The sequence below is a fragment of the Syzygium oleosum genome, unplaced genomic scaffold, assembly GCF_021117445.2.
Source record: "Syzygium oleosum isolate NSW1041296 unplaced genomic scaffold, Sole_v2.1 Sole_v2.26, whole genome shotgun sequence".
In the NCBI taxonomy this organism is placed as follows: Eukaryota; Viridiplantae; Streptophyta; class Magnoliopsida; order Myrtales; family Myrtaceae; genus Syzygium; species Syzygium oleosum.
Window position 1 is genome coordinate 4,014,114 of NW_026607510.1, and position 115,693 is coordinate 4,129,806.

The window sequence follows — 115,693 nt, forward strand, 5'->3', positions numbered from 1 at the left end:
CTTTTCAAATGGAGGAGGTTGTGATTATTGGAGCAGGCATCGCGGGGCTAGCGACGGCGGTGGCCCTGAAGAAGGTTGGTGTGCGAGCACTGGTGCTGGAGAGAGCGGAGGGGCTGAGAGCCACCGGCGCGGCCTTGGGCCTCTTCCCCAACGCCTGGCATGCACTCGACGCACTCGGGGTTTCAGATAAGCTCACCTCCCTTTACGCACCTTTTTCCAAGTAAGGTTTATCGTTCTTATATAATCGAAAATAGGTTTTACATAGATATTCGAACCTATCTTCAAGTTCCTTTTACTTAATTAACTCTTATTAGATTACACTTCCCATAATTAATGTTTAACTCATGTATTAGGGGTTACGTAACCGATGTGAAGACCAAAGCCATTCAGGAGGTGCGTTATGGTGCAAGCAAAGGGTACTGCCACTCTGAAAATTCTTCAGTTCGATCAATGCATCCTCTATTTTTGATTTGTCGTATGTGTTTCCTTCATTTCCTTTATAATTGACTTGAGGCAGGTACGTACGCAGAGTCTGATTTCTTTTTCATTTGCCAAAAGAAACATTGGATTCATTACTACATTAGATGAAGTACATTCGATGAAAAATAATTTTGGGGTTTTGCAAAAATCCTATGGTAAGTCACATGAACATCCGCAAAGATCATTGCATTTTCACAGAACCCTAAAATTGTTTTTCATCCAATGGATTTCTTATTTGTTTGTATAAAAAGTTGCAAGACCATTTATAATGATTTAAGCAATTAATTGTGTTTTTTGTAAGTAGATAAGGCATGTAATAACATCATTGTAACTAAATGAAAGATTACAGTCTATTTGTGTAATGCTTAAAGTTTAAGAATTTACACTTTTTTTTTATATTTCTTAGGAGTGGACATGAACAAAGAGTGGTACACCGGAAAGTCCTGTTACAGGTCTTAGCAGAGGAATTGCCTCCAAATACCATCCGTTTCTCTTCAAAGCTCACTTCCATCGAAACCCAAGTGGAACAAGGCTCATCTATTTGTATTCTCGCGCTTGAAGATGGAACTATCATCAAGTCTAAGGTATCATAACTTCCCAATTTAGGAGTGTCAACGATTCAGTTCGGTTCGGGTTTTCTGAAAATCTGAACCGAACCAAATTGTTAGGATGTATGCTTGAACCGAACCGAATCTCGAGCATAACCGAACTGGATTAGTTCGGATGAGAAAACCGGATGTTAGGGTTTCTCGTGGCGATTTTGAGAGGGGTGAGAAAGAGCATTTAGTTTTTATTAAATATTTAAGTTCGGTTTGGTTAACCGAACAGAACCGAAATAACCCGAACAGAAAAAAAAGAATAGTTATTTTTCCATTATCCGAACCGAAACCCAAACTAAAAAAAAAATACACGAAATTTCGGTTCGATTACGGTTTCAATTCGGTTTTCGGTTTGGTTTTTGACAACCCTAGTTCTCGTGCTTAAGTTCTCCTGTTAATTTCAGTGGTGATAACACTACTCCAAGTCTTCTTAGAGGGCTCGTGTTAATTGAAGATTTTATATATTATTTGAAAATATGCTATATATGTAGGTGGTTATCGGATGTGATGGGGTGCATTCTAAGATAGCACGTTGGTTAGGGCTCGGCTTGCCCATTGATTCAGGCCGCGCCGCAATTCGCGGGCTGGCCATGTACCCACAAGGCCATGGGCTGAACCATGAGTCTCAGCGATTCGTGGATGTCTCAAAGAGGGCTGGTTTTATGCCTCTGAACAATAAGGAGATATACTGGTACTTTGTTTGCAAAGCTCCTCCAAAAGGTTTTGGTACATTCCCTTTTGTATTTGCTCATACGGCCTATAAAAGGGTATTTTTTTTCTTAACACTGACACTTCTTGTGTAAGAGTATCATTAGTGATTCTTAGATTGGTTTGTGAAGTCAAGAAAAAAAACCTTTGAACTAACAAAAGTATTCTGTGTCGGTTTTCTTAGTCAATTTGTATATGGGTCTTATCCTCCCTACCATTATTACTGTGCATAGATTTCCTCATCACCGGTTAAATTGAAATGTTTCCATAGATGTATCTTACGACAATTATGCCTGGGGAAAAGCTGCTTTTTATAGGCTTAACTACTAACTACTTAACCTTTGCCTAACAATTTTTACTCATCGACACACCTACATTTCAGGTGCCGACATGGGAGGAGACCCAAATTTACTACTAAGAGAAGTGACTGACAATCTAGCCAAAGACTTTCCTCCATTGTACCTTGACATCGTTGGCCACTCCGACCATGCCACCTTGACGTGGGCCCCATTGATGTTTCGCTATCCGTGGGATGTCATCCTCGGGAACCTGACCCGGGTGAACGTCACGGTGGCCGGAGACGCGATGCACCCCATGACCCCGGACTTGGGGCAAGGCGGGTGTTTGGCCCTCGAGGACGCGGTCGTGTTGGGTCGGCACATTGGAAGCTCGATGTCCAAACGGGGCGAACTCGAGACGCGTAATATTGGGTTCGTCCTCAAGAGGTACACGAGGGAGAGGAGGTGGAGGGCGGCGACGTTGATCACGGCATCGTTCTTGTCGGGTTGGGTTCAGCAGGATGGGTCTAGTTGGTGGATGAGGTTCCTAAGAGACGTATTCTATAAGTTTCTATTGGTTAGAGCCCTTAGTGCTAACCGCTATGATTGCGGCAAACTTTGCTAGTATCTCCTCTTTGCCTTATGTTGAGTTCTAAATTTGTCAATTGAACCACTGCATTCATAAATAAACTTTTGAAAGAAATTGCAATCAAGTCCTCCCAACTAAGTCCAAATTTAAAAAAAAATCAAATTAAACTTTTTTTATTTCAAATATAAAAAATAAGTAAACTATTATTTGAGAAAAATTAATGAAGAACACTCATTCAATTAAACCTGAATGAAGTACGACATCTTCAAATTAGAGAAAAAACTTCCATGTATAATTGCGCTAAATTACCAACTACACACAATTACGGCTAAGAGAATGTTTAATAAATTATGTATTTTCGGCTCTCGTGTCTCTCACCATGATTTGGATGATATAGTCTCGTCATTGTCTTCTTATTTACATTATGCACGTTCGACTGGATTCCATTCTTGCAACAACCAATTATGACTACAGACAGTCATTTCTATATATTTCATAGTCAAACTGCACCTATTATCCAATATGATATGTTTGCTAGTATTGAATGTGAACTTCGATGGTACCATAGACACCGATGAGTTCGGTAAGTTGCGAACCATAGCGGAAAAAATTGCAAATTGTAAAATTCTGTTCTTTTACTATTTTAGAAACGGCGACGTTGTCTTCGCCAACCCTTTCAAAGTACTTGGAATAGTTGATGTCAAGTATGTCGCCACCTCATTTATAGATGAAGATGAAGAGTGAACGAAAGGCTTGGGGTGTTTTTGTTCTGACAGAGCAAAGACTATACAAATTTATGGGCACTACTCCATGAGGCACCATCTTCGTCCTAGGGTGGAGTTCGTTGTGTCGAATCGATTGGTTTATCCAACATGAATATTTTGGATCCAATTTCTCAACGTGGCCAATAGATGGTCCACTTGGACCTCCTCACTCAGTTGCACATTTTTTTAACATTGGATAAGGAGAATTTCGAACCCTCCATCTTGAATCTTGAATCTAAGCTAGCATAAACCATAAAAAAAAAAAAAGGCAGAATGTCCTTGTACTATCTGAGTAATTTCACTTTCATTGCCAAAAATCCTTAATTGAAGAAATCACCCTCGATGTGTTTTGATTCAACCAACGTTTGGCATGGAAACGAAACGGTGCGGTTGCTTGACGGATAAACGCTATCAAGAAAGTATTTATCGCACTGCCAAAAACCTACGAGAAGTCTCTAAAGACTTCGGCAACCGTCCAAGTTGTGGTGTCCAATGGCGAGAGAACGTCACTTCCCTTATGAGTGGTGGAGTAGATTGTTAACATACCCATCTTCAGCTCTAAATTGGGGCGAGGCAATCGATTCACGGCCAAAAAACGCAGGGAATGAAGGAGTTTCGAGCAGTTTTTTTTTTTTTTTTGTATCAACGGGTTCAACTAATCTTCCTGGTGAATGTCCCTTATTTTGATTTCTTTTAGCTATGTTTTGATCCGGTCTCGGTCTAGTTACACGTCATTTGAGCATACATGTGATCCTAGACTATGGATTTGTTTTAGTTCAAGTTATAATTTCTACCGTTTATTATTCCCAATTCGTTTGTGGTGATGATTTAGTCGTTGTTTTGGTTTGATAATCTTCATATCACGTTTCCATTGTGTGAAATAAGGGTAATCAGTTCCAGGGTAGGTAAGTTATAGATGTAGAATCTGGAACTTACCATGTTTCTCTTGGAACCAACCCTATTTGTCTGGTGGTCTGTTCGGGAGCTGATTTCTTTTTATTTTCTTTTTTTGCTTAATTTTTTTAGAAAATAAGACAAATAACAATTATAGTATAATAGTGTAAGCAACAAAATAGCTCAAAGTAAAATATCAATACAAAACAAACAAGGTAGAACTGGATCGGTTGCCAAGTGGATCAGTGGGTAGGTTCAACACCCATAACCTGGAACCTACCCGCAAAGTACCGGTTTCAAAAATTTGGAACTAGAAACCAGACCTGTTTCCACTGGAACCGGGAACATAACCTATTTTTATGGGTATTCCGGTCCGGTTTTAGGGTAGGACCGAATCGGTTGCACAACCCTCGGGTGAACTTGTCTAGAATTAGTTAATACGTTGTTATGTGATTTGTTATAGGATTGTCAAGTGGGCTGGACGGCTCAGACAGCGAGCCATGTTTGGCTCCTATGGCGCGTTCGGGCCGGCCTTTATTGGTTCCAATGGCTAGTGAATGCAAAAAAATGGCTCGTGAATGTGTGGGGATGGCTTTGGGATCAAATTTGAGCCCAAGAAATGGCCGAAAGCCCACTGCCCAGATTGTTTATGTGGGTTTGAATAATCTAACCCGTATCTATTATGTTTTGATTCACTTTTGCATTAAATTCTAGCATGCATTGCGTCTAGGATTTTTGCGTTTTTGTTTGAAAGGCATAATGGGTGGGCCGCCCAAGATGGGCCAAACCCGGCACATGAACTACAAGGCCTGTCACGCCCCGTACCCCACGAAGCATGAACATCCGCGTATAGGTCGAAATAAGGTACGACGCTCCCAGGTTACGTCACCGACCCAAAAACCCAAATCAGAGAAAACACGCCACATGCGAAAACGACGTATATATATTATATATATACACCCAGACAATTTAAAAGCAACCATGAGTAGCACAAGCCAACAAAATTCAAACGATTAAAAACAACATATACATTCATTATAACACTTATATATACAATATCCATTATAAACAAGAAATACAACAAAAGGGCCACGAGTACAAAACGGGATCGGTAGCCTAGGGGAATTGGCTAACCACTAGAGGCTACAGTCAAAAAGGGGGTCGGCCCTCACACCTAAGGCTGAGACCTAAACTACGGTTCCCAGTCTGGATCGGAGCTCGACGACTCCGAGGAACTCTCGGACTGCTCCGGCTTCTCCTCGGAAGTCATAGCCTCAAACTCTGTCTCGGGCTCGGCCTCAAAATTCATGGCTGGGGATCTGAAATGTCGGTTTTACCACAACCGTGAGAAATCTCAGCAAGTACAAACCACTAATCCTAAACTAGGCTAATGTGCACCTCCAGAAGGGTAAATAAAACGCATCAACCAATGAACCGGTAAAACAACGTTAATACATTCCCGGCTCACCGCCTTATACATTATCTTAGCCCTGCAGGTTAGGCATTTGATATCAATATAAGTCAAGTGCAATTATACTGACCCGAAGGCCCACAGTTGGATATAACGACCCGTAGGCCCGACCCGAAGGCCACAGTTGATAAAACGACCCGTAGGCCCGACCCGAAGGCCACAATTGATTATAACGACCCGTAGGCCCGACCCGAAGGCCACAGTTGATAAAACGACCCGTAGGCCCGACCCGAAGGCCAACAGTTGATAAATCGACCCGTAGGCCCGACCCGAAGGCCACAATTGATTATAACGACCCGTAGGCCCGACCCGAAGGCCAACATTGGATAAAATTCATACATGTACATTAAGCACCCAATTTCAGTCATACCACAACGTACTTTTGTAAACCACGTGCCCGGGAATTTAAAGTTAATTATCGATGCCAAAACACCAAGCATAACCATGCTCAAATTAGACATATTCCTCTCATTCTTGGCATACCCAAGCATTTCTATTCTAATCCAATCAATTCCAAGTTCATTCCGCGCATTCATTACACAAATCAATCTAATGCGCCTAAGGCCCATCTTGGACTAATCGATCTTACAATCATGAGGTCATTCAATAGGGTTTATTCAAGTCCCAATCAACCCCCAAGAATATCCAAACTCAAACCATAGTCAAAGAACCATTTAAATCTCAATTTGAACCAAAAAGTGCAATTCGGTCCTGGTGAACAGTACCAGAACCGAATTTCACATATGCACTAAACCACCTTTAGACCATCTCATTAGGGCCTAATCACTTACCCTAATCATCCAACCATCAAATATACATAATTAAGCCTCAAATAAGCTTAATTAACACTTGAATTTGTCTAATTCCAAGCCTTGAATCATTGAATTCAATTAGTGAAAAATTTAGACAAATATGCACATTTTCGGTACTTTGTGAACAGTACCAGAACAAGGGCCATTTTGGGCCTTAATCCACCATTAAATCATCTCATTAGGTCCTAATGACTCATACAAAACATCCCACACACAATTAAGCCTAATTAACCCTCAATTAGGCCTAATTAACCCCTAAAAATGCACAATTAAACTAATTAGGGGTTTAGGGGTTTATACTCGCCTATTAATGACTCGGGACGACGGGAACGGGCGGTCGATCACCGACGCGCGGTAAGGATCGACGGCGGCGTTCTGGGTGCAAGCCGGCGGTCCGCGGCGACACCGACGGAGGCGATTTGCTGCTGTTTTTCTTCTGTTTAGGCTGAAACCGGGGCTGATGGTGGCTGCTCTTGGGCGAAACTAGCTGCTGGTGGTGCTGGCTCGGCGGGGACAGCTCCGGCTGGTACTGTTCCGGCGTGAACAGTACCAGAATGGACAGAACCGTGCACGCTAGAAACAGAAACGGGAAAAGAAATTCACGGGGAAGGGGAGGAGGAGAATGGCTCGGCAGATCAGAACAGAATGGGAGAGAGAGAGAGAAATGTCTGGTCAAATAGGTCAACAAAGTGTGGGTGGAATCCAAGTGTCATTAATCCATAGCATTGGACACTTTTGCCCCTAATCCAATGGCCCAAATTTGATCCAATCCAATAATGTAGGGGTAAAATGGTCATTTGTCCTTAACCCAAGCTGACCAGACCTGGTTTAGCCTTAACCAACCTTGGTTAAATCCCAAAAATTAACCAATTTTCGGAATTACTCAAAAATGGCCTAGGGGCATTTTCGTAATTTTCCGATCCCGAACCAAAATTCCAATTTTCGCACATACGTGTTCCATATGTGCGTGGCCAACATAATATGGCGTCGGATCCGCGAAATTCATTCTTTAAGCTCTCGAAAACTGACTGCAAAGTTTCGAGAATAAAATAATATTATTTTTCCAATTTTTGTCGAAATTCCTATTTTTGTCCATAACAACTCCCGGTATGCGTGGCCACCCAAAAATGGCATCGGCCTCGAAAAATAACCTCGCTTGGCCTCAGAAATGGACATCGAAGTCCCTAGGGGCAAAATTGTAATTTCCCCCAATTTCTGTCGAAACTTCCGTTTTCATCCATATTACTCCCAAACATGTGTGGCCACTATAAAATGACGTCCGTCTTGCAAAATAGTCGTAATTACCCTTGAAATTTTGATATCGAAGTTCGGGCTCAATATTGTGATCAAAATAACTCGTTTCGAAGTCTTAGGGCCTCTCACTAACGGGCGACTGTTTAGGTGTTACGCGTATCGACCTAGGATTGTCCGAGTCATGATGGCCTTGAATTTCGAGAGAACGAGAGGAATTATCACTAGTACCGGGGGTCGCGATCGTTTGGATTAAAATCGGGGTTCGTTAGTCAGGCGTACTTTCGGTCGTGCGGAATCACCCGCGATCCGATCGTACGTATCTGACTATATCAATCCGTCATTTTTCTAAGATCGGCCCATATTGGTCCAAAATATTCCTTCGATGTTTCTCGAACTCGGCACTCAATCGCGATCGGGTCCTTGGTCCACGTACCTGATCCTATTTAGCCTTTCCCATTTGGTTAGTATCCCGTGATTGATCAAGTCCGGGCGAGACTTACTAAAATCAAACGAGAATTAATACACACTTTATTGATCCCGATAACAGATCAAAATTCAGGATGTTACAAGGCCCACAAGGTGGTTATTTGCCTTTTACTATAAATAGTTAACCCCCTTTGGAAAACTAACGTGATTTTTCATATGCGCGATAAGACATCTCTTCCAAAAAACTTTTTCTCTAGTCTTCCTTCGGAACGCAAGTGGGTACAAAAGACAATCGAAAATCGCTCTCAAGTGTACAAAGTGGCATTTAATCTATAACAATATCGGGTATGTTCATTCTGTGATATGCATGTACGATCGGTGATACAAGTTAATGATTATTGGGCAAGTTTTCCGCGTAGTTCGAATGCGTTTCGAATATGTTGACTGACGAATGAATTTTCCTTTACATGATTAAATGGGTTCGAATCTCTATTTTCAGGTATCTAAAGAATGGAAATGTCAGAATAAAGTATCGGCATTTACTGACGTCTTCTTCCTCCAAAATATTGGATGGTTTTAAACTAATTTTGTTTTAGACATACAGTTTTTGTCTCGTTGATAGGTACTTAATTAGTTTTTATTGATATTTAGTTAGCTGATGCATTAAAAATAAAGGATAAAAAGAACATCTAGATTGAAGTTATGTGATTATTCCATCATAGGACTTGTTGATTCAAACTTAGTTTTGTGTTATCTTGTTCAATATTTCATCTTCATCACTTAGATGAGGAAATTCATTCATATTTTAGTGCATATTTACTTTTCATACATAGCTCACAGGGTTCTCTCTTAGGGCTTTACAACGGGGATTTTATAATGTTGCCCAATACGACTCAGCGTTATTTCTTTCGTCATATTACACTTACTTTGTTTGATTTTGATTTGTTTTAGTATCCATCCATGATAGCTTAGATTTCCATGTTTGTTAAGAAATATCAGAAAATCAATGGGGAAAGATAGGCATGCAAAGCATTTTAAAAAAGAGAAAAAGGTGCGATAACGGGCGAAAGACAATTCAATTGAAATTAGATACAAACAACTTTCCAAAGCACGTGCTCCTACGTTATTGGTCGACCTGTCTCTATATTACAAAGCACGAATACTTGGCTTCTAGCTTGATTGGCTACAAGTCCCCCTAATGACACTTTTCTTGTGCTAATTAGCTTTGAGTACATGAGATGAGATTATCTCTCCAACTCGCACACGAAAAATGTCCAGATCGAATGTCATCAGTACTTGACGTAATCATAATTAGCGATTAATGTTGCACAACATCCTCGTCATCAAAGCCGGAAGCACCTCGTAATAATGATTAACTCATGATCTTCGTCTAAGGGATGCTGCGTTCTATAGGCTTCTGTTTACTGGACTTCCTCATGACCTCTCGTAAGGACAGTCCAATGTGTGTCGTACCTCTCTGCAAGACATTGTTCGAAATGGTAATTAAAAGAGTGGTACAAAACGATAGTCCATTTGGTAATGGCACATGCAGAATATCTATTCACCAAGATTCCGACTTGGAAATTATTTTATCATCGAGTTGGTTGGAAACCAAATAATTCAAGATTTCAATTTGGAAAATATTTGAGTACCGAACCATCTATTTGGTATGCCTAATTTAATCTGTATGGATATTCATCTATCTTTAAAAATAGAAAACATAAGTTATATTAGTGTGTTGCTCTAGATCACTTCATTGCGAGCGACCGTGTGGCTCTAGATGTCTTCACTAATGATTTCTGGAAGCAAAAGAAACCAACTTACGGGATGGTTCATCCATAAGGGAAAATTAATCGGTTCTAAATCCATTGTATATCATAAACTTTTCAATTTTGTCAAATTAGTCCTAAAAATGGTAAGGTAAAGCACATCCTCACACCGAATCATACCACACCAAGATTAGCTCGAGTAACCAGTCTCTCAAGCGAGATTTCGGCCTTGCATGGCCTTATCAAAAGACAACATTAGCTCCCGACCAATTTGTACACGAGAGACCAATCCCGCCTTCAAAGATCCTCTAAGATGGTATTTGTTCCACTTCATGGTTCTTAGCACAAACACCCTAACGCCACTCCCATAAACTAGTTTTATCATATCTTCTGCATCAGTTGCTCTTCACCTTGATGCCACAAGCTCCACATTTCAGCTAACAAGGATATGAGAAAATTTGGCTCGTGACACATGCTTTGTAATTTACAATCGAGAATGATAGAGCTCCGACAAGTCTTGCTGATGATCTTTGTGATCGTCATGATTTTAGTGATGTGTGGTCCTCATTTCGTAAGGGTCGAACACAGTCCATGACGACGATTTGGCTATGAAGAAGCTCAGTTGCAACAACATTGAAATTCGTTTTCCTAAAATGAACAAGCGAAAAATCGAAGAGGAAAAGAAGAGATCAAGAGCAAAATGATTGTTTTTCACTTCTTCATGTACCTATTGCACTAAAAATTCCCAAGGGGCACGATCGTTCGAAATAGGTTTAAGGTCATTCGTCAATTCATCTCGCGGTCAAGCGGAATCACCCGCGATCCACTCGTATGACATTGGCGAATCGATCCGTGACCATCCTTGGATCGGCCTACATTGGTCCAAAATATCACCTCGATAATCTTTATGGTCGAAAGTCAGCCTACGATCGAGTTTCTTTGGTCGCGCGAACTTAAATCCCTAATTAGCCATTCCCTAATGGTTAGTATCCCATGAGTGATCAGTTCCGGGCGAGATCTAACTACAAGCGCGTCAATCAAATCATCATTTCATAAATCCCAAGTGGGTCGAATTTCAGAATGTCACACTTGTAGTGTCCTTTCTCAAAAAACCAAAATCCAAAAACAAAACATAAATACTAACATTGACTCTTGACTCAAATGAAACTCTAGATCCAAATCACAATGCATGGGACTTAGCAAACAAACAGAAATACTAAAATACTCTTCTCGAATTTCTTGACCGGAATTGCGTATTTGGGGCATAAGGCGTTTATAGGAAGACTCCTTGCATGAAAAAATGATTAATTTGAAATTACACACAAACTCTGATAAAAAAAAAAAGGGTTAATATCACGAAAAATCCCAAACTGGTATACCTGTGACAAATTTACCCCAAACTAATTTTTTGACCATCAAAAATTTCAAACTGGTATACCTGTAATAAATTTATTTCAAACTAATTTTTTGACTACAAAAAATCCCAAACTGATACACTTGTGACAAATTTACCCTCCGTTAAATTGGATTAATACCCCGAAAAATCACAAACTAGTAAATCAATGACAAACAAAGAGGTAAAACCCTAAATTTGCACACCCGTTAACATTTAACGGAAACTAACGGAGGATAAATTTATCACAAGTGTATCATTTTTGGGGTTTTTGGTGATTAAAAAATTAGTTTAGGGTAAATTTGTCACAAATATATCAGTTTAGAGTTTTTTGTGCTATTAACGGAAAAAAAATATATAAACAAACAACTTTCAAAAATATATTATTTTACTATAGGGAAACACTAAAAGCCTCACAAATACCAATAGATAGAGACCTTTAAAGTTCTGCCGATAGAGTTGTATATATGTTCCTCCATGCAATTTATCATTAATTGTGGATAAACATAAACTGGTAGTGGCGTCGAATAGCAAACAAATTGTAAAACGTCAAGCAAGAAACATAGAAAAGTATTGACTTCAAAAAAACGCCTCCCCCGCTAAGGACGAAAATGAGAATAGCGCAGACGAATCCTTTTAGGCAATTCTTTGTAAACTCTTTTTTTTTTTTAACGGAAAAAAGGTTGCTTATATGATTATCCTTATCACTGGAATCACAGCGGTTGTTTTGTTCGACTTGTATACTTGGTCTATCCACTTTCCTGATTGTCGGTAAGCAATTTCATCATCCAATTTAGTTTAATGCCAAACACGTGATCAGCAAAACATGACTCATCCCACTTGTTGACGTATGTGGATGGTTGTGCTAACTTTGCATTTTGCGGGAGAAATGCTGGAGATAGCAACTAGGGCTGTCAAAATAACCCGGTCAAACACGACCCGACCCGAAAATTTTCATATTGGGTCGGGTTGGGCCTCGGCTTGTTTGGGTAATAATCAAAACAATACCCAATTGTTTTGGGTTTATTGGGCTCGAGTACCCAGCCCAACCCAAACAATGAAACATCTCTCTTTCACATCTCTCTCACACACTCTCTCGCCTCTCCTAGGTGGTTGGGTTTGTTGCTATCTGCGGTTCTAGAGGCGACGAAGTCGATTCCGAATGGGGCCATGGCCGAAAGAATCACAGGGAAGGTCATGTTGTTTAGCGACCAGAAGGGCTTCGGCTTCATAACCCCCGACGACGGCTCTAAGGATCTCTTCGTCCACCAGTCCTCCATCCAGTCCGGGGGCTTCCGCAGCCTCGCTGAGGGCGAGACCGTCGAGTTCCAGATCAAGTGTGACTCGTTATCCTCATCGATTTCAGGACCGTTGAGGATTCTTTCCTTTGGTTATTTTCGATCGTCCAACGTCGGTGAACGAAGCATTCTGGAAGCTGAAAATCGAAGGTTACATGTTCTATTCATCTGCATTTGCTTATGTTCGAAAAGGATTCAATCTTTCAGATCTAAACGTAGGTAAGTGGAGCGATTTTTTGCAATCTTTGAAATCATTGTCAATAATTTTCGAAATTCTGCATTTAATGGATTCATTTCAGCTTCTTGGTCTGGTGTCTTCTTCATCTTGGTTTATGTCTTCTTCAACCCAAAGGATCCTTGGCTACAGTGGGGGCGGTTACGACGGGGTGGCAATGGTGGCGGCGGGGGAGGAAGAGGAGGAGGCGGCTGCGGCCGAGGCGGAAGCTGCTGTAACTTAACATTAATTTAAAATTAAAATATGAAACACGAAACACGGCCGGACCTGACCCGACCCGATCGTATGGCTATATCTTGTTCGGGTCTTGTCTCGGGTTGCAAGCACGGATTCTTACATTGTTGTTCGACCTGTCTCTATGTCACAAAGCACGAGTACTTTGGTTTCTGGATTGATTGGCTACAAGTCCCAATATTTATACTTTTCTTGCGCTAATTAGCATGGGTTACATCATCTCCCAGCTCGCACACGAAATGTGGTCCAAATCCAACGTCGTCATTACTTGACGCAATCATGATTAGCGATTAATCTTGCACAACATCCTCGTCATTAAAGGCCGGAAAGAACCTCGCAAAAACGATTGTTTTTTAGGCTCCAGTTTCGTTTTCAGTCATGGAAATCGATTGGGTTGCCTCCCACGTGTGATTTGCAAATGAATGTGGTTTCCCGTCGAGTGCTTTTTGTTTTTATTGCATTGCAATCCGGGCATGTCTTTTTTGGACTACTTTTCCGAGGGAACGTTGCGAGGTACTTTAAGAGAATCATTACCTCTTAATCTAGAGACTGAATAATGACCGAGACCATATTCTTGGACGTTACTTACATTTATAATTGGACGGTGTTTCCTCCATCCAATTTCCTCCAATAATCTTCTGATTGGTAGATTACAAACACGGACATCACTCGAATTTATGTTTAGTCAAGTTTGCATATAACCGATATCTATAACTTGTAATTTACCAATTAAAAAAATTTGCTCCTATGAGGGACAAAGGAAAGTATAATCATCTAGTTAAGTTTGCATGTAGGTAATATCAATTACTTATAATCTATCGATAAAACATCTAGTTGGAGGAAATTTTTTCCAAATAGAGATGGAAGAATATTTAGCCTTATAATAAGACCAAGGTTGATGGTTTCAAACATGAATATCACGTTCTTTTATTTTTAGTGCATTTGATATCAAAGCATGCATTCGAGAAGCAAAGTTCCCTCAAACGCAGTTGAATGGGCCATGGCCGAGATGATAAACCAACCTGAAATCCTCAAGACAGCAACGGAGGAATTGAACAAGGTCGTTGGTAAAGAGAGACTAGTCCAAGAATGTGACATCCCACATCTTAATTATATCAAAGCATGCATTCGAGAAGCCTTCAGGCTCCATCCAATCGCACCTTTCATCCCTACGCACATGGCCATGTCCGATGCCATTGTCGCTGGCTACTTTATCCCAAAGGGAAGTCACGTGCTATTGAGTCGTCTCGGCCTCGGGTGAAACCCTCAGGTCTGGAACAAGCTGTTGCGAAATTCAAATTGGCATTAGTATAAATATCACAAACAATACAGAATTATAAAGAAACGAAATTGCAATAACAAAGTTGGAATCGATACAAATGAATACCGAGGCCTGTGTTTGACACAGTTTCCTTAAAACAGATTCGTTTCCTTCGGCACGCGTCTAAGGTTTCGCGAACGTCTGTCTCCCAGGATACAACGGTTGACGGCTAAGAAGTAATCAGCACTTCAAAGCTTCCGGCGGACTTGAACAAATTATGGAACTGAACACTATTGAAAACAGTGCAAATGCAGAGAATATAAAACAGAGGAAGAATGATTTCGATAAAAATAGAATGGGAGAGCAATAACGGTTGATTAAATCTGTCGTTACAAAATCAATACGAATAACGGACGATTAAATCTGCCGTTATAAAATCAATACGAATAACGAACGATTAAATCTGCCGTTACAAAATCAATACGCATAGGAATAACGACTGATTAAATCTGCCGCACGTTACGAAATTCGTAACAGCTTGAGTTGAAAAAAAAAATTAAATCAGAAGGCAAAATTGGGCTCGTCGCGAGGCCCACTTTTCGGTCTTGCAATCGTGTACACGGGATGTGCGCTCGCGCCCAAGTTTCAGCTTGTCGGGCGTCGGATTTGCACCCCACCGTGCCTGCGCGCGAGGCATAGTGTTTGTGCTATGATAGTTGCCACTTCAAATGAGTGTAACTGTATATAAAGCACTCCATAGCCTTTTTTCTTTTCCAATGTGGGACTAGTATTTTTCCACTTCCCACTTCCAACTCAAGGGTGTTCTTTGAGCATCAATTTCTCATTCATTCACCCATCAATTTATCCCATATTTCCAACAATCCCCCACATGAATGAAAATTATTTTAGTTTTGACTCTTTGATAGTGTTCAACAATTGAAACCTGCATAGGATAGGTAGATGTTACCCTTTGAACCTTCCCTTGTGAAAGTATATTTACTTTACTAGTTGTCCAGTAGACATGATGTCCTTGAACTGTTCAGCTTTCTTATGTAAATTAATCATACACTTCACACAGAAATCATCTAAACGTTTGTTCAATTCTCATAGTTATGTTCGTTTTGGCCAAGAACATCAACCTGGTTCCACAAGAGTTTCTAAAGAATTTAACCCTTAAATAATTCTCCTTTGAAGCGGCCCCACTTCTCTCTCACATAGGTGATTACTTAATTTTGAGTAATTTGTTTACTCCACTTAAGAATCATTAAAGCAAAATGCTATCATTTCCTTTACAATATCACTGATAATTTATATATGAATGGTTTTAGGGATAACCCCCACAGTGACATCACTAAGTTTATATAATTAGGTTGTCTCTTTGAACCTAGATCTTGGGATCTCCAGTCAACTAGGTTGGATTTCCTTTATACCAACTTATTCTTTCATGGGCTTCAGTCCCATTCCTCTTGTCGATTTCTCAACTAACTCTCTATTTAACCCTTTGGTTAGCGGATCCGCAATATTATCCCTTTACTTTACGTAGTCAATAGAGATAATTCCTGTTGAGAGTAGTTGTCTAATGGTATTATGTCTACGACGTATATGTCTAGACTTACCATTATACATATTACTTTGTGCTCTTCCAATCGCAGATTGACTATCACAATGTATACTTATTGGTGGCACAGGTTTTTGCCATTTTGGAATATCCTCTAAGAAATGGTGTAGCCATTCAGCCTCTTCACCACATTTATCTAAAGCTATAAATTCAGATTCCATTGTGGATCTGGCTATAACAGTTTGTTTATAGAATTTCCAAGATACGGCTGCTCCTGCTAGTGTGAATACATATCCACTAGTAGATTTTGAGTCTTTTATATTAGACATCCAATTCGCATCACTATATCCTTCTAGAACAACTGGGTATCTGGTATAATGCAGGCCATAATTCTGAGTATATCGTAAGTACCTAAATACTCTCATTATTGCTTTCCAATGGCCAGCACTCGGATTGCTCGTATATTTACTCAATTTACTAACCGTATAGGCAATGTCTGGTCTAGTACAACTCATTAAGTACATTAGACTTCCAACAACTCTAGAGTACTCTACTTGAGAAATACCCTCTCCTCTATTCTTGGACAGATGAAGACTATTATCTAATGGTGTTCTAGCAATACCAGAATCATTCATGTTGAATTTTTCAAGAATCTTGTCCACGTAGTGTGACTGGTTTAAAATAAGACCTTCTGACGTTCTTGTGATTTTAATTCCTAAAATCATATCAGTAGGTCCCAGATCTTTCATGTCAAATCTTGAATTCAACATATACTTGGTAGATTTGATTATTTTATCATCACTACCAACAATTAGTATGTCATCTACGTAAAGACACAAAATGACATAGCCATTTGTTGTCTCTTTAATGTAGACACATTTATCACATTCATTGATCTTAAAACCATTGGTAATCATTGCATTATCAAACTTTTCATGCCACTGCTTTGGTGCTTGTTTTAGGCCATACAATGATTTCACCAATTTACAGACTTTCCTTTCTTGTCTTGGAACTATAAAACCCTCAGGTTGTTCCATGTAGATTTCTTCATCCAAATCACCATTTAGGAAAGCTGTTTTTACATCCATTTGATGTACCTCTAGATTTCGCAATGCTGCAATTGCAAGTATCATCCTAATAGAGGTTATTCTCGTCACAGGAGAATAAGTATCAAAGTAAGCTAAGCCTTCTCGTTGATTGTATCCTTTGATCACAAGTCTGGCTTTATACTTATCAATGGAGCCATCTGCTTTCATTTTCTTTTTAAAAATCCATTTGGACTTTAAAGGCTTACAGCTAGGAGGAAGATTCACTAGCTCCCAAGTATGATTCTGCAAAATAGAATCAACTTCACTTTTTATTACTTCTTTCCATAGAGGTCCCTCCGAAGAATTCACAGCTTCTGCATAATTTAATGGTTCCTTTTCTAACAAATAAGTTAGAAAATCATTTCCAAAAGATTTTTTCACTCTTGCTCTTTTGCTACGTCTCGGTTCTAGTTCATGATCTGAGTCATGAATTTCATGAGCTGAATCATGACTTTCTTCATTCATAGTTTCATTCTTTCATTTAGATGAACTTGATCCATCATTGGATTTATAAGGAAATACATTTTCAAAGAATGATGCATTCCTAGATTCCATGCTCGTATTCTTGTGTATATCTGGAATTTTAGATTCATGTACAAGAAATCGATATGCATTACTGTTATGTGCATAGCCTATAAAGATACAGTCCACTGTTTTAGGACCTATCTTTGTCTTCTTTGGTGTTGGAACCGCCACTTTTGCAAGACACCCCTACACTCGTAAGTGTTTGTAGGATGGTCTCCTACCTTTCCATAACTCATAAGGGATTTTATCCTCTTTCTTTCGAGGTACCTTGTTTAAAAGGTAATTGCTTGACAAAATAGCTTCTCCTCACATATTTTGAGGCAAACCTAAATTTAGTAATATCGCGTTCATCATTTCTTTCAATGTGCGATTTTTTCGTTCAGCAACACCATTTGATTGAGGAGAGTAAGGCGCAGTTATTTCACGTATAATTCCGTGTTGTGCACAGAATTCATCAATTGGTACTTCATACTCGCCACCTCTATCACTTCTCAATCTTTTAATTTTCTTATTGCGTTGATTTTCAACTTCATTCTTATAGAGAACAAATTTCTCTAAGGCTTCATCTTTGCTTTTAAGCAAATACACATAGCAGTATTTGGTGTTATCATCGATAAAAGTAATAAAATATTTATTACCACCTCTCGTTTGAATGAATTTCAAATCGCAGACATCACTATGAATTAATTCAAGGGGTTCGGTGTTTCTTTCAATTGTTTGAAATGATGATCTCGTTAATTTTGCCTCAACACAAATTTCACATTTATGTTTTGAATCAATTTGGAATGAAGGTATATGTTCCAAATTAATTAATCTACGCAATGTATTATAATTAACATGTCCCAGTCTACCATGCCATAAATTGGAAGACTCAAGCAAATAAACAGAAGACTTATTATCTTTATTGGCAATTGTCATTACATTGAGCTTAAAAAGCCCATCAGATACATATCCCTTCCCCACATACATTCCAGATTTAGACAAAATAACTTTGTCTGACTCGAACACCATACGAAATCCATGCTTGTTCAACAGAGACCCAGAGACCAGGTTCTTTCGAATTTCTGGCACATATAGGACATTGTTCAGAGTCAGCTCTTTTCCAGATGTCATCTTCAGCAACACTTTCCCTTGGCCTTCGACAGCAGAAGAGGCAGAGTTTCCCATAAAAACCTTTTCCCCATTAATTGGTTCGAGATTTGTGAACAGGTCCTTGTTAGAGCATAAAAACCTTTTCCCCATTAATTGATTGGCACCAGTGTCAATCCATCATTCCTTCGGATTGGACCCAACTAAGTTTACTTCAGAAATCATTGCAGAAAGGTTTATGTTTGACACGTCTTGAGCGATGCCACTCACCATATTTGTCTCATAATTCTTCTTATTCGGAAGTCTGCAATCCACATATCTATGCCCCATTTTGCCACAGTTGAAGCATTTTCCTTGAAACTTGTTCTTGGAAACTCCTCCTTTTGGTCCCAACTTTGGCTTGGCAATCTTCTTGCTCTTGTGGCCTTGTCTAAGCTCCACAACATTTGCCTTAGCTGTATTAGGATTGAACCCTTTGCGTTCAAATCCTCTATTGTCTTCTTCGATTCGAAGTCTAACAATCAGCTCTTCCAGGTTCATTTCCTTTCGCTTGTGCTTGAGATAGTTTTTGAAATCCTTCCATCCAGGAGGTAGCTTTTCAATAATAGCAGCCACTTGGAAGGTTTCACTCAAGTTCATTCCTTCAGCCTGAATTTCATGCAAGATCACTTGAATTTCTTGCACTTGACTGATCACAGTCTTAAAATCCACCATTTTATAGTCAAGGAATCGACCGACAACAAATTTCTTTGCTCCGGCATCCTCTGTTTTATATTTCCGGTCCAAGGCTTCCCATAACTCCTTTGCCGTCTTTTTTGCACAATAGACATTGTACAATGAGTCATGTAAGCCATTCATGACATAGTTCCTACATAGGAAGTCAGAGTGCTTCCATGCTTCAACAGCGTTGAAGGCTTGCTTATCTGTTTCTCCATCGGATATCTTAGGAGCTTCCTCAGTCAAGAATCTCGCAAGATTCAAAGTTATTAAATAAAATAACATCTTTTGCTGCCACCTTTTAAAGTTCGATCCGTCGAACTTTTCAGGTTTCTCACCGTGGTGGACAGAAACCGCAGGATGGACAGAGGATGAGCTAGGCAGTTGGACAGATGAGGCATAGGCAGAGTTTTTGGTGATGTTGTCAGCAGCCACATCGACACCATCGTTTCCAGCAGCCACATCCACGACTTCTTTACCAGTAGCCATTTGAATTTCTAAAAGCACGAATATGTTTTAAGAATGTTGCGAAATTCAAATTGGCATTAGTATAAATATCACAAACAATACAGAATTATAAAGAAACGAAATTGCAATAACAAAGTTAGAATCGATACAAATGAATACCGAGGCCTGTGTTTGACACAGTTTCCTTAAAACAGATTCGTTCCCTTCAGCACGCGTCTGGGGTTTAGGTTTCGCGAACGTCTGTCTCTCAGGATACAACGGTTGACGGCTAAGAAGTAATCAGCACTTCAAAGCTTCCGGAGAACTTGAACAAATTGCGAAACTGAACACTATTGAAAATAGTGCAAATGCAGAGAATATAAAACAGAGGAAGAATGATTTCAATAAAAATAGAATGGGAGAGCAATAACGGTTGATTAAATCTGTCGTTACAAAATCAATACGAATAACAGACGATTAAATCTGCCGCACGTTACGAAATTCGTAACAGTTTGAGTTGAAAAAAAAAATAAATCAAAAGGCAAAACTGGGCTCGTCGCGAGGCCCACTTTTTGGTCCTACAATTGTGTACACGGGATGTGCGCTCGCGCCCAAGTCGCAGCTTGTCGGGCATCGGATTTGCACCCCCCCTGCGCCTGCGCGCAAGGCACAGTGTTTGTGCTACGATAGTTGCCACTTCAAATGAGTGTAAACGTATATAAAGCACTCCATAGCCTTCTTTCTTTTCCAATGTGGGACTAGTGTTTTTCCACTTCCCACTTCCAACTCAAGGGTGTTCTTTGAGCATCAATTTCTCATTCATTCACCCATCAATTTATCCTATATTTCCAACACAAGCCACTCGAGTTTAGGCCGGAGCGGCACTTTACTAGTGACTGCACTGATGTTCAGCTCACATACCCGGACTTACGGTTCATTTACTTCAGTATCGAGCGGCATGGCTGCATGGCTCCGATACTTGGGACTGTGATGACCATCATGCTTCTCGCTAGGATGGTTCAAGGGTTTAATTGGAAGGCACCGCCTAATGTCACAAGCATCAATCTTGATGAGTCCTTTGAGGATCTGTCTCTCGCTAATCCGCTCGTTGTTCATGCTGAACTGCGTTTGCCATTTCATCTCTATCCTTGAGAGTTACTTGCAAGAAGAGAAAGTTGACGTTGCTTAGCCTGTTATTTGCTCTAGTGATTTGAGTGGAATAATGAATAATTCAATATATTATCTGCTCCTTTCCCCCATAGATTATTCAATATGAGGATTTTTAGTTCACTAACATTCTCAAAGTGCAGCATGTCGAATGACGAAGATAATACAGCGTACAGCCTTACTAGCTAGTAAAGAGCTAGTGTGATGATGCCCAGTTCACACCACACAAACAAAGATGCCTTCACCTTTCGACCTTACAAGTGATGAGACTAGCAAATATCACCTAGAGGGGGGTGAGTAGGTGATTTGAATGCTAATTGATCAATTTTAATGCGGAAGAAATTGATCTCAGGTAAAGTCTGAACAATGTTCAAATTTTGACCAATGTTTGAATGGCAAACAAATAAATGTGCAATAAAAGGAGTTTTAGGGAAGACAAAATACGCACACAGATGTATAGTGATTCGGCTTAGATCAAACCTACGTCCATTCTCCCACGTTGACAGTCTACTGACTGGATTTCAATAGATGATCAATCAAGAAATTACAAGTTCTGAGTGATATTCTTCTATGAAAGATGAATCACTCTATCTCATTCAATCACTCATACAACAAGTTTCTCAATATCACAGATATTAGCTCAAGATGGACAAGTTATACTGGTCGAAGTTTGCTCAGACTTTGGAATGGATGATTCTGGATATCATCTCTCTACTTCTGCTCCTTGACAATTTATCTCCTTTTATATGCCGCTACTTCCAAACTAGCCGTTGACAGTCTTCAAAGGATTATCTTTCAATATTTACTTTGGACAGATTTGTATAAAAAGGATTGAGAAGCTGTTGAGTGATAAAGTCTGAATCCCGCTGAATCTGATCACCCATACAACCAAAACTTCGGTTTCCATAAGCAGAGCTTCTTCATTTGGAAATAAACTTGTCGTGAGGATGATTGTCAATCAATCAAGGATATTTCAAGATGTAAATATTCTTTGCAAAATAGCCTTTTAAAATCGAATCAATCTATATTTTCCAATGGTAAAATCCAAGCTAGATTACTAGCCGTTGTTCTGAGTTTGCGATAGCGTCTAGATAAAGTCTGATCTTTATCTCGTTCTTCAGAATTTGAGTCAGAATGGTTTGTTCTTTAATTTCTGAATCTTTTGTTTCTAATATAAATTGAAATTCTTCAACTGCTGTATACAAAGTCTGAACTTTGTCTTTTGCTGTGTAGAACTTAGACTTTTCCTTCTGATCCTTGTGAAGTCTGGACTTCTAGAAAATGACTTCCTGGATTTAGAAAATCTTCAAAAGTATTTGTCAGACTTTTAATAACTCTTGGACAATTTTATCAACTTCAAAATATATTATGAGGTTTTCTCAACAACAAGGCCCCCTAACGCTAAATTACAAAAGAAATCATAGGCGGTTTTGTATATTCAGTAATCTATGCAATATAGGACAAAGAGCACTCCACCTTTCGAGGCATGTCTCGTTGCCCTGCCGTCAAGTAGGATTTGAAGGATTTTGGGCCATATCCTTCTCTTGGGCCCAAGATACTTAGTGGGCAAAAACGCTTGTAACATAATGTAATGAATGGGCTCGTTAGGAGTCCATTACATGATGAATCGTTGAATCTAAGGCTAACACCACGAAAAATCCTAAACTAAAACATACATAACAAATTTATTTTAAATTATTTTGTTGACCATCAAAAACCTTACACTAATATATTTATGACAAATTTACCCTCTGTTAGTTTTCGATAAATTGAATCAAATTCACCTAATTATCGGAAAAATTACCAAAACAGTCATAAACCTATTGCAATTGTGCCAATACAATCCTAAACCTTTTGCTTTTGTGTTAATTCAGTCCATCCGGAAAATTTTGGCTGGTCAGTGCTGACGTGGACTACGACCGGTCGGCCAACGCTGACTAGCAATTTTTTAATATTTTTTTCAAAATTTTTTTATTAATTTTTTTTATTTTTTCTTTTGTTTTTCCCTTTCTTTTTTTTTCCTTTCCCTTCATCTTCAACCTCTAGCCAGTCGTCGGTCCAGCGACCAGCCAGAGGCAAGGGCTGGCAAGGTCAACTTCGCCAGGCCCTGGTGAGGACGAGCCTCACCCAACCACTAGCACCAACAAGTTTGAGCCTCGCTATCACTCACGAGGTCGAGCCTCGCCCAAGCATGGCGAGGCTTGTCCTAGCCATTGCTCACGGCTAGCGAGGCTCACCCTCTCCCAGCCACTAGCGTTTGCCTCGCCAGATCTAGTGGGGTTGAGACTCCCCCTTGCCGTCGCTCAAGAGGTCGAGCCTCACCCTCGCCAACGGCCAGCGGGGCTGATCTTGCCGGTCCCCGCCTCTGGAGAGGTTCCAGATGAAGGGAAAGAAAATAAAAAGGAAAAGGGAAAGAAAAGAAAAGAAAATTTAATTAAAAATTAATAAAAAAATTTGAAAAAAATAAAAATATATATTAAAATTTGCCATGTCAACATCGGCCTATCGGGTGGCGTCCACGTCAGCACTGGCTAGCCAAAATTGGCCGGATAGACTGAATTGGCACAAATGCAAAAGGTTTAGGACTGAATTTGCATAATTACATTAAGTTTAGGACTGTTTTGCTAATTTTCCCCCTAATTATCACAAAATGATGCAAGGTCCGGTTATCTCCTTAGGTAGGACTTTTGAAAGCCCACAGATTCAGGAACAGTGCGACTATCTTTTTGTGTTTTATTTTGCGACCATAATGTCCCTGTGTCAAAAAAGAGAGACAAATAGCAAACAACAAGAGGAGGAAGGTATTTGCAACAAGTAAAAAGATGGAAGCAAAGTCTTCCTGATTTAACGTGGTTTGGTTGATTATAATTGTAAGAGTTGAAAGTGTTCGAGCAATACACATGTATTTCCGGCATATTAGTTGAATTTATGTGACATTACACTTTTTCCTTTCGTTGCTTCGCCGTATTCTCTCTAAAAGAAATTCTAGAGCTGTCCATTTATTCGATTATATGTTGTGACCAGATACTTCGCAACATCCTAATAGCAATTGTTTAACATTATACTAATTGGATAATGACATAAATGGTCTATGAACTTTCTCCCAATGTATAATATGATCCATGAATATATATAGTTCAGGGACTACATTGAACATGTACCAAAAGTCCAGAGACCATATTAAACAAATTAAAAGTTCATGAACCATATTACACATTGAGTCAAAATTCAAAAACCATTTATATAAATTTCCCTACACTAATCAAGGTCTAATTCTCGTGCTAAGAGATATTTGGTCATGTGCTCGTTTTTAAAACACCTGAACGATTTTGATTCTTGCAGCTCACGTGTCTGGTCAAACGGGGAATCAAATCAAGCACGTCAATAGACGTACAAGATCTGCCACAATAGCTATAAAAAGAAACGCAATTGCAATTGTCACTCTGAAATAGCTGAATTTTAACATTATACTAATTGGATAATGACACAAATGGTCTATAAACTTTCTCCCAATGTATAATATGATCCATGAATATATATAGTTCAGAGAATACATTGAACATGTACCAAAAGTCCAGGGACCACGTTAAACAGATTAAAAGTTCAAGAACCACATTTAACAAATTAAAAGTTCATGAATCATATTGCACATTGAGTCAAAATTCAGAGACCATTTATGTAAATTTCCTTACACTAATCAAGGTCTAATTCTCGTGCTAAGAGATATTTGGTCATGTGCTCGTTTTTAAAACACCTGAACGATTTTGATTCTTGCAGCTCACGTGTCTGGTCAAACGGGGAATCAAATCAAGCACGTCAATAGACGTACAAGATCTGCCACAATAGCTATAAAAAGAAACGCAATTGCAATTGTCACTCTGAAATAGCTAAAATAGATCAAGAGCATAGTTTCACCTAAATAAGAAGAAAAGGATTGTAAAAAAACACAAAAGAAGTCAAGGTTACAATTGAAATGGAGGAGGTTGTGATCGTCGGAGCAGGCATCGCGGGGCTAGCAACTGCAATGGCCTTAAAGAAGGTCGGCGTGCGAGGACTGGTGCTGGAGAGATCAGAGGGGCTGAGAGCCACCGGCGCGGCCCTGACCCTCTTCCCCAACGCCTGGTATGCGCTCGATGCGCTCGGGATTTCGGATAAGCTCACCACCATTTACACTCCCTTCGTCAAGTAATTAAGGTTTCACCTTTCTCATGCTTTAAGGCCAACTGCACGCATTCGGACGTAATATTAGTAATAAATGCACCATGCATTCACGCTTGTTAGATTAAATTTCTTACAACTAATTTTTTGCTCATGCATTAGGGATTACGTGACCAATGTGAAGACAAAAGCCATCCGGGAAGTGCGTTATGGTGAAAGCTGATGTAGCTAGCAAGGATCACCTAGAGGGGGTGAATAGGTGATCTAAACAATTTTAAATAATTTATGCGGAAATAAAATAAATCACAGAAGAGTCTGAATAAAATTCAGATACAAGACAGATTATATAGACGGTGCTCTTGATGTGCAGAATGTAAAGTAAGAGATAAGGGATAGAGAATCTGCACACAAGTTTATAGTGGTTCGGCTTATAGCAAGCCTACGTCCACTCTCCCACGCTTACAGCCTACCAGCTGGATTTCACTATGTAATCAAGAGGAATTACAACTTCTGAGTGTTAACACTCTTGTGTATGATAAGACTTTCTATCTCACACAATCACTCTTACAAAGTGTCAATCAAGATCTTAATGTTTTGCTCAAAACGACAAGAGAAATGATTGGAGTATGCTCAGACTTTGGACTTGTTGATTCTTGATTCTGTTCTTCCTTCTGCTACTCGTTGATCTCCTTAAATACTCATCTACTTCCAAACTAGCCGTTGGACAGCTTTCAGAGGATCATCTTCCAATCTTCACCTTGGACAGATTTGTATAGAAAGGATTGAGTAGCCGTTGGATGACAGATTCTGAATCCCGCTGATTCTGGTCGCCCATACAATCAGAATCTTGGTTTCCATAAGTAGAGCTTTGTCCGTTGTAATGCATTCCTGTCGTGATGTTTGATTGTCAATCAATTTGATTGAGATTGAGACAATCAGAACATTCCTTCTATGAAATCCATGCTAGATCACTAGCTGTTGTGTTACGTTCTGAATTCTGCGTCTGAAGAAATTCTGCGTCTGCATCTAAAGAGCTTCTGCGTCTGCGTCTGAATAATTTCTTCGTCTGCATCTGCATCTGAATAACTTCTGCTTCTGCATCTCAGAACTTCGATTATGTGGGTCTTCAAGAACATACTTGACAGTTTGTAAAGTCTGAATAACTTTCTTCTGAGTTTTCAGAATATACAGATCTGGAATAGATTAGTTCAGAATAAGTATCAGATTTACAATAACATAGAAGGTTTTGTCAACTTTAAAATCAATAGGAGTTTTCCTCAACAAAAGCAAAGGGTACTGCAGCTCTCAAATTTCTTCATTTGGATCAATGCATCGCCTATTTTTTATTTGTCTAGTTTCATCATTATAAAAAAAATGATACTATAAGGAAAATAATATGAAAATTTTGAAAATTTACACTCTTTAAAATTTCTTAGGAGTGGGGATGAACAGAGAGCGGTCAACCGGAAAGTCTTATTACAGGTCTTGGCGGAGGAATTGCCTCCTAATACCATCCGTTTCTCTTCAAAGGTCACTTCCATTGAAACCCAAGTGGAACAAGGCTCGTCTATTTGCATCCTCGCGCTTGAAGATGGAACTATCATCAAGTCTAAGGTTATCACGACTTCTCGTACTTAAGATCTCTTTTTTTTATTTTCAGTGGTAATGATACTGTTCCGGTTCTTGTCGGAGGATTCACAGTAAATTGAGGATTTGTGTAGGTTGTTATCGGATGTGATGGAGCGCATTCTAGGATCGCCCGCTGGTTAGGGCTCGGCTCGCCGGTTGACTCCGGCCGGTCTGCCATTCGCGGGTTGGCCGTGTACTCGCAAGGCCACGGGTTGAACCATGAGTTTCAGCAATTCGTGGACGTCTCAAAGAGGGCTGGTTTCGTTCCTCTCAACGATAAGGAGATCTACTGGTTCTTTCTTTGCAAAGCTCCTCCAAAAGGTGTTGTTTCCCCTTTGACATAGATGTATCTTACAACAATTATGCTTGGGGAGAAGCTATCTTTCATCTTTTTATCTTCGATTTATATAGGCTTAACTAATAACAACTTGACCTTTACCTAACAATTTTTGGTCATCGACACATCTACATTTCAGGTGCGGACATCGGAGGTGACCCAAATTTACTGCTAAGAGAAGTGGTTGACAACTTAGCCAAAGACTTTCCTCCCTTGTACCTCGACGTCGTTGGCCACTCCGACCTCTCCACCTTGACGTGGGCACCGTTGATTTTTCGTTATCCGTGGGACGTCATCCTTGGGAACCTGACCAGCGCGAACATCACGGTGGCCGGAGACGCCATGCACCCCATGACGCCAGACTTGGGCCAGGGTGCGTGTTCGGCCCTCGAGGATGCAGTCGTGTTGGCTCGGAACATCAGAAGCTCCATTTCCGGACTAGGCGAACTCGAGACGCGAAACGACGGGTTCGCGCTCGAGAGGTACACGAGGGAGAGGAGGTGGAGGGCGGCAACATTGATCGCAGCATCGTTTGTGTCGGGTTGGGTTTCGCAGGATGGGTCTAGTTGGTGGATGAGATTCCTAAGGGACGTATTCTATAAATTTATACTGGGAAGAGCCCTTAGTGCTAGTACGTACGATTGCGGCAAACTTTGCCAATGTCAACAGCGATCGCCGACCAGGAAAGTATTAGGGTGCCAACACCTTTACGCCGATGAAATTCTTAGAAGGGGAACTTATTTTGAATTTTTTTTGGTTCCATATAGGCAATTTCGTTCTCATGCTTAGTACTGTTGTTATGAAATTTGTTGACATTATGTCATTATAAATGAGTGGGTGGATTTATTTACGTACCCTTTCTTTACCATGGAACTCATCATGGAATTGACGAAAAATGAGAAATATTAACGCTCCCTATGTAACGACCTGGCCGGTTCCACGTGTGCTAAACCCTCAAAGAAGTGCTTAAAGGAACCACAAAAGGTGGTGACCATTTGGTGTGGGTATTGACTTATTACTCACTCAACAAAGCTAATCCCGACAAACAGACGAGAGACTTGCGATACTGCAAACTTTCCCATTTAAACCACTTATGTACATTAAATTCCACCTTATTCTTACGTTCATAGGGAAATTCTCACCTTGTCTTTCTTGTGTCATGCTCTGTACCTCCTACTCTTGATGCTTGAGTAGGGCGATTTAATATTGCATCCACCTAGTATGGTGGCCACATAATACACAAGTTAATGCAACGGCACACGTACTGCATATGGAAAAAAATATCCCATTAAACAGGATTTAGCTATTGGATTAAACTCCGGACCAAGGGGATTTTTACCTTGGCATTGTTCGAGGTAATACTGAAGAATTTATCAGAGATGCAACTCATTGACAGCTCTCATTAATTTGGCGACTACATTTAACAATTCTACGCATATATTAGCTTATTTAATGGAAGAATTCGATGATGTAATTCGCCTTCCTCATCAATTCAATGGTCAGTCACAACACAATACGCGTGATTCGTGACATTTGGAAATTCCTACATTAATTAATACTATCTAGGAAATGTATTCAATAAATGTCACAAGCGGAAATTCTAGTTGGATTTTAATGTGGTAGTAGTGGAATGCCCGAATTGTATATTCTGTGTCCGTAGTTTTTGGAAAGTGATTCCATTAAGGTTAAATTAATGAATATTTACTCTTGGGTCGAATATTTAGAGTGGCGATGAAACATGTATCGCCACATTGGTTGTTAACGGAGACTGATACGCTTCAAGATTACGTATCAAATGAATGGTAGGTTGAAAATTTACTGAGTTGAGTCCCTCCCAGTGTCCGGTAATTTTTGCTGAGCATTTTAATGTGGTTAAAGTATTTTTATGTGTTATCAATACGTAAACACTGATTTCCTTATTTATGTACTGATTTTACTGGATATCTTGGTTATTTATCAAAATATCTACTTTGGAACCATATAGTTTAGCCAAATGTCATCCATTAATTTGTACACCTATCACTGATCCACCACCAAGTATTTTTAATCCAAGCCATCATCACTTTTAACCTTTAGTTATTTGATCTTATCCTTTTGAAACTTACGTAAGTCTTTCAAGAACACCCCTCTCTCTCTCTCTCGTATGAACCACTACAAGCACTCAAGTTTTGAAAAGGAAGCTTCAATTTATTCTTGCAAAGAAAGAGAGAGTTCCATGTCACTTTCCCTTCTCTTTCTTTTCTCACTATTTTGAAGCAGAGATGAAGGTCCCACGTTTGTATTTCGACAGCTTCCAAATCAATATTTTTAGTGTTCATGGGGTGTATTGTTGTGTTTCCTCTTCATCTTATCAAATCATTTTCAAGGTAAGTGAAACTCTAGAGCTTAGTTAGGTTGATCTACTTAACATTTTTTACTTGGTTATTTGATGGTTGTTGATTTTAGTTCGAACTTTGATGTTAAGTGTGAGAAAGTTATAATGATTGCGAGTTGAATCATGGCGTTCATTTGACTTAAATCGAAGAATTTCTACATGCTAAGGTTGTGATTAATTGACTTCCGAGAGATTCGGTTGTAGAAAAAGTGGAAATGGTGAAATTAAACTAGAAAGTGATATTTTTGTAATTCGACTAACATATCAATTTACTAGCTAAGTGTTGCCAATTAATCACTTTGTCGTTTATTTGGGTTGTTGATGTTCATGTGGTCGATTTTTGGAGTGTCAATTTTCACGTGGTCGATTCTTTGAGTTATCGATATCCACATTGCTGATTCATTAAATTGTTGATTTTCGAGTTAACTTGTCGATTGAGACCAAGCTAGTGTTGTACAAAATGTTGATTAATAAGGTGGTGTATTCTTTGTGTTATCGAATTATAACTTGTTGACTTTTGACGAATCTATCAATCTTTGACTATGTTATCATGGCTCACATGGGAAATGAAAAGAGGAAAGTGCATTTTTACTATTTATGTATTTGATGCATGAAAAAGGCATGACGATTGTATTTCGGTAATGTTTTGAATAAGATGGTGTCGTGTACATAATATTGATTTTGAGAATGGATATGCAAGAGATAATAAATGGCTATTGAATTCATTGTCAATGTAAGGAACATCACACGAATTGAGTATTGTTACGTGCACCAATGTTATATGCAGTAAGTATTATGCTATGTTTCCATCGCCCAAGTATTAGTGGTGATGATGCCTCGGAGTTGAGATGCCCCATGATTCGGGATGCCTCAGGAGTGTTTGAGATACCTCGGGAGTCGAGATGCCCCGTGTGTCAGGATGCCTCAGAGTTGATATGCCCCGTGTGTCAGGATTCCCCATGAGTCAAGATCCCCGAGAGTGTTTGGGATGTCTTAGAGTGAAGATGCCCCGTGTGTCGGGATGCCCCGGAAGGGTTCGGGATGAGACGATTTGCTAAAAATGAATATGATATATGTGTGAGTGCACATGGAAATGCATATGTTCATATGTGCGTATTAATGAGCTAATCGATGGTAGTCATACATCAAATATATAATGTCATTCACTTGCAATTAAGTGAATAATCTTATATAGCATGGTTCATCAATTTTCCTGGCATCTGTGATAGGTAGAATAGTGAATTTATTCTTTCAATTGCTTTGTAAAGTTATTTTGTAATCATCTTGATTTAACATTAATTTATGGATACCAGGTTGAGTGGTGAGATGATCTCCTACCTTAGATTTAGAGATTTCATTTACTCGGCTTTGATTCATTCATTATTTTTTAGATTTGTAGGATAGATCACTCTCCACCACTGCAGTTTGGAGTTCCTGTATATTTTGACTGTGAATATCAAGACGTGTAAGTACTTAAATTAGCGGTAGTTTATACTAAGTGTAGTTTGGTGATATGGATCAATGTAGGTGTACCGGGGTGGATCCCTTAATCGATTTGTTGCCTAGTACTTCAACATCGATGGAGAGTTGGTTGGACCACTTAAGGGCTTTGATGGTTCTCCTGGTTTCGACGACAATGGCATGTCGATGGGCGAAGTTGTCGATTTGTAGTAGCACGCCTTTGTGCAGGCAAGTTTTGGGCATAGGAGTATAGGGTAGTATTGACGAGACCCGGCCTTCTTACAAGAGTTAATGCGTTGTTTTCTGTTTTCTTTCATACTTGTATTAATACTTGGAAGAGGGAAGATAATGGAAAGATGCATATGTAAATTATTCAGACCAGTGAAATTGTGTTTCTCGTGAAATGTGAATTTTGGTGCTTCCATATGCTTATAATAATTATGAGTAATAATCGGAAAATACACGTATCACACGTGACGTTCTGGGGCGTCACAACATGTCCCACTTGATGATTCGCTAGAATTTGGAAACATATACCAAGCAAATGGCCTGCTTAGCACCATTGGCATGGATCTCAAGCCGGAAAAATGTCCTTCAGACATCGGATATTCTTCCCTCCCTAGTTGACGCCGTAGTTGCTTGGGGGTTTCCTTTGAGGATAGGGGTTTTATTCGAGGAAGTGTCTTGGTGAGGACTAGGTTGCGGAGTCCACCCCTGCAATTCCTCCCAATCATCAAGTCATCTTGTCTCGTCATTTGAATTCGACTCGTTGTTGGGGCGAAGCCAGCACCTAGACATTGCTGTTGCAGAACTCACTGAACGAGTCTCACGTTTATTGCACGATGAAATCCGAATTGACTTGGGATGATCCTAAACGGTTATTATTGTTGTCGTTCTCCATTGTGATATTTAGAACGCGATTGAATCGTCGTAAGTAGAAGGGGAATAAATGAAATCAACAAAAGGCTTCAAAGAGTAAGAGCGTAAGGAAGTGATATATGACGTAGGGCTGAGGATTGGTGAAAAATGGAAGAAGGTCATAGAGGCCATTTTTTTCTCTTCACTGATTGAACTTTTGGGCCCGTTTCATGTTGGACCGTGTGGCTATCTGATGGTTCCAAAGAGAGGAGAGGTGACACGGAATAGATGGCAACCCGATCACTGTCCTGTTGCGCTTGATTTAGAACCATATAATTATTAATGGTCCATGTCCTTTTCAATAAATGTAAAAATCTCACCTAATTCTCATTAAAAATGCAAGGTCCGGTTAGACCCTTGGGCAGCACATTTGAAGCCTCCTTTTCTGGACCATTTTGACTCTTTTTTGTCCTTTTTTATTTTGCAGCCAGGCATGTTCCGTGGTCAAGTTAGCTACTTTTTGCTTTCGTTGCTTTGTGTCTAGATGAAAACTCAAAGGTGGTCCACTTACTTGATTATATTTGAAGACCAGATTCATTGCAACTTCCTAATAGCAATTGTTTAACATTTTGGTTCTTGCAGCTCACGTATATTGTAAAACGAGGAATCCAAATGAAGCACGTGTTTAGACGTACACAACTGCCACAATAGCTATAAAAAGAAGAGCAGTTGTCACTCTGAAATAGCTAATATAGATCAAGAGCATAGTTTCCTCCAATTAAAAGAAAAGATCGTAAAAGAGAAAAGAGAGAGAGGCAAGGTTACATTTCAAATGGAGGAGGTTGTGATCGTCGGAGGCGGCATTGCGGGGCTAGCGACAGCGGTGGCCCTGAAGAAGGTCGGTGTGCGAGCACTGGTTCTTGAGAGATCAGAGGGGCTGAGAGCCACCGGCTCGGCCTTGAGCCTCTTCCCCAACGCCTGGCACGCGCTCGACGCGCTCGGGGTTTCGGATAAGCTCACCTCTCTTTACACTCCTTTTTCCAAGTAAGGTTCTATCGTTCTTGTAGTTAATATATATATTTTTCCAAAATAGGTTTTTACGTACATATTCTAATTAGATTATACTTCTCATAATCAAATTTTCTTGCTCGTGCATTAGGGGTTACGTAACCGATGTGAAGACCAAAGCCATTCAGGAAGTGCGTTATAGTGCAAGCCAAGGGTACTGCAACTCTCAGATTTCTGCATTTGGATCAATGCATCGTCTATTTGTTTTATTTGTGTAATGCTAAAAGTTTCGATCTTTACCCTTTTTTTATATATATTTTAGGAGTGGAGGTGAACAAAGAACGGTACACCGGAAGATGTTATTGGAGGTCTTGGCAGAGGAATTGCCTCCAAATACCATCCGTTTCTCTTCAAAGCTCACTTCCATCGAAACCCAAGTGGAACAAGGCTCGTCAATTTGTATCCTCGCGCTTGAGGATGGAACTGTCATCAAATCTAAGGTATCATAACTTCTCATAATCAAATCTCTTTCTAGTTTGCGTGGTAATAATACTACTCCAAAGCTTGTCGCGGGATCTGCAGTTGATCGGTGAATTTATTGTTGTTTGAAAAATATGTGCTATATACGTAGGTTGTTATCGGATGTGACGGGGTGCATTCTAGGATAGCGCATTGGTTAGGGCTCGGCGCACCGGTCAATTCGGGCCGGTCTGCAATTCGCGGGGTGGCCGTGTACCCGCGAGGCCATGGGTTCAACCATGAGGTTCAGCAATTCGTTGATGTCTCCAAGAGGGCTGGTTTTATTCCTCTCAACGACAAGGAGGTCTACTGGTTCTTCGCTTGCAAAGCTCCTCCAAAAGGTATTGGTACTTCCCCTTTTTCTTAGAACCTCCAATTACAAGAATGTATTATTGGCACGCATATCAAACGGTCCGAGAATCTTTGTGTAAGAGTAACATTAGTGATACTTAGATTGGTTTGGGAAGTGAAGAAATAATTATTTTGCACAAGAGCGTTTTCTAAAGTTTATAAAGAAAGATTTCTCTTCTTTTCATTTTCAATCTGCCTAAGTAATAATCCTCTAGGGCTTACATAATTCCGGTTAATTCGAGGATAGTTTTACATTCTAGGCTTGGGGACAAAGCTTCTCTTCATCTTTTCATCTTCGATTTCTATAAGCTTAACTAATAGCACCTCAACCTCTGTCTAACAATATTTTGTAATCAACTCATCTACATTTCAGGTGCGGACGTGGGAGGAGACCCAAATTTACTACTAAGAGAGGTGGCTGACAACTTAGCCAAAGACTTTCCTTCGGTGTACCTCGACATCGTCGGCCACTCTGACCTTTCCACCTTGACGTGGGCCCCGTTGATGTTTCGTTATCCGTGGGACGTCATGCTTGGGAACCTGACCCGCGCCAACGTCACGGTGGCCGGAGATGCCATGCACCCCATGACGCCGGACTTGGGCCAAGGTGGGTGTTTGGCCCTCGAGGATGCAGTCGTGTTGGGCCGGCACATCGGAAACTCGATTTCCAAAAGGGGTGAACTTGAGACACGTCACGTCGGGTTCGCCCTCGAGAGCTACGTTAGGGAGAGGAGGTGGAGGGCGGCGACATTGATCACAGCGTCGTTTTTGTCAGGTTGGGTTCAGCAGGATGGGTCTAGTTGGTGGATGAAGTTCCTAAGAGACGTTGTATTCTACAAGTTTCTATTGGGAAGAGCCGTTAGTGCTAGTAGGTATGACTGCGGCAAACTTTGCTAACGTCTCTACTTTGCCTTCTATTCGCCAACAGCGATCGTCGACCAGGCAATATTATATAAAGGAGCAAATTGATGATTTCCGAAGTCTCACCACAATCATTGTACTTGATTGAGAGACGATTACAACCAAGCAAGGAACAAGAACTTAGCTTATGGATTCATTACAAATCGGGAGTGAGATATCACTAATGCATCATATATTCTACAAATTATTCAGAAATTTAGTATATCTATGCGTATCTTGTACATGACCAGATTTGTGTCTAGATTCGTGGCATGATACATCATAGCGGATGTTTTTTTTTTATATTTGGTTTGAGGCCAATAAATTGGCCATGGTTGTAATATCGAAATTAAGCAATTCAATTGTTTCATTTTTCTCATTTTCTAAGTTGGTATTGGAGTTACGCGATCTTGAGGAAATTTTGAGAGCACTAGCTGCACATCGCACCCGTTGAACACTCGAATACACCTCTGCCAACTCAATACACAACCATGCATCTGTTTTCATAAATTATCTCTACCATCCTTTTATCTCCAAGCGCCGCCAGAGGGTCCTTCACAAATGGCCTCACCACGTACTATATCAACCTTGTTGCATTGGGCCCCAATCTTGGTTCCTTATCGTGTATGGAATTGTTTTTCCATCTCTGCCCAGGTACACAACGAATTAGATAGTAAATTAGTGTACCAAGTAGACAAAAGAAATAAACTAAGTCTTAAAAGTTCATTCGTTCCTGCTTCTGTTGGCCACGAAAATGGCATGCCCAGGATCACCATAATCAGAAACCGAAACACGTTAATGGAGAAATTATCGATTCGTGTACTTGGTTTGGAATCAATCAAACTTGACACGGAATTTGCGACGGTTTCCGAACACGAACTCAAGTGCTTCTGTCACATCCCGATTTTTTGGCCTGGGAAGCCGCAGGTAAATTGCAATATCCTCAATTTCAGTTCCTGGGAAATGATTATGGGTTAAGTTTGGTGGTTTTCCAATCAGAACTAAATTGTTTTCTCTTGTTTTGGAAAATCCAGTTTCGGATCCTTTGTACCCCTTCGTTTTTTTATTTTTGGGGAGACTTTTGTGGTCCGAATTTCCAAATACTTTCTTCTTGAAAGTTGTTCCAAACATCTTGAAGTTTTACATACTTTAATGTCAGAATTTTTAGAATTGATATGAGTGGTACGATGGCCTGATTTTCGGACCGTGTAAAACTGCCCAGAATGGGTATTTCGGTGATGTTCACACCGTCTTTATTTTCTACAAGATTTTCTGGGCAGATTTTGGAAAAGTTTCCTTCATGAAAGTTGTTGAGAACGTCCTTTTCTATAACATATATAAATTTGGGAATTTCACGAGATGATTTATATTCTGGACAGAGCTTACTTTGAGAAACAAGAATACTGTTCCAGCGAACTGTTTTTAGTCTGTCTTTGAGCTACTAAAAATGGTGTTTACAGAGAGATTCAGATTTCGTGCTCTTCATGAAAAATGTTTTTTAAGGCCTTGTTTACGACATATTCAAATTTGAGAATTTTCGGAGTCCATTTACTATATTTTCAAGTCTGATTTCGTGAACAGTGCAAAACTGTCCGGTTTTATCAGATTGCAAAGATTCCGCATTTTCTGAATTTGGACTTGGTGTCTTCTGGTGATTTAAAGTACACGTTCCGAGCTTTCAAATGAGATATTTTATGCTTTGATTGGAGGTCATCCCAGGGGAAAACGAAATTAACCAAGTCAAGGGTTAAATCTTCTTGTGGAAGTCACATTTATTGGTCCAAGCTTATCACCTTCATCATGGCTTCTGGCTTATGTTCTTAATGGCCATGTGAGGTAAGCAATGACCTCATGCCCCAAATGACCTAAGCCATGACCTCATGCTTCACATGACATATGCCATGACTTCACCCCAAACTTTGGCCCCAAGTTTGTCTCTCTATAAATAGAAAGAAAGGCCATTCGGCCAAAAAGAGAGAGAGAGAGAGAGAGAGGACCAATGAGACTGAGATAAGCATTGGCCCTTCATCATTTTAGTTCATTAAGAGCATTTAATGACATTTAATGAAGGCCATCATGAGTCTTGACTTTAGAGGCCCCTCCATTATTGCTTATTCTAGGGTTTTCTAGGGCAAGACATTTCCCCCCTTCTCCCTCACCTCACGCCAACTTCATCCTCATCTTCCTCTCCCTTTGTTTCTTGTTTTCTCACCCTTTTGACCGAGAAAGAAAGAAAAAAAAAGAAAGAAAGAGAGAAAAAGCTTACCGGTTAGCCCGTGTCTCTCTTGTGATTTGATCAAGTGAGGAAGCCACATCCAAGGCCGTGTGTTCGTGTTCAAGCTCGAGAACCACCAAAAATCGCTTGAGAATTGCCGAGACTCACGTGTCCTTCACACGCCTCGTTTTCTCTAATTCTTGTTTGAAATCATTGGGTAAGTGAATTCCTTAATATCGGTAAAGGATGTTGAGATGCGTTGTGACGTGGTTTGCTTGGACCGTTTCTCGGTTGTTTGGTTGGTCATAGTTGGTTCATTTCTCGATTTGATCATGTTTCATGTTTGATGTTGTTTTGAGATAGAACCGAGCCTTGGTTTGTAAAGTGTGCACAATGTGGCCATGCGTGATGTTCTCTTGTTTGAACTTTGCTATTGACCTGCCATCGATGCGGGTGCGGTAAGGGCCGACTTATGTTAACGGTGATTGATATATCCTCGCTTGATATTAGTGTTTTCACTTGCTGAGTCTCCCCGACTCATCCCTCGTTTTTTCCCTCTCAGGTTCATAGGATGGTCGAACGGACAGCGGCGACAGGGGGAGTTTGAGCCATGTTGGAGTTCGGGGAAAGCTCGGAGCTGTGAACCCGAAGTAGTGGGCTTAGGACACCCAAGCCATAACGTTTGTTGTATAAATGGCTAAAATCGGCTAAGTTGGCTTGTAAAATATGTTTGCGTGTCCTATAAATATAAGGTTTGCTTATGATGCTGTTTGTCTTAATCCCGCTATTATTTTTAAATGTGATTGTCCCGAGATATGCTTCCGCTTGTATTTAAAGAAAGATAATAATGAACGGGACGTCACGTTTATAACCCCGAGGTCGGGGCGTCACAGTTTCTCCCCTATACCCTTCGTTAGAACACTAGCCTAATGAGATTGCCACTCACAAGAAGAAAGTTCTCTCTAGATCCGTATGTGAGTCAGATTGTGCATCATCAGGTTAGGGGAGGGACTTAAGCGCTATTTATAGAGTCTTCGACCACGGGCCCTCTCACTACGGGCCGGGCTGTACTCGGCCCACACCAGCTAGCCCCATATTAGACTTATTAAGAACCCATATAACTTACCTTTATTAGACCAAACTAATTCAGTTAATTTCAATTAATGAAGCCCACATTAAGAAATTCTTACATTCTCCCACTTGGGCGATATTAATTGAAACAGAACTGTGTGCGCACCTTTATATTGATCTAGAGATTATTCTTAATAGTCAATTCGATCCCATAAAGTCTCGAACACCGAATCATGGCGGTAACTGCATGTACTCACGTAGAGCCTCCCATGGTCACGAGTGCTTTCAACTTTACTGATATGGATTCAATATGGTAGTATGTCAAATGAACAATACCTCATAATGAGTGATACTTCATGTGTTGTCCATTTTGTTAATCTAAATTCTCTCTCCTTAAGTATCACAAAACCTAGTGTGTCACTAGAGAATATCCTTCATGGCTCCAACGAACCTGCATATGTCTTACCTTGATAGTTAACTGTACTTTATGTGTAACAAGATATATCGTTAAGGCTAATACCAAGAATGCCCCATAGCCTGTACTTAAGGTTTACACAATGCCTCAAGATTTTCATCAAATATATATATGTACTCAACATGATAAAATTACATTCACAAAAACCTCATTGAATGCAAAAAGTTGATACATATCCAAATGCTACAAAATGTAACAAAATCATATACAAACTTCATAAGAGCAACATAAAACTAAACAGCTCTCACTAATTAACAGTATCCCATGATACTCCTAAGCCCATGTTAATGGCATGTCGATCAAATACACAAGGGCGAAGGCCTTTAGTTAGTGGATTTGCGATCATATCATCTGTCGAAATGTGCTATACTGCAATGTCACCATTCTGAACTTTTTCCTTTATAATCGGGTACTTGACCTCTATATGCTTAGACCCCTTGAGACCTCTGTTGTTGTTAACAAACAACACTGCAGAGTTATTGTCACAATACAACTGTATGAGTCTATCCACAAAATCAAATACGGTCAACTCTTTAATGAGGTTCCGGAGCCAAATTGCCTGAGTAGCAGCCGAAAAGCATGCTACAAACTCCGCTTGCATGGTAGAGGATGTCATTGATTTCTGTTTCTCACTTTTCCATGATACTGCACCTCCTGCTAACTTAAAGATGTAACCCGTTGTCGACTTCTTTTTATCCTGACAGCCAGCAAAGTCTGAATCCGAATACCCAACCAGCTATAGGTCCTGAACATGTTTGTAAATCAGTATATAGTCTTTTGTCCTCTTTAAGTACCTCGAAACCTTCTTGGCAGCAACGCAATAATCGTGTCCTGGATTTGACTGATACCTGCCTAGAAGTCTTGTTGCAAAAGCAATATCTGGTCTAGTACATACTTGAGCATACATAATACTCTCAAGTGCACTAACATAAGGTACATTCTTCATTTGGGCTTTCTCAAAATCTGAATGAGGACATTGTGACAGACTCAACTTATCACCCTTAATGACAGGAGCAATTCCTGGCTTGCATTTCTGTATGCTGAATCTTTCTAAGATACGATCAACATATGCTCTCTGAGATAAACCCAATAGTCGGTGAGAACGATTCTTATGAATCTCAATGCCAAGGACAAAAGAGGCCTCACCAAGGTCCTTCATATCAAAGTTCTTTGACAACATCCGCTTTGTCTCATGCAGTAAACCAAGGTCACTGCTCGCAAGCAGAATATCATCCGCATAGAGTATAAGGAAAATGAATTTCCTCCCACTGACCTTGCAGTATATACACTGATCTACTTTATTCTCAACAAAACCAAATGAAGCGACAACACTATGAAACTTCAAGTACCATTATCTAGAAGCTTGCTTAAGACCATAAATAGACTTTTTCAGTCTACATACAAGCGTACCTGAATCATCTGCCACAAAGCCTTCGGGTTGCATCATATAGACTTATTCATTAAGGTCTCCATTAAGAAAGGCAGTTTTAACATCCATCTGGTGAAACTCCATATCGAAATGAGCTACTAATGCCATGATCACTCTGAAAGAATCTTTAGAAGAGACTGGAGAAAAAGTTATTTCATAGTCTACTCCTTCTCTCTGAGTGAAACCCTTGGCTACCAGTCTAGCTTTAAACTTCTCAATCTTTCCTTTGGAGTCCCTTTTAGTCTTATACACCCATTTGCAGCTAATGGGTCTATGACCTTCAGGTAATTCAACAAGTTCCCAAACACCATTATGCTTCATAGACTGCATTTCATCTCTCATTGCATCCAACCACAGTTCCGACTGAGGACAAGAAACAGCTTCCGCATAAGTCACTGGATCAGCCACAGAATCGATATCGTAGTCTTGCTCTCCTATATAGACTAAATAGTCCGGTGGTATAGCTGATCGTCTCTCCCTAATGGATCTCCTTACTGGAGCAGCAATAGCCTCATCCTGCACTTGAGAGCCTTAAGGAACTTCATTAGGAGCTGTCTCGACAACAGGATCCTGAGCCTCAACAGGTTCAGTCTGTGGTGTGGGAGTCACCACAATTATCTGTATGGGAGGAGATAAAGATACAACATTACCTACCATACTATTATCCTCAATAGTCTGTGAGCAGCTACTTTATTCGGCCACATTAAACTCCAGAAACTTGGCTGTCTGTGATTCCACAATTCTTGTGCCTCCATTGGGATTATAGAACTGATATCCCTTCGAATAATCTGGGTAAGATACAAAGTAACACCGAGTGGTTCTAGAGTCCAACTTACTTAATGTTGGATTATATAACTTCACTTCTGCAGGACATCCCCAAACCTTAAGATGGTTTAAGCTAGGCTTACGTCCAGTCCATAACTCAAAAGGAGTCAATGGAACAGCTTTAGTAGGTACACGATTCAGAATGTACAAAGCTGTTTTCAAAGCTTCACCCCACAGAAAATCAGGTAAATTTGTCCTACTAATCATACTCCTCACCATTTCCATAAGGGTGCGATTGCGCCTTTCGGCTACACCATTTTGCTCAGGACTCCCAGGCATAGTAAACTGAGCCACTATCCCAGAATCCTCTAAGTATTTGGCAAATGGCCCCTTAAGCTGTCCGGCATCGCCATGCTTGCCATAATACTCTCCACCTCGGTCAGATCTAACAACCTTTATGACCTTTCCCAACTGTTTCTCGACTTCGGTACGAAAAATCTTGAACTTGTCAAGAGACTCAGACTTTTCTTTAATCAAGTACAGATAGCCATATCGAGAATAGTCATCAATAAATGTGATGAAATAAAAATTTCTACACAAGGTTGCCGTATAGGGTCCACTTATATTAGTGTGAATGACCTCCAACATGTCAGAACTTCGGACTGCAGTTTTCTTCCTTATCTTGGTCATTTTACCTCTACAACAATCTACGCATGTCTCTAGGTCATCTTTAAGAGCAGGCAAGATGTTTGTCGTTATCAGCCTTTCTACTCTATCCTTAGAGATATGACTAAGCCGTTTATGCCACAATGCATAAGACTATTCCTTGGGTAGTGGTCTCTTGGAAACAACATTTTCAGTCGTATAAGCGACGTATATGTCATTGGGAGACAAACACAATCTGTAGAATCCGTTGGACATATTACAGCACCCAACCTTATTTGAATTAAGAAACAAAGAAATAACATTATTCTTGACTTCAAAGAGTAGCCATACATGTCCAAACACGATACAGAAACTAAGTTCCGTCTAAAAGAAGGTACATAAAAAGTGTCTTTCCACATTAATCTAAAACCAGAGTCTAGAATCAAGATAACATCTCCCACAAATACAACATCGGCTTTCTCATTGTTTCCCACAGTGAGTCTTGACTCATCCTCATTTGGCTTCCTCCGGTTTATGAATCCATGTATGGTAAACGCAACATGATTAGTTGCACCGCTATCAAGCCACCAAGAACTGGATGGTGCTTCTGATATGTTGGATTCACAAACAAGTGCCAAAGAATCATTACCTGTAGGCTCACGTTTGGACAATCAAGCTTTGAACTTTCCACAGTCTTTCTTTATGTGACCTTTCTTCTTACAAAAGAAGCAGCGGTCACCATCCCTTTTGAAGAATGTTTTCTTTGGACCCATATTGTCAGATTGACCGGTAGTATCATGAGTACCTTTATGAGTACGATTTCTGGACTTTTTATCCTTCCTTTTGTGGGAACCAGAAACATATAAGGCTAGATGCCCTTTTTCCTTCTTAAGTTTCTCTACCTCTGCCACCACCCTTGCTATCAAGTCATTAACTGACAAAGTCTCATCTTGCGAATTGTAATTTGTCTTTATAATCCCAAAATCAGGTGAAGGGTGTTCAGGGCTTGATATACAATGCAAGCATCAGGAATGGAAACATTAAGAGCTTGAAGCTTCGTCTTTAGGTCTACCATCCTAAGGACATAATCTTTAACCCCAGCAATACCATCATACTTCATATTGAAGAGCTTTTGAAGAAGTGTACCAACCTCAGCATTAGATGAAATGCGGTTTCTAGCCTCTAAGGTTGCCATCATTTCCTTAGCAGTACAGTTAGCTGGCAAACCACTTTTCAAGTGTTCTTGAATGGATTTCTTCATTGTCAATAAGCAAATCCGATTGCTCTTTTCCCAAGCAGCATAGTCCGTTTTCTCAGCTTCAGTACTAGTGGCCGTGGTAACTACGGGCTTATCCTTTGTAAGAGCAATGTGAACATCAGCCAGCTCCATTCCAAATAGAAAATCCTCTTTCTATTTCTTAAAGTTCAACCCAGTAAGGACCTCAATGGAAATGGAATTGCCGTTTATAGAAAAGGTGACTGGAAAATAAACAAACAATACAATCAGCATCATGTGAGTACTTTATCCAGAGAGTTACATACATCATCACATAATCACCTTTGGGCAGAAAATATGACATGCAGTTGTACACTCTCCACATGACAGCAGCCTTGAGAACATATTCTAATCTTTCGTGAAATCACCACCTTTGGGTGTATGAACCACTAAGATCAGTCATTTCTCAAGCACATGCTATACACGTACCCCTCCATGCACCAATACAAGATCACCTCCTTTGGAAGTATGATCATGCAATAAAACAGGAGACATCCCACCACAATATGTGACCGATATTTCTCAAACCCAGTCAAGTGTGCCACTTTGGCGGTCACTACCCAACTGAATCCTTGAAAATCTCTCATACCAGGGATATGAGCTTTATGTATCACATTCACTATATACATGTAATGCTAGACGTAAAGACAGGGGCGTATATCTCTGAAATTACATGTCATGCTAATTATATTGTTCCATTCATTGATAGACAATGAATTACACTCTACACAGTCCTTATGTGATGATATACATGTGAGCTACCATATGCATTTCCGAAACCATAGAGAAATACAAGAAAATATGCAAAAATACCCTAAAAATAAGCGTATATAGGGTTCTATACGTATTTTCACATCTGTAAAAGCTCCAAACATGTAAAATAAATACACCACAATGTAGAGAATCTCGATACGAGCGTGTCGGTACCAAGAACGTCCCAAACGGACACCGGACGCACTCTCACATGCCGCCGGAAGGCGCAGCGCGTGCGCTCGTGTTCAGCCGGTCTGAACAGCCGGTCCGACCGATTGACCGGTCCAACCGGTCAATGGTCAATGGACCGGTCGGGTCAACGGTCGGGTCGGGTCTAAATTCGAGTCAGGTCAAATATCGGGTCGAGTCAGGATCAGGTCAAGTTAGTATCCGGTCAACCCGGATCCGCACCCCCGCTGACGTCATCCTGCGGTTACCGGCGAAAACGCACCGGTTCGGCACTGCCGCGCGTGGCCGTCACGCACCACCGCGCTCACGGCGCGTGTCGGCGCGTGAGGGCACGTGCAGCCTCTTCCGGTGACGTACTGCCCGTCATTCTTCTCGTCTCGATGAGTAGATTCCGAATATGTAATAAAATTTTACATTCATCCGACAAAAAATTCCGAAAATGGGTAAAAACCTCTCGGACATAATGAAAACGGTCCTAATCCGCATGTTTCAGTTCTAATCTATGGCAGGCTCTGATACCACATGTTGGCCACGAAAATGGCACACCCAGGATCACCATAATCAGAAATCGAAACACGTTAATGGAGAAATTATCGATTCGCATACCTGGTTTGGAATCCATCAAACTTGACGCGGAATTTGCGACGGTTTCCGAACACGAACTCAAGTGCTTCTCCCCTATACCCTTCGTTAGAACACTGGCCTAATGAGATTACCACTCACGAGAAGAAAGTTCTCTCTAGATCCGTATGTGAGTTAGATTATGCATCATCAGGTTAGGGGAGGGACTTAAGCGCTATTTATAGAGTCTTCGACCACGGGCCCTCTCATTACGGGCCAGGCCGTACTCGGCCCACACCAGCCAACCCCATATTAGACTTATTAAGAACTCATATATCTTACCTTTATTAGACCAAACTAATTCAGTTAATTTCAATTAATGAAGTTCACATTAGGAAATTCTTACAGCTTCTCCACACTAAGCTCAAAACTGGCTGATATGTTCAATGGGTCGACTGCTCAAAGTGAGGAATTTTATAATCTCTAAGCATAATCAGGATAAGGATTCCAGCAAACAGGCCTAACAATTCCTCTATTCAAATCCAATTCTTGTTGAATTTCTTTGGTAAATTGTGCTAGGTTTAATTTAAGATTTAGTTGGCCAACTTGCCCCCTAGGCGGTGATGCCGAACTTGTTGGATTATCTATATTAACACGGATCGATAAGTTAGGCCGAACAGGGATGTTGGCATTTGATAGTGCCATAACGATCGTTGGCCTTACATTTTCAACTTCTGGCATTTGACTAGTCTGTCAACCAATTTGGTTTGCCGATTTGTTATTACCGACTAAATTATTTTGACCAACAATGTCTCTATTATTAAAAGCAAAGGAACATACCTTGTACCACTGGATTGGCTTGGACTGTTGGTAGTTCATTGGGCGATTTCGACCTCGACAAAGCGTTATTCACAGCATTGAGGACTATTGTTGATTTCTCATTCTTGCCATTGTAGTCTCCTCAAATCAACAAAATGTATTCCATCGGGCATGCCAAAAAGATGTTTTACCGAAAAGTCGACGATGAATTACCTTTTAGAATATGGATCGGAGTGAATAAACAAAAGTTGTGAAGGGTCATTTGTTGATTGTGGATATGAAAGTAAATAACAAGAAAAATTAAATATACGGAAACTGGAAACAATCGTGTCTAGCCATGCAAATTACGGGAAAGTAAAGATAATTCAGAATAACATTGAGTTTTGTAATTGATTTAAGGGGCTTTACAAAGAGTTAACTTGAGGTATTTACAGCCCACAAGCGACGGTTACACCGACTACATTACACTGACAGATACTTGACGATTACATTGACTCACTACCAACGGTTACTTAATAGTTACATCGACTACACTACACTGATGGTTACTTGACAATTATATCGACTCCACCATCTTGACGGTTATCTCTTTGACAATCGCATCCAAAATTGTCGACTCCACTACTTGATGGTTCTGTCGCCTCCACTTCTTTGTGGGTTACATGTTTGTTGCTTACATCCAAGATTGTCGACCGAACACTTGGATATTTGTTTGTGCTTGCATCCGAGATTAACGACCGAACACTTGGACATTTTTTTATGTCAACAGAAATACAAGAATTGAAAGTACGTGACAGGAATTGAAACGTACATGGAAGGGAAAAGACCATGGAAACGAAGTGCGAAGGGAGTGAAAAGACAAAAACTTGGGATGAGGGTGTTGATACGTGCTTGTCTCCTCCTTGACCGAGGACTACTTGTCCCGTGACCTAACAACTTCCTCGACTTTGCTCATGACCCCATGCACTTGTCCTCATTCATTGACTTCCCTTGCTTGTTGACCACTCCTAATGGTTGGTCACAATGGGCACTCACAGGTCTTCCTTTTTGAGTCAAATTGAGTACACCCTGGTTCGCGATTGATTCAAATTTAGGCTTCGTGATGTTCCATTATAAGACTTTGGACTACCTTGGGTAATCTCGAAACAAATAATAAGTTGGGGTTAATGCCACAAAAAACCCCAAACCGGTACATATGCGACAAATTTACCTTAAACTAATTTTTTTATCACAAAAAACCCCAAATTGGTACACCTATGACAAATTTACCCCAAACTAATTTTTTGACCACCAAAAACCTTAAACCGGTACACTTGTGACAAATTTACCCTCCGTTAAATTATATTAATACCACGAAAAAATATAAATTGATAAACTTGTGACAAACAGATGGGTAAAATCCTTAACTGGTACATCCGTTACCTGCCACATGTCTCTAAACTCAGCAATTTGACGGTAAAATTTAACGGAAACTGACAGAGGGTAAATTTGTCATAAGTGTACCAGTTTGGGACTTTTCGTGGTTAAAAAATCAGTTTGGGGTAAATTTATCATAAGTGTACCAGTTTAGGGTTTTTTGTGGTATTAACCCTTATAAGTAGTATATACTTTACAAAATTGGACTCCTTTTAGTCAAATCCAAAAAATATCCGTTGGTCTCATCTTCACTGGATGCTATCCCCGTGGTCCAAAGGCCAAGGCTAGCTTACTTCCCTAAAAGACCCCCAACTTTAATTTTAATCTCAACTTTATCTTGAATTTTTTTTACCGAAAAAAATCACAAACTTTCGCTATAGTGCCAAATCTGTTCTCACGTCCAAAAATCGCCACTTATTTTTTCAAAATTATCAACATCAATGCCATTTAGAAGCTCATTATCGGAACCCGCGTCTTCACCAACATCCTCACATTAGTATAGAACAACAATAGCCTTCTAATGTTGATAATTTTGAAGAAACCGATGGTGCGATTTTTTTAACGCGGGGCAAATTTGGGACTAAAGTGAAAGTTGGTAATTTTTATTTAGACGAAAAAATAAGTTTTGAGCAGAATTGGGATTCGACTTAAAGTTCGGGGTTTTTTTAGGGAATAAGGTCAAAGAAGATTGGACAAAGCAGCAAGAATATTCGATGTCCAACTTGGTACAATCCAACCATCTAATAGCTCGAATCTTTACCCCAAAATAAAATTAGTAGCTTGAGTCGTGAACAAATTAATTCAAAATAGAAGGAAAATGGTCCACCTAATAATTGTATTCAACATAATTTACTAACTTATATAGTGGGGAATCCTTAGCTCCCAATTGAGACAAACCGAGACTCCAAAACATGTTCCACATCCACTCCTTAATACAATATTTAAACGTTCTTAAGATCATGGTCTTTGGCCAACTCCATAGTCCACGAACTACCATAGCTAGTGCTTCTTACTAATGGAAAATGTCCCCCTTTAGTTTCAACTCAAAAAAGACCATGCTCTCGGGAATTATCATTCAGCTCACAATATGGCACAATAGCTTGGCTTGGGGACCAATTGACCCAACCCTAGGCTTTATATCTCTGCCTTTCAATCGTTCGTACTACCACATCCAGAAGCCATACGATGTGCCGGAGGACCAACGTTACACCTTCTGCGACGGCGTCCACACTTGCTGGGTTTACTCCATCGACAAGCCTCACACGCTCACGAGCCTAACCAAGCCTCGTACCGAGATCGCCATACATGTACGTATCCGGTAACAAAGGCTCGAACTGACCTGTGTTGGTTTTGTGTAAGTGCATAGTAGAGCCAGAGCATGATTACTCACATCACAAGTGAACCATTTGAGATTTTGAATGCTGTCACTGAGCTAAGCTCATTTGATATCACACCGAGTGGCGACCTATTATCGCGTTAAAATAGTTGTCTAGATCGAATTCATCGTCAATCATGTTAGAGTCTTACGAGAGTCTCACTTGATACGATGGCTACATCTTTATTTTTCATTTTTCATTTTTTTGTTTGGCATACTCGGTCCGTTATGATTGTCGTGTGAACTCTTGTGGCGATAAGGCACACTTGCTTTTGTGGACTGCCACTGGTTTGTTCTTCTAATATGAGAAGTTGAGCTATTAGAACGAAACGACGAAAGCATGTTTTGGACTTTGTCTTGATGTCATGGGTCAAATTACACCCGTGAACCCCCTCCATCCAGCCAGCTATATGCAGATTATTGAGGGTTTGGCATTTTAAATTGCTTTTCAACATGGTCCAAGTGAAAATTAATAATATCATCCAGACTCAAATTCTTTTAATGGCCCGATGGACAAAGTCAATCACAACACAGGAATTGCGTGTTTCTTTCTTGAATTAGTGCAGATTCCATTGTTTTCAGATACGTGATTAACGCTACTTACTGGATCTGAGTTTGATTTACCCCACATAAGTTCCTGTGTTCTTTAATTAGAAAAGCTAAGAGTACTAAGAAGTCTTACCACAACTCCTTAATTCATGTGGTGACTTTTCATTGGGTGTGAAGAAGAGGGAAAATCATGGATTTTAAGTAGATGAGTTTAGGCAACATAAAATTCCTACTTATATTGCTTCCACATCCAACGGCTTTGTTAACATAATATATGTAACACCCGACCTGTTTCACTTGAATCTGCCCCAAAAGTAAATTTGAGTAAGTACACAAGATGGTGATCATTTGGGGATGAATCTTATTTAAGTTATAAAATAACATCAAAAGACCTCACCCATACGGTGTCACAATTTACATCATTTCATTCGTCCAACATGGGACTTGATAAATCATTTCATTCCTTAATAGCATATTTAAACCTTTTCTTAAATGTTGTACCTTTTTTAGGGATACAACTATTCTTCAGGAGTTTGGCAATTCGAAGGATATGGATACGTCCCGGCCGGGACATCCGGCGTATGTATAATGCAAGTGTTTGGAGCCACAAGCCCTCACGCGTCAACGCTTATGCTAAGAGTGTACAATGGCACGCTCATGTACTACCGGAGCGTGGTCCTCGTTGACGAGATCTACGACAAGTGGTTCCGAGTGAACGTCGTGCACGATGCAGATGCCTCGAAAGTGAAGGTGTACATCGATGGGTATCTGAAATTAGAGGCTGATGGCCGTGGGGGGACATCTCATGCCTTCAAGTGTGGTGCGTATGCCCAAGAGGGTGATTCTCTCTGCATGGAGTCGCGTTGGAGAGACATCAAAGTTTTGAAAAAGCGCGATTGATAATGGAGCGATAAGTGAAGATTTCGTTTTGGTCTAATCCTTGCCCATGGTGATGAATTCACAGCTACTTAAAAGAATTATCATTTCAGAATGTCGGGAGTATCAATTACATATGTTTTCATTGAGTTTAGCGCGCGTTCTTGTTCATGGTTTAACATCTTGTATCACCTTTTCAAAAAATGGTGCTCTTGTCCTATTTAAGGACACCTAGATTTTACTTCGCCATGAACCTATTCGAGAAAAATTCGACGGTTCAATGTTTTATGCGTCGACACTAACAAGGACGCCAGTGCTTTAGTGGAAGACAGTGATTTGATATGAACGACAACAGGCATAAAGGCATGATTAGTTCGGTAAATCTCACTGCACTGACTATAGTAAACTCCTTCTCGTCGTACAACCTAAGGAGATTTAGATGTCAACGGTGGCTCGAGGATCGAGAGTATTGGACATATCAAGTTACTTGTCATATGATTTGTTATTTGAATTTCTATAAAATTTTCAAGGAATATCGGTACCCTTTCGAGGACGAAATTTATTTCAAGTGGGTAGATCGTAACATTCTAGCAGTTTTTTATTCGAGGTAAATAGTTACTGAATTATATGGATAATATTTAATTTTTCAGTCTCTTGTGAACTCTAGATTTAACGTGGAATATGAGAAGAATAACAAGGATTGCTTCAATATCTTGTGAGTTCTGAATGTCTTCAATTTAGGAGATTTGATTTTTATATTGATTAAGTTTTTGGTGGTGAAGTTTGTTATTCAGTCTCTAGCCTGCGTGCCCTTAGTCTTATTGATTATGAGCACGGTTCATGTGCAGTGTGCACCACGGAGGACAAGAAGATATACACACCAAAATTTCTCTAGAAATATAAGACAGTAGGCTGTGTCACAAAAAATTACCTAATTGGTTATAAACCTATTATTTCACCGAAAATCACTATCGTGGCGGTCTAGTCATCACCAGCCGCCACTTTAATAATTTTCTGAGAAAATTGGCCGGAATGACTATATTAAAATTTCGGAAAAATTGCCAAAAAAGTCATGAACCTATTGCAATTGTGTCAATTCAGTCCTAAACCTTTTACATTTGTACCAATTCAGCCCATCCGGCCAATTTTGGCCAGCCGATGCTAATGTGGCACGACCAGTGCTAATATAAAATGGTCTGCACTGACATGAACAATTTTTAATTGAGCTTGCCGGCCCTCACCTCTAGCTGGTCGCCTCGATTTGGCAACCAGCCAGAGGAAGAAGGAAGGAAAAAAAGAAGAAAAAAAAGGAAAAAGAAAAAAAATCATTAAAAAATCAAAAATTATTAAAATATTATTATTGTTCACGTCAGCGCCAGTCGTGCCACGTCAGCGCCGGCCAGCCAAAATTGGCTGGATGGACTGAATGGGCACAAATGCAAAAGGTTTAGGACTCAATTGGCACAAAAAAAAAGATTTAGAACTAAATTGGCACAATTTCAATAGATTTATGACTTTTTTGGTAATTTTCCCTCGAAATTTCTCGCAACGGTTTATGACTAAATTGGCAAAATTAAAAAATTTAGGACTAAATCGATCCATAAAATAAGTTTGGAACTAATTGGACAATTTCTTCGGCTGTATTGTAAACCTAATTAGGCCTCTCCAATGTTTGACGCGAGGAGAACCCGAGATTAATGTCCAACACAGAGTTTAACAATCTCGGGCAACAATCACAAGAAACCATCAAATTAATTGATTATCACCTCGCCAAACAGAAAGTCCTGCAATTTGTCAATTGGAAACTTGATGCAGCGCCAATCCTGGATTGACCAACTGCGCTGCCGATCGAGGGTAATGCGTTTGACTTGTCAGGTAGCAACGTAAACCTTACAAATGGTTCGCCTGCAATTTGTTTTACTTCAGTTTGGTCTTTGATTCGGTGGTGCCAGTCAAGCTCAAGCATACCTCAGGAGAGTCAAAGGCAGATAAAGATACACAAAGTAAACTAAGTACGAGGTTTAATTAAGATTATCCGAATGAACAAATTAGCTTATTCTCCTGAGAGTACATTTTCTTTCTTTCTTTCTTTCTTTCTTCGTATATCCCTTTTACCCTTCTTCGTCATCTTCCATATTCACCTCCGTCATGCACAGCGGCACGCCGGCTACCCACTACCGTGGCCACATCATCGGGAAAAGAAAATGGACTTCGTCAATTTTAGAATATTGATTGCATGACTAATCAAGATCTCCAAAATTTGATCCAGACTGCACCTGACAGTTGAATCGAAAAAATATATATATTGAGTCCACTTCTAATGGGCATTAGGTATTCTGCCGTGTGAATCGGAATCTAAATGTTATTTCACAGAACTCACGAAAGTTGACGTAGCAAAATTAAGTAAGGATTAATATTGGATGCACGGGCCGTATTTGAGACGTTCGACATCTCTCATTGTCAAGATGGACAATTAGTTAATTGCCAAAAATAAAACTACCAGTATCAATGGCGTTAGACGCGGGATGCGTAAAAAGAATAGTTATATGATTTGTCCACTTATTTTTGCGTAATTTATTGGATTGCTAGCTTCCGATTGCGACATCCCGGGTCCAAAAACGTTCCATCCACTGGTCAATCTAATTTAAACCTAGTCATTTCCATCTCCATCGGGCTCTATATATACTCTCGATTCTTGATGATTGCTATACCATCCATAAAACCACTCCCAACTCCTTTCCTTCACCTAACAATGTCTACCTTCCTCTTCTCAAAAGCTAAGTACTTAAGTACTATCATTCATCTCATTATCGTATCGCACGGGAGCTCGGCTTCGGGACCTGTCGATCCGACCCAAGGCTTCGTGTTTCTGCCTCTCAACCATTCGTATTACCACATCCAAAAGCCATATGACGTGCCCGAGGACCGGCGCTATTCCTACTGCGACGGCGTCCACAAATGCTGGGTTTACTCTACGGACAAGCCTCACACTCGGACTAGTCGGACCAAGCCTCGTACCGAGATCGCGATATAGGTAACGCAACAAAAGGGCCAAACAAGTTTGTTGTAAAAAAAAAAAAAGTTTACTTGCTCCATAGTTTCAGTAAAGTATAGAGCACACTGATCTCACTAGTTTTACAGTGGATTGTCGTCACTTCGTAATTAGCATGATTTGATGGCGACGAAGTTCATAAACTAGAGAAGGAGAATTGAAGTATATTAGGCTCTGTTTATTTCGTGAAATAAATAAACTCTTAATCTATACGTGGGTAAGTGAGCCATAAATAAAGATGATTAGAATTTTGGATGCCTCTCAATACTTCATAAATATGTACCTTTTATCTCGTCTTCTCTCTTGAGATCCTCGAATGTTTGAACGTCCCAGGCGACCGAATAGTCATCTTATAGGAGGCATTCATATAGACCCGCCATATGCAGGTATACCTCTTATTAGGAAAAATTGTCTAAAAAGTCAAAAATCATAAATCTTTTAATTTTACAAATTAAATACTAAACATTTTCATATTTTGCCAATTAAGTCTATACGGCCAATTTTGGTTAAAAATCGCTGACATGGACGCCGACCATCTTACGTGACACGACCGAGGCTGACGTGGATAATTTTTAATAATATTTTCTTTTTCTTTTTTTCTTTTCTTTTCTTTGTTTTCTTTTTACCACTATGGCTGGCAAGGGTCCACAATCCCTCGCTGACCCTTGCCGATCATGGGCGAGTGTCGCGGCCCTCACCTAAATCTAGCGAGGGCCGGGAAGCCCTCGCCAGCAGCAAGGGAGGGTCGCGGCCCTCGCCAGGGCAGGACAAGGGCCACCTAGCGGCCAAAGCTTAAACCCTCGAACCCTTCCCTCCGATCATGGCAATGACTTCCACTTCCCTCGCCTCTCAATTCGCATCTCGAACCAATAATCAAGTGATGTGACACATGGAACTTGACATATGGGACTTGATGAAGGGGCCGATACACATGCAAAATAAACTAATCAGAACTTGACTATGATACCATAATGATAAATAAAAAATTGAATGAATGAAGCATATACGATGCTCGAAGATGATAAACAAAGAATTGAATGAATGAAGAACTTGGTATAGTATAAATTGAGAGATATCATATGATGGAATGTAAGCATAAAGATAACAATTTTATTGATATAAAAATTGAAATGAAAAAATCAGGGAAAAAGTTCTAAATGATCAACTCGTAGATGCTCTGCTTGATGTGTTATTTTCATGCTATTATGTCAAAGATTTTGCCTTATAACCGTCATGATATTTTGCTATTTGATTTGTTACCTCTGAGGTCCGGTTATCTTCCTGGGCAGGACTTTTGAAGCCACAGATTGTGAACCATTGCGACTTTTTTTTCGTGTTATATTTTGCAACCATCATGTCCCTACGTCGAATGAGCTTCTTTTTCCTTTCGTTGCTTTATCTTATTCCCTCTAAAAGAAAAGTCAAGGGCCGCCCACTTATTCAATTATAATTTTTGACCAGATACTTTGCATTTAACATTTTGTTAAGGGAAAATGACACATATCTGGTCAAAGAATAGGCAAGGTCTAATTCTCGTGCTAAGAGACATTTTGTCATGCGCTCCTTTCTACTGAAAAATGTTGATTCTTGCAGCTCACATATCTGGTCAAACGAGGAATCAAATAGAGCACGTCATTAGACGTACACGACTACCTACAACAGCTATGAAAAGAAACACAATCGTCCCTCTGAAATAGCTGAAATAGATCAACACGATAGTCTCCCCCAAATAAGAAGAAAAGATCGTAAAAAGGAAAAAAAGCCAACTTGCTTTTCAAATGGAGGAGGTTGTGATTGTTGGAGCAGGCATCGCGGGGCTAGCGACGGCGGCGGCCCTGGAGAAGGTTGGTGTGCGAGCACTGGTGCTGGAGAGAGCGGAGGGGCTGAGAGCCACCGGCGCGGCCTTGGGCCTCTTCCCCAACGCCTGGCACGCACTCGACGCACTCGGGGTTTCGGATAAGCTCACCTCCCTTTACGCACCTTTTTCCAAGTAAGGTTTATCGTTCTTATATAATCGAAAATAGGTTTTACATAGATATTCGAACCTATCTTCAAGTTCCTTTACTTAATTAACTCTTATTAGATTACACTTCCCATAATTAATGTTTAACTCATGCATTAGGGGTTACGTAACCGATGTGAAGACCAAAGCCATTCAGGAGGTGCGTTATGGTGCAAGCAAAGGGTACCGCAACTCTGAAAATTCTTCAGTTCGATCAATGCATCCTCTATTTTTTATTTGTCGTATGTGTTTCCTTCGTTTCCTTTATAATTGACTTGAGGCAGGTACGTATGCAGAATCTGATTTCTTTTTCATTTGTCAAAAGAAACATTGGATTCATTACTACATTAGATGAAGTACATTCGATGAAAAATAATTTTGGGGTTTTGCAAAAATCCTATGGTAAGTCACATGAACATCTGCAAAGATCATTGAATTTTCACAGAACCCTAAAATTGTTTTTCATCCAATGGATTTCTTATTTGTGTGTATAAAAAGTTGCAAGACCATTTATAATGATTTAAGCAATTAATTGTGTTTTTTGTAAGTAGATAAGGCATGTAATAACATCATTGTAAATAAATGAAAGATTACAGTCTATTTGTGTAATGCTAAAAGTTTAAGAATTTACACTTTTTTTTTTATATTTCTTAGGAGTAGACATGAACAAAGAGTGGTACACCGGAAAGTCTTTGTTACAGGTCTTAGCAGAGGAATTGCCTCCAAATACCATCCGTTTCTCTTCAAAGCTCACTTCCATCGAAACCCAAGTGGAACAAGGCTCATCTATTTGTATCCTCGCGCTTGAAGATGGAACTATCATCAAGTCTAAGGTATCATAACTTCCCAATTTAGGAGTGTCAACGATTCAGTTCGGTTCGGGTTTTCTGAAAATCTGAACCGAACCAAATCGTTAGGATGTATGCTTGAACCGAACCGAATCTCGAGCATAACCGAACTGGATTAGTTCGGATGAGAAAACAGGATGTTAGGGTTTCTCGTGGCGACTTTGAGAGGGGTGAGAAAGAGCATTTAGTTTTTATTAAGAATTTAAGTTCGGTTTGGTTAACTGAACAGAACCAAAATAACCCGAACCGGAAAAAAAGAACGGTTATTTTTCCATTATCCGAACCGAAACCCAAACTAAAAAAAAAATACACGAAATTTCGGTTCGATTCCGGTTTCAATTCGGTTTTCGGTTTGGTTTTTGACACCCCTAGTTCTCATACTTAAGTTCTCCTGTTAATTTCAGTGGTGATAACACTACTCCAATTCTTCTTGGAGGGCTCGTGTTAATTGAAGATTTTATATATTATTTGAAAATATGCTATATATGTAGGTGGTTATCGGATGTGATGGGGTGCATTCTAAGATAGCACGTTGGTTAGGGCTCGGCTTGCCCATTGATTCAGGCCGTGCCGCGATTCGCAGGCTGGCCGTGTACCCACAAGGCCATGGGTTGAACCATGAGTCTCAGCGATTCGTGGATGTCTCAAAGAGGGCTGGTTTTATGCCTCTGAACAATAAGGAGATATACTGGTACTTTGTTTGCAAAGCTCCTCCAAAAGGTTTTGGTACATTCCCTTTTATATTTGCTCATACGGCCTATAAAAGGGTATTTTTTTTTCTTAACGCTGACACTTCTTGTGTAAGAGTAACATTAGTGATTCTTAGATTGGTTTGTGAAGTCAAGAAAAAAAACCTTTGAACTAACAAAAGTATTCTGTGTCGGTTTTCTTAGTCAATTTGTATATGGGTCTTATCCTCCCTACCGTTATTACTGTGCATAGATTTCCTCATCACCGGTTAAATTGAAATGTTTCCATAGATGTATCTTACGACAATTATGCCTGGGGAAAAGCTGCTTTTTATAGGCTTAACTACTAACTACTTAACCTTTGCCTAACAATTTTTACTCATCGACACATCTACATTTCAGGTGCCGACATGGGAGGAGACCCAAATTTACTACTAAGAGAAGTGACTGACAATCTAGCCAAAGACTTTCCTCCATTGTACCTTGACATCGTTGGCCACTCCGACCATGCCACCTTGACGTGGGCCCCATTGATGTTTCGCTATCCGTGGGATGTCATCCTCGGGAACCTGACCCAGGCGAACGTCACGGTGGCCGGAGACGCGATGCACCCCATGACCCCGGACTTGGGCCAAGGCGGGTGTTTGGCCCTCGAGGACGCGGTCATGTTGGGTCGGCACATTGGAAGCTCGATGTCCAAACGGGGCGAACTCGAGACGCGTAATATTGGGTTCGTCCTCAAGAGGTACACGAGGGAGAGGAGGTGGAGGGCGGCGATGTTGATCACAGCATCGTTCTTGTCAGGTTGGGTTCAGCAGGATGGGTCTAGTTGGCGGATGAGGTTCCTAAGAGACGTATTCTGTAAGTTTCTATTGGTTAGAGCCCTTAGTGCTAACCGCTATGATTGCGGCAAACTTTGCTAGTATCTCCTCTTTGCCTTATGTTGAGTTCTAAATTTGTCAATTGAACCACCGCATTCATAAATAAACTTTTGAAAGAAATTGCAATCATGTCCTCCCAACTAAGTCCAAATTTTAAAAAAAAATCAAATTAAAATTTTTTTATTTCAAATATAAAAAATAAGTAAACTATTATTTGAGAAAAATTAATGAAGAACACTCATTCAATTAAACCTGAATGAAGTACGACATCTTCAAATTAGAGAAAAAACTTCCATGTATAATTGCGCTAAATTACCAACTACACGCAATTACGGCTCAGAGAATGTTTAATAAATTATGTATTTTCGGCTCTCGTGTCTCTCACCATGATTTGGATGGTATAGTCTCGTCATTGTCTTCTTATTTACATTATGCACGTTCGACTGGATTCCATTCTTGCAACAACCAATTATGACTACAGACAGTCATTTCTATATATTTCATAGTCAAACAGCACCTATTATCTAATATGATATGTTTGCTAGTATTGAATGTGAACTTCGATGGTACCATAGACACCGATGAGTTCGGTAAGTTGCGAACCATAGCGGAAAAAATTGCAAATTGTAAAATTCTGTTCTTTTACTATTTCAGAAACGGCGACGTTGTCTTCGCCAACCCTTTCAAAGTACTTGGAATAGTTGATGTCAAGTACGTCGCCACCTCATTGATAGATGAAGATGAAGAGTGAACGAAAGGCTTGGGGTGTTCTTGTTCCGACAGAGCAAAGACTATACAAATTTATGGGCACTACTCCATGAGGCACCATCTTCATCCTAGGGTGGAGTTCATTGTATTGAATCAACTGGTTTATCCAACATGAATATTTTGGATCCAATTTCTCAACGTGGCCAATAGATGGTCCACTTGGACCTCCTCACTCAGTTGCACATTTTTGTAATATTGGATAAGGAGAATTTCGAATCCCTCCATCTTGAATCTTGAATCTAAGCTAGCATAAACCATAAAAAAAAGGCAGAATGTCCTTGTATTATCAGAGTAATTTCAGTTTCATTGCCAAAAATCCTTACTTGAAGAGAAATCACCCTCGATGTGCTTCTATTCAAGCAACGTTTGGCATAGAAACGAAACGGTGCGGTTGCTTGATGGATAAACGCTATCGAGAAAGTATTTATCGCACTGCCAAAAACCTACAAGAAGTCTCTAAAGACTTCGGCAACCCTCCAAGTTGTGGTGTCCAATGGCGAGAGAACATCACTTCCCTTATGAGTGGTGGAGTAGATCGTTCACATACCCATCTTCAGCTCGAAATTGGGGCGAGGCAATCGATTCACGGCCAAAAAACGCAGGGAATGAAGGAGTTTCAAGCGTTTTTTTTTTGTATCAACAACTTCAACTAATCTTCCCGGTGAATGTCCCCTATTTCGATTTCTTTGAGCTATGTTTTGATCCGGTCTCGGTCTAGTTACACGTCATTTGAGCATACATGTGATCCTAGACTGTGGATTTGTTTTAGTTCAAGTTATAATTTCTACCGTTTCTTATTCCCAATTCGTTTTTGGTATTGATTTAGTCGTTGTTTTGGTTTGATAATCTTCATATCACGTTTCCATTGTGCGAAATAAGGGTAATCGGTTCCAGAGTGAGTAAGTTATAGATGTGGAACCTAGAAGTTACCATGTTTCTATTGGAATCAACCTTGTTTGTCTGGTGGTCTATTCGGGAGCCGATTTCTTTTTCTTTTCTTTTTTTGCTTGATTTTTTTTAGAAAATAAGACAAATAACAATTATAGTATAATAGTTTAAGCAACAAAATAGTTCAAAGTAAAATATCAATACAAAACAAACAAGGTAGAACTGGATCGGCTGCCAAGTGGATGAGTGGGTAGGTTCAACACCCATAACCTGGAACCTACTCGTAAAGTACCGATTTCAAAATTTTGGAACTAGAAACCGGACCTGTTTCCACCGGAACCGGGAACATAACCTATTTTTATGGGTGTTCCGGTCCGGTTTCAGGGTAGGACCGAATTGGTTGCACAACCCTCGGGTGAACTTGTCTAGAATAAGTTAACACGTTGTTATGTGATTTGTTATAGCATTGTCAAGTGGGCTTGACGGCTCAGACACCATGTTTGGCTCCTATGGCGCGTTCGGGCCAGCCTTTATTGGTTCCAATGGCTCGTGAATGTGTGGGGATGGCTTTGGGATCAAATTTGAGTCCAAGAAATGGCCGAAAGCCCACTGCCCAGATTGTTTATGTGTGTTTGAATAATCTAACCCGTAACTATTATGTTTTGATTCACTTTTGCATTAAATTCTAGCATGCATTGCGTCTAGGATTTTTGCGTTTTTGTTTGAAAGACATAATGGGTGGACCGCCAAAGATGGTCCAAACCCGGCACATGAACTACAAGGCCCACAAGGTGGTTATTTGCCTTTTACTATAAATAGTTAACCCCCTTTGGAAAACTAACGTGATTTTTCATATGCGCGATAAGACACCTCTTCGAAAGAACGTTTTCTCTAGTCTTCTTTCGGAAAGCAAGTGGATACAAAAGACAATCGAAGATCGCTCTCAAGTGTGCAAAGTGGTATTTAATCTATAACAATATCGGGTATGTTCATTCTGTGATATGCATGTACGATCGGTGATACAAGTTGATGATTATTGGGCAAGTTTTCCGCGTAGTTCGAATGTGTTTCGAATATGTTGACTGACGAATGAATTTTCCTCTACATGATTAAATGGGTTCGAATCTCTATTTTGCAGGTATCTAAAGAATGGAAATGTCAGAATAAAGTATCGGCATTTACTGATGTCTTCTTCCTCCAAAATATTGGATGGTTTTAAACTAATTTTGTTTTAGACATACAGTTTTTGTCTCGTTGATAGGTACTTAATTAGTTTTTATTGATATTTAGTTAGCTGATGCATTAAAAATAAAGGATAAAAAGAACATCTAGATTGAAGTTATGTGATTATTCCATCATAGGACTTGTTGATTCAAACTTAGTTTTGTGTTATCTTGTTCAATATTTCATCTCCATCACTTAGATGAGGAAATTCATTCATATTTTAGTGCATATTTACTTTTCATACATAGCTCACAGGGTTCTCTCTTAGGGCTTTATAACGAGAATTATAATGTTGCCCAATATGACTCAGCGTTATTTCTTTCCTCATATTACACTTACTTTGTTTGATTTTGATTTGTTTTAGTATCCATCCATGAAAGCTTAGATTTCCATGTTTGTTAAGAAATAGGGTTAATACCACGAAAAACCCTAAACTGATACACTTGGGACACATTTACCCCAAACTATTTTTTTGACCATAAAAAACCCCAAACTGGTACACCTGTGACAATTTTACCCCAAACATACCACAAAAAACCCTAAACCGGTACACTTGTGACAATTTTACCACGAACTAATTTTTAATATTATTTCTTTTATTTTTTTGAATTTTTTCTTTTTTCTTTTCTTTTTTTTTCCTTCACCTTCAACCTCTGGCCGGTCGCGGGCGAGGGCCGCCCTCGCCGGATCTGGCGAGGGCCGCCCTCGTCCGACGCCGGATCTGGCGAGGGCGACCCTCACCTGCATCGGGCGAGGGCCGTCCTCGCCTGCCCAAGGCAAGGGCGACCCTCGCCCGACTCAGGCGAGGGCGGCCCTCGCCCGACGCAGGCGAGGGTCGCCCTCGCCAGATCCGGCGAGAGCAAGGGCCGCCCGACGCCGGCGAGGGCCGCCCTCGCCAGATCCAGCAAGGGCAGCCCTCGCCCGATACCGGCGAGGGTCGCCCTCTCCGGATCTGGCGAGGGTGACCCTCGCCTACGTGGGGCGAGGGCCGCCCTCACCTGAGTCGGGCGAGGGTCGCCCTTGCCCTGGGCGGGCGAGGACGGCCCTCGCCGGCTTCCGCCTCTGGCCGGTCGCCGGACCGACGACCGGCCAGGGTTTGAAGATGCAAAAAAAAAAAGAAAAGAAAAGAATAAAAAATAAATAAAAATTCGAAAAAAGTAAAAAATAATATTAAAATTTTAATTCAAGGTAAAATTGTCACATATGGACCAGTTTGGGATTTTTTGTGGTAAGTTCAGGGTAAAATTGTCACAGGTGTACCAGTTTGGGGTTTTTGGTGGTCAAAAAAATAGTTCAGGGTAAAATTGTCATAGGTGTACCAGTTTAGGGTTTTTTGTGGTCAAAAAAATAGTTCAGGGTAAAATTGTCACAGGTGTACCAGTTTGGGATTTTTTATGGTCAAAAAAATAGTTTGGGATAAATGTGTCACAAGTGTACCAGTTTAGGGTTTTTCGTGATATTAACCCTAAGAAATATCAGAAAATCAATGGGGAAAGATAGGCATTCAAAGCATTTTAAAAAAGAGAAAAAGGTGCTATAATGGGCGAAAGACAATTCATTTAAATTAGATACAAACAACTTTCCAAAGCACGTGCTCCTACATTATTGGTCGACCTGTCTCTATATTACAAAGCACGAATACTTGGCTTCTAGCTTGATTGGCTACAAGTCCCCCTAATGACACTTTTCTTGCTCTAATTAGCTTTGATTACATGAGATGAGATTATCTCTCCAACTCGCACACGAAAAATGTCCAGATCGAATGTCATCAGTACTTGACGTAATCATAATTAGCGATTAATGTTGCACAACATCCTCGTCATCAAAGCCGGAAGCACCTCCTAATAATGATTAACTCATGATCTTCGTCTAAGGGATGCTGCGTTCTATAGGCTTCTGTTTACTGGACTTCCTCATGACCTCTCGTAAGGACAGTCCAATGTGTGTCGTACCTCTCTGCAAGACATTGTTCGAAATGGTAATTAAAAGAGTGGTACAAAACGATAGTCCATTTGGTAATGGCACCTGCAGAATATCTATTCACCAAGATTCCGACTTGGAAATTATTTTATCATCGAGTTGGTTGGAAACCAAATAATTCAAGATTTCAATTTGGAAAATATTTGAGTACCGAACCATCTATTTGGTATGCCTAATTTAATCTGTATGGATATTCATCTATCTTTAAAAATAGAAAACATAAGTTATATTAGTGTGTTGCTCTAGATCACTTCATTGCGAGCGACCGTGTGGCTCTAGATGTCTTCACTAATGATTTCTGGAAGCAAAAGAAACCAACTTACGGGATGGTTCATCCATAAGGGAAAATTAATCAGTTCTAAATCCATTGTATGTCATAAATTTTTTAATTTTGTCAAATTAATCCTAAAAATGGTAAGGTAAATCACATCCTCACACCGGATCATACCACACCAAGATTAGCTCGAGTAACTAGTCTCTCAAGCGAGATTTCGGCCTTGCATGGCCTTATCAAAAGATGACATTAGCTCCCGACCAATTTGTACACGAGAGACCAATCCCGCCTTCAAAGACCCTCTAAGATGGTATTTGTTCCACTTCATGGTTCTTAGCACAAACACCCTAACACCACTCCCATAAACTAGTTTTATCATATCTTCTGCATCAGTTGCTCTTCACCTTGATGCCACAAGCTCCACATTTCAGCTAACAAGGATATGAGAAAATTTGGCCCGTGACACATGCTTTGTAATTTACAATCGAGAATGATAGAGCTCCGACTAGTCTTGCTGATGATCTTTGTGATCGTCATGATTTTAGTGATGTGTGGTCCTTATTTCGTAAGGGTCGAACACAGTCCATGACGACGATTTGGCTATGAAGAAGCTCAGTTGCAACAACATTGAAATTCGTTTTCCTAAAATGAACAAGCGAAAAATCGAAGAGGAAAAGAAGAGATCAAGAGCAAAATGATTGTTTTTCACTTCTTCATGTACCTATTGCACTAAAAATTCAGAAGATAATTTGCCCCAATTTGACGAATTCGGATTAGGGATTTGAGGCAAATAGATGGCTAAACGATATCATTAAGTATTAATTTTGCTGACTTGGCTTTGCTGGCAAGCCATGTCGAACGGTTTGAACTATAATATTGCCATGTCGGATTTTTCAGCCACTAAAATCGCTGGTGATATTGAAGTTATTATCTTTTTTACCAAAATGACACTCAAGTAATCGCTCGAAAAATTTTGGCACTGAAATGAGCGCTATACGAAAACTATGACACTTGTAGTGTCCTTTCTCAAAAAATCGAAAATCCAAAAACAAAACATAAATACTAACATTGACTCTTGACTCAAATGAAACTCTAGATCCAAATCACAATGCATGGGACTTAGCAAACAAATAGAAATACTAAAATACTCTTCTCGAATTTCTTGACCGGAATTGCGTATTTGGGGCATAAGGCGTTTATAGGAAGACTCCTTGCATGAAAAAATGATTAATTTGAAATTACACACAAACTCTGATAAAAAAAAAGGGTTAATATCAATAAAAATCTCAAACTGGTATACCTGTGATAAATTTACCCCAAACTAATTTTTTTACCACAAAAAATTTCAAACTGGTAGACCTGTAATAAATTTATTTCAAACTAATTTTTTGACTACAAAAAATCCCAAACTGATACACTTGTGACAAATTTACCTTCCGTTAAATTGGATTAATATCCCGAAAAATCACAAACTAGTAAATCAATGACAAACATAGGGGTAAAACCCTAAATTTGCGCACCCGTTAACATTTAACGGAAACTAACGGAAGATAAATTTATCACAAGTGTATCATTTTTTGGGTTTTTGGTGATTAAAAAATTAGTTTAGGGTAAATTTGTCACAAATATATCAGTTTGGAGTTTTTTGTGCTATTAACGGAAAAAAATATATAAACAAACAACTTTCAAAAATATATTATTTTACTATAGGGAAACACTAAAAGCCTCACAAATACCAATAGATAGAGACCTTTAAAGTTCTGCCGATTGAGTTGTATATATGTTCCTCCATGCAATTTATCATTAATTGTGGATAAACATAAACTGGTTGTGGCGTCGAATAGCAAACAAATTGTAAAACGTCAAGCAAGAAACATAGAAAAGTGTTGACTTCAAAAAACGCCTCCTCCACTAAGGACGAAAATGAGAATAGCGCAGACGAATCCTTTTAGGCAATTCTTTGTAAACTCTTTTTTTTTTTTTAACGGAAAAGGTTGCTTATATGATTATCCTTATCACTGGAATCACAGCGGTTGTTTTGTTCGACTTGTATTCTTGGTCTATCCACTTTCCTGATTGTCAGTAAGCAATTTCATCATCCAATTTAGTTTAATGCCAAACACCTGATCAGCAAAACATGACTCATCCCACTTGTTGACGTATGTGGATGGTTGTGCTAACTTTGCATTTTGCGGGAGAAATGCTGGAGGTAGGAACTAGGGCTGTCAAAATAACCCAGTCAAACACGACCCGACCTGAAAATTTTCATATTGGGTCAGGTTGGGCCTCGGCTTGTTTGGGTAATAATCAAAACAATACCCAATTGTTTTGGGTTTATTGGGCTCGGGTACCCAGCCTAACCCAAACAATGAAACATCTCTCTTCCACATCTCTCTCACACACTCTCTCGCCTCTCCTAGGTTGTCACGCCCCGAACCCTACGAGCGCGCGATCATCCCTTTGTGGTCGTAATGTACGCGACATCCCAGGACTTGTCGCCGACCCAATCGAAACACTAACGAGTAACACATGCGGAAGCAAACTCGAACTCTCCGTACAACATATAAACAACGGGATAGTAGAGAGACAAAGAATACACATCAATAAGACACTTTTATAAATATAACATCGATTACAACACATACATTTGCAAGCCTTCTACGAGGCCACTATCTACAAACCACGCACAACAACAAGGATCGGGTGATTGGTAAGCTTAACTCCTCTACAAAAAGGGGCACTCAAAAGATGGGATAACTCGACCTATCCTCAATTCCCGTAGTATCCTCACAGCATCTCCGGATCAATCACGGTCGCGAGTCTGAAATGGTCTGGTTATACAACCATGAGAACACTTCTCAATAAGCAACTACCTAAGCCTCGCTTAGGCCAAAGCGTACCTCCGAACAATTCTAAACATGCAGTACCGACATCCAACATGTCATAACAATCACAGGCGCCCTTACCTCGCATCGGCACATACGTGAGCCCTGCACGTTAGAATATCGCCATAACATGGCAATTCGCTTCTCGAGCACATAATACAACCACATGACGTAAACGTGCATAAAATGGTTATTAATCCAGACATGCTCAATAGCAACACAAGCACATTGCATTCCCCAATGCATAACACACGATTATAAATATCCAGATTATTAACGGCCCCTCGGGCCACCGAACCCCCGTCGGTCTTCTGGCGTAACCAGGCATCGTCCCGCTATTTCGGCGATGGCAACGTCCGGAACCCACGCCCAGATGGCATTCCACAAAGGAGCATCGATCCGGCCTCCACCGCGATCGGCAATGTCTAGAACCCCCGCCTAGACGGCATCCGAACCCCCGTCGGGCATCGTCTAGAACCCCTGCCTAGACGGAACGTGTCGTGACCATGGACACACTCAACAACCATTACCGATTCTTATCTTTATGAATTAACCAAATGTCAACTAAGTCTGCACTCATCAATTAAAAAGCCGCGCCTTTCTTTTGTAACAAAATCTCTGAAAAGTTCCCGAGAGAGAGAAAAAAACCGAGTATGCACAGAATCGGGGCCAAATTGAGCAGTTGTACAGTGACTGAAATCCTTTTTAAATAAATAGTAAATCAACTTCAAAAATTCTAAATTTTGGATATGTCGTAAAAAACATCTTGATAAACATTTTCCATGAGAACTCAAAACCCAGTTCCAACTGTAAACGCCTCGTTTTGACACTCAAATCCGGACAGAATCCGGTTCACTCGGACAGCCCCTCAGACCATCAAAATACAACTCATCCAGTACCCAAATCACTTTGGAAAGCTCTGAAATTTTTATATGTCATAGACACCGATGTTATTAACAATGTTTGTGAGGGAATTTTGTTGAAAAGAGGTCTGGAAAAATTTATAGAAAATCGGAAAGACCAGAAGGTCGGATGAACAGTAAATCCGGCAGACTGAATTCGGTCCAAAATGGACTTACGAATGGCACTAAATGATCTCCAAAAAGTCCAAATTTAATATATGTCATACTTCAAGATGTTATGAACAACTTTCATGAAGAACACTTTCACAAATTCGGCCCACAACAGTCACAGAGAAAATAGTAAAATCCAGCGACGCAGCAGCAACCCTACCGGAAATCAACCAACAAACACCACTAAGCAAACCAAGCACAACCAGCCACTAAACCAACTATCCACAGCCTCTAATCCACCCCTAAACATGTCCATTAGTAACCCATTATCCTAACCAAGGCTTAGGGAGTACTTACTCTTAGCCTAAGCAAGAAAACCAAGAAGAAAAGGCAGCAGCAACTCCGGCGGTGAGCTGAGCTCACGGTGGCTGAACGGCGTGGCTGCGGTGGTCAGCGAGCAGCTGGTCTGGTGGGATGAAATGGAGAAGCAAGAAACCGCAGAAGCCAAAGGAAGCAAAAGCAAAATGAAGGAGCCGCAGAAGCAAAGAAGAAATAGAAGAGAAGAAGAAGTAGCAGCAGCAGCAGCAATTGAAGGACAGAAGCAGCAGCAACGTGGGGCAGAAATGAAGCAGAAACAGCAGCAGGCGTGGGGGTGGTCAGCAAAGCAGCAGCAAGGGTCAGCAGAAAGCAACAATTGAGCAGCAAGGGAATGAGTAGAAGTCAGTCACAGCAGAGGGAAGCAGAAGCAGCAGCAGCAAGCAACGTAGGAGCAGAAGCAGTCAACCAACATGATCAGCAAGAGCAGAAGTCAGCAGAACAGCATGGGTTCGGCAGAGCAACAGCAGCAGTCACGTGAAGGAGTGGGGAAAGTCAGCAGAACAGGAGTCAACAAGTGGGGGTCAGCAAAGCAAAGGTAGAAGTAGCGACGTGGGGCTGCTCGGCGGGGAAAGAGGTCAGCGGCGTGGGATTTCAGCGGGGTAGGAGGAGAGGAGAGAGAGATTTTCAATATTATCTCCACAAAAATAATTTGTCCACAAAATATTTTGCCAAATTTTCCTTTTTCCAAAATTTCCGATCAACCCGATAATTGGCCACGTTTAATGAGACGACGTCCGATAAATTAGTCGTGGAAATCTTGAAACTTCGATACCCAATTCAGATTCTAATTAATGGCAAAATTCAATTGAACGCAACTTTAATGCATCTCGAACTAACGGGCGGCTTTTAGGAATTTACGCATATCGACTCATGGCCGATTCGATATCGAGCCACATCTAAGTTTACTCGAGCCATGGCAACCTCCGTTGTCATGTAATTGCGAGGGTCAATCACTAATTCCGAATGGCGCGATCGTTCGGATTATGTTTAGGATCGTTCGAAATTCATACAATGGCCAAGCGGAATCACCCGCGACCCAATTGCACGACATTTGCGAATTGTTCCATAACTATCCTTGGATCGGCCTTTAATGGCCCAAAATATTCCCTCGCAAATCCTTTTGGTCGAAGTGTCAATCCATGGCCAAGTTCTTAGGTCCACATACTTGATTCCTAGCTAGCCATTCCCTAACGGTTAGTCTACTCGAGAGTGATCAATTCCGAGCGAGATTTCACTGAAAGCGCATTGAAGAAATATTTATTTTATAAATCCCAAAAATGGGTCGAAATTCAGAATGTCACATGGGTGGTAGGGTTTGTTGCTATCTGCGGTTCCTGAGGCGGCGAAGTCGATTCCGAATGGGGCCATGGCCGAAAGAATCATAGGGAAGGTCAAGTGGTTTAGCGACCAGAAGGGCTTCGACTTCATAACCCCCGACGACGGCTCTAAGGATCTCTTCGTCCACCAGTCCTCCATCCAGTCCCGGGGCTTCCGCAGCCTCGCTGAGGGCGAGACCGTCGAGTTCCAGATCAAGTGCGACTCATTATCCTCATCGATTTCAGGACCGTCGAGGATTCTTTCCTTTGGTTATTTTCGGTCGTCCAACGTCGGTGAACGAAGCGTTCTGGAAGTTGAAAATCGAAGGTTACATGTTCTGTTCATCTGCATTTGCTTATGTTCGAAAAGGGTTCAGTCTTTCAGATCTAAAGGTAGGTAAGTGGAGTGATTTTTTGCAATCTTTGAAATCATTGTCAATAATTTTCGAAATTCTGCATTTAATGGAGACGTTTCAGCTCCTTGGCCTGGTGTCTTCTTCATCTTGGTGTATGTCTTCTTCAACCCAAAGGATCCTTGGCTACAGTGGGGGTAGTTACGGCGGGGCGGCAACGGTGGCGGCGGGAGAGGAAGAGGAGGAGGCGGCTACGGCCGAGGCGGAAGCTGCTGTAACTTAACATTAATTTAAATTTAAAATATGAAATACGAAACCCGGCCCGACCTGACCCGACCCGATCGTATGGCTATATCTTGTTTGGGTCTTGTCCCGGGTCGGGCCAAACACACGTGTTGATTATATCGGGTCGGGTTGGGCATCATCAAAACCCGATAATAGCATTGACTCTTGTCTCAAATGAAACTCTAGATCCAAAATACAATGCATGGGACTCAACAAACAATTAGAAATACTCAAAACACTTTCCTCGAATTTCTTGACCGGGATTGTGTATTTGGGGCGTGAGGTGGATAACTTCCTTTAGAAGACTCCTCGCATGAAAAATGATTCATTTGAAATTAGACACATACAACTTTCAAACATTATTATTGCCTATATGGAATCACTAAAAGCCTCACAAATATCTATTGGAAGAGAGCCTTAAAATTCTGCCGATTGAGTTGTATATATGTTCCTCCGTGCAATGTAGCATTAATCGTGGATATGACTTGTCACGCCCCGAACCCTACGAGCGCGCGATCATCCCTTCGTGGTCGTAATGTACGCGACATCCCAGGACTTGTCGCCGACCCAATCGAAACACTAACGAGTAACGCATGCGGAAGCAACCTCGAACTCTCCATACAACATATAAATAACGGGATAGTAGAGAGACAAAGAATACACATCAACAAGACACTTTTATAAACAACATCGATTACAACACATACATTTGCAAGCCTTCTACGAGGCCACTATCTACGAACCACGCACAATAACATGGATCGGGTTGTTGGTAAGCTTAACTCCTCTACAAAAAGGTGCACTCAAAAGACGGGGTAACTCGACCTATCCTCAATCCCCGTAGTATCCTGGCAGCATCTCCGGATCAATCACGGTCGTGGGTCTGAAATGGTTTGGTTATACAACCATGAGAACACTTCTCAATAAGCAACTACCTAAGCCTCGCTTAGGCCAAAGCGTACCTCCGAACAATTCTAAACATGCAGTACCGACATCCAACATGTCATAACAATCACAGGCGCCCTTACCTCGCCTCGGCACATACGTGAGCCCTGCACGTTAGAATACCGCCATAACATGGCAATTCGCTCCTCGAGCACATAATACAACCACATGACGTAAACGTGCATAAAACGGTTATTAATCCAGACATGCTCAACAGCAGCACAAGCACATTGCATTCCCCAATGCATAATGTACGATTATAAATGTCCAGATTATTAACGGCCCCTCGGGCCACCGAACCCCCGCCGGTCTTCTGGCGTAACCAGGCATCGTCCCGCTACTTCGGCGACGGCAACGTCTGGAACCCCCGCCCAGACGGCATTCCACAAAGGAGCATCGATCCGGCCTCCACCGCAATCGGCAACGTCTAGAACCCCCACCTAGACGGCATCCGAACTCCCGCCGGGCATCGTCTAGAACTCCCGCCTAGACGGAACGTGTCGTGACCATGCACACACCTCAACAATCATTATCAATTCATATCTTTGTAAATTAGCCCAATATCAACTAAATCCACCAAAATGTCATGGTAATACCGATCAGTTCCCGAGAGAGAGAAAAACCGAGTACGCACAAAACCGGAGCCAAACTGGGCTGTTGCACAGTGACCGAAATTATTTTTAAATAAATAGTAAATCAACTCTAAAAATTATAAATTTTGGATATGTCATATAAAACATCTTGATAAACATTTTCCATGCAGAACTCAAAACCCAGTTCCAACCGTAAACACCTCTTTTTTTCACTTGAAGTCAGACGAAATTCAACCCGTCCGGTCAGGCCGCCTGACCATCAAAATGCATCTTATCCAGTATCCAAATCACTTTGGAAAGCCTTGAAATTTTTATATGTCATAGACACGAATGTTCTTAAAAAATTTTGTGAAGGAAGTTTCTTGAAAAGAGGTCTGGAAAAATTTATATAAAATCGGAAAGACCAGAAGGTCGGATGAACAGTAAATCCGGCAGACTGAATACGGTCCAAAAATGGACTTACGAATGACCCTAAATGATCTCCAAAAATTCCAGATTTAATATATGTCATACTTCAAGATGTTATGAACAACTTTGACGAAGAACACTTTCACAAATTTGGCCCACAACAATCACAGAGAAAATAGCAAAGACCAGCGATGCAGCAGCAACCTTATCAGAAATCAACCAACAAGCACCACCAAGCAAACCAAGCACAACCAGCCACTAAACCAACTATTCACAGCCCTTAAACCATCCCTAACATGCTCATTAGTCACCCCTTAGCCTAGTCAAGGGTTAGGAAGCCACTTACACTTAGCCTAAGCAAGAAAACCGAGCGAAAGGAGCAGCTGCCACGGCAAAGCAAAGAGCCGACGCCGGAGCAGCAGCAGCCTCGGCGGACAAAGCGGCAGCTCACGGCAGAGTCGGGTGGAGATGGGGGCTGAACGGTGGTGCTGGTCGGGCTGGAATGGAGGGCGAGAAGCAGCAGAAACCAGAGGAAGCAGAATGAAGAAGCAAGTAGCGGCAAGCGAAGAAGAGAAAATGAAGTAGAAGCAAGAGGCGCAGGGTGGTCAAGCAAAGAAACAATGTAGGGGGAAGTTAGCAGAAGCATAGTAGTGATAGAAACAACGTGGGGCAGCATGGGCAGCTTGAGGAGTCAGTGGATGCAGCGGTAAGAAGCAGAAGCAAGCCAGAAATGGCATGGGCGGAGCAGAAGCAACACGGCAGCAGAAGCAGCAAGGAAGTCCATCATGGCAGCTACATGGGGAGGTCAGTAACGTGGGGGAGTCAGCTGAAGTATGGGGGAGTGATGATGGCTGGTGGAGTTGGTGGAAGAAGTCAAGAGCAGCAGCAAAGGGAGAAGCAGAAACAGAAGCAAAGCAAAAGCATGGGTGGAGCAGCGTGAGATGAGGAGTCAACAACGTGGAGGAGGGCAGCGGGGAAAGAGGAGGAAGTCAGCGGCGTGGGGCAGCGGCGACGTGGGGGAGGAGAGAGACAAGAGAAGAGAGAGAAAGTGACGCAGAAAGAAAGCGTAAATTTGGAACAACTCCAAAGAACTCGAAATTTTTATTCAATAATACTGTGATTTTGATTACAAGACGGATATCTTATATATAGAGATAGGACTCCTAATACTAATGGAAACTGAATAATTAAATATAACATCTAATAAACTAATATAGGAAATTGCCTGAATGGTAATATAGGAAACTACCTAAATGATAATATAGGAAACTGCCTGAATGGTTGTTTTCCCCAAAATCAGAAAAACTGCCGAGATTTTTTGTGATTACGGCGATCACATTGTTCAAGATAATCACAGACTAACTGTTCTACATCATTCCCTCCTTCTTCAGAAAAACTTGCCCTCGAGTTATGATCAGGATAGAGGAGTGATCGGAAGTATGATACTCAAATAAGTCTGCCACATTAAATGTAGGGGAAATGTTGAGATCACCAGGAAGGTCAACTACATAGGCATTATCGTTGATCTTCTTCAGGATGCGGCAAGGACCAATCTTCTTGTGCTTCAGTTTATTATAGGTACCTATAGGAAAACGCTCCTTTCACAGAAAAAACATTACCTCATCGCCTACCTCAAAAATTTTCGAACGTCGCCATTTGTCAGTATCCTCCTTATACTTTGAATTAGAAGCAGCCAATTGACTAGCCACAGCAGCTTGGACTTCATTAATTCTGGTCGCCAAATTCTCTGCCGCGACACTATAGCCTGGAATCTTGGGCAAGGGAACCAAATCCAGAGTATGCTGTGGTGTACGCCCATAAACGACCTGAAAGGGAGATGTACCGGTAGAGCGGTTAACCGAGTTGTTGAAGGCGAACTCAGCAGGAGCAAGATACCGGACCCACTGCTTAGGCATATCACTGCAGAGGCAGTGAATGATATCCGCCATAGTACGATTCACAACTTCCGTCTGACCATCCGTTTGGGGATGAAAAGAACTACTATACTGTAAATCAGTCCCAAACAAACGCCATAAAGTACGCCAAAAATGGCTCAGAAATTTCGTGTCACGATCAGAAGTGATTATCTTCAGCACACCATGGAGACGGACTACTTCACGAAAGAATAAACTTGCCACATGCGAAGCATTCGAAGTTTTCTTACGAGGGATGAAGTGCGCCATCTTCGAAAACCGGTCAACCACTACGAAAACAGAATCTAAACTCCGTTGAGTGCGAGGAAGTCCCAATACGAAGTCCATCGATATGTCTACCCAAGGACCCGAAGGAATAGGCAATGGGATATAAAGACCAGTGTTCTGAAAGTGGCCCTTAGCAGTCTGACAAATGTAGCATTTATTGACAAATCGCCCCACGTCTCGCTTCAGTTGAGGCTAATAGTACCGCTCCTCCACCAATGCTACAGTTTTATCTCGCCCCAAATGTCCTCCGAGAGTACCACCATGAAGCTCTCGAATGAGTTGTTCACGCAAGGAACCACGAGGAATGCATAATCTATTGCCAAAGAACAAGAATTTTTCTTGAATTGTCATATCGCCATAACAACCTGTTTCAAAACACTTCTTCCATATCTCACTAAAATCATCATCTTCAGGATAAAGAGAACATAGGTGATCAAAATCGACAACATCAGTGCGCATGGTCACGAGTGTCGCAGCACGTCGACTCAACGCATCTGCCACTTTATTTAAATGGCCTGCTTTGTGACGAAGCACAAAATTAAATTGCTCCAGAAAAGAAACCCATCGTGCATGTATTCGATTTAAGTGCTTCTGACTCTTGATATATTTAAGAGCCTGATAATCGGTGTTAAGAACAAATTCCTGCTGATAAAGATAGGACTGCCAATGCTTTATAGCTCGCACGACAGCATAATATTCCTGTTCATACGTCGACCAACGCCGGCGAACTTCATTAAGTTTTTCACTAAAGAAGGCTATAGGCTTACCTTCTTGGGAAAGGACAACGCCAATCCCGACGCCGGAAGCATCACAGTCCAGCTCGAACACTTTCTCAAAATCAGGGAGCATCAATACCGGCGCCGTGGAGAGTTTTTCTTTTATAAGAGCAAAACTGGCCGAAGCTTCTTCTCCCCAATGGAATTTGCCCTTCTTTAAACAGTAAGTGATCGAGGCCATAATAGTACTGAAATCTCGAATGAAACGCCTATAGAATGTTGCAAGACCATGAAAACTTCGAGCCTCGCCAACATTCTTTGGAACTGGCCAATTGCGAATCACGGCCACCTTATCTGTATCAACGTGAAGTCCATCCGCGCCAACAATAAAACCCAAAAACAAGAGGCGTTCTGTCATGAAGCTGCACTTTTTCAGATTAATGAACAATTTATTTTGCTGCAAGGTTAGTAGGACATCCCTCAAGTGCTCCATGTGTTGACGCCCATCCGGACTATATATGAGTATATCATCAAAGAAAACTACCACAAACTTGCCAAGAAAAGGTTTGAGAACTTGAGTCATCAAACGCATGAAAGTACTAGGTGCGTTAGTGAGTCCAAACGGCATGACAAGCCATTCGTACAAACCTGCACTTGTCTTGAAGGCCGTTTTCCATTCGTCGCCAGGGCGGATGCGAACTTGGTGGTATCCGCTTCGAAGGTCAATCTTCGTAAAAATCTATGATCCAGCAAGTCTGTCTAACATATCATCAAGTCGTGGAATCGGAAACCTATACTTGACAGTAATCCGGTTAATGGCACGACTGTCTACACACATACGCATGGTGCCGTCTTTCTTTGGCGTGAGAAGCGCAGGAACTGCACAAGGACTTTTGCTTTCACGCAAGAAGCTCTTTCGAAGGAGATCTCCCACTTGCTCCTGTAGAATCTGATTCTCCTTCGGATTCATCCGATAATGTGGCAAATTAGAAAGACTGGCTCCTGGAAGAAAATCAATCTCATGCTAGATATCCCTCAAAGGAGGTAATCCGTCAGGTAAATCCTTAGGCATAACATCACTGAATACCTTTAATAAGGGCTTAAGAATGTCGGGAACACGAACTACAACTTGCTGGTCGCCCTTGTCCACAATCATATACGTCCCTTCACGCTTTCGGATGTTCATCATAACCCCTGCATTCTGCTTCTTCACAATCTGAGGGGAATTACTTTTTGGTCTCAAAGTAATTTTAGTCCTTTTCCACACAAAAGAATACGTATTCTCCCTAGCTCGGTGTATAGCATCAACATCATATTGCCATGGTCGACCCAGTAAAACATGACACGCATCCATCTCCACAACATCATAGATAATAGTATCTTGATATGATTTTCCGATCGAAATAGGTAAACGGCATAATTGGTTTACCTTAAGCTCTGCTCCCTTGCGTATCCACCCGATCGTGTAGGGCGCGGGATGCGGCTCCATCTTTAGTTGCAAGTTATCCACCAAGGCCTTTGACACTATGTTCTCGCAACTTCCGCTGTCAATAATGATATCGCATACTTTGCCGTTGACAGTACAGCGAGCGCGGAAAAGCTGATTCCGCTGGGTATCTTCTGTCCGCGGAGTAAGCAATAGACGACGCACTACACAATTAACTTGCTCGCCCACTTCATCTTCCACTCCCACTTCTTCTTCATTTTCCCAATCTTCCTCATATACATCTTCGTCATGTTCAACGATATTGGCCATTCTACAACGAGGACAATCGCTGGAACGATGGCCCAACTCATTACACTTGTAGCACCTGATCGGTTGGGGCTTGGCATATGGATTCTGGGTATTCTGATTGGGAATGCGATTGCTTGCTGCGACTGCTTCCTTAGGCGTCCCACTAGTACCCCCTGGAACTCGGCTCGAATCAGGTGTTTGTTGACTAGAAGAACTTGCAACATCAGGCTGTCTTCCTTTCCCGAATGACCCACGACCCGAATAATTGCTACCACGAGTACTAGGGCTAGTCCTCTCCAATTGCACCTCAATTTTTCGCGCCATATCCTGGGCGTCTTCGACAGAGAATAGTCGATGCAAAGAAACCCGATCCTGGATATTAAGTCGTAAACCATTAATGTACCTAGCAGTTTGTTGTGCCTCGGACTCATCCAGGTTATTGCGAGCGGAGAGTCGAAGGAACTCTTCCGTATAAGCTTGGACCGATCTATTCGATTGTCAGCAATTCTGGAATTGCTGAAATAACAGTTGCTCATAGTCCATTGGGAGGAACCTCTTCTTCAACTTCTGTTTCATCTGACCCCATGATCGAATAGGAGCCTTGCCTTGTCGACATCGCGTCAATTGAGTCTGTTCCCACCAAGCTGAAGCGCCACCCTTCAACTTGTACGCCACAAGTTTCACTTGGCGATCCTCGTCAATATCCATAGCGTCGAAGAATTTCTTGACCTCCTAAAGCCAATCTAGGAAATCTTCAATATCCAAATTCCCATTGAAAATAGGGAGATCTACCTTTAGTTGATACTGCTCAGGATCTCGTCGATAGCCCCCCTGCCGTTGATCCCCACGAACATGCTCCTCCTGGAATCCCTTGTATCGGCGACCACCACGAATCTGCATCTCCTGGAAATTTTCGTCTTCGTCTTCCGTATCCTCGACATAGTCTTGACGCCTTTGTCGGGGAATTCCTCCACGCCCCATAGTATCTTCGGGATCACGAACGACAGGAATTCGCTCGGCTGGAAGATTGCCTGGCGCATAGTTTGTGGACAAACGCTGGATGGCATCAAGGATCTCTTGAAATCTCCGATTGGTTTGATCCATGAACTGATTGAACTCAGCCCGCGTAATAGGCTCGCTTTCACGGCCCTCAGCAGCGGCGAGATTGACATTCACGTTATTCACCATCGTCACAGGAGAAACCTGCTCTAATACCAATTGTAACACCCCGGGTCTACACTGTGTAATATTGTCCGCTTTTGGCCCACTGACCCTCACGGCTTTAAAACGCGTTACACAGATATAGAACCCCAAGCCTTATAAACTAGCCCAGGACTCCCCTCCTAGGCGATGTGGGACAAGAGACATGCCCCATTGCCATCCTAGAAGCCTGCCAGAAGCCGCTCCTTGCTCAGGCCAGAATCCACCGGCCTCGGCGACCACTCCCCGCCCTCGTCAGACCGGATCGTTACATTCTCCCCCCTTCAGGCACAGCGTCCCCGCTGTGACCCCACACGCGGTCGGAAGTCGGCTCTGATACCAAATGACGCAAAAAGAAAGCGTAAATTTGAAACAACTCCAAAGAACTCAAAATTTTTATTCAATAATACTGTGATTTTGATTACAAGACGGACATCTTATATATAGAGATATGACTCCTAATACTAATGGAAACCGAATAATTAAAGATAACATCTAATAAACTAATATAGGAAACTGCCTGAATGGTAATATAGGAAATTGCCTAAATGATAATATAGGAAACTGCCTGAATGGTTGTTTTCCCTAAAATCAGAAAAACTGCCGAGATTTCCGGTGATTACGGCGATCACATTGTTCAAGATAATCACAGGCTAACTGTTCTACATCAGAAAGTCAAACGCACTTGAGTGCGATCCGACGACCATCGTTCAAATCCGAAAACGATCCAACGGCCCACGAAAAACCCTAATTATAAATTAGGAAAAATGCCAAAAGATAATAACTAAAACACACTATGAGGGAGGTCTACTAGTCCAAATCCGCACCCAGTCCAAATTTCACTTTTCACTTATCCCGGGCAATATTGACGCTGGCCACAATAATATCAACACCGTCCAATTAAATTCGTCACGAAACTCCGAGAAATTCAACACCAAAATTCGGGCTCTAAATAACGGTCAAATTCGATCGAGTGCGATTCTAGCGAAATCTCAATTTTAAAAATAATAACCGAGAGTGATCAGTTCTCGGACGAGATTTTACTATAAGCACACTGACGAATTATACGTTTTATAAATCCCAAAATTGGGCCAAAATTCGGAATGTCACAACTCTTGCCCCCTTACAAAAATTTCGTCCTCAAAATTTGCAATCCAACCCAACTATTCAAATAAATGGGGGTATTGGTGTCGTATCAACTCTTCGCTTTCCCACGTCGCACCTTCGGTTCCATGGTGCTCCCAAATCACCTTGACCATTGGAATTGTCTTGTTCCGCAATACACGTTCCATTCTGTCCTCGATTCTAACTGGCTTTTCCACGTACGACACTCTGTCGTCCACGTCTATTTCTTCATAATTTAGCACGTGGGTCGAGTCCGGTTCATACTTCCTTAGCATAGACACGTGGAACACATTGTGAACATGAGATAAGTTTGGCGGTAGCGCGAGACGATAGGCCAAAGTGCCGATTCTCTCTAAGACTTCGAATGGACCCACGTACCTCGGGCTCAACTTTCCTTTCTTGCCGAACTGTGACAATCCTCTTATCGGTGACACTTTGAGAAAAACGCGGTCTCCTACTTGAAATTCCAAAGGCCTACGTCTCCAGTCCACATAATTCTTTTGGCGGCTCTGATCGGTTTTAAGTCTGTCCCGAATAACCTTGACCGTCTCAACTGACTGCTGAACCAACTCTGGACCCGTGATGCTCCTCTCACCAACTTCGTCCCAACAAACCGGTGTTCTTCAAGCTCTGCCATACAATGCTTTAAACGGTGCCATCCTGATACTCTGCTGGTAGCTATTGTTGTAGGCAAATTCAACCAAATACAACTGTTCCTCTCAGCTACCTTTAAAATCCAGTACACATGCCCATAGCATGTCTTCCAAAGTCTGAATCGTCCTTTCAGACTGGCCATCCGTTTGGGGATGATAGGCCGTGCTAAACTGTAACTTCGTTCCTAATGCCGTATGAAAACTTTTCCAAAAAGCGGCAGTGAATTTAGGATCACGGTCTGAGGTAATCGTTACTGGCACTCCGTGAAGACGGACTATTTGTCGCACGTATATCTCGGCATACCTTTCTAAGGCGAAGTCATTTCGCACAGCAGAAAATGTGCTAACTTGGTCAATTGATCGACTACCACCCAAATCGAATCATAACTCCTCTGACTCCTCGGTAATCCTATTACAAAGTCTATCGTGATGTGTTCCTACTTCCATTCGGGAATTTCCAAGGGTTGCAACTGTCCACCGGGCTTATAATGATGTGCCTTTACTTGTTGGCACGTCAAACACTTGGCCACCTACTTGGCTACATCCACTTTCATTCCGTTCCACCAGTAGTGTTGACGCAAATTTTGATACATCTTTGTGCTGCCCAGATGAATGCTGTAGTTGCTGCGGTGAGCTTCTGCCAAGATTTCCTCCTTAAGCTCTACGTCATCGGGCACACACAAACGTCCACGAAACTTCAAGATTCCGTCCTCGGATACTTGAAAGTCAGCCTTTCTCTTAGTTTCGTCCATTTGCAGAATCTTTTGAATCTCAGGATCCATAGATTGTAATGCCTTAATCCTTGCCTGAATCTCTGGTTCAATCCTCAAGGTAGCTAACAAACTTGAGAGGTGACTTACCTCAAACTTGAATTCTGAATCTCGCACCCCTTCGAGTATTGTCCATTCTTTAACCATCATCTGCGCAATACTTGATTTCCGACTAAGTGCATCCGCTACCTTATTAGCCTTTCCGGGGTGGTACGGAATGACGCAATTATAATCCTTCAGGAGTTCCATCCAGCGATGTTGTTTCATGTTCAATTCCTTCTAAGAAAACAAGTACTTTAGGCTCTGATGATCCGTGTAGATTTGAAACCTTTCCCCACATAAATAATGCCTCCAAATCTTAAGTGCAAAGATGATAGCAGCAAGTTCCAAATCATGCGTCGGGTAGTTAAGTTCATGAGGTCTTAATTGTCGCGATGCATATGCAACCACTCTTCCATGTTGCATTAACACGCATCCTAATCCCTTTAGCGACGCATCACTATAAATCTCATATCCTCCGGGACTTGACGGTATCATCAACACAGGGGCGGTAGTCATCTTGTGCTTAAGCTCTTGAAAACTCCTCTCGCACTTGTCTGTCCATTCAAACCTTAATTCCTTCTTAAGTAAATGAGTCAGAGAAGTAGCTATCGCGGAGAACCTTTCCACGAAACGTCTATAATAGCCCGCAAGTCCTAGGAAACTCCGAACCTCTGTCACTGTTGTCGGTCTTGGCCAATTCGTAACTACCGACAAAGAGACCTCAATCTTTGTTGGGTCAACTAAAATTCCATCCCCGGAGATGACATGACCAAGAATGCTACTCGAGTGAGCCAGAACTCGCACTTACTAAACTTGGCATAGAGTGCGTGTTCTCTTAAGGTCCGTAGAACTTTTTCCAAATATAACTCGTGCTCGGCGGAACTCTTCGAATACACTAGGATATCGTCTATGAACACGATTACAAACTGATCCAGAAATTCCTTAAATACCCGCTTCATTAAATCCATAAAGGCTGCAGGGGCGTTCGTCAGTCCAAACGGCATCACCGTAAATTCATAGTACACATATCTCGTCCTAAATGCCATCTTCAACACATCCTCCTTCTTAATCCTCAATTGATGATAGCCAGTCCTTAAGTCGATTTTTGAAAATATCAATGTCCCTTGTGACTGATCCAATAGGTCATCTATCCTTGGCAACGGGTACTTATTCTTAATGGTCACATGATTCAACTGTCTGTAGTAAATGTACAACCTTAACGATCTGTCTTTCTTCCTCAGGAATAAAACTGGCGCTCCCCATGGAGATGTACTCGGACGAATCAAGCCTTTATCCAATAACTTCTGCATTTGGACCTTCAATTCCTTCAATTCCAACAGTGACATCCTATAGAGCACTTTCGAGATCGGTTCTGTCCCTGAGGCTAATTCAACCACAAACTCCACTTCCCTTTCAGGTGGCAATCCCGGCAATTCCTGAGGAAAGACATCGGGAAGATTACATACCTCGACTATGTCCTTTAGCCTTGGTTCCTCAACCAACTAGTCCGCCACAAAATAATTATCTTTCTATACCTCAAAGACAAAGCTCAATCTATCCAATTTCAATCCAACAGTTTTCCAAAAACAAATCACATCGATTCTTTACAAAATCTGAAATTTCTAAGCAACACTCATCCTTCCAAACCCGTCTAAGAATATTATCAGTAATCCATAAATCCTTAAACCGATTGTGCCTATTCACCATAAAATTGATTATAAGTCTTACATGACCACTCAAGCGATAACCTCAAAATCATCTCCTATTGCACCCAATATCATTACACGACGCATCTAAACTTTCTAGGCACATCCTCATCTTCCTTCCCAACCATAGTATACACTTTTCCTTACATTCGTAGCCGATTCTAATTAATCTGCAGGGCAGCTCTCGCTTAATGTCCTACCTACGGTCGCTACGATTACATCAGTGGTCTAACCTGTCGATTCGGCAATTTCTCACTTGATGACCTTACTGGCCACCTCCAAAGCATGCTCCAAGTCCACCTGGGCAAGGGCCATTCCCATGCCTCCTTCCACAAGACCGACATGCGGTATTGGAGTAGTGGTTCGGCTTTCCGAAGTTCTTACTTACTGGAGGGACAGGTCTCATATTCTCTGCCATAGACTTCTTGCCAAGTTCCTATTGTCCCCAACCGGCGCGTACCGCGATCCAGAAGCGGCAGCCCTTTCTCTCATATCCATTTCAACCATCGAGCCCTCTCATACAACTCATTGTAATCCCTTAAGACTCAAGAGTACTAACTGACTGCGGAGTTCCAATTTCAATTCATCCCGGAACCTCCTTGTCCTATCCACATGATCCTTGACCATCCTTGGTGCGTACTTAGACAGCTTTACAAACTCAACCTCATGCTGATCGACTGATATCCGATTTTAGCGAAGTCGAAGAAACTTTGTCTTTTTCTGCTCTCGCGCACTCTCCGAAAAGTACTTCCCATTGAAAGCCTCGACCAAAGCACCTCAATATTTCAAAGCCTTTTTCCAACTCTTATATCCAAAGTGATGTAGCCTCGGGATTACTTTTCCCATCAAACTTCGGGGGTCTCTATTTCAAAAAAATACTCAACCAGTTATTGCATCTGTCTGACTGCATTAACTTACCCTTAATCTTGGTTCCCATCATTCCCATTAAAATTCCAACTTCTTCGAGTGCCCTCAGAATTTCATCCACCCTGGGATCGTCTGCAACTCCAGCTTGCGGACCTATACGACCTCGACCTCAACCTCGACTACTCAAACTCACAGGTCACACCACTCACTTACCTGCTATAATTCCCCTCGGGAATTAAAGACCTAGGTCAACTATACCAGTCTAAAGCCCTAGGTAGTGAATCGCAACAACAATTCACTAAGCAGGCAACCAATCACAAACAACGGCCAGTCACCACCAACAAAGTTCGTGCACTTACCTCAAGTCCTGACGCACCTGCACCTCACACATTAATGCATAAAATCACTCAGCAACCACAGTCACACAGTCTGGGGCACGCATGGCACACAAGTCTCCCCAACTGACTACCCCAAAGTCATCGCTCCTTATCACTCCAGGCTTCGACCAACTTAAATCGAGCTAACCTTGCTCTGATACCAAATCAACGGGGATGTCACGCCCCGAACCCTACGAGCGCGCGATCATCCCTTCGTGGTCGTAATGTACGCGACATCCCAGGACTTGTCGCCGACCCAATCGAAACACTAACGAGTAACGCATGCGGAAGCAACCTCGAACTCTCCGTACAACATATAAACAACGGGATAGTAGAGAGACAAAGAATACATATCAACAAGACACTTTTATAAACATAACATCGATTACAACACATACATTTGCAAGCCTTCTACGAGGCCACTATCTACGAACCACGCACAATAACATGGATCGGGTGGTTGGTAAGCTTAACTCCTCTACAAAAAGGTGCACTCAAAAGACGGGGTAACTCGACCTATCCTCAATCCCCGTAGTATCCTGGCAGCATCTCCGGATCAATCACGGTCGCGGGTCTGAAATGGTTTGGTTATACAACCATGAGAACACTTCTCAATAAGCAACTACCTAAGCCTTGCTTAGGCCAAAGCGTACCTCCGAACAATTCTAAACATGCAGTACCGACATCCAACATGTCATAACAATCACAGGTGCCCTTACCTCGCCTCGGCACATACGTGAGCCCTGCACGTTAGAATACCGCCATAACATGGCAATTCGCTCCTCGAGCACATAATACAACCACATGACGTAAACGTGCATAAAACGGTTATTAATCCAGACATGCTCAACAACAGCACAAGCACATTACATTCCCCAATGCACAACACATGATTATAAATGTCCAGATTATTCACGGCCCCTCGGGCCACCGAACCCCCGCCGGTCTTCTGGCGTAACCAGGCATCGTCCCGCTACTTCGGCGACGGCAACGTCTGGAACCCCTGCCCAGACGGCATTCCACAAAGGAGCATCGATCCGGCCTCTACCACAATTGGCAACGTCTAGAACCCCCGCCTAGACGGCATCCGAACTCCCGCCGGGCATCGTCTAGAACTCCCGCCTAGACGGAACGTGTCGTGACCATGTACATACCTCAACAATCATTACCAATTCTTATCTTTGTAAATTAGCCTAATATCAACTAAATCCACCAAACTGTCATGGTAACACCGATCAGTTCCCGAGAGAGAGAAAAACCGAGTACGCACAAAACCGGAGCCAAACTGGGCTGTTGCACAGTGACTGAAATTATTTTTAAATAAATAGTAAATAAACTCAAAAAATTCTAAATTTTGGATATGTCGTATAAAACATCTTGATAAACATTTTCCATGAAAAACTCGAAACCCAGTTCCAACCGTAAACACCTCTTTTTGTCACTTGAAGTCAGACGAAATTCAACCCGTCCGGTCAGGCCGCCTGACCATAAAAATGCATCTCATCCAGTATCCAAATCACTTTGGAAAGCCTTGAAATTTTTATATGTCATAGACACGAATGTTCTTAACAATTTTTTTGAAGGAAGTTTCTTGAAAAGAGGTCTGGAAAAATTTATATAAAATCGGAAAGACCAGAAGGTCGGGTGAACAGTAAATCCGGCAGACTGAATACGGTCCAAAAATGGACTTACGAATGACCCTAAATGATCTCCAAAAATTCCAGATTTAATATATGTCATACTTCAAGATGTTATGAACAACTTTGACGAAATACACTTTCACAAATTTGGCCCACAACAATCACAGAGAAAATAGCAAAGACCAGCGATGCAGCAGCAACCTTATCAGAAATCAACCAACAAGCACCACCAAGCAAACCAAGCACAACCAGCCGCTAAACCAACTATTCACAGCCCTTAAACCATCCCTAACATGCTCATTAGTCACCCCTTAGCCTAGTCAAGGGTTAGGAAGCCACTTACACTTAGCCTAAGCAAGAAAACCGAGCGAAAGGAGCAGCTCGATCCACGGCAAAGCAGCTAGCGACGCCGGAGCAGCAGCGAGCCTCGGCGGACGGGCGGCGGCTCACGGCGAGTCGGGTGGAGATGGGGGCTGAACGGTGGTGCTGGTCGGGCTAGAATGGAGGGCGAGAAGCAGCAGAAACCAGAGGAAGCAGAATGAAGAAGCAAGTAGCAGCGAAGCAGCAGCAGAAAATGAAGTAGAAGCAGCAGGCGCAGGGGTGGTCAGCAAAGAAACAATGTAGGGGGAAGTTAGTAGCAGCATAGTAGTGACAGAAACAACGTGGGGCAGCATGGGCAGCTTGAGGAGTCGGTGGATGCAGCGATAAGAAGCGAAGCAAGCCGGAAATGGCATGGGCGGAGCGAAGCAACACGGCAGCGAGCGCGGGGAAGTCCATCATGGTGCATGGGGAGGTCAGCAACGTGGGGGAGTCACTGAAGTATGGGGGAGTGATGATGGCTGGTGGAGTTGGTGGAAGAAGTCGCAGCAGCAGCAAAGGCGAAGCGAAACGAAGCAAAGCGAAGCATGGGTGGAGCGGCGTGAGATGAGGAGTCAACAACGTGGAGGAGGGCAGCGGGTACAGAGGAGGAAGTCAGCGGCGTGGGGGCAGCGGCCACGTGGGGGAGGAGAGAGAGAAGAGAAGAGAGAGAAAGTGAAACGCACTTGAGTGCGATCCGACGACCATCGTTCAAATCCGAAAACGATCCAACGGCCCACGAAAAACCCTAATTATAAATTAGGAAAAAGGCCAACAGATAATAACTAAAACACACTATGAGGGAGGTCTACTAGTCCAAATCCGCACCCGGTCCAAATTTCACTTTTCACTTATCCCGGGCAATATTGACTCTGGCCATAATAATATCGACACCGTCCAATTAAATTCGTCACGAAACTCCGAGAAATTCGACACCAAAATTCGGGCTGTAAATAACGGCCAAATTCGATCGAGTGCGATTCTAGCGAAATCTCAATTTTAAAAATAATAACCGAGAGTGATCAGTTCTCGGACGAGATTTTACTATAAGCACACTGACGAATTATACGTTTTATAAATCCCAAAATTGGGCCAAAATTCGGAATGTCACATGACTTGTGGGAGGAAATTATGCTTTCACCTTAGAAATTAAAAGAGTGGGAAAAACATAAACTGGTAGTGGCGTCGAATAGCAAACGAATTGTAAAAGTTCAAGCAAGAAACATAGAAAAGTGTTCACTTCAAAAAACGCCTCCTCCACTAAGGACCGAAATGCGAATATTGCAGATGAATCCTTTCAGGCAAATTTTGTGAAGAGCATCTCTTTTCATATACATATTTCATAGACTTTTATGTACGGGTCCATCTTTTAAATTAACCCAGATTTTCTATGTAAGCTTCTTTCTATTTCGTACGGAGAAGGTTGCTTATATGATTATCCATATCACGGGAATCACATGGGTTGTTTTGTTTGACTTGTCTTCTTGCAACATCCACTTTCCTGTAAGTCGGTAATTAAAGTCTTTATAAATGGTTCAATCAATATCGGAGGGATAAGCAATATCTTCATCCAATTTAGTTTAATGTGAAACACGTGATTAGCGGTTGAAGATTCACTGTCTTGAATTAGCCAAAATTCCACGATGGATATAGGATAGGCTTCGGATTTTCTGACGTATTGTCTCCCAAAGCACCAAATCAACGTGGACATAAACAGGTTCATGCACGATTAGATCATAATGAGCTCGTGTGATTTATGAAATCATAGAATATATTATGCAAATCCTAGGAATCAGCAAAACATGACTCGTTCCACTTGTTGACGTATGTGGATGGTTGTGCTAACGTCGCATTTTGTCGATAAATGCTGGAGGTAGAAACTAAGTAGCTATCAAAGAGGAAGCGACGATAATTCATCAATGGTGGAGGTGGCATTGATGGTAATAGCCACCAATAGAATTGAGGATGATGAAGAACTGGCTAGAAGATGAATGATAGAGATCGAATCGTTAGCTACCATGGATCTCGAGAGATGACTTTGCTTCTGCAAAGACCCAAATCATTTAGCTTTCTTTCAAGTTACGAAGTAAGGAAGTGATGACAATCCATCAATCGTAGAGGTTGCATTGGCAATAATAGTCACAAACAGAAGCGGTGAAGCTGGATTGGAAATGAGCGATGGAGACTGAAATTGTAGGTTTAGTAAATTTTGGTAGACGACGTTTGCTTGTTAAGACCACAACAGAAATCACTTAGTTTTTATTTAGGTTTAGTTTTGTTTTACTTTGCAAAAGGTTTTAGTGCTGCGCAGAAGTAGTACCACAACCAAGATGAAGCCAAAATGTTTCGACAGGAAGAATGGGCAGTTCTGGTAAACTCAAATGCCAGCATCAGTTGTGGAGAACTTTTAATGATTTGACTGCCAAAGTCCCCAAGTTCAAAAATGTCGAAGTCCTGAAGTTTTGTTCTAAGGATATATGCATTCGTGCCTCGAACAATAAAGAATGAGTTATTTCATACTTGGAAGATAATCCTCTAATTCGTAAGGGCTTTCATTGGTGTCTCAACCACTTCTCAACTGTTGATGCATATAAGGTGCGCATTATCAGTCTAGATATTATTGAGATACTCGTAGGAATAGGGCTGTTCAATATTATACCGGAGTTGGATTGCTCAATTTGATTCTTCATGAGCCTACCATGCGTACTCATTCTTGAATTACTCATTGTTATAACCAATGTGGAAACTACAATGAAATTGAAACTGAGAAAAATAAAAGAACATACAAGCTTACGTGGAAAACCCTTGCGAAAAAAACCGACAAGGAGAGGAGAAGCAAAATCAACTACGGAAATTCAAGAACTACAAAATGTGTATCAAAAACCTTATGAATCTTTCTGTCTCTAGTTCAAACCTAATGACTCTAGAAAAGCAATATTTATATTGCTCCAGTGTTGGTCTACGGGCTTGGGCCTAACAATCCAAACCCTCTACTACCAACACTAAACCTCCATTTATTTTTCTCCAGTTGGGTCGCCACAAATTTCAATTCAGGTATCAAAATTTAATTTGAGTCGGATACCCAAAATAAAATTCAAGACATACTCAACACCCGTCTTTACAATGCTTCTTTGTTTCTAATGATTCGTTCATCTAACTGTAATGGATTCACATGTTTTAGGCTTTCGATTATAACCTGCTAAGCCTGACAATGAGGAGAAACATTAATATAAACCACGACATCCTTCAGCCACCTAAAAACTTTTTAAAATAAAAGGTTGCGCGTTCTACTCGATTTCGGGTACTCTTGACACCCCTAATGGCGAGTACGTATCGGTTTGCCAGTAATAATAATATATCATTTGGCAAAGTCCAAATCAATTACCGCACGAAATTCATCGCATTGCGAACCGGACAGGTTTTTTTTTAATCATACGAGGAATCTTTCAGACTATGAGACAAAACAATGACCAAGACCATGTGAGACGAGTCCACAAAAGAAATAATAAACATAGACTTAAGTAAATTAATGACAGGTTGGTCAATCTAAATTGAAAGTAGATCCAATTCCTTTGCTGTGTGGCGAGCACCTTGATTGCCTATTTATAGGTGGCTCTCCCTCCAAGAAGAAATAAGAAGAAGCTTAGATCCCTTGAAGCCTATCTTCTCCTAAACCATCCAAAGCAAACAAAATGATCTCCACCAATTCTATAACCTTACTCTTCATAGTTCTGATCCTTTTCCTTCTACTCATGACGAAATTAAAGTCCAGGAGCATCCACAAAAATGGAAAATCGGAGCCACAACTTCCGCCCGGTCCTGCCCCTTGGCCCATCATTGGCTGTGTGCCTGAAATGCTGTGCCAAAAGCCGACATTCCGGTGGATACATCGCCTCATGAAGGAGATGGACACTGACATTGCATGTTTTCGGCTCGGCAATGTTCACGTCATTCCCGTGACATGCCCAAAAATCGCCCGAGAATTCCTCAAGAAGCACGATGCGACATTTTCATCGAGGCCTACTTCGATGGCAACACAAACATGTAGTGGCGGATACCTCACAACCATTCTGACCCCTTATGGCAACCAATGGAAGAAAATGAGGCGAGTTTTAGTTTCAGAAATAATTTCCCCCGCAAGACATCATTGGCTCAAGGATGGAAGAACCGAGGAAGCGGACAATCTGGTTAAGTACATTTACAATCGAAGCAAAAGCTCGAGCAGAACTGTAAATGTGAGGACCGCCACCAGGCAATATGCTGGAAACGTGATCCGGAAATTAATGTTTGGTAGAAGATGCTTCGGAGAGGAAAGGGCGGACGGCGGACCAACCATTGCTGAGGAAGAACACATCGAGGCGATATTTACTATACTCAAGTATTTATATGCATTTTGCATATCTGACTATCTTCCTTGTGTGGTAGGGCTTGATTTAGATGGTCATGAAAAGCTTGTTAAAGAGGCTGTCAGGACCGTGAACAACTATCATGACCCCATTATTGACTCAAGGATCGGAAAAAGGAGGAGGTTCGGCAATTCGAACCAGGAATCTACCAGCGATGAGCCTCATGATTTGCTTGATGTTCTGGTTATGCTCAAAGATGCAGAGGGAAAGCCACTACTTACATCTGAAGAAATCAAAGCACAAGTAACGGTAAGATGCAAGCATGTATATTCTAGCTTCTTTTTCTTTAAGCAGACTTTTTTTACCCGTGTTTATGTGCGTCGAGTAGATCTTTATCGTATATATTTTGTCTATAGATTACCAGAAAGTCAATTTACCTCGTCTCTCTGAAGAGCGAGTAGCCTAGCAGATATTACCATTGTAAAAGTTATCATCGCCGGTTCATCTTGTATTTGGGCAAGAGACAGCATCAATGCCGCAACTTCTGTACGGCACCTACTTTGATGCTAAATCTTTTGAAATGATCATTTAAATGCCATAATTTTTTTATAAACAATCACTTCAATGTCTACCGTGATTAGTTTACTGGAAAGTTTGACGTGATTCGCTGGAGTCATTTAAATGGTCGCTTTTGAAAGTTGTGACACTAAAGTAATGTTCATAAAGTTTTGGCACTAAATTGATCATTTATAAGAAAAATTTTCTTCAAATTGTAAGATTAGAAATTTGACAAAAAGATGAGGTGAGCCAGAAAAAATCATACAAATAATTCCTTGAAAATCACAATGATCTATTTGTTATCCTAAAAACTAAAGGATGTAAGTAAAATCTTCCTGTTTACCTCTCTTGACTTCGCATTTGTTTCTTCTTTAATCTTGCTCTATTTGAGATTGAACAAGAGAGTTTAGAGCCTTGTGGAAATGGGCTACTTCTCTTTGATCGTCTACGAGGATCAATGCTAGGGAATGTTTGGGAGCCGCTTTAACCCCAATTTCTCAATTTGTGAAAAATTGATGCGTTGTTAGATGTTGATCCATCCATAAATTATGCGCAACACAATTTTAAAATGTTTTATGCAAAAACTTTTATAACGACCACTTTAGTACCAAAACTTTACAAACAATCAATTTCGTGCCAAAACTTTTTTAAAGCATCCATTTAAGTGACACCAGTGAGTTAGGTTCAATTTTCCATTAACAGAGTCACTTACGTGATTGCTTTTTAAAAGTTGTGACACTTAAATAATTGTTTGAAAAGTTTTGGCATCAATGTGGGTGTCATACAATAGTTATGGCACTGATATTATCCTTTATCTCTCTTGAATTTACATAAAAAAAAATTACTGCAAGGTAATCTTTTGTAGAAGATTCAAACGAAATAAGATATTATCATGATTTCTGAGCTAAAAGTTCACAAACAGATACCGGGGAAATTCAATTTCACTTGAATTATATGCTTTATGTATTGTCTTATTTGTTTTTTTAATATATTTTGAGGGTCTAAAAGATACATAGGAAATTTATGGATAAAGTACATGAACTTAGCCAATGAAAATCTATATTTGCAGGAAATAATGTTCGCAACTGTTGATAATCCCTCAAATGCAGTTGAATGGGCCATGGCAGAGATGATAAACCAACCCGAAATCCTAAAGACAGCAATGGGGGAATTGGACAGGGTCGTTGGAAAAGAAAGACTAGTCCAAGAATGTGACATCCCACATCTTAATTATATCAAAGCATGCATTCGAGAAGCCTTCAGGCTCCATCCAATCGCACCTTTCATCCCTCCGCACATGGCCATGTCCGATGCCATTGTCGCCGGCTACTTTATTCCAAAGGGAAGTCACGTGGTATTGAGTCGTCTCGGCCTTGGGCGAAACCCTAAGGTCTGGAACAAGCCGCTCGAGTTTAGGCCAGAGCGGCACCTTACTAGTGACTGCACTAAAGTTCAGCTCACAGAGCCAGACTTAGGCTTCATTTCCTTCAGCATTGGACGGCGCGGCTGCGTGGCTCCAATGCTTGGGACTGCGATGACCGTCATGCTTCTCGCTAGGATGGTTCAAGGGTTTAATTGGAAGGCACCGCCAGATCTCACGAGTATCAATCTCGATGAGTCCTTTGAAGATCTGTTTCTCGCTAATCCGCTAGTTGCTCATGCCGAACCACGTTTGCCATTACATCTCTATCCTTGAGAGTTACTTGCAAGAAAGTGAAAGTTGACGTTGCTTAGCCTGTTATGTACTCTCGTGATTTGAGAGGAATAATGAATAATTTTTATATATTAATCTGCTCCTTCCCCCATAGATAATTTAATATGAGGTGTTTTATTTCACTAACACCTTCCATGGGAACTTTAGCATTTCAAATGACGAACATAATACAGTGAGTGTGATGATTGCCAGTTCACACCACACAAACAAAGACAAAGAAGCCTCCACCTTTCGACCTTGGAAGGCCTTCTTACACTTAATTACAAAAGAAACCAGGGGAGGGGTTTTTCTTTTTTTTTTTCAGTGATCTATGCAATATAGGAGAAAGAGCACTCCATCTTTCGAGGCAATTCTCATGGGATAAAAACAGTAGGAGTATTAATAACTTTTATACGTTGTTCACTTAAATGCCATAACTTTTTTTTCACTCACTTGAGTGCTACAAATTTGAAAAATCGATCATTTGAATGCCATTGGTAATTTGCCTTGCCGGAAAATCCGATGTGGCATTAAAATAACATTAAACCAGCCGACATGTCCTGCCGGCAAGTTGAAGTCAGCAATTAACATGCTAAACAACGTCGTTCACTAATCTAATTATAAGAACCCTTGCCTTACTTCAACAAATTGGGGCAAAATCCAATTTTCATCTTGACAAAGCCTAACCCTAACCTTGAACCCGCAAACTCTTTTCAAATTGAGGCAAATCATCTCATCAAATTCACAATGGGGAGCAAAAGCAGGAGAAGCCTCTCACAAATTTATGAACAAAACGAAGATGAAAGTCAATATTTTTGCTATTGTGTGCTGCGAAGTCCAGCAAGAACAGCGTGGACTAGAGATAATCTTGGGAAAAGGTTCTATGGATACACTAGGTATAAAGAAGACTTCAATTGTGGATATTTCAAGTGAGTTGACGCAAAATTTTCGAATCAAGCGACAAAAGTAATCTTGGAGCTACTTCAAGGACAACATGAACCTCCGCCGCTAATGAAAGATGAGTTGGACAACGCCAACTCAATGCAAGCAGAAATCAAGAGTTTGGAAACTTGGGTGGGTCATTTGATGAAGGAAATTTCAAGGATGAAAATTCAAAGAGATATTTATAGTGTTGTCTATCTTGTTGTTGTCGGGTTTGGTCTGGTTTGTGGTCTTATGTAACCTCAGTAATGAGAAGAAGCTACTTAGTTTACCAGAGTTGAAGAACAATGAAATGTGTTGTTGTAATTGGTGCAATAAATATTAGTTATTGCAATGTTTTTATGTTGGAATGTTGCTACTTTTGGTAATTTTGTATATATGGGTTGAATTGCTTGATTTGTGTTTACTTGTAGGTTGAATAGCCTATTAGATTTCAATGGAATGTGTTTTATGATGCAATTTGTGAATTATTGTTGGTTTGTATAAAGGATAGATGGTTTGCAAGATGTAGCATCTGCAGCAAGAGTAGAGATGGTCCTGCATTTTTTTTGTTGGTTTTGACTTTTTTGCATATGATGTTGAAAGACAATAGAAGTTCCAAATAACTTTACGAATGATCGATTAAGTGCCACAAAATTTTTTAAGTGAACACTTCGGTTCATCAACTTTTTATAAGTTACAACTTAGATTCCTTAACTTTTGAAAAGTGACCACTTAGGTTCCTCAACTTTTTTATAAGTAAGCTATCGGTTTCACTTTTCATAAACACATCCTATAATAACTTAAACAAGATTAGCTCATTCTTGTCATCCTGTAACAGCATACAAAAGAAGTATTATTCCACAAATGCTATCAGTCTTGGCATGGGTTAACACCAAATAGAATTTCATTTAAATCAAACGCAAAAATGTAATAATTGCACCAGGAAAATCATGTTCTTTTACATCAACATCAATGTTCATACATTCAAGACCGAAACAACATTGTTGCTAAGCACATCTCCAGCCCATAATATCAAATACCTAACGATATTGCTGCTAAACACATCACCAGTCAAACAGCAATAATAATCTCAAACGCCTAACAACAAAATCCTAAACAGACATTGACACTTAACAATATACATAAAGAGATGGCCTGGGGGAAGAACAGCATTGGTGCCAAAAGTTGTGTACGGAGCTCACTTTGGTGCAAAAAGTTTCATTTGGATCATTTAAGTGCCAAAAATTTTGAAAAACGATCACTTAAGTGCCACTTCGCCGGAAATCCGACGTGGCATTTTTTTATTAATTTCTCAAGCTGATGTGGCTCGCCGGAGGCTGATGTGGCTCGCCGGGGGCTGATGTGGTATTTCTTTTCTTTTTTTTTCCTTTTCTTTCTTTTTTCCTTTCTTTTCTTTTTTTTCTTTTCTGTCTTCTTATTTCCGATGGCCGGCGTCCGGCCACCGGCCATGGCCGGCCTCGCCGGCCCTCGCCCGGAGGAAGGCGACGCCTCGGCGAGGCCGCCGTGGCCTCGGCGAGGGCTTGCCTCGCCAGATCCGGCGAGGCCGGCCCTCGCCGAGGCCACGACTGCCTCGCCGAGGCGTCGCCTTCCTTTGGGCGAGGCCGGCCATGGCCGGTGGCTGGCCTCCGGCCACCAACCATGGTAGAAGAAAAAGAAAAGAAAAAAGAAAAAAGAAAATAAAAGAAAAGAAAAAAGAAAAGAACGAAAAAAAATCAGAAAAAAATATTTAAAAAATTGAATTATACACATGGAAATGCCACGTGTCATTAAAATTTAAATATAAAAGCCACGTATTAAATTTGGTCGGAATTTCTCGTCGTTGGCGCTTAAGTAATCGTTTTTTCTCTGATTTGGCACTTAAGTGATCGCCGGCGTAAACTTTTGGCACTTAAGTGATCCAAATGAAACTTTTGGCACCAAAGTGAGCTCCGTACACAACTTTTGGCACCAATGCTGTTCTTCCCCCGAGATGGCTTCCTCCTATCAGTCAAGCAAAACAACTTGGTCTCTTCCTTCTTTTTTTATGGACTCTTCACATGATTCATGATCCTTGCACCCTTTCGAACAGGAACTCTAGGCATATTCTTCACTTGTGGTCCTTTTCCCATTGTCTTATTTTTTGGAGGATATATTCTTTTTCTTGGAGCTTCATGTGTTTTTGGTGTTGTCTCTTGTTAAACTTTATGTGATTGGTCTTAGCACTACGGTAATAAGTTGAGATTGATGTATAATGACATTTCCAGGATCATTCGATTGAGATGGAGCTAATGTTGGGGTCTTTTTGGATGCCTATTTTCAAGCTGCCCTCTCTACCCTCTATCTTGGAGTTGCCATTGATTGCTGCTTTTTCGATTGTCCTCAAGTTACCATTGGTTGGTCTATCGGTGCTTACCCTTGGCTTCTTCTTGTAGATGCAGCCGATTCTTGACTTGGTCCTCCTTGAGATATCAACACCTTGGAACTTCTCTCAAGCTACAACCATATAAACTTTATTAGTTACCATGCCAATCAAATGACATACATTAAATGCATAACGCCTAAAAAACTGACATTCAAAACTATCATGCCAGTATTCATTTCTGTAAACAACCCAAGCCATATTCCTTTAGCGTTTTCCCAATTGCATCATGTGTATGTTGTGGTGCAAAACTTTCAAAAACCTCTTCCGTTGCTCTTTTTCTAACCAGCAAAATGATTTAACACAATGATGTTAATGCACCAAGAAGTACATACAACGGCAATGACCATAACAAACAGCTTACTCAACATTTACTCCTCTGTTATACACTATTGGACTGAGTTGGCCTTGTAGTTGGTCCTGCACCATTGCTTTCTGTGTTGCCTTGGCATACCCATGCATCATTGGCCTGTGTTGTCTCCTGCTACTATTGTTGCTACTATTTAGTTGGACAACTAGTCTTGTTGTCCCCTTCCCCATGGTAGTGTGAGCAGCGAATTGCTCCACCAGCCCTGCTCATCCTGTTACTAGTACAATCAATTTCTTGCATTCTCCTTTTCTTTTTAAGCCTGCCATCTTACTTCTTTAGTGGTAGAGGTTCTGGAGGTTGATGGTTTGTTTTGTCTGCTATTTCTTAGAGGCTACATCATGAATTGGTATGCAGCAAGATACTTGTTTTTCTTGTAATAGTCTTTCACATAATCCTCCCGATTGAGTTGCTTCAACTGGATAGAACGAATGGCATGTGTACCAGGTATTCCAGACAATTGACATCCTCAACAAGAACACTTTTTTTCTCTCCAAATGCACAACATATATGTCACCATCATTCATGATCTCGTATGCATCATCTACATTCCAAGTTGGATGACAGAACCTACTAGCAACATTGTTGTCATCCAATTTTTTTATAATCCTAGACCTATATTGCTTAGGCCACTTCAAACATTCATCTATTTATCTTTGCAGCCTCATCATAACCATAACTCTAATGTCTTCAAGCACACTGTCGACTGATTTGCATTCGGCTCCTGTAATCATGTCGTTGAAAGCAAAGGTTGTTCTCAACGATATCGCGCTTGAATTTTTCAATGAAAAAGGCTCTACACCAATGCTTTAATTCATGTTGACACCTAAAATTTTGACTAATCATTTAGTAATTATTGCTCAGAAAATTAGGAATTAATCTTTAACCCCTAAACCAAAATATTAAAGATAAATTACATAGCATATAATTTAGGAGCATGTACTTTAATTGCATTATGTGTTGGACCAACGGTGGATGGTTTTGAGCTTAAATGAAGCAAGTTCGGCCCGCTAGAGGGAGCATGCCTTAGCCAAAAATCACATAGGGAGGGGGGGGGGCCTAATTGGGCTTAATTTGATTATACCCATTGCAGCTTAACTACAATTTGGCCTTAGGTTATTAGAGCCCATTAGGAAGGCTTAAATTAAACCCGCGATAGTAAAATAAACCTAGGTTAACACTATATAGATTGTTATGCCTCTTAATTGAAGGGTTGGCAATTATAATCTCAAAATACATAGTGAAACACATGTGAGTAAGAGTGAGAGGAGGAGAGTCCGGTCGAGAATCCCTCTCTTGGTCGTGCTCATTTGCTCACGACAAGCAACCCCGCCGCCCGAGTTGTTACCACTCTGCAATCACGTCGTTGCACTCCATACTGGCAAGCCCGTGGTACCTACTTTATCTCAACCTCCACCGCGAGCCTAATGCCGAGCCAAGCTATTCCTTTACCCAACGATAAACCAAGTTGCTTCCCTTCAACCGCACCTCGTTGACGCGGCCTCCTTACTGCCCCAATGATGACCGTGAAGCTGCCGATCCCTGCTGATCGTGATGCCAACACCCTTACTGCTGCCTCCCTACACCAGTCTCTACACAATGCCACCAGTATTCTCAAGTTGCTCAAATATCTCTAACACATGAGATGTATACGAAGCCTCGGTCTCTTTAGCTTTCACATCTCCTTCTAAAATAGCTCTGTCACCGGCCTAAGTTTCGATACCAGCTTCAAACATTGCTTGCTCATCTTCATCGCTATGATATTCAACATACACATAAACATCAAGACCATGAAGATAATGGTAAACAGGATTCTCACAGCACTATCATCATACAGATATCTCAAACCATCCTTAAGACTCTTACCAAGTACTTGATAATGTAATTTCCCTATTTTGCATCGCAATTGTTCCACTATATCCTTCGTAATGTCCTTATATGACAGCTTACTAAGATTGACAATGATAACAACATTGTTTCCACAAACGTATTCCCACTGTAGCAAACTTTAATGGGTACACTGGTATCACCCATGTTAACACTACACCTAATACAAGAAAAATTATTTTTGTAATAGAGGACCACAACATAAACAGACAACTTGAGCAATTGGTCCCCACAACCGCAATAAATAATAACAGGTGTTGGTCAGTGGACAGAAAACAACAAAGTATACAGCGAACAAACTAAAGCACTCACCTTAACACTTTGGCACCAAACCCTAATATTTGCCCTCCAAGATATTACCTTTTTCCATGCTTTTACACCTAATAAGCATTCGCTCACTTTGTCATACAGTCAACACAAAACAACAAACCAATAACCTTCACTCTTTTTTGACCAAGATTCGTCACGCAACAAGCCATAACTTTTCCCTCTAGGCCGTCGCCTTTATAGTCTCTATCTTGTGAGAGAGGATGACGAGCGGCAGAAAACTCGACAAATAGTCAGTGAGAAAAAGTGAAGATCAAAGCCCTAATTTGCAATTACAGAGAAAGATCGATTTAGGATTTTGGGCGTACTAAGAGAGTGCCAGTGAGAACTTGATTTGCTTTAGAGACGAAGTGTTGAGAAATCTAACAAGATCGAAGCTCGAATTTGGATTCGAGAGAGAAATCGATTAGAGAGAAAGATGAAAGACAATGTGCACAATCAGGAGGAAGACGATGTGCGAGTGAGAAGTCCCAATTTGCTAGTGAGAACGACGTCGTCATTTTGAGGCTGCTGGATTTTTACACACGTAGCAAACGACGTCATTTTTCTCCAGGTGGAAAAAAAAACCACATAGGAATTCCATTTATTCTAAAAAAATTCCACGTGGGAATGTAAAATTAAGTAAAAAATCCACATAGGACGATCTGTCGAAAATGACACTCAAATGATCGATTTTACTCCGATGTGACACTCAAGTAAGTGAAAAAAGTTATAACATTCAAGTGAGCGAAAGTTATGGTGCTCCTTCTGTACTTGTCCCCAAGTCTCATTAACCTACGCCGTCAAGTAGGATTTGAAGGATTCTATGCCATATCCCTCTCTTGGGTCCTAGATACTTAGTGGGTAAAAACACTAATAATATAATGTAATTAATAGGCTTGTTTCGAGTCTATCAATTGATAAATCGTCGAATTTGCTCAAGTGTTTACCAAACACCACAACTTCAACCTCTTTTGATCTAAAAAAAAAAAAAAACCAACCTATAGATAAACTGCACAGTAACTTCACTACCTGACACTTCATAACTTTCATTCTAAAAGTCTACGTGTGGCCTTATAGGTTAAAGTCTTGTTCTCGAATTTGTTCTTTACGTGTCATTACATCTTGTTTGTGTGACTACCATGTGACGAGATACATATGATATCCCATTTTTCTCAATTTTTTCGGACGGCATGTGGAGAGAGATATTGCTGGTTTTCTTAATTTTTTCAGACAACCCGTGGAGAGAGAGATATTGCTGGTTTTCTCAATTTTCGATCGTTTTTTCCTCCCCTCTCTAACATCCCTACTACTCAAAATCCCTTTCAGCATATATCTTTGAAAAGACAAGAAAGGTCTAATTTTCGGTTTTTCCTTTTCTTCGTTGACCATTTGACTTTATGGACCGATTTTCAATGCTAGAGAACTGGTGGCTCTAACCTCTCCTCCGATGACCCAAATGTAGACATTGACGACCTAAGCAAAAGATCGAACTTGGGCAGTGAGCTTGGGGTGAGGATTTGTACAAAGGAGATGATTTGTCTTTTTAGAGGCACACAACGAGAGGGGAGAGAGTGGATTGCTTCTAGCGAGTATATAGAAACTGGGAGTCAACCTTTCTGAGTGTAAAAAACGAGTCGCATCACCACCCTGTGAGGGTCACTGGTTCTCGCCGACAACGGCAGGATGGCGACACCGTCCCAGATAATTATTTCCACTTTAAAAAGCCGGAAATTATTTTCCAAAATATGACTATATACCGGCACTTGGATCAAAAACTCAGCTCTTGGGCACGGGCGTTGTAATTATGGGTTAATGAATCAACATGACTCTTCAGTTTATAACCGCTCAGTTTTCTGTTTAAGTATTATTTGTTTTTAATACTGTTGTGGTTATGGGATAATGGTTCAACAAATGTAAGCATAACCAATATGACTTTTTAGTATTGTTATAATTATGGGTTAATGACTTAATAGATGTGAGCATAACCGACATGGCTCATTAGTTCATGTCCTTTCATTTTCCTATGGCGGTTTTCTTTGTCTTTAAAAAGACGCGTCTCTTTAGTTCATGAGTAGTGCTTTTTCGAAGTGTGCCAGTTTGAAAGAAGTTCGATTGAGTCTTGTTTGCATATTGCTAGTACAAATAGGTTCGACGTATTTTACCTTGGGAGGCATAATTCGTAAACTTGCTAAGCACTGTTGGCAACAACTAATCGCTTTAAGGAGATTTGGTAATCCGTACCTCACCTCCTGTGTGACATTCTAATTTTGACCCACTTTGTATTTATGAAATGCGTAATATCAATAACGCACTTGTAGTAAATCTCGCTCAGACTTGATCACTCTTGGGACACTAACCAGTAGGGAAAGGCTAATTAGGGATCTAGATTCGTGCGACCATAGAACCTGACCATGGACTGACTTTCGACCATAAGGATTGTCGAGGTGATATTTTGGGCTAATATAAACCGATCTAAGGATGGTCATGGATCGATTTGCGAATGTCGTATAATTGGATTGCGGGTGATTCCGCCTCGCCAGAATACGAAGTTAGCAAACAATCTCAAACCTATTCCAAACGATCGCATTCTTCATAACTAGTGATTGATCATCACAATTACATGACAATCGAGGTCGCCATGGCTCAAGTGAACTTAAACGTGACTCAATTTAGTATCGACCACGGGTCGAATGTACTAATTTTCCCGAAAGCCACCCGTTAGTTTGAGATAAGCTCAAGTCGCGTTTATTTGAGTTTGGCCATTAAATAAAGACTGAGTTGGGTGTTGAAAATTTTGAAAGTCATGACAGAGTAATTGGACGACGTCGTTATTATCGTGGTCAGCCTCGGATTTGTCCGGATTCGTCAGAAAACTGGAATTTTGACAGGAAGTGAAAAATGACCGTTTGCCCTTAGGACTTTGTTAAGGCTAAGTATAAAAGTGGAAGGGCATTTTGGTCATTTCACCCCCACTTTAGAGATATAAATTTTTGGACGATTTTGCCCCTGCACTTTTTGTGAAATTCCCGTTTTACCTTGGATATTTTTTGCAAGAGTTGATCTTGGCCGTCGATTTTTGGATAAGATCAAATCGTGGCCGTCGGATGGAAAGTAGAGAGAGGGGCAAAATGGTAATTTTCTAGGGGGGTAGGCTTAGACTAGCCTTTTTCCTTCCTTTTTAATCTCTTTTTTCTCTCTCTCTCCCCTCATTTTCTCACGCCTCCCTCTCTCTCCCCCTCTCCTTGGCCGAATTCCCCTCTCTCTCTCCCTCACGTGAAAGTGGCTAGCCGGCCACGCCTTTGGCCGCCGCCACCGCACGCCCGTCACCGCCGCCGTCCGTACGTGGTCGCCGTGAGGCCGTCGGCGCCCCTCGCCGTGAGGCCGTCGGCGCCCCTCGCCGCTCGTGGACGCTGCCGTTGCTATTTTTCCCTTGTTCCGCCACCCTTGGTTGCTAAATCTAGCTTAGGACTCCGGGTAAGTGATATCCTAAACTTCGCCTAGGATAACAGGTAATTTCGGGTTAGTTCGGGGCCGTTTTAGCGAGTTTTAGGGGTTATTCGTGGAAAATTGGTGGACTGAGTTGGCTGAGTTGTTTGGATGGATTTGTGATAATTTTATAGGTGGAATTGAGGTTAGAATGGATTAAGTTGGTGATCGGGATGATTACGAGTTATTATCGGGAATTATTGTATCAAAAACGGGCCTAAATGTGATGTTTTAGTGATTTTTCTGTGGTGGCTGAGTTGACGTTCTTATTGTGGCTGAATTACGGCGTGTTTATGTTTGAATTACTATATGTGGTGAATCGGGATTTGTGGCACGAGTGCGATGCCCTTGATTGGTGAAAATTGGCCTAGAATATGAAAAGTGTGTTAAATTGAGCTTGTGCAAGTGGAATTGATGAATTTGTGGGTTGATGTGGCTTGTTGGTGATTTGAATACTTTGGGTGTGGTGTGCGAGTTGATCTTAAGAAATTGGCATGTGATGTGGCTTGCGCGTGATCACTAAAAACCCTGAGGCGTGTACTGTAACGCGGGGTCCAGATAAAATATGATTTGTTGACGTGCTCGCTTGATCACATAATCCCTGAGGCATCTACTGTAACGCGGGACGATGCCCGGTATTACCGGAAGACCGCCAACCTGATGAGTTTACGCTGGTTGTGCCGTAGATGGATGATGTTGAGCCTGAAGCGTGTACTGTAACGCGGACAAGAGACATAGCCTGAGGCGTGTACTGTAACGCGGGCTAAGGAGTGTTGTGATGTGTTTACGCGGGTTGTGCCGTAGGTGGAAGATGTTGAGCCTGAGGCGTGTACTGTAACGCGAGCAAGAGACATAGCCTAAGGCGTGTACTGTAACGCGAGCAAAAGACATAGCCTGAGGCGTGTACTGTAACGCGGGCTAAGGAGTGTTGTGAAAATGAGACGGTTGTACGTAGACCGTGGATCGAAAGTGGACCTGAGACGTATTTACGCGGATCAGAAATGAATTGGATGCGTGTGCTCGAGTGAAATGGGTATCGTATGATGTTGTGTTTGTTAGGCGAATGTGAGAATGGAAAGTGTTCAGTCTATCGATGATACATGTGCATACATTGGCCATGTTATGAGGATGAGTGTGTTTTGTGGTGACTGTTTTGTTATAATGATTGGACTAACATACAGGGTGGTGCATGTGCCGAGGTAAGGCCAGTGTGCTTGTAAATGTTATAGCATGTCAATGGCTGATTGATTGTGTGCTTGAACATGCCCAGAGATACGTGTTAGCCTAGGTTGGGTTTAGGGTTTCGCTTACTGAGAAGTGTTCTCACGGTTTAATTTAAAACCATTTAACTTATCGAAGTTCCAGTGGAGTCGAGAGACAAGGACAATCCGATTGAGATCAATGTTGAGTCCAAGTCTTCAGAGGAACAGACTAGCATCGACGAGACCGATTCTGAGTGGACCCCCTCTAGGGCGAATAGGGGTTAGTTAGAAGTTAGGGGTTGGACAGTTTTGAGAGGCGCCCCTTTTTTGTAGTAGTATTAGTCTACCCGATGCCGCTAGTCCCTTTTTTATATCGGCGGTTGTTGGTGCTTTGGTTGCTGGTTGTGATGGATTGTAGTGGATATTGTATATATCGCAGTGTAATAAAGTGCTTGGTGGTTTGGTGATTTATCCCTCCCTGTTACCCCTTTTCTAATTCTTGTCCGGGAGCTATTCTTGTTTCCGCCGTGTTCGAACTCTAATGTGTAGGTTGGGTCGGCGATGTTCCTGGGACGTCGCACGATATTCGACCGAAGAGGGATGTCGCGAGCTCGATGGGGTTCGGGGCGTGACATCCTGCCTAACTATGTTAAAATTTTACAGTAATTTTGTAAGTCTATATTTGGTTTGCAATTCAGTCCCCTTTTTAAATTAGTTATCGCTTTCTCAAAGTTATTATTTTTGTTTAATTTTACTGGTTACAACAAACGATATTATGTTGAAAACAACAATCTTAAGGCAATTATTTCCTAATTGTTTGTTGGATTTATCTAGAAAATCCAGATGGTTGATAACAATGAAGTACCCAATAATATCCATAATGCTTCTAGATATGTTACTATTATTGATTCGACCGCTGCGATTGAAGAGGTTCAAACCCTGAGACATAGTTTTGGGTGGGCCTTCGGGTTGAGACCATTTATGGTGGTACGGATATAAGTCTCATGGTTGATATACCTGGAGTTGGTTTTCAAAACAGTACAGGCCAAAGGGCAATTGGTTCCGTTTCTGGAGGGATTGTTCAACAGATTTTAATGGTGCCACCTCCAGTTATACCGAATAAGAAACCAGATAAATTCACCGATGTGAGCTTTAAACAGTGGCAGCAAAAGATGTTTTCAATCTTACCACGTTGGACCTAGTCAAGTAATTACCGAAGTTGTGCCTCGTAACTAGTCCAAATTAGTAACATGTTACGACGCTCGGGCATTGGAGGCTTGGAAGCACGGAGACTTCTTATGTCGAAATTATATCCTTAACTGTTTAGTAAATTCTCTATATGATGTTTATTGTAATATTGGAACTGCCAAACATTTTGTCAGTCCTAGAAAAGAAATATAAGACAAAGGACTAAGGCACCAAGAAATTCATGGTTGCCAAATTCCTGGACTTCAAGATAGTGGATTCTAAATCTGTCATGAGTCGGGCTTAGGAATTACAAATAATTCCAAACGATATATTTGCTTAGGGAATGCCACTCAGAGAATTATTTCGAGTGGCAACCATTGAAAAGCTGCCTCCGAACTGGTCAAACTTTAAAAATTATTTGAAACACAAATAGAAAGAGATGCGCCTTGAAGATCTTACTCTGTGCCTCAGAATAAAAAATACAAACCCTTTGTAACGGTCTGAATTTTCGATCCTTTTCCCGGGATTTAAGAAATGAATTTGACCAATGCACTATAGTGAGATCTTACCCGGGACTCGCGCATTCTCGGGATGCTAACCTTAGGGGTAAGGCTATTACGGGATTGAGTTCGCACGACCAAAGAACTCGACCTGGGTTCGATCTTCGACCATATGGATTGACGAGGGAATGTTTTGAGCCAACCGAGACCAGTCTATTTGATTGATCGTGTCCGAAGGGCACTAGTGACAGACCCTCGCAATTATATGACAACCGAGGTCGTTCCGGGTAGAGTAAACTTAAACGTGATTTGACTCGGTGTCGGTCACGGGTTGAGAGCGCGTAATCCTAATGAGCCACCCGTTAGCAAGAGATAAGCTAAAGTCGCGATTGGTCAATTTTAGTCATTTCTTGGAATTTGGGCCCGGGAATCGAGAATTTTGAAAAGTGATAATTTTGAGCGGCCGATGACGTTTTTGGCTTGGCCAACCTTGGGGCCACCCATTTCTGCAAAAAAAATAGATTTCGGTCCGGGGCCGGAAAAATTACGGTTTTGCCCATGTGGACACCAATGTTGGATTTTGAAGTCGTTTGAGGTTATTTTTCGAGGCTAGCGTCATTTTGGGGTGGCCACGTGCATTTGGAACAGTTTTGGACAAAAATTGGAATTTCGACGAAAATTGGAAAAATAATATTATTTTATTCCCGGAACTTCGCAGTTGATTTTCGAGGGCTTAGAAAGTGAATTTCGCGATTCCGACACCACATTATGTTGGCCACGCACATATGGAACGCGTATGTGTGAAAATTGGAATTTCGCCCCGGGACCGGAAAATTACCATTTTGCCCCTAGGCTAATTTTTGGGTCCGAATTTTTTTTTGGATGAATTGGGATAATTATGGATAAATATCAGCTGCATCCTGGGGGACCATTGACCCTTTTGCCCCTCTCTTTTTAGATACGAATGAATAGGAACCATTTAATTAGGGGCATTTTAGTCCTTTTTACCTAAGCTTGACACATGGCACCCCTAATTAAATTATTTGACCAAGTTGGCTGATCTCTCTCTCTCCTCACTCACTCTCACGTGCAGACCAGCCCTCTTCAGAAAATTTCTCCCCATTTTCCCACCTTTTCTCTCCACTTTCTCTCCATTTTCCTTCATTTTCTCTCTCGCCGGAGTTTCGCCGGAGCCACGCCGGCCAGCCGTTCCACCTTCCCGCTCTAGCCGAGTTAGTCTAGAGTCCGGTAAGTTGCGATCTAATCCCTATTTAGGACGTCGGGTATTTTCGGACTCGTTCGGGTATGGTTTAGACGATTTAGAGGGTGATTAAGGTATTGATCATGATTGTTGGTGGTTAATCATGGCTATTGGTGGCTGAGTATGACTGTTAGTGGTTGTTGCGGGTTGGATTAGACGTCGGGAAATGAGTTTTGGCTGTTGGAATTCGGTAGAAATCGGTTCGGGCTTGAATCCGTGAGGTTCGGGGTGAATCGCGGATTCGCGGTTACTGTACCTGCCCGGTTTGCTATTTTTGCAGAGAATTTTGGGGGCCGAATTTAAGGAAATTTTCTTCATGAAAGTCGCTCCCAACATTTTGAAGTATAACATATATTAATTTGGGAATTTTTGAAAATCATTTGATGCCATTCGGAAGTCCATCTTTGGACCGAAATAAAACTGCCCGATTTACTGTTCACCCGACCTTCGGGTCTGTTCGAATTTTTATAAATTTTTCCAGGCCTATTCTCGAAACACTTCCTTCACAAAACCTGTTGGGGACATTTGTGGCTATAACATATAAAAATTTCAAATCTTTTCAAGGTGATTTGGGTGTTGAAATAAATGTATTTTGAGGACAAAATATTCTGTTGGAGCAAACTGATTTTGGTCTGATTTCGAGGGACAAAAAGGCATGGTTGCAGTTTGAACCAGATTTCGTGTTCTTCATAAGAAATGTTTATCGGGGTGTGTTTTGTGACATATCCAAAATTGAGAATTTTTGGAGTTCGTTTACTATTTATTTTGATGGGATTCCGGTCACTGTTTAGGGTTCGGTTTAGGGGATTTTGTGACTGTTTTAGGGGCTGTTTGGGGTTGAATTGAGAGACTGGTTATTTGGTGGTTGTGGACTGATTTGGCGACGAAAATTTGAGGTATAGAAAGCTTGGGTAGGACCGTGATGTTGTGACTGGATTGGGGTTGAATTGTGCAATCGATCAGTGGGAATTATGCTATGAATTGAATTGTGTACGTGATTGTGTGATTTGTGATCGTGGGCTGATTTGGATTATGCTTGGGCTGAATGTGGATTGGTGATATGCAGTGTGTGCTTGGCCGTGAGATGTGGTGGTGTGATAGTGCATTCGCGTATTGTATTCGCGTGCCAAGAATGTGTGATTGGGTGGCGTGTTCGTGTGACGAGAATGTGAAATTGTGAAATGTGTGTGAGGTGTGCGTGTTTGGCAGTGTGTAGGTGTGGCCGTGTGACAAATGTGGTTTGAGTGGAACGAAGGTACTGGAATGTAGGATTGGTTTGAAAAGTGAGACCCTGAGGCGTGTACGTTTACGCGGGGTGAGGTCCGTCCTGAGGCGTGTACTTTTACGCGGGACGATGCCGTCCCTGACGAGGTGACGATGCCCGGCCCGACGGGGTGACGATGCCTGACGTGGTCAGAAGACCGTTGGCCTGATGCGTTTTACGTGGGCGCGGTAGAAGGAAAGTGTGTGTAGGATTCCGTCCTGAGGCGTGTTCGTTTACGCGGGACGATGCCGTCCCTGACGAGGTGACGATGCCCGGCCCGACGGGGTGTCAATGCCTGACGAGGTCAGAAGACCGTTGGCCTGATGCGTTTTACGCGGGCGCGGTAGTGGTGGAAAGGTTGAGAATGAGCGGGAATTGGCTTGAGGTGCGAGGTTTGAGAAAGTGACGCGTGGTGTGAGTTGGTGTGCGAGTATGTTTGTATCGCGTAATGCAGTGCGCGATTATGGGGTAAAATCTGCTAGGCATGGTATGGGACGTGCCCAAGTAGGTTTTGCTTTATAATCGAGGCACGCGCGCGGCTGTGATGTACTGATGTGGTATGATTGGCGTGTGTATTGATATGTGGAAAGTGTGTGATGGCATGTGTGCAAGAATTGTATGTTGGGATTGTGGGCTAACGGGCATGGTGCGTATGCAGAGAGTCCAGGTATGTGTGAATGTTTGATTGCTGGTTGTGTGGTTGTTTGGTTGCGCGTTTGGATGTGTCTGGAATTACGTGATAGCCTAGGTGGGGCTTAGGTTGTGACTTATTGAGATGTGATCTCATGGTTGTTTCAACCAAACCATTTCAGAGCCCCGCTTGAATGTCGAGGTTGAGGTCGACTCGGAGTCGTCGGGTGAGCAGACAGCTGCGGAGGATTCAAGTGGTGATGCCGAGGACAGTGAGTCAGAGTGGACGCCTTCGAGAGGGCGTAGGGGATAGTTCTGGGAGGAGGATGCGCCCCATTTTTGGATAGTGCTGACCTAGAGAGCTGATCTTAATAATTTGGTGGTTTGGAGTTTATAGTTCGGTGTGCTTATAAATTATTTTGTGGTTTGTATTGGCAGATGATGTAAATATTTGGCAGTGTAATATATGCTTGGTGGTTTGTCGATTTGTTCCTTCCTGGTGTTCTCCAATTTTATTGTCCGGGATTTTTGATTGCTTCCGCCGTGATTTAACTCTGATGTTTGGGTTGGGTCGGCGGCGTTCCTGGGACGTCGCAATATTTCGACCGGAGCGGGATGTCGCGAGCTCGATGGGGTTCGAGGCGTGACACCCTTCTATAGAACCAAAGGCCAACATTGTTGAGTCTTCCAAATCCAAACAAGATAGGAAGAGAAAGAAGTCTTTTCAAAGGAAAGGCAAGCAAAAGGAACAGCCTAGAAATTCCAAGGGACTAGTTTTGTTTGAAATAAGCCTGACCACTCAACTAAGGATTGCAAGAAGCGTCCGAACAAAGGGAAGAACGGTGGTGCAGCCAAGCAGTTGAATCTAACAGAGCAAGAAGATGATGAAAGACTGAATGTTGTGGTGGTGTCTATAAGGTATCTTATTGTCGAACTCTAACGATTGGTGATTGGACACAAGTGTCACAAATCACATTTTTTGGATAAACACTTGTTTTTGTCTTACGAGAAGGCTGGGGAAGATGAGAAGCTCTATATGGCTAATTCTGCATCATCAAAGATTGCCAGGAGAGGGAAAGTGATCTTGAAGTTCACCTCCGGCAAGGAGATCACCCTACTGAATAGGTTGTATGTACCGGAGATCCGAAAGATTCTAATTTTTGGTCCACTACTTGTCAAGAAGGGTTTTAAAAATGTATTTGAGTTTGACATGTTTGTACTTTCCAAAGAGGGGATGTATTTGGGGAAAGGGTATTTATGTAATGACTTATTCAAAGCCAATATGGTTGTTATTGATGTAAACTCAAAATATTTGTACCCAAAGATTATTAATAAAGATAAGATTTTAGCGTACACCGTTGTGTCACCTTATCAATGACATAATAGATTAGGATATGTAAACTATGGTACAATGAAGAGGTTAGCAAACTTGGGGTTAATTTCAAGGCTTGGGTTGGATGTGTCGGGGTTAACAAAGCAACCTAGAAAGGGGATTGAATAGGTTGAGTGTTAATAACTAAAAACTTTTTTGAAATGTCAAACAATCAAAACTCAAAATGGTTACTTACCAAAAAAAAAAAACTCAAGATGGTTATGTAAACAGATCAGCGCGTGTGATGCTGGTAAGTAAATCAGAGTTAAGATAACATATCACACAGTGATGAATAATGGTTCGGCTTATAACCAAACTTACATCCACTCTCAGACTAGCAACCTTAACAGAGATTGGATTCCACTAGTAATCAACAACACAAGTTATAATTGACTAGTGCGGTTCTCTTTTACTTGATAGATCACACTATCAAGATACACAATCACTCCACTTACTCTTGTAAATTGGACTATAAGCTATTACAGTACTTAACCAGATATTAGGGGTGACCGGTTCTAGGGGGTGGTTCCCACCAAAGGACCGGCTTTGAAAAATTGGAATCGGAAACCGCCTGTTGATTTCATAGACCCACCTGGGAACCGGACCGGACCGCGATTCGGTTCTTGGGTGGGTCCTTGAAATCGGTTGAAATGTCCCCAACAAATTCATTCCCAGGTGTTATGAACAAATGACAGGTGCAGATCCGACCTAGATTATGGTCATTAGCTTTCAAAAGCCATCATCACTCACATCAGTACAATTGCTTCGGACCAAGAACCAATCCTCCTCGACACCTATAATGAACAATCCCTTGGCCCATCATCTCCTTTCAGGTTTGAAATATGTTCGACTAGAGACGCCTCTAGCACCCAAGTTATTTGCATAGTCATGGGAAAACACCCGTCCAAGGTTTCTATGTTTTTCATCTGGCCCACAGAATCGAACTTGCTAAAAGACCATCACACCACCCCCCCCCCCCCCCCCCAAAACTGGAATTGAACTCACTTTGGTAATGACTAGGCTCAAATACATCAAACTCATCAGCACATAGATGCTTTGCCTAAAAAATTTTAAAAAAATTAATAAATATGTACCAGTCCGATCCGGATGGGCGGATGGGTGATTCCACACCTAGAACCGGGAACTGGACTAGTACTCACAGGTTCCAGTAAATTAGAATCGGGGATCGAACCGATCCCCATCGAAACTGCCGATCCAGTTCCGGGCGGTTCCTGGTTCTTTTGCACACCCCTACAATATACAAAGCAAGATTAGAGATAGTTTCTAGTTTTGACGACAAGTAGACTGTATTTAAGAAATCCAATATCCAACTCTCTTCTTCTAACACAGCATCACTACTCCTTATATACTTCGGTCTTAAATAAATCAGTTGGAGACCTTTAAGGATAATTAGCTAGCTGTTGGGAGCTCTTTTCCCAGAATCGATATTTCTTCTGCAGTCGCTTCACTGTTGGAGCAAATTACCCAAATTATACACTGTCAGCAGTCTTGTCTCCTGTTAGCTACTTTTCCATGATCTGACCCAGTTTTCCAACTATGGAATCCATAACCTCAACGGCTATATTCTGAACCATCAACGGTCTTCTTCCTGTGCATATTAGACCTGATACATCAACAAATGTGAGCATAACCGACATGACTCATTAGTACTGTTGTAGTTATAGATTAATGGCTCAACAAATGTGAGCATAATCAACATGACTCTCTAGTTCAAGTCATTTCAGTTTTTCTACATCGGTTTTCTTTGTTTAAAAAGATGTATATATTTAATTCATGAGTAGTGGTTCTCGAGGTGTACCAGTTAAAGTTTGATTGAGTCGCGTTTGCATAGTGCTAATACAAACAGGTTGAGTCGTGTTTGCATAATGCTAGTTGTGTTTGCGTAGTGCTAATATAAACAGGTTCAAGGTGTTGTATCTTCGAAGGCATAGTTTGTGAATCGGTAAAAGCACTGCTGGCAGAAATTAATCGCCCTAGGGAGATTCGGTAATTCATACCTCACCTCCTGTCTAACTCTGTCACAATTTTATTGTAATTTTGTAAATCTATATTTGATTTGTAATTCAGTTCGCTTTTTAAATTAGTTATCGGTTTCTCAAAGTTATTATTTCAATTTAATTTTACTGGTTACAACGAATAGTATTGTGTTGGAAACAACAACGGTAACCCTAACACTCATTCCCAGGTCCTCGGCATCCAGAACCAGGTTTCTGGCACCCTATTATGTGCTCTTGCTCAGGACCTAGGTGGCCTTGTCTAGGTCCTTGGTGCCTAGGTCGTGGTCCATCGAGGCTGGACTAAAGATCTTGGTGCCCGTGCCTAGTTGCCTGGTTGCTTGTTCAAAAGTCATCGGCACCCAAGTAGTGAATTTAGGAAAAAGCCATTTAGACTTTTTTTTTCAGATTTTGGCTAAACACTAAAAAATATTATCATTTTCCTGACTTATTAGAAAATATCTTCTGTGAAACAAACGGAGCCCATATATTGTCAGGCATTCTCTTGAGTCCCACGGATCGATGTGGCCAGAGAACCTTTGCACCCAATGACCCTCGACATGGGCAAAGGTCGACGTTTGACTTTTGAAGACGGGGTGGTCACTGGTCGGCACATCGGTGATTTGATTTCCAAGCATGGCTGTTGAATTTGCGCGAGAGAGGTGTGCAAAGGAGACGAGACGTAGGGCAACGAAAAAGGTAAGAGCGTTGTATTTGGCAGGTTGGGTTCAACAAGAAACAAATAATTCAATATTCCAAATTGGAGATAACTTCGATACCAAATATGCATCGATCTGGCATGCCAAATTTAATCGTCTTGCTCTTCATCTATCTCGCAGTTACTAAAAAAATCTTCCAGCAAACTCGTGACCCGAGATATCAAATTTGCACTATAATAATGCCAAAGATTTAGTTTATGCACCCCACCGAACGTCCTGCATTAGAAAGCCATGTTCGCAAGCACGTGTTCTTACATTGTTGGTCGACCTGTCTCTATGTCACAAAGCACGGATACTTTGGTTTCTGGATTGATTGGCTACAACTCCCAATATTTATACTTTTCTTGCGGTAATTAGCATGGGTTGCATCATCTCCCAGCTCGCACACGAAATGTGGTCCAAATCCAACGTCGTCATTACTTGACGCAATCATGATTAGCGATTAATCTTGCACAACATGCTCGTCATTAAAGGCCGGAAAGAACCTCGTAAAACCGATTGTTTTTTAGGCTCCAGTTTCGTTTTCAGTAATGGAAATTGATTGGGTTGCCTCCCACGCGTGATTTGCAAATGGATGTGGTTTCCCGTCAAATGCTTTTTTTTTTAATTGCATTTTAATCCGGGCATGTCTTTCTTGGACTACTTTTCCGAGGGAACGTTACGAGGTACTTTAAGAGAATCATTACCTCTTAATCTAGAGACTGAATAATGACCGAGACCATATTCTTGGACGTTACTTACATTTATAATTGGACGGTGTTTCCTCCATCCAATTTCCTCCAATAATCTTCTAATTGGTAGATTACAAACACGAACATCACTCGAATTTATGTTTAGTCAAGTTTGCATATAACAGATATCCATAACTTGTAATCCACAAATTAGAAACATTTGCTCCTATGAGGGACAAAGGAAAGTATAATCTCATATCTAGTTAAGTTTGCATGTAGGTAATATCAATTACTTATAATCTATCGATAAAACATCTAGTTGGAGGAAATTTTTTCCAAATAGAGATGGAAGAATATTTAGCCTTATAATAAGAGCAAGGTTGACGGTTTCAAACATGAATATCACTTTCTTTTATTTTTAGTACATTTGATATCAAAGCATGCATTCGAGAAGCAAGGCACCCTCAAACGCAGTTGAATGGGCCATGGCCGAGATGATAAACCAACCTGAAATCCTCAAGACAGCAACGGAGGCATTGAACAGGGTCGTTGGTAAAGAGAGACTAGTCCAAGAATGTGACAACCCACATCTTAATTATATCAAAGCATGCATTCGAGAAGCCTTCAGGCTCCATCCAATCGTACCTTTCATCCCTACGCACATGGCCATGTCCGATGCCATTGTCGCTGGCTACTTTATCCCAAAGAGAAGTCACGTGCTATTGAGTCGTTTCGGCCTCGGGCGAAACCCTTAGGTCTGGAACAAGCCACTCGAGTTTAGGCCAGAGTGGCACTTTACTAGTGACTGCACTGATGTTCAACTCACAGACCCGGACTTGCGCTTCATTTCCTTCAGCATCGAGCGGCGTGGCTGCGTGGCTCCGATACTTGGGACTGTGATGACCATCATGCTTCTCGCCAGGATGGTTCAAGGGTTTAATTGGAAGGCACCGCCTAATGTCACAAGCATCAATCTTGATGAGTCCTTTGAGGATCTGTCTCTCGCTAATCCGCTCGTTGCTCATGCTGAACCGCGTTTGCCATTGCATCTCTATCCTTGAGAGTTACTTGCAAGAAGAGAAAGTTGACGTTGCTTAGCCTGTTATTTGCTCTAGTGATTTGATTGGAATAATGAATAATTCAATATATTATCTGCTCCTTTCCCCCATAGATTATCCAATATGAGGATTTTTAGTTCACTAACATTCTCAAAGGGCAGCATGTTTAATGACGAAGATAATACAATGTACGGCCTTACTAGGTAGTAAAGAGCTAGTGTGATGATGCCCAGTTCACACTACACAAACAAAGATGCCTCCACCTTTCGACCTTACAAGTGATGAGGCTAGCAAATATCACATAAAGGAAGGGTGAGTACGTGATTTGAATGCTAATTGATCAATTTTAATGCGGAAGTAATTGATCTCAAATAAAGTCTGAACAATGTTCAGATTTTGATCAATCTTTGAATGGCAAACAAATAAATGTGCAATAAAAGGAGTTTTAGGGAAGAGAAAATATACACACAGATATATAGTGATTCGGCTTAGATCAAGCCTACGTCCACTGTCCCACGCCGAAAGCCTAATGACTGGATTTCACTAGATGATCAATCAAGAGATTACGAGTTCTGAGTGATATTCTTCTATGAAGGATGAATCACTCTATCTTATTCAATCACTCATACAACAAGTCTCTCAATATCACAGATATTAGCTCAAGATGGACAAGTTATACTGGTCAAAGTTTGCTCAGACTTTGGAATGGATGATTCTGGATATCATCTCTCTACTTCTGCTCCTTGACAATTTATCTCCTTTTATACGCCTCTACTTCCAAACTAGTCGTTGGACAATCTTTAGAGGATTATCTTCTAATCTTTACCTTGGACAAATTTGTATAAAAAGGATTGAGTAGCCGTTGAGTTATAAAGTCTGAAACCCACTGAATTTGGTCGTCCATACAACCAGAACTTCGGTTTCCATAAGTAGAACTTCTTCATTTGGAAATAAACTTATCGTGGAGATGATTGTCAATCAATCAAGGATATTTCAAGATGTAAATATTCTTTACAAATTAGCCTTTTAAGATTGAATCAATTAATATTTTCCAATGGTAAAATCCAAGCTAGATTACTAGCTGTTGTTCTAAGTTTGCGATAGCGTCTGGATAAAGTCTAATCCTTATCTCGTTCTTCAGAATTTGAGTCGAAATGGTTTGTTCTTTAATTTCTGAATCTTTGTTTCCAATATAAATTGAAATTCTTCAACTACTGTATACAAAGTCTGAACTTTGTCTTTTGCTGTATAGAACTTAGACTTTTCCTTCTGATCCTTGTAAAGTTTGGACTTCTAGAAAATGACTTCCTGGACTTAGAAAATCTTTAAAAGTATTTGTTAGACTTTAATAACTCTTGGATAGTTTTGTCAACTTCAAAATATGTTAAGAGGTTTTATCAACAACAAGGCTCTCTAACGCTAAATTACAAAAGAAATCAAACGAGGTTTTTTATATTCAGTAATCTATGCAATATAGGACAAAGAGCACTCCACCTTTCGAGGCATGTCTCATTACCCTGCTGTAACAGCCCGGATTTCGATGTCGATTTTCGAAGGCTTAAGAGACTATTTTTGGGAATCTGACATCATATCACGCTGGCCACATACATTTGGAGTTAGTCCGAGTAAAAATTGGAATTTCGCCCCGGGACCGGAAAAATGACGGTTTTGCCCCTGTGAGCACCGAGGCTGGATTCGGAGGCCGTTTGAGGTTATTTTTCGAGGCCAACGCCATTTTTGGGTGGCCATGCATACCAAGAGTCGTTTTGGACAAAAATTTGAATTTCGACAAAAATTAGAAAAATAATATTATTTTATTCCCGAAACTTTGGAGTCGATTTTCGGGGGCTTAAAAAATGAATTTCGCAATTCCGACGCCATATTATATTGGCCACGCACATATGGAATGCGTATGTGCGAAAATTGGAATTTTGACCTGGGACTGAAAAATTACCAAAATGCCCTTGGACCCATTTTTGGTAATTCCGAATTTTGGATTTAATTAGGGGACTAACCAAGGTGAGTTAGGGTTAAATCAGGTCTGGTCAGCTTGGGTTAAGGACCAATGACCATTTTACCCCTAAATAATTGGATAAGAAGGAATTATAGCCATTGGATCAAGGGCAAAATTGTCCAATAGCCCTAGATCTTGACACTTGGAATCCACTCACCCATTGTTGACTCACTTGGACCAGACCATTTCTCTCTCTCGTGAGATTCATTCGGTCATTTCCCCAGAAAATCTTCTTCTTCTCTTCCGTTTCTGGTTCTGCAGTTCACGTTTTGCATTTTTCTGGTACTGTTCACGCCGGAACAGTACCAGCCGAAGCTGCTGGCCACCTACCACCACATGCCACAGCACCCTTGGACCTTCCTCTCACCTGTTCGGCCATCCACAGTCCCATTTCCAGCCCAAACAGAACAAAACCAGCAGCAAATCGCCTCCGCCGGTGTCGCCGCGGACCGCCGGCTTGCACCCGGAACGCCGCCGTCGATCCTTACCGCGCGTCGGTGATCGACCGCCCGTTCCCGTCGTCCCGAGTCGTTAATAGGCGAGTATAAACCCCTAAACCCTTAATTAGTTTAATTGTGCATTTTTAGGGGTTAATTAGGCCTAATTGAGGGTTAATTAGGTTTAATTGTGCGTGTGATGTTTTGTATGGGTCATTAGGATCTAATGAGATGTTTTAATGGTGGATTAAGGCCCAAAACAGCCCCTGTTCTGGTACTGTTCACTGAGTACCGAAATTGTGTATTTTTGTCTAAGTTTTGTACTAATTGAGTTCAATGGTTAATGACTTAGAATTGGACATTTTAGGGGCTAATTAAGCTTATTTGAAGCTTAAGTAAGTGTATTTGGTAGTTGGGTGATTAGGGTATGTGATTAGGCCTTAATGTGATTGTTTAAGTGTGAACTAGTGACTAAGGCTTAATCTGCCCTGGTACTGTTCATTAGTACCGAAATTGCACAAATTTGTCTAAGTGTGGCACTAATTGAGTTCAATGATTCAAGACTTGAAATTAGGCAATTCAAGTGTTATTTGGACTTAATTGAGGCCTAATTAAGTGTATTTGGTTGTTGGGTGATTGGAGTTTGAGATTAGAGCCTAATGAGGGTGTTTAATTGTGGTTTAGTGGACAAAATGTGTCCTCCCCTGGTACTGTTCATTGAGTACCGAATTTGTACAATTTGTCCAAGTTGAGTACTTAGTTGAGTCATTGGTTGATGGCAAGGAATTAGGCATTTTTAGGGGTTATTTAGGACTTATATAAATCCTATCTATTGACCCCGTACCAATGAGAATGAGGACTAAGTCTAATTTGCCAAGGCGGGCCTTAGGCGCATTACATTGAATTGTAATAAATGTGCGGAATCAATGTTGAATGGGTTGGGTGAGAACGGAAATAAATTGATTGTATTGAGGATGAGTTGAATGCGTCTAAATCGAGCATAAGTATGTTTGGTATATTAGTGTCGGAGATCGACCTTGAGTGCCTTGGCTTGTATTCATCTCTCGTGACATTGTGTGGCTGATTTTGTGGAGTGCGATTGGCCAATGATTGGTTTGAAATATGTGTTTGAATTGTGAATCGCACGTTGGGCCACACGGTATTAATTGGGCCAATTGAGCACGTGCTGTGATATTGAGTGATTGGATTTCATTGGCGCTCGTGGTGCATTGCATTGCATAACATGGACACGCATTGTGTATGCCAAGAGTGTGGCATGTGGTGAAATTGTGCAAGAATGCGTGTCTGCCATGAGCATGTGATCACCTAAAATACCCTGAAGCGTTATACGTTGGGTTCAGATAATAATAAGTTGTGTGATCACCTAAGGACCTTCGGGTCGATACCGTCCTCATGCACTTTGAAGCAGGACGATGCCCGGTACGTCTGGAAGGCGACCATCCTCATGCACTTTGAAGCAGGCTCTGGTTCGCAAGGAGATCAGTGTTGCGCCTCATGCACTTTGAAGCAGGCTAGAGACACTGGGCCAGATCGGTTGCTGCGCCTCATGCACTTTGAAGCAGGCTAGACGCACCGGGCCGTGAAAAATTGATGACTCGAGTCGTAATAATAATTAATTGGGCAAGTGTGCCAGTGTGGGCCAAAGAAACGTGCATGACATGTCAATGACATTTGCATGCATAAACATGCATTGAATAGCATGCGAGTGTGTGAGACTCGGTGTATGAGCATGTGATTGGCGTACGTGTGATAATGTGTGCCACGTATGTCCCATGATTATTACATATTGAACTGTCTAACTTGCAGGGTCAGATAATTGTATGATTATGGTTGTGTTATGATTTTAAATGTTTGTTTCCGGTCAGGAGATTGCATGTTAGCCTAACCTAGGTTTAGGGGATCATACTCGCTAAGATTCGTCTCACGGTTGTGTAAACCGAAACATTTTCAGACCCCCAGCCGTAGGATGCCGAGGACACCACCACTTTTTGGGATGCTGCATTTCATCCAGCGGTCGTTGAGCGTGCACCCCTGTGGAGACGGAGCAGATCGGAGAAGTGGCTGTTTGGTTATTCCTAGGAGTTGGTGTTTTATTTGAGTTGTTGGAAGCACTGTA

At 41.3% G+C, this 115,693-nt stretch overlaps 7 protein-coding genes and 2 pseudogenes across 7 annotated transcripts in view; 8 read left to right on the top strand and 1 right to left on the bottom strand.

Annotated features, from left to right (window-relative positions):
• The window catches only part of LOC115681922 (monooxygenase 2-like), a 2,848-nt gene extending 64 nt beyond the window's left edge, over positions 1–2,784 (top strand). Inside the window, exons 1-5 of the mRNA XM_030606029.2 lie at positions 1–220; positions 354–416; positions 887–1,064; positions 1,571–1,799; positions 2,170–2,784. The exon at positions 1–220 is cut by the window's left edge and continues 64 nt beyond it. Coding sequence (XP_030461889.1) covers positions 9–220; positions 354–416; positions 887–1,064; positions 1,571–1,799; positions 2,170–2,690 — 1,203 coding nt within the window. The 5' untranslated portion in view covers positions 1–8 and the 3' untranslated portion in view covers positions 2,691–2,784. The remainder of the gene's footprint in view (positions 221–353; positions 417–886; positions 1,065–1,570; positions 1,800–2,169) is intronic.
• Positions 2,785–12,594: 9,810 nt separating this feature from the next.
• On the top strand, positions 12,595–13,193 carry LOC115681972 (uncharacterized). The gene is made up of 2 exons (XM_056303136.1): positions 12,595–12,954; positions 13,088–13,193. Exons 1-2 carry the CDS (start codon positions 12,608–12,610, stop codon positions 13,191–13,193), a joined length of 453 nt encoding a protein of 150 aa, XP_056159111.1. The 5' UTR covers positions 12,595–12,607.
• Positions 13,194–19,017: 5,824 nt separating this feature from the next.
• On the bottom strand, positions 19,018–21,029 carry LOC130134993 (uncharacterized). The gene is made up of 3 exons (XM_056303137.1): positions 20,821–21,029; positions 19,101–19,692; positions 19,018–19,029 (listed from the first exon to the last, which is right to left on the bottom strand). Exons 1-3 carry the CDS (start codon positions 21,027–21,029, stop codon positions 19,018–19,020), a joined length of 813 nt encoding a protein of 270 aa, XP_056159112.1.
• A 3,924-nt stretch (positions 21,030–24,953) lies between these two features.
• LOC115681971 (monooxygenase 2-like) lies at positions 24,954–28,030 on the top strand. Its single transcript, XM_030606083.2, has 6 exons — positions 24,954–25,241; positions 25,377–25,426; positions 25,461–25,473; positions 26,651–26,828; positions 26,936–27,164; positions 27,320–28,030. Exons 1-6 carry the CDS (start codon positions 25,030–25,032, stop codon positions 27,967–27,969), a joined length of 1,332 nt encoding a protein of 443 aa, XP_030461943.2. The 5' UTR covers positions 24,954–25,029; the 3' UTR covers positions 27,970–28,030.
• A 4,563-nt stretch (positions 28,031–32,593) lies between these two features.
• On the top strand, positions 32,594–35,030 carry LOC115681920 (monooxygenase 2-like; annotated as a pseudogene).
• Positions 35,031–47,320: 12,290 nt separating this feature from the next.
• Positions 47,321–49,089, top strand: LOC115681970 (citrate-binding protein-like). Its single transcript, XM_030606082.1, has 2 exons — positions 47,321–47,572; positions 48,700–49,089. The coding sequence occupies exons 1-2, from the start codon at positions 47,321–47,323 to the stop codon at positions 49,087–49,089; spliced, it is 642 nt and encodes a 213-aa protein (XP_030461942.1).
• Positions 49,090–53,838: 4,749 nt separating this feature from the next.
• LOC115681921 (monooxygenase 2-like) lies at positions 53,839–56,649 on the top strand (annotated as a pseudogene).
• A 10,664-nt stretch (positions 56,650–67,313) lies between these two features.
• Positions 67,314–70,787, top strand: LOC115681969 (uncharacterized). Its single transcript, XM_030606079.2, has 4 exons — positions 67,314–67,533; positions 67,634–67,656; positions 67,741–67,890; positions 70,521–70,787. The coding sequence occupies exons 1-4, from the start codon at positions 67,314–67,316 to the stop codon at positions 70,785–70,787; spliced, it is 660 nt and encodes a 219-aa protein (XP_030461939.2).
• Positions 70,788–86,928: 16,141 nt separating this feature from the next.
• LOC115682025 (tyrosine N-monooxygenase-like) lies at positions 86,929–89,836 on the top strand. Its single transcript, XM_030606158.1, has 2 exons — positions 86,929–87,891; positions 89,210–89,836. The coding sequence occupies exons 1-2, from the start codon at positions 86,929–86,931 to the stop codon at positions 89,834–89,836; spliced, it is 1,590 nt and encodes a 529-aa protein (XP_030462018.1).
• The last annotated feature ends 25,857 nt before the right edge of the window (positions 89,837–115,693 follow it).

Bases quoted from the DNA above. Each gene is read 5' to 3' on its own strand.
- LOC115681970 (XM_030606082.1), top strand. From the start codon at position 47,321: ATGCTCTCGGGAATTATCATTCAGCTCACAATATGGCACAATAGCTTG. The intron at 47,573-48,699 runs GTACGTATCCGG...TACCTTTTTTAG, and splicing joins GTACCGAGATCGCCATACAT to GGATACAACTATTCTTCAGG.
- LOC115682025 (XM_030606158.1), top strand. From the start codon at position 86,929: ATGATCTCCACCAATTCTATAACCTTACTCTTCATAGTTCTGATCCTT. The intron at 87,892-89,209 runs GTAAGATGCAAG...CTATATTTGCAG, and splicing joins AAATCAAAGCACAAGTAACG to GAAATAATGTTCGCAACTGT.
- LOC130134993 (XM_056303137.1), bottom strand. From the start codon at position 21,029: ATGAAATGGCAAACGCAGTTCAGCATGAACAACGAGCGGATTAGCGAG. The intron at 19,693-20,820 runs GTAAGTCCGGGT...GAATCTTGCGAG, and splicing joins GATACTGAAGTAAATGAACC to ATTCTTGACTGAGGAAGCTC.
- LOC115681969 (XM_030606079.2), top strand. From the start codon at position 67,314: ATGGCCGAAAGAATCATAGGGAAGGTCAAGTGGTTTAGCGACCAGAAG. The intron at 67,657-67,740 runs GTAGGTAAGTGG...GAGACGTTTCAG, and splicing joins TCAGTCTTTCAGATCTAAAG to CTCCTTGGCCTGGTGTCTTC. The intron at 67,891-70,520 runs GTAACTTAACAT...AACGTGGGGCAG, and splicing joins CGGCCGAGGCGGAAGCTGCT to CATGGGCAGCTTGAGGAGTC.
- LOC115681971 (XM_030606083.2), top strand. From the start codon at position 25,030: ATGGAGGAGGTTGTGATCGTCGGAGCAGGCATCGCGGGGCTAGCAACT. The intron at 25,242-25,376 runs GTAATTAAGGTT...CTCATGCATTAG, and splicing joins ATTTACACTCCCTTCGTCAA to GGATTACGTGACCAATGTGA. The intron at 27,165-27,319 runs GTGTTGTTTCCC...TCTACATTTCAG, and splicing joins TTGCAAAGCTCCTCCAAAAG to GTGCGGACATCGGAGGTGAC.
- LOC115681972 (XM_056303136.1), top strand. From the start codon at position 12,608: ATGGCCGAAAGAATCACAGGGAAGGTCATGTTGTTTAGCGACCAGAAG. The intron at 12,955-13,087 runs GTAAGTGGAGCG...TTCAACCCAAAG, and splicing joins TCTTTCAGATCTAAACGTAG to GATCCTTGGCTACAGTGGGG.